A 141,270-nucleotide genomic window follows, 5' to 3' on the forward strand; every position below is an offset into this window, starting at 1 on the left:
TCTTTAGTTCTTTCGATTGTTTCGGGCGAGAGTAGAGCTAGTGTGAAAATTAATGAGCACGTCCATATTTGGGTGTCGGTTCTGGCCCGCTAACAGTAGCACAGTGTTCGACCCAACCGTCCGTGTCAGGGGACTCGCAGAGACGGAAAGAAAGTTGTTTTTCACACGCACGGCGGAAATAAATGGTGACAGCGACACATGGAAGGGCAAGGCCGCGGTCTGAGGCTGACGTCATGGCAATCAACCTTTTAAAAAGCGACGAGGACTTTTCAACGGGAGAAAGCCACAAGGAGCAGCCCACAGAGACGTTTCAGTAAGTAACAGTTTCTGGATGGGGGTAACACAAGTGGCACATGTTGCCCGCAGAGTGGAACGGTGGGGATTTCACATGCATAATGCGTGCATCTACACACGCATCGCATGTGGCGCCAGACACGAGCTGCTGCCCCAAAAACGTTTCACCTCCACATCAGCTCTGTCAGATTTGCAGCCACACGTCTTGAGTGGATCTCCCCAGAGTGAGCTAGGAGGCATGAAACTGAACACTGAACCTATCACAGTTGTCTGTTCTTTAACCCTCACTCACACTCATCTCATCTCCAACAGAAACACACACACACACACACACACACACCCACACACACACACAGACAAACACACTACCGCCATGCCCTGCTCTCCCTGGGCCTCCACCCGTCCCAATGCACCCAATATCACTTAGGAGCCGACCGCCAGATCCCACTTCTCACCGCAGAGCTGTGGATTAGCAGAGAAGGCCTTTCCCCAAATGGTCTGTGGCTTGCGCGATGACATGATTGTCATTCAGTTCTATTCCCTCTGTGCTCTTTAGATTCCCGCCCGCCCTGAATCTCCTGCTTCAATAGAGCACCCAGAGAAGGTAAATAACTGTTTGAAAAAACACGGGACTCCTGTACAGACTTGCTTCCTGGAAAGGCATTTTGGTTTTTATTGCCAGGATGAAAGACACATTGAAAATTGTTCTGTGCAGCTGTTTCCCAGCAGTCAAGGATGGCTTGCATGCATTTTTGTTTATGTGAAAAATATCTTTGGGCTTATATCTCTATACATGTATATTATTTACATAATTGAACCTCCTGGCAGTGGGTGCAGCTCAAATCTAACCCACATGAAGCTGGAATGAATCGCAGCAAACTCTTCCTCAGATATTAAATGACTCCCATGTAAAACTTGAGGCATTATGTGGGTCTCTCACTCTGTTTAATTCTTTCAAGGCCGTTGAGGATGATGCATAAGCTGCGTAACATGTCTCCTCTCTGATCTTTGGCACATTCATCTTTTCAGTGATGTCTTGATAAAGCTGCCGGGCAGGTCTACGAGTCTGTAAAGTCCCGCTGCAGGGGACAGAGATCGATGCACCTGTGTGAAGGTGGCGGGACACGAGGGACGGACGGCTGGGAGGAGTCCAGGAAGACGTGCGGGCCAGAAGGCTGTGTACGGTTTGAGAGATCAGAGTGATTTTGTTCCCTCCTCCGTCTCCTCTTGCAACCATCAGTCTTACTGATTGTTGCTTCAATTCGCAGATGAAAGTTGGGACGGCTCCAGGAGAAGGGTGGGGCCTCACCGTGGCTTTGTTGTCCGCCTTTGTATTCGCTACCTGAGGGTTCAACAATCGAGCAGCGAACATATTGCAGAGTGTGTGTGACATGTTTTCTTTCTTCAAAGCAGCTGCACTTCAGACACCACAATATGATCTATAAAATGAATTGTTTTGGGATAACCCCCCTGCTTTAATCTATGAACCACATCACTGACAAGACCAGTGGATGAAAGGGGAGTTGGTTCATGATTCAATAGAAGCTACATCCAATACAAAACATTTGAAAAACACTCTGTACATCTTCAATCTGGAGTTCATTATTAGTAAATATCTCATTGATATTCATTCCAGACAGCATGAGCTTCCATTTGTAGGAAACTACAGCCATGCCTCTGCACCGCTAAATGAGCATCTCCTGGTCTGTGGTTTCAAAGATCTGTCAGGATGGCTTTAAGGATTCTGACGGGTATCTTGCGGCTATTTTAAATCACCGACAAGTTCTTCCTCATACTGGAAATTACAAAATGAGAGTGGAACATTCTGCTTTCGCTCGAGAGGATTTGTAATTTGCTGTAATGGCTGACACATGTAGCCGCCATCAGCAGGCCTCTGGCTATGGAAATCTCTATCAGTGATTCACACAGAGATGCAGCAGCAGCAGCGCCTACCTGCCTGCTGCTGTCACGGCTGGATATATATATAATGTCTGGCTCTACACATGAATGTGAGCACACGGTGAAGTGTACAAACACAATTACGGTGCCTAAAATTGCAAACTTCTCTACACACACTTGTTATTTAGAGTGCATACGGTGTGTTCACACCATAGACTGTATAAGAAGATGGACAAATCGTCTCCACTTCCTCCCACTTTCCAGGAATTAGGCCAAAATATTCCGGATAGGAACGCTGCCATCTTGCACATTCGGAACCAGAGTCTAGCACAGTAGCGATTTGGGGGGTTGGAGCCGTGGTAGAGATGTCCCACTGAGTCACATGCTCAATCAATCGCTAGTGAGTCTCAGCTGTCAATCGGGAAGTTTCACCCCGTATTTATAGAACTCATTCAAATCAAAAGTGCGATAAGAACTAACCTAAAATGACTGAAACGAACTGTGAGAAATTTTACTTTTGCTTTGACTTTAGTGTTTGGTCCTTATTCCGCCCAGTAACATGGAGGAGGCAGGATCTATAACCTTGGTGGCGATTGAGACACTATGGCTGCTTCACTTTAGGGGAGCGGTCATGTCGTCCATCTTTATATACAGTTACACTGACATGTATGCACTACATGTACCCACATGGTGCACTCAGTCAAAAAGGTTGAATGTAAAACAGCTGACCGTTATTACCTTACATTCACCATGTTGCCTTTGTAGCAAAAAGGGGCGGGACCATTATGATTTCCACTTTGTATGAAACATGGGGCGCACACAGAAAAGTAATAGGCTAATCTTTTAGTCATGTGTCGCAATCACGATTTCCTACGTATGCAAGATTGCTGTGTTTGATTTGAGAGAACACTGCCCTGTCAGAATACTTCGAGTTCACTGTGTACTACACGCTACTACCTCCAAGAGTACTGACTGAATCCTCCAATCTGAGACACAGCAGGAGAGACATATGCACACAAACACATCAACAGGGAGACAGATTACCTAACCACAATCCCAGACGGAAAGACACAGTTCACAACTTGCATGTCGTATTTGTTTCCTCAACACCACTGCTGCCTGTTTGTTTCTTTAATCTCACTGTTTATATTTCTGGGTCCAAGCCTGTCAGTTTGACTGCAACTAGAGCAATTAGTATGAGGGGAAAGCAAATAAAATGTCTGATGAAAGCAAAGCTTGGATCCTGACCTCATTCTGACTGAATCTGCCGCTAGCCAGCAGACAGTCATTTCCAAAGCTGTGAATTCCTCAGTGCCAGGCTGGCCTCTCTTTGGACGGATTTACAATGGCTGTTTGTGCCTCAAAACATGTCATTATTCTATATTTGCCTGGGTCATGTCAGTTTCCGCCGAGACCTTTGTTTGAGCACTGTTTTTATCCCACAAGGTGGAAAGTGTAATTTTGTGATAGCCTACTGAACTGTGAAAAGTTATTTTCTTGAAGTAAAAGTTTGACATTTTGGGAGCAACTCTTTCAGTTTCAAGAGAAAAGTTTGCTGATGAGACTAATTACACTCTTATACACATTAAACATGAAGTTACCCCAACTAACTTGGCTTAGCACAAAACTTCAACAGGGGGAATGGTGGTAGTGGCTGGAATGGTTTAGTCCAATGACAACTCAATCTTTTCTTCAGCATCTCGAACACTCAAGCTGCTCTCAGACATGCACTGAAGTCATTTTATTGTGAGAACGCAAATATCCGAGGTTGGTTGCTCTGGACATTTTTTCCTGCCAGACTCAGAAAATGTCTGAGTGAGTCGTGTAAGAATGCAGCTGGAAATTTCACAGCAAGCCAATGGGCATGTTGATGATGTTTCTCACATGCGACAGATGCCAAACTCTCCATGAAAAAGACGCGCCAGACGTTGACGAAGACATTGAGCTTTGAGAGCTTTTGGTGCTGATGTTGAATGTGCCTTTAATAGGCAGATACCATATTGGTATTGATCTTCTCATCTAACAGCAAGAAAGGAAATAAGCAATAATCAATTATTGGCCTGGCAACTGGTCAACAACCAGTAATAGGCTACCCCAGTTCATTATGACTCTATACAGTCTAAACAAATGAGATGTACCCAAAATGCATAGGTCGATTCTGTTACCTTTAAATAAAGCCAGGCTAGCTGTTTCCCTCTGTTTCCAGTCTTTGTGCTGAGCTAAGCTAGCTGACTGATGGCGCCCAAACAAGAGAGTCAATAAAATCTCCAACAATCCTTTTTTTTCCAAGCAATCTCTGTTTTCTCTGAGAATATATAGAGCAAGAGATAACGATAAAGATAAAACATAAAATCCTCATTAGCCAACAGAGTCAGTTTGCCAATGTCATCTGTTTCTGAAACAAACGGTGCCCCAGGGCTGAATGTGTGTGTGTGTGTGTGTGTTCCCCTCTTTCCCACCTCCCTTTACCTCTCCTCCCTCTTCCTTCATCAATGCAGACAGACGCCCTCGGTGCGTTAGTCAGGTTGAACGACTGAACTCCATCTCGTTGCCAAGAAGAAACTCAATACCTGCTCCAGCTTTACAGAATCAGGGGAACATCCCCATGCTGCTCCTTCCTGTACAGCCCCCAAGGTGACACACTCAGCCTCAGATACTGTATTTATGGGATGGAGGCAGAGCTGTCAGTGGGGAGGGGGGCTATTGTTCTGAAGGTTTGTGTCAGGAGACTTGTCACTTTGTTGCCTATGAGTGGGTTCAGTGTTGGGTCTCAGGGCGACAGGATAGACAACCTCAGGCTTCTCTTATTCACAGGGCCGACTGAGGCATCTATCAGATGGGTTCAAAGGGCCAAAGAGGATTTTCCTCCGTGGAGTCAGTTTACATTTGTAAAACCCGTATGAGCCTCTAGCTCGTAACAAAGTGCTCTGGATTTATTATTTTTCAGGTCGCAAAGTTCAACAAAAAGAACGATTTCTGTTGCTCGTGTCGCAGAATAAGGCCAAAAGCGATTCTTGTAAATCTCTTTGGACACGGTCTCAAAGCGAGTGGGTTTAACACGTGTGCAAGGGGTTTCATTATATTGGAGTGATTTTGCTCATGGAAGTTAGCACATATGTCACTACCCTGTTGGTAAATTCATGTTTATGCTATAGCTTGAGAAGAGAAGGGTGGAGACTGGAGAAGAAGGGAGGGGGCGTAGGAGACGCAGAGGAGAAACCTTGAATGAGGGATTAGTGGCTCAGAGCGCTCAGATACAGCAGACTGTCAAAGTCTATGCAAACAAACGAGTCATGTTAAATGATACAACTTTCTCCACCGAGCAGGATTAGACTCATTCTCACCAGACTTTTCCAGACAGAGACTATGAAGATTCTTTTTTGAGAAATCCTCTGTGTGAATCCGCTGCTTAGAGGAGCTTTTCCATGTGATGGCTCACTTTTACGCAACAGGTTCTGCGATATAAATTTTTATACAACAGTATTCGATCAATGTAGGAAGAAGGAGAAGCATGCTGTCTCCGTTTTGGCCCCTGGGCATCGAGCAGGAGATCAACTCATGGGATGTAGTGGAGGCAGAGTCAGGTTCAACTTTGGGAAGGCGCTGTCCAAAGCCTCGGTGTTTTTCACCATGGTCCTGATCTTCACCTACTTCTTCTACTGCCTCACCGGATTGTGCGACTCGGCTCCGAGGACCCTGTACACCCAGCGGGGGGTCGACGGGGACTATGACGCTCTGGACGAACTACGACCAGCTCGGAACCGCACTGACTCCGCGGAGGCACCGGGGATGGACGCGCCAGCGGGACGCATCCCCGTGTCCAACACCTTCGAGACCAAAAGGTTCCCACAGGCGATTATAATCGGCGTGAAGAAAGGAGGGACCCGAGCTCTGCTGGAGTTTCTGCGCATCCACCCGGACGTGAGAGCGGTCGGTTCTGAGCCACACTTCTTCGACAGGTTTTATGATAAAGGGCTGGAGTGGTACAGGTAGGAAACACCTTCAAAATTTCCACTTTACGCATCTAATGGATATATACGATTTTTTTTAGTCATAAAGTGATTATAGAGTGCAAATATGAGTTGATCTGTCATTAACAGTAGGCTATAATATTTGCATTTCTCAGTTTCTCTTAGATTATTTGGACTTTAGACTCTATATTCACTTTACATCTGTAAGAAGTCAGATAGATCCGGGACGATCACTATTTAACTTTCGCTTTTGGTCTCAATAAGCATAGTCAACTGAAAATATGTTAGGTCATTATGATATTATCGTGTTATGATGTTAATCAGATTACAAATATTGAGTTAGTTTTTTTAAAACAAAGGCATACCACTAGTCATGTCCAGATGTTACAGATGTAATTCAATCTCTTCAGTGTGAGACGGGAAGAAGTGCAACAAACTCCTGTTACACGTTTTCATGGTAAAAAACTGCAACCTTAGAAAAACAGTTAACGATTTAACTATGCATATATTTGCACATATACAGTGTGTTTGTTTTTATGTAGTTTAAGCTTGCAATAGGAAACTGACAAGTTTCAACCTCAGTCGATGCAGGATGATGTATGGTGTCCGGCTGAGGGGTCAGTGTGAGCTTGACATCCGTTCACCTGCATGTGCAGAAGTGCTGATGCCTCCAGTCAATAGACAGGACAGCCACACACTGACCGGCTGATGTATTCAGATCAGCAACAGCCAATATTCTCCTTGTGTGTGTGGATCAAAACGCTGGTGAGGTCCCAGAGGAGCGGTTCATCACCTTTGACAGTCATCCATATAAACGCCATTTATACACTTCAACATGACGTCCACGTTCTCACCATGTTTCCAATGGTTCTGCAGAAGAGGATAGGATGAAACATCACAGTGATTAATATTACTCTATTACACAAGCAGCTCATTGAAGATGTTACGGCCTTGGCGGCGAGTCCCAGTTTTACAGTTCTAAAAACAGATGAAACGCTCATCTGCCACTTTCACAGTGACAGCAGCATCTGCTTTGGGGGGACCAGGCGGACCAGAGCTATCATTTGCGTGTAGTCAAGGCCCTAAAGAAGGATTTGTATGTGGATGAAGCTGATCATCCCCAGATGTTGTTGAAGAAGATCTCAGCAGAGCAGATCACACACTCATCAGCAGTGTCAGAGCTCAGTTTTGGACCTGTGAGTAAAGGTGCCATGAGGAGAGACTGAGCTTTGACAGCATGAACATCACTGATTAACAAGCTCTTTGGTAGCTGAAACACTGAAGTGTAATTGAATCTTCTCTTGTTTTCTGTCTTCCTTACCCTATTGGAGCTTAACTGAGAACACAAGGACACATGGAAACACTTTCACCATTGATAATTTTAGCATGCTGTTAAGCCTCTTCTCTTTTTTCCCCTCTCTGCACGCACAAACAAGCAAAAACACACACGCACCACATGCAGGTTAGCACTTCCCTCCCTTATCTAGCGCCTTGTTTTTTTTCACTCCTCTCATCCGCCGTCTTTCTACACTTCCCACATTATTCTGTCCCATTTCATTTCTCACAAATTTCTCTCATTCCTTATTTTCCACCCCTGCTGTCTAGTTTCCCTTCCCCTTATTATTCCTTTAGCGGCGAGGAGGTCTTTATGTGGAAATACCTGTGGCAGACCTGGTGTTTCCAGGGCATGTTTTATGTGTGTTTCTGTGTGTTTTAATTAGCCTGACTGCTGCCTTAAAGCTGTTAGAGCTGTGACACAGCAGCAATACTGACTGTGATTGTTAGGGCAATCCTAACACGGGCTGAGAGTAATGATTCTTTTCATTATTGATCAATATCACCTAACCATTCGTTCTGTTTGGTTTAAGCACATAATCGAGAGACATCCAGTTCCCTCTCCTGTATGACGGAGAAAGTGAGGGTGGATGTTTGTCTGTAGAGCTCAGCCCTGTGGTGACCAATCCCGGGTTGTACTGTGCCTCTCGTCCAACATCTGCTGGGATTGACTCCAGCCACTGGGGAGAACCTCAAATGATAGACAGTATAGCTAACGGAAGGATAGAAGCTTTAAGATGAGCTAACGTCCTTCATCAGTTATCAAAGTAATTATCTTACCAGTTCATTTTATCCATTTATTGTTTAGTTCTAATCATTTATTCAAAAACAAAACTGTCGGAAACTGGTGTCAAATTTTTCAGTAGTTACATTCAAGATGAAGCTCATCTAGGAACAAATGTCTCTATGTCTCTATTAGCTATATTTTTAGGGTAAATTAGGGTCTAAATACAGTACATTCAATATTTCAACCCAATGATCAGCTTTTGTAAGTGGCTGTGGCGTCTGTGACTGCAGGGGACGTTAACTTTCACAATCTGTTATGTGTGTGGTTCAACAAACTGCAGTTTAATAGCAGTAGATTTTAATAGAAGTAAATTCAACTGAAAGCCGAGGTGCAGGTTGAAGAGTTTAACTCAACAACAGAAGCAGCAGCAACGTGAGCCTGAAAGACGATTCTCCTGTTGTCACTGAATCTCAGGAACTGGGTAAACTGTTCCCTGTCATCTGCAGTGACCCCCAGAGAAGAGGAAGGAGAGCAGTGATGTGTGTGTGTGTGTGTGTGTGTGTGTGTGTGTGTGTGTGTGTGTGTGTGTGTGTGTGTGTGTGTGTGTGTGTGTGTGTGTGTGTGTGTGTGTGTGTGTGTGTGTGTGTGTGTGTGTGTGTGTGTGTTGATGACTTGACCGATGCATTTCAGCCATGCCTCTAAAAATATGTTCATCATTTTATATCAGAAAGAGTTGTTCCAGATTGGATGAGAGCAGATGTTGGATTGAACCATTGCATGTCACCAGGGGTGATCCACATGTTGGAGATACTTCACAGAAGTCGCAGCGTAGACGTGTTGTTACACCAGAGTCGTCTCCCCTGAGAGAAACTTCGACAAACATCATTCATGTATGTTTTCCATCGTGATCCATTCATTCCTCTCTTTCTTTACTCTTTTCCGCTCCACCCCGTCTGTCTCTCCACCCAATCCTCTCGTTTGCATGTGCAGATTACTGGAATTGAAAAACCACAAATAGCGCATTCAAAAAATTTAAGCAAAGATTTAATGATTTTCTGTGTTGTTTTATGGTTTTAAGGGGAATTCGTAGAAGTGATGGGTTTCAGATGGGACTTGAGAGCCACCACGGAAAACAGAAAAACCTCAGCTTTCCGTGGCACAATGGTTCTGATTGTCACGGCTTTGTCACCATGAGGTGGCCTGGAATGAGTAATCTGTAAATTCAGTCTTCTTTCCCCCTTGTATCTTGTATCTTGATGTCGTTAGAATAAACACATTTGTTTTTGTTGTCTCGTAGCGGAACAAGCTGTGGTTATTTCACTGTGAAGAAAAACGATCAGTTAATGAATCCAAGAACCAAAATAAGATGCTGGAAACCAAGTGACTGGTCTGATTTATGAATGGATCATTTATGCATTTCTATTTGAGGAAAACCTCCTTGGCTCATCAATATTTTGACAGCTTGTCAATTGGTTGACTTACTGTCTTGACACCAAAGGCCAAGCCCGATCGGATAGCTATAAAAAATATCGTACACATCCTTTATGGGCTGCAGCTCAAGGTCAAGCAGAAATAACGGCAGTGCTGCAATTGACAGTGGTCATTATAAAAACAGATTTATGTAAATATGACCAACAGTAGGTCACTAGGACCTTATTTTAGCTGGATCAGTTTTATCCTACAAAATTAAGCTATTGTTCATTTTTTTGTCCTAAAGTTTTATTTATTTATTTTTTTTTTCAATTGGTTTGGGCATTTTATCTAATTTGAAAACATCCTCATGATTTTTTTCGATATCAGCATTTTAAAACAAATGACCTTTGACCTCTGGCTATACCAAAACTATTATAACATACATTTACTGTCTGTTACAGTTAATAAACTATAAACTCCTTTTTGCAAGTAGATCTCTGCAGTCTGTATGTCATTGTTTTTGCCATATTGAAAATCTAAGACATATTTAAAGTCATTGATTAGGCATGGCAGAGAATTGATTGTATTTAATCTGCATGTGTATTGAACGGGAGATATTTGTTGATGGTTTTAATAATGCGTTGCTTTGGTGAATATGGATTCATCTTGATTAAATATGTAATATCAGATCTTTACTGTTAATTAAAGATGGAACAAAATCATTAGCTTTATGTCCTTAATGTGCTGTTTATATCATTTTTTAAAAATAAGCTATATCAATCAACTAAAATCATCCTACAACTACAGCAACAGTTTTTTTCTATGAGGCCTGAGTCAAGTATTTATCATCTCAGTCTGGATCTTCAGAAAGATGAAATGCCAAAACGTTTACTCTAACGCACACGGAGCAATGCCCTCCGCGGTGAGGGTGATTTCCCCGACACCTCATTCTGTGTCGAGCCCTGAGGCCGTTAATGATAGCTGCTGATTAGTGCAACAGACCAGGAAGTGGTGTCTGTAGTGTTGAGCTGTAGAGTTTGTTTCAAAGGTGGTGGTTTTGGCGAGAGTTGGGTCTGGGTGGTGGTGCAAGATCTGAAAAGGCCCCACACTCGTACCCCAGATGGTGAGAATTATAATAATTTGAGGTGCATTGTGGTCTATTTTGGGGCGCCTGTTAAATTGTGGGGAGGTTTGAGTCGTGTCGTATTGAGTTGTGCTGCAGTTGGCTATCGTGAGGAAAATGCTGTGTGAAGAAAATAATGGTGAATGATGAAATGTTTCAGATGCTTGGCATTTGTGCTCAGCTGCGTTGCCATTTTGCAGAAAAGAGAAACACAAAGTTGAAAACAGACGGGCGTATCCAATGATCCCTAAATTTAATTTAAAAAACAGTTGTTTTATCGCACAGTCAACAATTGCATGGTTTAAAAGAATGAGTCTGGTTTTCATAACCTTAAATGACGAAAAGAGCCACAACCGTAATGTTCTGTTTAGCATTACGCCGATAGGTGTGCAAGAAATGGGCACAAATTGTGCACCTAGCATCGATTATTCAAGAAGAAAAAATTCTACACGGTGGCGCAGTGGTTATCACCGTCGGTGGTTTGGATCTTGGTCTTTCTGTGATACGTTCCCATGTTCGTCCCATCGCCGGCTTCCTCCTACAAAAATGTGGAGCTTGGAGTTAGATTAATTGGAACCGGCAAATTGACCGTAGGTGTGGATACGAGTGTGAATAGTTTGTGTGGTTCTGTAAGTGGCCCTGTGACACACCCAGGGTGCACCCGCCTCTCGCCCAACGATTGGCTCCAGCCCTCCTGCGACCCTATAAGTTCTCAACGTGACGTAAGAGTCTACATGTGCGCTAGCAACACCCACACACACCCACACACAAAACAAACCCACACATATTCCCACTCATTGCAATTATATAATGCTGTTAACCACCCCAGATGTATATTTAAACACTGTAGTCTCTGCATAGGGAGGGTTGCACATTAACTAGAGTCCCGTTTAGAAATTAATAGAAAGGGAAACAGCTGATAACAATGTATTTATAATCTGTGGGTGGCAACAGTCTCTCTGACGTCATAGTGTAACTGCCATAAATTCCCCTCCAGGCTGACGCTGACTCACACTGCATCAAGTCTGGTTGTGTGTGTTTAAATATAAAGTTTGATACACATTGTGAAAATGTGTTTATAAGTTGTTTTTCAGTCGTAAACCCGTCCTCGGGCTTCATTTGGCATTATCATTGTGAATTTATGTTTCAGTTCCCCTTCGACAGACACTGCGAGGCCTTGTCACTTGCATCAGGTTTCTGTTTAGACAATGAACACATAGACAGCATGGCGGCACTCGCCCCTACTGCTCCCCAAACAATGACGACTCCTCTCCTGTGTTCAGGTTCTTGGATACTTTCACACTCACAGTATCAGTGGCATGTTAATGCAAGCTTATATTCAGCTTTGTGTAATCTACTCAGGTTAAAGTGGAAGCAACAGATTTACATTTTTGCCGATACATTTATTTGCTATCTCACCCTGGGACGTTGCAACAGGGTAGACAAAGCAAGGAATGGTCTGGGGCCCTCGAGCTGAGAGGGCGGCCCCAAGAATGGCGTTTGTTAGTCTACGGCAAAGACAGTTTAATGAGAACCTCCTTAAAATCTGTGATTGGCTACGACATGAGACTGCAATGACATCATGGTGGGAAAATCCTAAAAGAGACCCAATGCCCCTATTCTGCTTCATTATTTAAAAGTTTTGGTTGGAGCTATAACATCTAAATGTATACGTTACACATTTGATGACGATGGGATGGTGCTAGGGGTTGCACTCTTTAATATTGTACTTTTATTTATGTCCACGAACAGTAAATGCACTTTGTTTAAAATCTTTAAAAGAGTGGTTAGAAGATTCTAATAAAGTGGTTTTGTATCATGTGCTTATTGGGGCTTTGGGGGGTTGGGGGGTTTCCCTACTCTTACGTCCATTAAATCTGAAGCTACTGAAAGTTGCCATTCACCATAAAGACTTGAAACTGGTGCAACAGATAGCCTGACTGAAAGTTAACACAAGTAGTTCAGCCATAAATATAACTTTTGGTTTACCAGGTAACCAGTGGATAACTCTAGATATTGAATCTCTCTGCCAAGAAATCTGACACAAAGCTGCAATTTATCACCTTTACTCTTTGGTTTTGTACTGAAAACAGATGCGAGAGAATGAGTCAAGGTTTACAAGTTTCTCCTATTTAGTTTCCTTTGGGTCGAGCCAGGTAAGGTTTCCAGGTCTGTATGCTAAGCTAAACAAAGCAGCTACAAGCTAGTCAGATATGTACTGAGTGGTGTCAAGCTTCTCATCTAACTACAGTCAAGAAAACTTATGAGTTCCTTTCCCACAACGTCAAACTCATCCTCCACACCGTTTGTTTATGTGCTGTTTGTTGAGCTCACAGCATTTCATTTGTTGTGTTGCTGTTGTTTTTCTGGTCCGAGGGGAACAGCAGCATATGCTATATCCTGGCATAAATTGAGGTTCCCACATTAATCCTGATGGGGCGTCCGTGACCCGCAGGCTCCTCCTGTCACAGTCGGATCATAGCAGCGCTGCTGGGAAGTGTTTTCCCCCAGATTGTTGTTCACTTCCCGTTTTTACAGCCTTAATTTTTTCCTCCACCACTTTAATTGGGTCTCAGTTAAGAAAGCGTTTGGGCATGGAGATGCCTGTCAGATTGTTATCATGCCTCGAAAAATCAGCATTCAGCTCAGATGTTTCAGTAAATGACTGCGATCCAATGAATTTTAGATCTATTCTGTTTGAGAAAATGAATTGATAATTGGATTTTGAGGATCTTTTTTGATCTAAACATCAGCTTTAATATCTGTGCACAATGCCCTTTGTTAGGGCACTGAAAGGGATGTAGCTGCAGCACATCAGCGGGAGAACCCATAATCTCAGGGGGGGACAGGAAGTCTCTTGGCCACATCCTTGTTGCCGTCGTTAGTATTTAATCGTCTGACCCAGACTGCAGAGAACATATCTGTAGATTAATCAGTGCTGCAACACTTCAGGGAGGAAAAGCTCGACATCCTTTTAACAGCAGGGAGTTCCAGATTAATGTGGTTTGTCAGCAAGGCTTTCCAGGGCTGCACTTAGTAGAAAACATCTTTGTGTCCAGATTTACTCTCTGCATTGTGATTTGATGAAAAGGGCCTAGGGCCATGAACATCTTTGGAGGTGAACTCTGTTTATTCTGACAAAAAGAGAAAGTCAAGCCCAAATTCAACAACACGTTAGCATAAGTTAGCGAGTAAATTTACAAATGTAATAACACAGAGGCTAAAATACTGCTGTATAACTTACATTGTTACACGTTCATGTGCAAACAACAGTAGTTTCAAATGCATATTTCCTGATGCTGAGTGAACGAGGTGTGTTTGTATAAAGCATGAGAATAAATTTACATGTATGAGAACATTGACAAGAGATGAATCATCCCTGAAATGTTTACAGTTTCTCCTGACACCATGTACACAGGTAGATTTATGATAGAAAATGGCTTTTATTGATTCTCTGATAATGAGACAGATTGTGATGAGGGAGATAGGGACCCGAGGAGAGTGGTGGGGGGGGGCAGAGGCCACAATTCATTAACTATTCATGAGAATTGAACAGACAACTTCTGGTCAATTACTGAAGTGACACTTATGTGAAGGAGTGAAGGACAAATCCAAGACTTTGGACGAGAGAGGAGGGGGGCAGGGAGGAAGATGAGTGCCCAGTTTCTCATTAACTGACACTGACACCTCTGTGCTTGTATGTGTTAATGTGTCGCCTGTGTGCACAAATACACACACACACGCACACACAAACACACACACACCAACATATGTTGAAGAATCCATCATATAGAGACAGACATATTGATCAGACACAGATAAACAGAGGACAGACAGACAGGGAGAGGCCATTTGCACCAACTGTAATTGGATAATAATGATTCTTATTATGAGTATCATTTAATGGGGAGTGGGGTCAAAATGGCTTAACTTTGAGGAAAGAGTTGAAACTCAAAGCTTCATTGAGATTCATTGATAATTATTCATCTCCTCGTCCTAGTCTAAAGAAAGTGAACAGGTTATGTTCGTTTCCCAAAATGTCAGATGTCCACAAGAATTTAAAATGAAGTTCAGCGATGTTGAACTATAAAGCAACAATATGACACGTGAAGGGAAAACCACAAGGATTTCTAATAATTGACTGATTTATTGTCTTAATAAATATTCTAGTGTCTATCTCTCAAGTCATGTCTTTAAACTTGAAATGAAAAATCAAAATGATGTCCACCAATTGTTCTGCATACAGCTGGGTTTATATTTGTTTCTTAGCTAATTATAGTTTCCTGAGTTGAAAAACATTTCTGTTGCCAGCTGTTATTTTTGTAGCGACTTGCAAACAATGAGCCCGTTGGATTTTATGAATACTGCCTCTTATTAATCACTGATATGAGCTAACCAATAACTGACAAAAATGAAATACATTTCTTCTCCGCGTCCATCAGTCATCTACACTCCTGAAAGGCCTCTTGTCAGTGACTTCAAATCTGAAACAAATAAAGCACAGAGGCCCCATGTTTGTTTTCTATTAAGCCACATGAAAGATCTCTGTTTCCAGTAACACACAGTATAAGATGTGTTGAGTGAATTAACTACAGGCAATTCATTTGCTCTTTGTAACATTGCTCATCTTGCGTGTGTCATGCAAAAATACTGGACCCACCACGAGCCCGCCTCATGCAGTCCATCTGTGTCCAGCATAGACAAATGAGACACATGCCGTGTCTCCAGGATATGATACCCACGATGCCTGTTGGCTGGATAGTCCTGAACGAAGACCGTGTGTGTAACATGGAGGACAGCTCCTCTGAACTGTGAGGAGATGCTGTTGAAGCCATGAGAAAAAAGATTCTCACAGCCTTAGTGCACGCAGATGTTTGTAAAGTAGAGAAGAAACCTAAGCTGCCCGAAGCAGCGTTCAGGTCGACATGTTGTTGACTTTTCTAGCATGTCACACAAAACTGAAGGAATACAAATGTATCAGAAGAAGATGAAAAAGAGGAGCAATGCACATAGAAGAAGCTCAGGAAGATGTCAAGTTAGAAAGACGAGATTGGAGAGCTTTTGTCGATAAGGGCCAATCTTCTGCTGCAAAAGCCATTTTCCACAGTTATTTTTGAAAACAGCTCAAGAAACTGAGAAACATACGATAATTCAGTGGATTAGTGATTAACAGTCTCCTGGATTATTGTGTAAAACGTATCTCTGTTTTATAGAAAAACAAAAACTTCCATAACTGATTTACATTGGCATATCTTGCCGAGCATCTCTCCTTATTGCAGGCATGTGTTAAACACACTAGCTGAGCTCGGCAGCTTGTCATCCTGGTCGCACTTCCTGCTGATTTTGTTTGGGTCCTTGCAGGAGGAGCCCGTAGGGGAGGTTTGTGTGGGTGTGTGTGTGTGTGAGTGAGTGTGTGTTTGGGACTGATCTTGCAAGATGAATGGGGGGTTGGAAATCTGTAGGAAATTGCTGTTAAGTGGTTCTTGAGGCTTTGTGGTTTTGACTCATCGGGCCTGTAGTGAGTGGATGGTGCTGTTGTGCAGGCCTCATACACTGAGGCTCTGAGGGCCGGTCTGGGGCCCTCGTGCATAAACACAGAACAGCGCTCCAAGCTTTAATCACGGCAGACTTTGGGGTGCTTTAATGTATAGTGTATATGATGTGTTTACATTGTCGCTTGATTTTTATTTTCACCAAAGTCAATGTGTGATTAAATGAGTTTGGATTTGATGTCGCTGCTCCTGTATTTAAAAAGTTGTTTATAAAAAAAGCTGAAATCTAGTGTATTCCCTTTGGTGCATTTTAGACCAACTGTGTAATTATGTGATGAAGAAAATGTGTCTTTGTAAAACTGAACTGATCAATATTTATATATTAAGAATTAATCACTTGGTGATGCACACAGAGAGAACTAACAGTTTTCACTTTTGTTTTTAAGAGATGAATCAGATTTGGTGGCGTCTGACCAGCTATTTCTTTCCGTTTAGGAACCTGATGCCTCGGACACTGGACGGACAGATCACCTTGGAGAAAACCCCCAGCTACTTTGTCACAAAGGAGGCTCCTGGCCGTGTCTGCACCATGAACTGCCAAACCAAGCTCATTGTGGTGGTCAGGGATCCTGTGACCCGGGCGGTGTCTGACTACACCCAGACACTGTCCAAGAACCCAGGCCTCCCATCCTTCCAGAGCCTGGCCTTGAAGAACTCCTCCACAGGTCTGATTGACACCACGTGGAGCGCCGTGCGCATCGGCCTCTACGCCAAGCATCTGGAGAACTGGCTGCAGCACTTCCCCCTGTCTCATTTTCTGTTTGTCAGTGGTGAGCGGTTGGTTAGCGACCCGGCCGGGGAGATGGGCAGGGTGCAAGACTTCCTGGGTCTGAAAAGGGTTGTTTCAGACAAACACTTCTACTTCAACCAGACCAAAGGTTTCCCCTGCTTGAAGAAGCCTGAGGGGAGCAGCAGACCTCGCTGCCTTGGGAAGTCAAAGGGCAGACCCCATCCCCAGATTCCCTCCGAGGTCCTACAGAGACTGAGAGACTTCTACCGGCCCTTCAACCAGCACTTCTACCAGATAAGCGGACAAGACTTTGGGTGGGACTAACACAGGAGGACGCATTATAGACAGCCTCTTACTTTTTGGAGGGACTGTTCAGGGCTAACGTTCTCAGGTACGATGTAGAGGAAAACAACGTCCACAAACTGGGACTCTTCTTGGCTCATTCTGCCTCAGTGGAATCAACATGACATGCAGCGCTCATAAAAAAATGTCTCTGTTTTGTCGTAGAGTCGAAGATGACGTGCGCACAGTGCTGCCAATATGCAAGTTACACACACACAGTTAATGGCTTAGTTATTTAACCATTTCTCTTGGTTGTATTTAAATGTACAAAAGTTAAAAAGATAAAAATAGCTACCAAAGGAAAAGCAAAAAACATTGCCTTGGAAATCCTTTTTTACTTGCTTTATGTTTTGTTTATTAAATAAGATGATATTTATAGTTTCTGTTGATTTGAAATGCAACAGTCACAGTTTTTTAAATGACAGAAATGTATTTATTACCAGACAAGGCAAGAGAGAATATGTGTTCATTGACAGGACATTGGAAAGAGAAATGTCACGCTTCACAATAAACCACTATTTCTTTTTACTGCATTTATATTTTCATTATATGAACTGTTGGCCTGAGGGATGCTACATATCTTAATAGTGATGATTTTCCTCTGTATTTTGCAGATATACCAGTGATACCTCATCTGTAAATAAAAAATGACAACAATAATCAGAGAACAAAACATACACAGATTCCATGATATTGGTTTTTGTAGTTTTTTCCACTTCATCAACTGCCTTGGACATGAGTCTGTTTATCACTTACAATAAATTGTTCTATTTCTATCTGTTATTATTTTGAAGCTTTTTTGATATGTAAAGTATGCAAACCACATTGGGGTATAAAACTTTCATCCTGACTCAGATTCTCTGTGTTGTGAAGTAAAGTTTTATTTCATGTGACAGTCACACTGTAAGATGTCATCCTTTTTTTGTTTCCTAATGCTACAAATTTAAAACCTGTAGAATAAACCCAAATATCAAATCCAGCTGAACAGAGATCCACAACCAATAGTAAGGGTGAAGGAAATAGATTGAACGCCTATTTGTGACCTTACTACCACCAGTGTGCTAAAGCCTAGCACATCTAATAACTACTCTACGTTGAATTACTCTTCTATGTTAGTGGAAGGGACATTGACCAAAATGAAATGTCAAAGTATCCGTCAAGATTCCGTCAACTGGTTTTTCTGGTGAGTTTGGTGTTAATTTGATATCCGATGCTATAAATTCAGCGCTACCTTGCCTCCATCACTACTGTGCTGACTCTGGGTCCAAAACCACAAGATGGCAGCGTTCATATCCTGGATATTTCCACATCATTTCTGGGTAGAGGAAGGAAGTGGAGACTCGTCCTCCATCAGCAGGTCACTGGTCCGACTCTAAGACAGTTTGAACATATACTGAGAGTCTCTCTCCTATTCGTTCTCAATCTGTTTCCTGTCTCTCCTTCACTGTATCTATTAAAATAAATGCCAAAATGCCAAAAATGTAGATTTATAAGAGGTAGAAAAGAAGAACTTTATTCTCCTTTTCCTCTACATAGATCATCAAATTGTGATGATGTTAACTTTTTCATGGCGACATGCAACTTTAGCTTCCGCCTGTTAGACTGACATCATGTATGTAAAGAAGTGTTTGGTTTGAAAACATGACGGTGAATAAAGCGGACCCTCGGGAAGAGGACCTGCTCCTAATGTAGACATAAAGGCTCAAAAGTTCAAGAATACACAATGATTCTTAGTCTTCGGTGAATACATACTAATGAAAAAACATATTTAGGATTGTTATATTTCATTTCTGCCGATAGACACGCTGGCTCTTTAAAACGTCTGGAGGGCTGGTTATTGTAAACAGCAGTTTAGATCACACTATATTACAATATCTTTTTTGTCTTTAACCTTATAGCTCTCTCACATGAAGATCTAACTTTATTCTCCTCCACCGTCACCGGAGAGAAATCCCACTCTTTCCTCCATCTCGTCAGTTTCTCTCTCACTGCGTCTCCTCTCGCCACCTCCACACAGTGAGGCCACATGTACCGTCTGAGGTCTGCGTGCGCCCTGGCCTTTAATTATGAGACATGTCAGCTCACCCAGAAAAGCCCCCTCTTTCCTCTCCGGGCTCAGAATTAGCAGCAGAGCTCTTCTCTTTCATGGTGTATTGTGCCGTATGGAAGAAGAAGAGAAAAAAAAAGCATCTGTTTGGGTGGAACGACCAAAAAAGGAAGCCACTTAAGAACTGAAATATGCTCCGACTGACTGAAATGCAGATGTTCTCATAACAATGCGTGGAAAAAGGAGAAACCTGTGCTTGCAACCGATGATTAAAACCAAAAAATGTCAATCAAATCGATTAAGACTGAGCTTTGTTTATGGAAAGCTGAGTGGTTCGTGAGTGTAAAAATAGCATGCTGCTGTCCTTATTTGTGCTAGTTTGCATGCACACACACACACACACACACACACACACACACACACACACACACACACACACACACACACACACACACACACACACACACACACACACACACACACATAGACACACACATACGCACACACACACACACCCAGGGCTCTGGCTCTCTCCATACACCTCGCCTCCTTTAATTCCACTCAGTATTTAAGTCATATCCCCTCTATTTTTTATAGGTCTGGCAGTAGTTTTTAGTGGGCCTCACTAAAATCTAAATGTGCTCGGCTCACTTCATCTGTGCCAACTTTTATTACTCTGTATTACCAGTCACACTGATTTTTTTCTTCTGCGCTGTGCCAGCCCAACACCTGGCAAAGATGTTAGTGACAGTATTTGCAGGACCACATTCATTAAATCAGCAGGAGATTCAACATAATCCACCGTTGTCACTTAACACTGGTAATGATGTGAGAAATCCAACTTAGGGGAATGAAAGAACGGGCAAGAAAAACGGAGGAATGATTGATAATACATGCCCTAAGAGTGGAACGTGAAGATCTACTGCACGTTCACTGAACTATAACTTGATCTGAGCAAACAAGTCTGAAAATATTGGCTCTGGTCTGTGTTTGCACATATGAGCTCATGAGCAGCCAGCCTCCACTTGTGGTTGCCACAGGAATCCGTGGACACCACCAGCATTTAGTCGTGTTTTATGACTCTGTCGACAATATTTTAGGTGTACAGTAATTCACAAAATACATGATTCTAAAGTACAGGGGTGTTGACGTTCCAGGACTTTAAAATACAACTAAAAAAACAGAACCTGAATGTCTTTAAACTTGTCTTAATACGTTTATTGTGAAATTCAACTCTGCAGAATAAAACACATGAAAAAACTTTAATATATTTAATAACTAAAATATGAGAGCATAGATCACATACCTCCCCAACAATTCATTCAAGTAACATTAAATTGCTCCTAGATACCAGTCCCCTGATAATTTAGTTTTTCATCAAGCTCTCTGCATTGTTTCTTGAGAAATTCGCAAAAAATTCTCACAATGTTAAAGAGAGAGAAATAAAAATTCCTTGGTCTTCCCGTGTAAAAGAATCCACTCCAAAAGTTAATGGGTGCATATAAAAAGACAAAGGCATCTTGGTTAGAATTGCTCCAAAACAACTCAAAGACAATAAACTAAAGGTTCGTAGCTCCTCCGTTCTCATGGGAGCAGCGATTTGTTTTGCTCGGAAGCTCCCAAGGACTAACGCCCACAATTCAGTGCATGCCATCGACTCGTACCATTGTGGATTTGTTAGCATGAACAGAAAATCGTCCGGTATGGACTGAGTTACTACAGGCCGCTGTGACTGTCTGAGATATGGCGTGATGGATGGAAGGATGTATATTTTGTGTGGTGATTCTTATTTGGGGAATAATGGGCACATGTCAGGCTAATTAGAAACACTCTGAGGGAAGGATGAACCACTTTGCGCTGAAGGAAAAGGGGGGATGATTTTTTTGCGCAGCAGATAGAAAAGTAAGGATTAGAGTGTAAAAGTGGTTTCCCATGGAGCAGCCACAAATGAAGACGGTTCATACCGAGGCCTCCACACATTTTCCACCCGTACCGCAGTCTCCTTCGATTCAAGGAAGAAATGCTCAGGGATTTTTTCCCCCTCTCCTCTGTGGTTTGGGCCTCGGAGCATCTTGTTAAACTGTGACTGCTGAGTCCTGAGCTTTAATTGATGAGAGAGTAATTTCGGGGTTGGGAGATTTTCGAATGATCATGGTAGCTCAACATAAATTGAGGAACTTTTTATGGGAAGTATGGGATTAAGATTGTTTGACAATAGGATTTTACAACATCGTTTTTCTGGACACGTTTCAGCACATACCACTGTTGCCATTGTATTCGACAATGCACCGGCTGTGTTCTGCTCATTGGGCCTTGATTGGAAAACTTGAGTTTATAGAGATGCTCACGTTGGTGAAGTCTGAGACACTGCTGCCAAATGGATGGAAGGAATAATGCTGCAAAAATACAACTCTCCTGGACACACTCGTGGAAGAAATATGCTCAAATCAAACGCTGTCCTTAGTTATTACACTTATATTATGCTCCATGGTACCCTGACCACTTTGTTTTCCACCTGCGTCTTAAAGCATAATGTTAACACGCAACGTGCAGTTAATCACTCTGAAAGAAAGGAGCTTGCACGTGGCCGTCATGCATGGTTTCTTTTCATTTTCCAAAGATCCCATTCATTATCCCACAAGAATAGATCACGGCTTCATGGCTTACCCAACTAAACTTCTTGATTTTCTGTGAGGCTTTAGCTTTACAAATACCCCAAACACGCACGTATTCATTCAGTGGAAGAAACTGGATCATTGAACGCATTGTAATTGTTCGAACCAGTCAAAACATGCCGATGAATTGGGACACATGAACAGAAGAAGAGACGTATCCAGTGCAGACGCGTGCAGTCGTTGCTTTGACTTTCCAAAAAGTGAAATGAGATCAGTTTCGTGGCCATGTGGTGCACGTCTTTCCTGATGTGATATGTCATATGCATCCACTCTGACTCAGTCCCTCCGATGGTGGCATGTGCACCGCCTCGTGACATACAGTGCTGCACACAAAGTGAGGCACCCCATTCCAAAAGGTCATTTTCTGAAGACACGCACACACGCACGCACACACGCACACAAACTCACACAGAAGACCTCAGAAATTACATTTGGGCTCGTTCGGAACAGGCTTTGGTCCCCTTAGGATCTACTGGTCCTGACAAGACAAGTGTTTATACTGTCCTGGTCCTGAAGAGGTAACCAAAGCGAGTACAAACACACGCACACACACACACACACACACACACACACACACATTATTAAACATGGAGAGTGCTTCAATGCATTCCAAAAAAGTAAATGCAAAAGTTTGTGCATTTTATATTTACTATATGTTTGTCTACTTTAGATAAAGTCTGACTTAAGCCCAACACAACCAACTTCCCCTGAGACTCCATTTGAACAGTGTTCACATGTTCGAGCCTGTATTCATGTTCAAGCTGTTCCTTGGGAACCTGCAGGAGATTTGACCCATTCACCTCTGACATGATAGATTCCTCTGCAATAAACTCACTGACGGACTGACGGCTACAAACAGATGTTTTAACACGTCTGTGGTAATATGTCACATGTGGCGTGTCACAGTTGGTGTGAAACAAGCCTCACCTTCAAGTGTAGCATGTGTGTATCCCGACCTGTCGTTTTAAAGTCTATCTCTGCAACTCTCTGCCCTCACATGCAGCAGATGTAATGTTGGAATCTTCTTGCATCCAGATGCTTTGGAGGCCTACAGCAGACACATATCAAAGTAATGCTAATAAAATGCATGTGCAGGTATAGCAGTGCACCACATGCACCGAATTCTAGGACTGTACTGTACATCCACTTCATTTTAGACAGTGCAGAGCTCATTTTGGTTGTTTCCTTGTTTGGATTAGCTGTCTTATTCTGCCAAGGAGGTTGTGTTCACCCCTTTGCATTTGTTTGTTTGTTTGTTTCTAAGCAAGATTGCAGGAACACGAAACTTAGTTTACATAAGTTAACATTTTCAACATTTTCACAGTTTGTCTAAGGATAATTCATGAATGTTGATCTGGCTCATTTACCGAACTGATACCAATGACTGTGTAAGAGTTGGTGAAGCTTCATCGTATTTAAAAGGGCTGTTGGGCCTTGGAGGATGTATGCACCCTTCTGAGTAGCGTTACTTTATTACATTTCTACTCATGTTTCTATTTTTACTTTACCCTTATTACTCCTGTAACATGGCAAATCCCCCCCATAGTGGGACTAATAATGGATAACCTCAAAGTGTATCATGTTGGCGCTCGCAGGTATTTCATAAACCCAAGTATTGGACAAACTAAAGTTTTCACCTTAAAATATTACCAATGATGAGACTAAAATTCCTCCTGAGGGCCACACTAAAAACCAGGGGAGTCAAAATGTTGTCACCTCAAATCCAAAGATTTTGTGCCAATCCATCCAATAGTTGTGGAGATATTTCAGTGTGGATCAAGGAGGTGGACGGACGGAGAAGCATCGTTTGATCCTTGCTGCTGGTGAAGGAAAATCCATTATATCTACACCTATTTCTGAAATATTAGGGTGTGGTGGAACTTTCTACTTTGTCTACAAGAGGATTCCCTCCAGTCTCCAGTGTTTGGCTCAGTTACCACCTGGCTTGATTTCATGTCATGAATGACATCATTGTGTGCGTGTGTGTGTGTGTGTGTGTGTGTGACTGTGGTCTTTACCTAATCCCCACTGCTTTGAGAGCGTCAAATACACCTTCTAAGGCTCCTGCTCGATGACAACATACCGTTTCACGTGGTGAACGCTAAACCAGAGCTGAGCTCCGGCTTTGAAGGCATTGTTAAAATCTGTAAGGGTGTAATACCTTCAGTCACACGGGGACAATGAATAGTATGATTCATATCTCATAAAAGACAACACCTGTGAGCACAGGCCATGCCCTACACTGCTCCAACTCTGCTCTAATATGCTTGGGAGGAAAGAAAGGTCACAACTACCTTTCTCAGATCCTAAATGTAATTGAATCTGTCATAGCTGTTCTAATGATGGACGTGTAGGACCTGGAGTCCCCTGAGGGTTGGGGTTGGGGTAAGGTGTGAGCCTGGGAGATAACGTGCCCTGCAGGTGTGGGGAGATGATGTACACTGACTCAGGTTTCAGCAGACCGGCCTGGGACAGGTTGACGGGGAATCTGATTGATCTTAAAAAACAAGGAAGCCGGTGGGAGAATTGTAATTGAACCTGGAACAGATGTTAAACAGTCCTGGAAGAACGCGGTTATGGTGAAGGCACAAAGGCCGAAAGCCCAAAATATACCGGACGAACTGGACCATTAACACAACTCATAACATTTTCTTTTTACTGACGGACTGACACGTTTCACTGCGATCCAGTTATAAATATATCCCTGTTTGAAAGTGACTCCATCGGACTTGGGGAGGAAAACACATCTCAGCTAATCCGACAAGCAGCACAAAGTGTTCCAAAAGAAACAGGAACCGCAGGTGGACGCTGCCAAACCATCAGTCCCACGAGCTTCCTCACTGATACAACTATTTGCTCAACTTGAACTCTGCTGGGATAAACTGTTTAACCTCTAATACACCACATTAATTCAGATTGTGCTGTTTAAAGTGACAGCGGGAAATAAACTGCAGTGTTAGAGGGATTTTATCAGAGATATACAAGCCAGAAAAATACAGTAAAGCCGTCAGTGAAAGCCACAAATTAGTACTATTATCATTCTAATCTTAATTTTAACTTACATCTAAAATTATGGATATGACTGTCATTTTTTTTGTCAGCTCCATCTTCAAGTATATAAATATATTGCTTGTGTGGAATTTTACCGAGTACTAAGTACTTTCTCACGTACTGTATTTACTGTAATTCAGTGGTAGTTGTAGGTAAGCGTCCTTATTTAAGTTGATTTCAAATCTTTACTCGACATTTCACAGGGAAAAACACACTTTTTGCACTTGTCCTTCAACACCAACTTTTTCCATTGTCTGTAACTTAATATTTCGATTCCATGACACATCAGAGGGAAATATTATACTTTTTACTCCATTACATTTATCTTAAAGCTGCAGTTACTTGTCACTTTGCATATATATAGATTAATACAGAACTTCTCATTCAATACTATAGATTCAGACTTCCAGCTGTTTATGAAGTGGTTATACTAGCCTCATATTTACCAGCTAAAGCAATAAAGAATGCAGGTATATATATATGGGTTTTTTCTGCAGACAAACGTATGTCTACCCTTTATTTTCAAGAACAGTTTTTATCAAAATATGATTGCATCTTTGATTTGAGTACAAATTCTAAGAGAGGAGATCGAAGACAAAGATGGTGTTTGATGAATGATTTTCTGTTTGGTGTATGTAAAAGATACAGAACAACACAGTGAAACAGATCATCATCATCATCATCAAGTGCTCAGATGTTGCTGAGATTATCCGTTCAAACTCTGAACATGGCAGCATGAGATTTATCCACAGACTGTGTGGGTCGATCAGAGAGGTGGTCTCTTGTGTGGCACTGCACTGCCCCCTGCTGGTACACACGGACACTGAACAGATGTGTGAAAATTAGTTTGATTATGAAAGTATCCTCTTGACAGCTGTCACTACTTCTCTGGTCTGTCAACTCTGAAGCTCATGGTGACCACGTCCTCGATCCCGGCCTGAAGCACGTCATGCTCCTGCACGGCGGACACTCCCTTGGGGGTCCCGGTGAGGATGAGGTCCCCCTCCTCCAGGGTGATGAAGTCGCTGATGTAGCTGATGAGGAAGGGGATGGAGAAGATCATCTGGGACGTGCAGCCGTTCTGCCGCAGCTGCTCGTTCACCTTCAGCCACAGCGTGACGTTGCCCGGGTCGGGGATGCGCTCCTTGGGGATGAACTCGCTGACGGGGCAGGAGGTGTTGAAGGCTTTGGCCCGGGTCCAGGGAAGACCCTTGGACTTGCACACGTCCTGGACGTCCCGGGCTGTCATGTCCAAGCACAGCGCGTAGCCGGCGACGTGCTCCATGGCGGCGGCCTGCGGGATGGCCGTGCCCCCCTTCCCGATCACCACCCCCAGCTCCACCTCATGGTGCAGGTCGCTGGAGTACCGGGGCACCAGGATCGGGGAGCCCTCGGTGACGTATGCGGACGGCGGCTTCAGGAACAGGATGGGCTCCGTGGGGATCGCGTTCTTCAGCTCCTTGGCGTGGTCCGCGTAGTTCCTGCCCACGCAGATGATCTTCCTCCCCCACTCCCAGAAGCGGGAGATGTTCCTGGCTGTCATTGCGGAGGATCGTGAAGGTGACAGCCGCTCAGTGGACTTTGACCCACCAGGAACCAGATGACTCACCTACGGAAAGCCAGGAGGGACATACAAGCAGGTAAAACAAATGTCAAACCACAACTGAAACATCAAATTTTCCAGTTGTTTATCACGGCTAAGATATAAACTTAATTCATCTCATTTAATCTAACGCATCCTTGTGGATCCTTCGTTAAAACCACGCATACAAAGAACGTATCAAAAGTTATTATTGACGATCGACTCCTCCGCGCTTGATTGGTTGAGCCTGGGACGTCAGCATTGAAAAAGAGGGCGTATGCGGAAGTGAGCCAGAACCAAACTTTTCTGGTTTACACGAATGTGATAAGGCTGCTAGCGCTGTTGTGATGTTATTCAAGTCCTTGTCCCGGGGTGCGTGCGCGCTGATCGGAGCTGCCACCGCTTTCAAACTAGGTACGTGGTCCGCACGCTTTACCCCCTGTAGCACACTGACAGCTAGCATGCTAGTTAGCCCTGTGTACGTGGATGTTGTGTATTTTCGGGGGTTTCGCTAACGTGTTTACCTTTTTGTCGTGAGTTGAGTGACGATGCCAGCTGGCCTGTCATGGTAAACACTTCCGCTTACATAATCGGGTCTGCTGCTGTCACGTCAGATCAGTGTTTTCCTGCTAGCCAACGCGTTTTAAAGCTTATTTCTACAGTTAGCATCGAAGCTACACGTTGTTAAGATAGATAGATGGATACTTTATTAATCCTGTGGGAAATTTAGGTCATCCAGTAGCTTATACACTTATACACTTATACACCTCACATAAATCACATTTACATAGGGAGAACATATTACAGATACAGGATTGGGTCTGACCCTATGGTACAGAATGCAATGATTGTGTAACCGTCCAGTAGGAAAGTGATCTTGTGCTGCTGGAGTGGATAGTACAAGAAAATATTTTATAGACTGACAACCCATGAATAGCACTGCTATAGCACATGGTTGAAGAGTCCAACCCAAAGCAGCCGGTGGTGTCCTCGTGTCAGTCTGACGTGTGTCTCTGCCTCTCGTTGACCCCTGTGGTTGACCCCCGGTGCAGCTCCTGTGGAAGTCCAGGCCCAGGCAGCCGCTCTCCTTCACAGCGCAGTGAGGAAACCATCGCTAGTCCAACAAGCAAACATGAAGGTGGAACTTCTCCCAGCTCTCAGCGACAACTACATGTACCTGCTGATTGATGTGGACTCCAAAGAGGCGGCGATTGTTGACCCCGTGGAGCCAATTAAGGTCAGTGCACATATTATATTGACTCCAGTACAATCTGCACAGTCCCTGTACCTGAGTATTCTTTCCTTTTTACTATGCATCAATACCTGTCCCACTTTATTTCTTTAACAGCAGAAATAACTAGTCAGTTTACACATTAATATGAGATACAAACATGGGATTAACTTTTGTAAACTTATATGATGCATCAGGAGAGGGCAATGTGGACAGAGCCCTCAATACTAATGCATTTGGTCTTGAGATTGATTAACCAACTAAACACTTCACCACTTTTTCAGTTAAATGTGTTTGTTCTTTTCGACAGGTTGTGGAGGCTGTTAGAAAACATGGCGTAAGACTCACAACAATTCTAACCACCCATCACCACTGGTAGGCTCCATGTTGAGTCCCATTTTATTTCAACATTTTTAATATGTTAGCAAACTTTTAAACATTGCTTCATACTTCCCCTTCTGCTGAATCAAAACATTACAGTACGTTGATAATTTTCTCTTCTCAGGGACCATGCCAGTGGAAATGAGAAGATGGTGAGGCTCATGCCAGGACTCAAGGTCTATGGAGGAGACGACAGAGTAGATGCTCTTACAAAGAAAGTCTCTAATTCCCATAGTTTCAAAGTAAGACCACCTTAAGTCACCTTGGGTATCCCATAATCCAGATACAAGCCCCAGATGAGTGATGTTGTGCTCTCTGGTGTCGTTCTTTCCCAGCTTGGATCACTCACCGTCAAATGCCTGTTTACACCGTGTCACACCACTGGTCACATCTGCTACTATGTGACGAAGGAAGACAGCACTGAGCCACCAGCTGTTTTCACAGGTACATATAAGCACAATTTCCCTTTAGATCAGATGAACAGCTGAAGTAAATACTGGGTCATGAGAGACACTCAAAAAACCCTTTTAATCTGTTGAGCTTGACAAGTCTGTCTTTATGTAGCCTCTGTCAGCCCTCTGTCATGTGCCACCTTCGATGCCCTGAGGTCACTGTTCTGTTTGTTTTCTTGCAGGTGACACACTTTTCATGGCTGGTTGTGGTAAATTCTTCGAGGGTACAGCCGAGCAGATGTACAAAGCCTTGATAGAAATTCTGGGACGACTGCCGCCTGAAACAGTAAGTAAATGTACTCCGTCAGTGTTGGAGCTGCTATTACACATCTAAATGGAACACTGAAGACATTCTAAGACCTAGTGATTTAAAAATGTTATCAACTGACAAAGTATCGTTAAGCTGTACGACAGATTGATTAAGCATGGTGAATTTTTTTTTCTTGTGTCTGTTTTTTAGCGTGTTTACTGCGGTCATGAGTACACCGTCAGCAATCTGAAATTTGCACGTCATGTGGAACCAGACAATGAAGTCATTCAGGAGAAGCTCGCATGGGCAAAGGTATTTGTTTCACGCGTCACATCTAAGCAATCATTGCCTCAATCAGATGATCAATCACTCTTAACTGTTAAAGTCAATATATTTCTGTGTGTTTGTGTTTCCACAGGAGAAATGCAGCAACGGAGAAGCTACTGTTCCGTCCACTCTGGCCGAAGAATTCACCTATAACCCCTTTATGAGAGTAAAGTGTGTACAGCTCAATCAAACACTAGTTATTTAAGCAGAATGCAACTTCTTAAGAGTTAATTACAACAAGAATGCTGCCTGATTGACTCTTGTTTTTTGATTTTCGATTTAGAGAGAAGGTCGTCCAAGACCACGTAAAGCAGACGAACCCGATTGAGACCATGAGAAGCCTACGGAAAGAAAAGGACAACTTTCGGGTGCCCAAGGAGTGAAGCCCCGAACAGTCACGCTGATTGTTCCTGAACAGTTGCTTATGACACTACAAGTCGTTAACAATGTACTAAAGTAAATATCTGCAGCTCATCTTCAGAGCCACTTCAAATAGACTTTCTGCATTCACTCTCATTTCAAGCACAGTTTTTAATCTCTGTTGATCACGAATGTGGTTACACATTTCCCAATCTTTGTTTTAATTGAATTTCATTTGATTGGCTGGTATCGGTTACATTTTTGAAGAATGTATGGCCATAAATGGAATGCTTTAAATGAGAAATGCATTTGTTTGTCTTTTAAATGAGAGTTTTAGAAAGTGTGTTTAATATATTATGTACAAGGTGAACCACTGTTTAATTCAGTGTTTCAATGAGAAAGAAAGCAGGGAAACACTTAAAGTAACAAATCTTGGAATATGTGTAGAATATATGTGAATCTACAACGTAATTTGATATGTTAAGATTCACCACTGTTTTATTCTGACCTGGAATGTTTCCTCCTTCCATGTCTTTCATATTGGCTTGAAAGTTGAATTTTTATGATGTATAATTGAGTGCTTTTCAATTCTTCCTTAATTTAATACTTTTCTGTGAGCGTGGCATTCTCTCTGTTGGTGGTTCAGCATTAGTTGGCCTGAGTTCTGTTTTGCATGTAGAGTGCAATCTTACAAAGATTATTGCTTCAGGATCTTTGGAAAAAGCAATAATACACATTTCTTGCCATGCAGTAGAAATAAAAGGATTCAAAATTTGAACGAATCATGCTGCATAATAAGATTTTTGTATCATGGACGAATGTGTCGGGAGCGTTTGGATGCAGCTGGTTGAGGTGCAGCTAATTTGATTTAGGCCCTGCACAACCACACACTTAGTTGTATCACTTCATTGAGCCTCTGCTTAGGTTCAAAGTCGGCCAATGTCTGTTGTGTTCACCTCAGGTCACCAAACTTCACAAACCTAAAGGAATGATCAACAGCATGGCCTAACTTGCACTGTCCTGTCTGGCTTTAGCACTGTTTAAACACTGTGGGAAAGTTACATCTGTGTAAATGCATCACAATTTCTAAAATGATTTGCAGTGTAGCTAATAAAGGTATCAAATATAGAGTACAGCAGAAACCAGCAATACACAAATGAAGCACCTCAAAGTTATATTTAAGTGGATTACTGTTGGTTACATTAAAACCTTTGATGTCGTTTAAGTATTCTGTCACATTTCTTTTATAATAGTCTTTATTTTCAGCCATAAAGACTAACCTCATTAAATCAGTGGAGTATAGTTTTTGTCCTGCAAACAAACACGTATATAAAACTTTTCAAAACAGTTACAAGTTAAAAAAATAAACAAATTAAAGGCAAACAATAATGCTGATGAAATAACAAACATCAACCCCAAATAATCCAATGTTGTATTTCTTTTAATATTAAATGTTACATATTAACGTTTTCTTAGGAAGAGACATAAATAAATGAGCTCATTCTGTTCGGGGAACTAAAACTCCTTCCTGGTTGAATGTTTCCGGCTCGATTAATATGTCTTTTGACATGTTGATGTGTGTGATGTCGCAATAACTTCCTGCTGTGAGCTCACACATGTAGGATCATGATTTCCACAGCATCACAAGTGGAGAGAGAATAATCTGAACCTGATAAACTGAGGTAAATGAGTTTCTCTTCTTGTGCACTGACTTTTCATCATCATTGATATGAAAAAAATGTCTTGATATAGGTTTTGGCCCAGTATTTCCCAGTTTCATCCTGGGCTTAACAAATTTATATTCCTGGGTGACTGGTTAACCCTCTTATAAAAGCCAGTGTCAAACTTTTACCTTAAAAATGCTGCTCTATTTTCATTAACATATTTATTGCTTCATTAATATGTTATTTCTGTGATATCTACATTTGATCTCCTTATGTTTATTTCCTGTCTGTAAACCTTGTCACTGATTTCTCATTTAACAGTTCTACTCGTTTCATTATTTACGTAGTAATATTTTCTCAGTCCCTCATTTTCTAACTTGTGAGGTTGAAAGCTAGAGAATTGATTTACTATCTAATATAATTCAAGATCATTTCTGTCAAAGTGGCAGGTACGTGATATGTTATAAACTCCACCATAAGGGTAGAGAAGGATTCAGTGTACATGACCGTGAATGAGAGCTGCTTCATCCCAGGAGTTTACATCCTCATTTTGAGGTTACACACTGACATAACATATCATTCTGAATCTTTATTGTGTTGGACAGATTCTCACGAACAAATGGTTACAATTAAATAAAGTTTCTCGAAAATATATATATATATTTATGTATAATCATTAGGTTAAATACACAAGGAATGATTCTGCTGTGTATTAATTCAGCTCCCATTTCCAAAGTGTAACAGGTGCCACACAAAATAATTATTTACTATTCGTACATTTCAGAGCACAATCAGTCATCAGTACTACATCATCATACACATAATTCAGTTTGGCACAGCATTGTTTCTATTATCTTTGCCGTGATCTTCCACAGTGCCAGGTGCTCAGGTTTTGGACACAGAGAAAAGTGGTTTAAAAGATTGCTGGCACACATCAAATCTGCTTATATTCCACTTTGTCCATGTAAAACAAAGTTTCTTTCGCTGTTGAGACATAAAATGTCATTTGTGGACGAACGGCTCTGTTTTCACTCATCACCACTTCATAGTGAGTCCATTGGTCATCTTCTCCACTGTGTGGTACTGGGTGTGCAGCAGCTCTTTGGCCCTCTCCTCCCCCACACTGTGGAGCCAGGACTGATACAGCTCAGCGACGCGAGTATCGTCTTCTGGCAACTGGGGGCGCTCTGCCTTGTAGAGCTCCTCAACCTTCTGGAGGAGCTCCTTTTGGTTCTGATCAGGTGAGGCCTTCACCTGTCCACCACCATTTAGACAACCTGAATATCAACAAGAGGTAAAGAGAATCACAATAAATCTCCCTGCTGTCAGTGATGAATAACCACAGTGCCATGGTGGTACGTCTCTGATGTGAAAAACTAATGCTGTGTAGGTTTTTGGAAATGTTCTCCTTACCTGATGGACAGGCCATAACTTCCACAAAGTGATAAGGCGACTTGCCCCTCTTGAGTTTCTGCACCAGATTCTGGATGTTGCGGAAGCCGTACGTAGAAGCAAATGAGAGCAGGACCACTCCATCCTTCTCAAGAGTCACTTCCTGGAAGTCTTTATTCCTGCAGCAGAGGATTTATACCCCAATTAGATTATAATTCACCATAAAAAGCTATTGTGAGGCCAGTTCAAATGTTTGAATGTATACAACAAGCACTGATCTCACTTGAGGGTCTTGTAGGTGAGTTCCTTCACTTCCTCTCCCAACAGCTGCTTTGCAGCATAGGTGAAGACATGATGCAGGTAACCGCCTGCACCACTCCCTGCATGGCTCAGAAACTCATCTCCACAAACACTACTGAACCTGGGTAAAGAAGAAAATATAGTGTGTGAGAATTTGTTTACACATTCTTCTGGAAATTTATCATATGGCTTATTTTGAAAGAAACAACAGGCTGAGAAAAAGCAAAGATGGTATAGATCTTACATCGTATCCAGGGCTGCAGGTTCCACATCATTAAGGGACACATTCTTCTCCTCCAGCATTTTCTGAACCTCTCCTGTATGAGACAATGGAAAGAATAAAAAACAAGATACTCCACATCCACACACACAAACAGCGTTGTGACAGTAGTTTCTGTACCAGAGGTGATGACACAGTCTACTTCTCTGGTCTCAGCTTTGTTCAGGTAGAAATCTGACCTCGAGGCTTCAAGTTTCTTGTCAAAGCAGGGCATTACTGCCACGTGATAGATCTGCTGTGGACTCAGACCCTAACAACACACAATAGACAACTCAGTATTCAGTTTTTATTAATAATTGTTCATTTACATACATTCCCAGCAGTTAAGCAGGATTAACTCTCACCTTTTGCTTAGATAATAAAAACTACATCTGCAATACCTCCACTTTTTTACCTGTTGCTCAGCAAAATATCCTTTAACCAGTGAACCCATCATCTGCTGGGGGGAGCGAGTGGTGCTAATGTATGGAAGAATGAACTCCCCATGGGTCTTCTCTGCATAACATATCCAACCTGCATAGAACAGGCACACAAACACATTGGAACGCTGTCTTGCTGATGGTCTGAGTATGAATACCAAAAACATGTAAGTATTATAACACTAAAGCCACTGATGCAACTTTTTGACCTCATTGTATTATAAATTATTTCGACATTATACATTTAGGGTTTTTAGTGAAATACCTGGACAGGCCGATGTCAGCATGGGCAGGGCTTTGCTGTCCTGCTCTTTCCTCTGTAACCGCTCCACAAACTCTCTCTGACTCTCCAGCAGGCTGAAGGTCCGACTGAAGCTGGTGTCAAACACATGATGAACCCCTGCAACACAAATAATGAAATGATAAGAATAATACATATTCAGGGGACACTATACCTGCCTCAGTCAATTCATATTATTTCCATTTCCTGTTTTACTTTGAGTTGTAAGAATTAAAAAAAGTAATATTTGAACTCACCAATGCTTTTGAAGAAAGAAGTAAGTCTTGCGCCTGCCTCGCTGCTGCTGAGGTTATAGTGTGCTGCAAGGGAGGCTCTGGACTGTGGTGACACCGAAACCACCACAACCTTCTGATCAGTCACGTCGGCCTGACACACAAAATGTTCAGCCGTCATTTTTCCAAAGACAGCCACATCATTCACAAGACTTCAAACTAGGGCTGGGCAACGATTAAAAGTTTTAATCGCGATTAATCGCATGATTTCCCTGATTAATCACGATTAATCGCATTTGTATTCGCAAAATCCAATAATGAATTAAAAAGTAGTGTATAGCGCAATTTTATTTTCAATGTTCTGCCATATGAACGAACGTGCCATAACATTTGTTGTGCAAACACTTTTAACATCAGCATTTAATACAGTAGCAGTTAAACAAAATATTCAGTGTTAATCTCAACTTAACAATGTTATCAAAGCAGTCAGCAACAGACTTTCACAAAATAAAAGCCTGACTTTCACAATAAAACAATAAATAATCAAACCTGAGTTAATGCGAGATAAAATAATTGTCTGAGTTAAATAAGTGATGAGTTAACTCGAAATTAACTAGTTAACTTGCCCAGCCCTACTTCAAACGCATGTATCCAACTGTACCTTGTTGTTTTGCAGCACTTTCAAAAGCTCCTCGTGGCTCTGCTGCGCGATGAGGACGCTCTCAGCTGAGGTGATGCAGCCACTGCAGGCCAAACAGTCGTTCAGTGTGATCTTTGCTCTCTCCAGCTTCTTCTTCCCACCATCCTACAGACATTAAAGCAAATGACTTCAAGATAACTGTCGGTGCTCTACTACTATCATATTAGTTCACACACAGGTTTTGTTTCCGCCTGAAAAACCCACCTGGTTGACTTGGACGTAACTTCCATCATCCTCTATTTGAATTTTGGCCACAGATTTACCTTGTTTCTTCTCTACTTTCACAGGTTTGACACATTCCTGCGAAACAGAGAAATAACGAGTTAACATCAAACTATAAAACAACTGGTGCTTAATGTTATTAAAGAGTTTAATGATCAAGATAATCTCAGCAACATCCCAAGGCACCTGGGAGAACTGAGTACGAACTAAGAGAATACAAATAAGTGAATACAAAATACAATACTCAACAAACAAACATAGACCATGACAGATAGAGATATGGGTTACTTCCCAGGTCCAGCAGCATTTTATTTTCTTCGTTAAAGAGGACAGAGAGTGGTGACACATTTTTATCAGAAACGACTGAAAAAGGCAAATGAACAGTGTCACTGCCACATCGATCAGGTGGTAAACTTAATGCTATTTACTGATAAAATACCTGCTTTATAGTTACCAAAGACATTCAGCTTTACAATTAGAACTCATTGAGTCAAGCTGCAGTGTTGCATTGTCTGTAAATATAAAGAAAAACTAAACCACGTTTTTACCAACCATGTTATTTCATGGTGCTTACATCAGAGCTAGCATTAGCAGCAAGCTAGCTGCATACATGTGATGTTTTAAACCTCCTCTCCTTTTACGCCTCGATAGTGGTCAGCCTCACTTTACCAGTAACAATTAAACGAAGTAGTTAAAACCATAACAATATAAACTTCACTCTGTGGTGGTGGTGGTGGGGGGGGGGGGTTAAGTTACAGGCTCGTATTCTCTTACACAACAGACCGACAACAACAGCTAACAGCTAATAAACATGTCCGCTACTTCTGTGTGTTTGTCCGCCGCTCGCTGCGTTTCAATGCGACCTGAGTTAATAGTTATAACTATGCGGGAATAAGTGTAATGTTATAAAACGTTACAACGTGTTATAACAAGTTCCACAACCTGAGAGGGGGTGATAAAATCATCCAGATCGGTCAACTGCAGCACACCGCTAAAGTGCGACGCCATATTTGATGCCGTAAAGTGTTTGTTGTTTACCTTTGTGTCGTGAATAGCCCACACAGCTATGCTATGTTCACCTCCACATGTTGGTATCTCAGATGCTCTGCATAGTAATAATAATAAAAGCAGTGATACTACTACTACTACTAAAAAATTCATATAAGAGAACAGATTTGAAGTAACATAAGACTATGTTAAAATGACATTTAAAAGAAAAGGAAATAGAAAAAAAATACAACTAATTTTCTGCAAATTTTGGTAAAAATAATGTATCATATATATAATAATAATAATCCTTACAATTTCAATAGGGCCTCATTGTCTGTCAGTGCCTGTCAGTGCTCTGGCCCTAAAAAATTAAATTAAATAAAAAAAATTAAATTAAATTGAATTAAATTTATATATATATAATAACAAAAAAAACAATTAATTTGCCTGAGAGAAAAATATTATAATAACCAGGATTGCTCAACCCTTGAAAGTACCAACTATAAAATACAATTTCTAAAATGTTTTAATTCAACTTACAATGATTGCATTCAACCATGAGGGTACAACTACTGCACAAATTGAACATTCATCTGTAAAGATATATATTTAGATGTATATATTTTATTTTCTATTTTAAATTTTTGATAGTCTATTTCATTGTTATTCTATTTTATTATTTTTTATTCTATTTTATACTATTTCTATTTTATTTTTTGGGGTTGAAATTACTGAGCATTGCTTAAAGAGAGTGTGTGACCCAAGCATTTCATTGACAGTGACTACTTCATGTTATCTCTGTTCATTTGACAATAAAAAATCTTGAATCTTGAATCTTGAACCCCAGACCAACAAGAATCAGTAATGTAAGTAAGGTGCAATAATATCAATGTGGAGAAACGTATGTTTGTACATGTATGGAAATAGCATTACCACCAGGAAGCTGTAGCATTTAAAAGCTATTTAGGTGATTAAAGTAAAACTAAAGTTTAAAATCAGGTTGTTTTCTTCTCTCCTCCTCTCTGCCTGTGGGGAGACGCACGCAGGCGCTCTCCTTGTTGTTATGACTACGGGGTCGTAAATCCGCCATGTTTTCCCTCCGCGGAGCAGCGTTGCGACAGAGACGCAGAACTCGAACGACATGAATGTAGAAAATAATCTTACGGCAGAAACAGAGCAAACGAAGGACGGCACCGAGACAATCACCATCCAGACCACGCTGGGAGACGAAGGTCAGTCCGCCCACACCCACACTCCCCGGCCGCAGCGTTCGGGCCTTTGCTCCCTTCTTCCTCCGTGAAACGTTGCTAGCAGCTAGCTACAGTTAGCAACGTTAGCAGCTCGGCTTCCCCGCCGCAGCTAAAGTGTTTGTGTTTACGTGAGCTAGCTGGTAGCTTGCAGCACCGATGCTTCTCGAAAGTTCCCTTCGCGTAAAGAGCTTTGGTCTGTGTGTCTCCTCAGATGAGGACGTGCACCGGTGCGGACGCTGTCAGTCCGAGTTCTCCACGTTGGAAGCTTTCATCCAGCACAAGCTGCACCAGGGCTGCCGGCGGGAGGAGAGCAGCGGAGGAGGCGACAGCAACAACCAGGAGGTACGAGTGGTGGTGTGTTGCTTTGTTGATCTGTGCATCGAGCACTGTGAACTGCAGAACTGGGACAAATGTGGATCCCTTGCGTTTTGCTAGGTTACCGCCGCCGTCGGGACCCCTTCCCCTGAGGTGAAAACAGCTGAAGGTGCATCCTCGGATGAGCCAGAGAAGACCACTCAAGGTGGGTCAACACGAGGACCGCAGCTAACAATCTACTGTTCAGCTTATTACGACCACCCAGTTAAAACTAACGAAGTCTAATACACCAGCCCTGCAGAAAAATCGTTCCTGCATGAAGCTTTGCATAATCTTGAATTGACATTTTTCGAGATTTGGGCTGTGGGCCAAAGAGAGCATAATATTTGATGTCATCACCCTGTGCCGGAGGAAATCATGGTGATGTTTCTTAAAGTTACAAATCAAATGGTTAAAAGATGTGCAGCGAATTAGCAAATTATTTGTTAGATTCACCACTATTGAGTCTGTCTGTTAAGTGCATAACATGTCATAGAATTTTCTTAACTGACGAGGTGGCTTGATTTTATCCAAAGTTACAACCATGTGAGGCAAAGAAAGGCCTCATCTCCACCAATTTAAAATGATTAATTAAATTATAATTAATTAAGATCCCAGTCAGCTCCAGTCCATTCTGTTTCAACCTGTGAATTAGATCTTGGATTATTTGGTCAATGTGTTTGTTTTTTTAAACTCAGATGAAACCGGCGGTCTGCTGGGTCGAGGCCGCAGGAAAAGAACAGCTTCCCTTAAAGTCACTGACCAGTCGGATGGGACCGAAGAATCCATATCGGACAATGCTGACAGTGACAAGCTTGTTTACAAAGTCAGCCAAGATGGACGTTACATTTGCCAACTGTGTGAAAAGACCTTTAAAACTGTGAGTCAAACTTTTACTTGTCTTTATTAAAAGATGTTTATAATATCATGAGATCAGTGATGCCTGGCGGTCTATTTATCTTACTTAATGTTGCCTGTGTTGACTCTATTCCCCCCCCTCCATAGACAAACATCTTGAGAACTCACATGAAAACACACAGTGACCACAAGAACTTCTCATGTGACCTGTGTGGGACCTCCTTTCGTACCAAGGGCTCCCTGATTCGCCACAACCGTCGTCACACTGGTACAGAGCGGAAACTTAGCCACCGTTTTGTATTGACCTGCTGTCCTCTTTAATCTGACGTAATGATAGCGCCGCTTTCTTCCTGTTCTCTTACAGATGAGAGGCCATATCGCTGCACCCTCTGTGGTCAGTCCTTCAGAGAGTCTGGGGCCCTCACCAGACACCTGAAGGCCCTCACACCCTGCACAGAGAAGATCCGCTTCGTTCAGTACAAGGAGATCCTGGTCACCAAAGATGGAGCACAGAAAGGTCAGTTTCATACAGGAGGAGTTGGGACTTGAAAATGGTAAAAAGGGGGTTTAAAGTTGTTTCTTGTTTCAGGAACTGCATGGGTTTCATATTCATAGTCCATTGTGTAGTACTGTATTTGAACAAAGATCAAGAATACCTTAGGAAGTGACCCTCCATTTAGTCACAGACTGGCCTGTGTGCATTGAGCAGGTGTCGAAGCTGATCATGCTGCAGGGGCTGGCCAGCAGGAGGTGGTGGTTGTGGAGCAGCAGCCAGAGGAGCAGGAGATGGTGGAGGCTCAGACTGCTGTCGTCAGCGTAGTAGATGCTGGTACCCAAGAGGTTCTGCATGAGGTCCACTTCACCATGGAGGTGGATGGAACGACGCAGGAGCAACAGGTGAGAGGAGAAAGCGGGTTCATAATAAAATCCTGTGAGGGCTTTAACCAATCAGGCTTTTGTTATATATTTTCAGATTTACCTGTACCCCATCCAACCTGTTCTCTTTATATGTTGTTGACCCGTCCAGGTGGTGGTGGAGCAGTCTCAGGCCGAAGCGCTGGCTGCAGCTGCAGCAGCAGGCGACAACCTCATCTGTCAGGCCATCATCAACTCCGGTATTGCACTAGAGACGGAGGAAACAGTAGTTGAGGAGATCTCACAGGAAACTGAGGAGATGGAAAAAATGGTCTCTGACTGTCCTGATGTGGAAGAGGGGGTCACAGAGATCCAGGTTAAAGAGGAGTTTGTAGAGATGGAGACAGAGGTAGGCAACTGTTCCTAATCATAATCCACTTTTGCAGACTATTTTCATAACATTGTTTTTTTTAACGGACCTTCTCTTTTGTTTATTTTTCAGGAAACCGAAGATGGAGACAGTCTTGTGCCAAAATTGTACTCGTGTCCACATTGTAATCGCACCTTCAAGGGAATAAACTACTTCCGCTTCCATGTCAAGGGCCATTTGGGTAAGTCCGCAACTGGAGACGAAGACTCACTGAATGCTTTCTGTAACCATCAAACAATCACTGTTGCAAGCTGTTGATGGGACACTGCCCTAAAGATCAATATGGTCTCCTTTTGCAGGTTATAAGCCCTTCAAGTGCACACTCTGCCAAAAAGAGTTTCTGACTGGTTACCTCCTGAAGAAACACATGGAAGTTCACGTCAGTGAGAGGAGATATAAGTGTGGCGAGTGTGGCAAGCTGTACAAAACTGTAGGACACGTACGCGAGCACATGAGGGCCCACTCGGACGAAAGACCCTACAACTGTGGCAGATGCAGCAAAGGATACAAAACCAAGGTGAGTTCAGTATTAGTGACAACTACTATTTGTAGATATTATTGTTTGTATTGGACGGCATTTTTTAGCTTTTTACTAACCCTTCCTTGTCTTGCTCAGAATGCCTTGCAGGTGCATCAGCGGACTCATGGTGAGGACAAACCCTATGTGTGTCAATTCTGCTTGAGAGGCTTCAGGGAGAAAGGTTCTCTGGTGCGACACATTCGCCATCACACCGGAGAGAAGCCCTTCAAATGCCAAAAGTGTGGACGGGGTTTCGCTGAGCACGGGACCCTCAATCGTCACATGCGTGCTAAAGGTCAGTGTGATTGATGGAAATCAAAATAAATCTTTTTTAAATTTGTACTACTTAAAGCAGGTGATATTACCAGGCCCTAAAGCGAGCTGGTTTTGATTCCCACCAGGAGGCTGCCACAACGACGATTCCTGTGAATCGCAGGTCGAAGTAACTGAGGAGCAGACGTCAGTGGACAGCCTTGCTACAGCAGCCATGATCTCAGAGGACCCTCATGCTGTCCTGGTGGAGTTCTCCTCTGTGGTGGCAGACACACAGGAGTACATCATCAAGGTGAGAGCCACAGGGATTCGAGCGAAGGGAAAGAGTGGTTGCCTCTAATTGAGCGGAGAAAAACAACAACACAGTCTGTGTGCTCAAGCTCTGAAGCGTGTTGTATATCTGTCCACACCCCACCCCTGGTGTCGGTAGGTATTATCAATTATTAATTAATAGCAAAATACGTGCTGGTACATGACTGATTGGAGTGCAACACACTTTGTACAGAATGATCACATCTGTGGGGTTTTGAGTGGTTTGCTGTTTGGGAAGTGCAGGGAGTTTGAACACAACATTTCAGGATCGTCAGTGAGGAGAAAACCGGATTTCTGGTAGTTTACGATGCAACTGATTTTTCATCTGTTTACATATATAGACTGAATTACAAATACTGGCTTCAGTGAATTTTAAGTTACACAATACTGGGAGGCGAGAATTGTCAATATCTGATCATGCTCAAGCGAATAATATGCTTAGAGAATGCTTACAAGGCTGGAGAGGGCCACAAAAGAGTTAACAACTTATATAACCCTTGGATTACCGGAATAATAAACAGCTGGTTGAGGCAGTAGCTGACTTTGTAGGAGTATGCCGTTTTCTTTTACTAATTTAATCTGCTCGTCTTGTTCTCCAGACTCAAACGGATGAGGAAGTGCAGGAAGAAGAAGTTACACTCATTCAAGACGGCCAAAATGAGGTCAGTACACATGTCAAGGTGTTAATCTCAGTGTTCATATAATAACTTTCTCATTATAAGGGCCCGAGCACTGACATCAAAGGTCAGTATGGTGAGGCCCTATTGAAATTGTAAGGATTATTATTATTATTATTCAGGCAAATGAATTGGCTTTTTTAGGGCTTTAACATGCTCAAATTCTTACCAAAATTTGCAGAAAGTTAGAAAGTGGTTAAAATGTACGTATTCTGGAGGAATTTTCATTATTATTATTGTAAATTAAAAATTATTCTTACCAAAATTTGCAGAAAAATTAGAATTAGTTGTAAATACATTAGATATAATTGTTAACTAATGCATCATATCAAACCTCTCCCTGCCAGATGGGAAACCACATAATGAAAGTGGTGCAGCGGATTGTCAACCAGTCCCGCAGCGCCGGCGGCACGGGCAGCCATCAGATCATCGTGCGTAACGTGGCGGGGGACGAGGAGGGCCCGACCATCTCCGACTGCGGAGACACCATCACCATCGCTACGCCCGAGAGCCTGACGGAGCAGGTAGCCATGACGCTGGCCTCCGCCATCAGCGACGGCACACTGCTGGCCGCGACGGAGACCGTGGAGACGACAGAAGGAACAGTTACTATGGTTACCACCGAGGAAGCAGGGGAGGAGGGAATACAAGTGGAGCAGCAGCAGGAGGAATATGTCATCACCACCCCAGAGGACGTGGAGATTCAAACTGTCATCGTATGATGGAAGAGGACCCAGACTATGGACTCTCGCGATGTGGCTCGACTGTACCCGGGTAGCAGATTACTGTACTGTACTTAGTATGAGCTTCATGTGCGATAGTAAAACACATGAGAACAGAGGCCAAAGTAGATGTGATGTTTATACTTGCAGGAATAGAAAAACCGTGTCCAATGTGGACTAGTTCTATCATGTGTTTGATTTTTGATTGGTTTACTGAAATGAAGCACTGCATACAATCTACTAGTTAATTGAACTCATTGGTGCAGACAGCTTAAAAGAATACCTAGATTAATTGTGTGAAGTTTTCATCCTGAATGCCTGAACAGTTTTATATTTTATTATATTTGCTATTTCATTAGTACAGTTTCCTTTTCCTATACTGCCTTAAATGGCCTGATTTCTTTGCAGTTCTCTCATGTGCTCTCTGTTGTCCTGGTCGGCTTCAGTTTTTTCTAAACTCCACATCTCGTGGAGCCCTCAGAAAGCCGATCGATCTTCAACTGTGTGCGTGTTCCTGCCCGTCTGAGGACGTTCAGGGACATCAGAAACCCCCCATGTTACAGTGTTGCACTTCTAAGATGGTCCATCATGATAATGCCTCTATAAGCATGACAGATACGCCCGGTAAACGTGAAAATGTGTTCAGTTTACTCAAGCAGAGTTTGCATCAAATAAATGCTATTTTTATTATACACTTGACTTCATGTTATCTTTGATGAAACCTCGTTTGTCTGACGTTTCAGAATGTTATTGTCGATTGTGAATCCAAACCTTATTTTGTCATCTACACAAACCAAATGCATGTGTCGATCTAGCAAAACAGTTTTTTGGGACCCATGTTGATTCAAGAATAAGAATCTTTGACCCCTTAAACCAGAGGTCTTCACCAGGGGGTCCTTTGCCTGAAAACCGTTGAAGACCCCTGCCTTAAACCAACCAAATTGCTTACATCAAAGTTTTCAATGAGAGTAATCCACTGAAATGATCTCCCTGGTCCACATAGATTTGTCTGTAGCATGTTAGGTTTTTATCAATCCATTCTTTTCCTACGTTGCAGAGCTGAAATGATCAACCAATGTTAGTGATGCGTTTTCTCTGTTGCTGAGTTAAATTGCTGTCATTTTTATTTTTAGAAGTGTGTGAGTGGCTACAGTGTGAATGTCATCTACCACCTCATCATGGGAACACCACCTGCTTTGAAAACACAGCGCCCACTGCTGCAGTTATCTCAGTGTCTCACATATTCCAAGTCTTAATGACGATCGCATTAGTATTTTGAATTCCTATGCTAAATTCCCACAGCTGATTGGCTCTGCTTGGTGCGTGTAACCTTGAGCATATCTGCAGGTTACATCTCTGTAACCGCTGTCTCCGCCGCTGAGGTTAACACAATTTGCTATAATCAGAGAAGTGTCCCTGGCTGGTACAGCACACAGTTTCTGGGTCACTCCTCAGCCCACAGAGAGGGCCCCCATCCACATGAGCGACAGAGGGAGACAGAGAGAACGAGAGGGCGGGAGAGAGAGAGAGAGAAAGGGAAAGGTATTTATAGAAAAATGGGGCTTTGCAGTACCTTTTCTTGCAAAGAACCATTTCAGGACCAAGTGAGAGTGTCCCAGTTTTCTGATCACCGCTCAGCCATAGGGCTTGGACTGAGGCTGAGGCTGGGCTGCCTCATCCAGGATGGAGAGCCTGATTTTCAGATGCTCTCCCCTCTCCTCTGGCCTCCCTGACTACAGAGCGCTGGTTCTTTGATTGAGAACAGGGGATGGTATTGGCCCATATTACCTACAGATGTGACCTTTTGAGGTACCCTTGATTTGCCTAGCCGGGTATAGGCTTTTGGAGGTCAGGTGAGGAGCAGCAGGAGAGTGTCCGAGGGCACTCTTTGGCTGCATCGACCCCCTGGACGGGGGTTAAAGGAGGCTGGCTGGAACGTGCCCTGCCGCAAGCCGGGCAAGGATGAGGCGCTTCCTGAGCAGGAAGGGCCGCTTCTCCCTTCGCCAGAGCAAGTCCGGGACCCGGAGTGCCTCCAAAGATTTCTGTAAGTCTTCTTTTTCTCAGATTCATAATTTTTACAAAGCTGTCCTGAACTGCTGGAGGGTCGTTGAGATTGTGTAATTAGGGCTCAGGTTGGAGAGAACAGGACGGAAGTCTTGACAATCCTCTGAGTGCAGCTTGTGTTCTGTCAGGGAGGAAAGACTGCTGCTCCACGGCAGTGATTTCCCAAAGTATTTTAGATCAATAATCAGCTACAGTTTGATGCTTCCTCTCATTAGTCTGAACCAAAGTTCTGCGCCTCTTTGAGCCTTTGGGTTTGATTTGATGTATTCACTCAGCCACAGCCCTCCCTGACTATTTTGCCCTGTGGTCCAGGAAGATCTGATCTGTCTTTTCCTGCATTGAAGCTGATCTGAAGACTTTTATTCTCTCACTTCTGGTGCACTTTTTTTTGTTACTTTTATCTCTGAATCTAATTTTGTTGGTCTCACTCTTCCTGCCTCCATCTTTCTCTGCCTCCGTTCAGTTACTAGAAGAAAAAGACTGGTTTAGTTCTGGTGGTTTGATGAACAACTTTATTCAATTACTTCTTTCTTACATGAGCTCTCTTTCATCCCACAATGTCGAGGTCCCTCTTTTAGTTTTGCACTCTGGGGGCGATTAAGATAATTATCCTTTGGAGTGGAAGTGCAGCCTCGACTCGAGACTTGAGATTAGTTTTGTTATTTATTTGAGTAATTGTATTTCAGGTCATTGCAACCTAAGATTTTATTACTCTCAAATATATATAAACGTGCAAGATGTGAAGAGCTAAATCGCAGCGAAACGAGATTGGAAAACAACATGAATTTAAACGAAACTAAGGGCAAGTACAGGTGCTCAAAATTGTATTTAGATTTATCAGTTTAGGATGTCGATTATTGAGCAAGATTGCAATGTTTGTTGAGAGATTTTCAGCAGACACCATCACATAGACTGATCCCTGTAATGTCCTACATAATTCTACTGTGTATATATATAAATTTGATGATCCAGATGGTTGTAGATGACATTAAATGGGCCTGTTGGGATTCATCCTGCTGCAGTAGAATGAGGCCAGTGACCAGGGGAAGGGCAGCGGTTCAACATGTGGGCTCGTTACCATCAGTCAAAAATAACCTTCAGTAATTTTGTATTTCTCTTTAACTGTCGTTGAATTTATGGAAAACAAATCTATCAATCTGAAAGAAAGATTTTTTATTTTTTCAGAGTCTTCTGTGTCTATTTATTCGTGGCCTCATTAAACAGACCAGTGCACTTGCTGTGTGACAAGTCGGCAGCTCCATCACGGAGGTGCCCTATTTAAACCATCGGACATTCTGACCTCCATTTTAGTCACAACCTGTTCCTCTCCATGAGCTGCCTGCTCCAGATAAGCAGTTAATACTTGTATCCTCCAGCATTAAAAAGGCCTGGTTTGCTGATTTCTTGTTCTGATGAAAGAAAACTACCTTCTGTATACTGAGCTGAACTGTTTTACTAATACCTTCCAAAAACATGTCGATTACAGTGTCCGTCCCTTTGAACCTCTCTGAGTTTGATCTTTCCATCCATCCTCCAGACCTCGGTCTCCCTGCCACCAATCAGAACTGGCCAGAGGCGTTTGGCTTCCGGCTGGGCGGCACTGGGCCCAGCTACATCCTCTCCGTGGTGGAGGGCAGCAGTGCCTACCTGGCTGGCCTGCAGCCGGGCGACCAGGTGGTGGACATCGAGGGCCAGGATGTGACCAACCTCAGCACGCCGGCGCTAGTCGCCCTGGCTCAGACCCTCAAGACTGTCCCACCCAGCATCGGAGTAGTGTCACGGCTCGAACAGGTCAGCTAACACACAATAATCTGCATTTTGTGTTTTTATTTGGTGACAAAAAGTCACTCAGCCATGCAGAGGCGGTGGACTAGTGGCAGAAACTTGGACTATGGGCAGAAAAGGTCTCTGGTTCGTCTCTGGTTCGACTCCACGGAGAAACAACAAAAAGACGAACCTGGATTGATCTGTCCAAAAATCCAAGAGGATTCTCCCTACCCTGTCTAGTGCCCCTGAGCAAGGCACCATACTCCCCCAACTTCTGCTGCCCACTGCTCTGTGTGTCCTGCACCAGATGGGTTAAAAGCAGAGGTTAAATTTCCCTCCTTGCATGAGTGTGCTTGTGCATGTCTGTGCATGTGTTTGGGACAAATAAATGTATCTTAATCTTTTTCCCTTCTTTAGATCGACATCACCCCTGGCCCCGATGGCCGTTTTGGATTCACCATCGTTGGAGACAGCCCTCTGATGGTGGAGGACTGCATGCCCAGCGGCCCGGCCGGGCGCAGTGGCCTGAAGGCCGCGGACTACGTCATGGAGGTCAACGGCATCCCTGTGAAGCATCACGAAACGGCGGCGGCCATGATCAAAGCAGCTCAGGGTCGACCTCTGCGTCTGGGCGTGCTCAGTATGGCCCGGCGACCCAAGCGGTTGAGCAGCAGCATGAGGGTACTGTCACAGAGTGGGGACAGCGTCAGGGACAGTCGCGCCCACAAGGCCATGGAGTTCAACAAGAAGGTGGCTGTGAAACCCATGGTTACATAATCAGAGGGAATACATGCTGTTGCAATAGTGTGTATTAATGAATGTGTTCATCCATTAGGTGGAGGAGGTGCTGGGGGAGGAGCCAGATCTGAAGGAGCAGCTGTTTGACGTGCTGAAGCTGTACGCTGCCGAGAGGGATGTGGAGAGTCTGGCCGAGGCGCTGCCTGACATCCTGCTCACTGAGGAGCATCAGCAGCTGATCGACAGCGTCAGGTAGCTGATCGCTGGCACTCGCAGACTTAGAGGTCACACGCTTGCATGCACAGCTTTTCATGAGGAATAGTCTGAAGCTCCACACATGGGCTGGTTTAAGAGGCTTTGTCAGGTACAAGGGAAAATCTTATAGCCGAAACCCCTCTACACTCTGCAGTCCTCCAAAACCGGGGGCCATCCACTGTGTGACAAAGTTCTGCAACAGCTTTACATCTGGATTCCACTTCAACGCATTCATGTTTTAGTGAGCACTGCTGTTTCCTGTCTTATCTCTGAATGGGTACATTTTATCGGCTCGTGAGCTCAGAGTTGAAGCTAAGGGTTCATGAGGGTGCACGAAAAGTCCTTTCATGCTTTGTTGGGGAGTAACTGTGATGCTTATTAGTACGGAAATCTTTCCAAACAAACCAAAACTCTTTGTATTTCTCAATATTGCTTGGATTGTATTTTGTTACTTGAGTGGTCCTTGGGCCTTTTGTAAATTACTTCTGGATTTCTGCAGCACTTGACTATAAGACATTAACATAACTAAGATTGCAATCAGGGGAGCACAGACCTCTACCAAAGCCCAGTCCCCTTATGAAACCACATTTACATTCACCAGATCCTGATTTGTTTCTACAAATTGCACACACTCCTAAATATCAGTTCCTGAAGCATGTCTAATTTGTTTAGTTTTTTCTCCAAAATATGTGTCTCGATAAATTATAAAAGTCTTTTAAAATACAGAAAAAAGGTCCTAGTTCTTTTCATCTGACTTGAAAACCAATCAGATAAGGTCTTGGCTTTGTTTTTAAATCATTTTCTCTCCTAGTCTTTAGATTTTGAGAAAGCTTGTAAAAGTGCACAAGGGAGAGTTATAGTCAGATGTGTGGTACATTATATTCAGATTCACTGTACAGCACATTATTACGTAACTAAAGGAGCAGAGAGGGATTTCAAACTCCTTAATTGCCTTTTGAAATCAGTATTTTAGAAACGCCCCCTCAGCAGTTTACTGTGAGATATGGGGAGTGTCGCCCTCGGGAGCTGAAATGTCACTTTGTCCTGTTTCTCTTAGGAACAGGACACAAGGCTACGGTGAGAAAATCACTGCTGAATATCACGTTTCTCCCGACTCAGCATTGATCTGGAAATCAGAACCTAAAATACAATACCTCTGCACACATTTGCATATTCTTTTTTCTTTTTGCCCCCCCCCCCCCCCCTTCTATCACTTGCTCTCACTTTGACTTTCTCTCTGTTGGTCCCTTCCTCTCCCAGCTCTCCCTGTCAGCTGTGATGCAGCCTTTGATATATGCACCGTTTTCTTTTTTTCCCGTGGATCTCATCACTGGATGCTCTTTATTCCCTCCTCTGCATACAGCTCTTAGCCAGTTTGCTGCCGGTGCTTTAGAGAGCACAACAACATGCAGATCCTCACACATGCATGTCTCTCACACGCACACGCACATGGTCCCTGCTCTGAACTTTGATGCTGGGAGGAATAATGCTCTGCTGCCTCAAGTGAGTATTGAAAATCAATTTGACATAACATTGTGCATTCGCAGATTTTGCAGTGAGCAGTGAACGAGCTTGGTGTCTGAGCGTCTTGTGTCGCCGCCCATGATTGGTCCTGAAATGAGCAGAGGTGCAGTCGTGTTACTGTCAATTAGTGCTCAGCTTGTCCAGTGACAGATTTTTGTTGAGTAATCTGTTCTTCCCACTAGCTGTTGTCCAGCCGCCTCTTCATCACAGCTCTGATTTCCTTTCTTCGAAAGCTGCCTGTGGAAATGCTTAGTAATATTTGTCTTGCACAGCAGTGACATTAATTATGCATCGGCTGTTTCCACAGAGGCCTGATTGGAGCTGTTTTCCTCACATTCAGACAGCGAGGAACTGTCCCAGTAAGAGTCGAGCTTTTGATATAAATCTACTGTAACTTCAGACAGCTGTAGTTACCCATAATTCCATCCTGCTATGTAAAGTTCAGGTGTGCTTTAACATTGAAAGGCATTAATATGCAAAGTGTTTCTTTGTGTCTCTTGCTTTAGTTTTGTGCACTTTTTGCCAGTATGGAAAAAGGTATATAAAGTATATCGAGGTATTATCTATATTTTACGTTTTGAATAGCTGGTAATGTTTTCAGCAGAATCTTATCATCACATTTCTGTGGCAGCAGCCTTGGGGAGGTTTGCTTCCAGGTTGTTCACGAGCAATGGTTTGTGCAAATGGCCGCCACCCTAGTTATGTCAGTACTTTGAATACAATGGTTTGTGACCAAATAACCAATAACTTCCTGTTTAGTGTCTACATATCAAATGGTGGCGTGCTAACGTGATAAACTAGTCTTGTTGACTTTAACGCAAAGTTGAAGCCGGTCTGAATATGTCAATAGCTGTAATTTACTTTTATTTTCTCAATTCAAATTCACTCTTAATTCCTAATCACGGTTTTTGCATCCAGACATTAACAAACCACTGATGATATTGTATTGTAGATGAACTGGGGGCCAGTGATGTCGTCTTGAAGGCTTGGAGAACCAATGTGTCTGGAGCTGGATCCCCCAACCTGTCAGTCTCTCTTCTTCTGCCTCAATCATTGTCACATCAGTCACACACACACACACACACACACACACACACACACACACACAAACACACACTCTCCACCAGCCGCCCTCACCTAAGACCAGTTCTTAGCGGGTTGTGTTAGAGGATGTGGGCCTAACAGAAGTTATATCTTCTGTACGCCCTGTAGAACTTGACCAGCCGGGGCCAGGCTCCCCTCCGTCTGCCTCGGTCCCCTCGCCGATTCGCCTCGCCCTCCCACAGGATGTGTTCTATTTATATGCAGCCTATTTCTTTTAATAAATTCTCTCTTAGGTTTCTGACGCACTTGCCAGTGTTGTTTCTTTAAATGGCTCCAAAAACCCAGGGGTTACAGCTTCATTGAGTGCTTGAACACTTGGAAATCAGGCAGAGGATAATGGATCCATAGTGTCATTAGAGACAATCCCGGAACAACTATTATCTCTTTAGTTTGTGTTGTTCTGTCGTGTTGTTGTAGCTGAATTTAATAACAGCCTTTGTGTATCTGTATATAGACTTCAAAGCTGTGAATTAATTAGACCGATGCATTCTCTTCCCAGGGTTCGGGATGCAGTGCATTTGTTTTCTTTATTTTTCCTCAATGTTTGATGTGTTTCTGCGATTAGTGAGGATTAGTGAAGCTGTTCTGGGCTCGAGGTATTTACACAGATTAGGACGAATGCTGAGCTACAGGGTCAGAAACTTAAATCAAGATTAAAATGTTCATATCAGTCGATATTGATTATAATCAGGATAACTATCACATTATAACTTCCTTTAAGTTTAAAGAGTGACCTTTGCTCCTTAGAGAAGGTTAAACTCGTCTTTATGGGGAGAGAATGACAATCACAACATTTTACAATTCTGAGGTAGATCAATTTGACAAAGTTAATTATTATTATTGTTTTATTCAGCCCTACATGTAGAAGTAAAAGTTGTGTCGACCATATGTCATTCATGCAGACATGACTGTAAAAGTTTTCGTACATTCAGTTACTCATATAAGTGGTTCTAACACACACACACACACACACACACACACACACACACACACACACACACACACACACACACACACACACACACTCACACACACACACACACACACACACACACACACACACACACACACACACACACACACACACACACACACACACACACACACACACACTCACACACTCACACAGTCATTGTTCTGACCTGCCTATGAAATTCCACCGGGGCTCTCCTCTCTTCTCAGATTCTCTCCTCCTCTCTCCCTCCTCACCTACTCCTCTGTTCCTCTCATTCCTTCCTCCTTCCTCCACTGAGGGGAGAGATGATTTGTCAGTCACGTCTTCCCTCTGACAATTGATGGATGATTCAGGTGATGAGGATTCACCCGTAGCTGTGCCTGAGAAGACCACCCTGTGGTGACCTGGCTTCACTGGTCCCCGAAAGAGAGGGAACAACATGGGGACGAGAGGAGAGAAACATGAAGTTGGAGAACAGCTGAGGATGCTGCCTGAGGATGTTTTGGAGGTGTGGAGGGATTTTTTACACTTTGCTCCCTCCCTCTCTCTCATTCCCTCTCTTCCCTCGTCTGGCTGTTTTCCGAGTCTGCAGTGAGCGGTTTTGAGATCCCGGACGCCTTCTTGTTCCTCCATCTTTCTCCTCTTCTCCCTTTGTCCTGGAGAGTTTGCTTGTACAGACTAGATGGGGACTCACCGAGATACAGGGGAGGCATTTGCATTGCTTAACTGAGCGCAGGCACTTCCTCAAAGCCCCCAAAGAGCCATGGGAAGGGACAGGACCCTTTCCAGACACTTTCGGTATGGCGCTTCCACTTTGCTTTTGTGTTGTTTGTGCTGACTCGTATCTGAAGATGCTGGAGTATTGTCGTGCAACGGTTCTGTGTGTTTGTTGTCACAGCTTGTATTGACAATTATTCTGCCAGCATGTGAAATATATGAAAATCTGTGCTGTCTCTATAGAGAGAAAAACTCTAGATTCCAGCAAAACTCTAGCTCTACTTCTGCTGATCACTCTTTCTTGTTGGGGTTCTTGTTTCTAAGACGGTTTAATTCCATGTCTGCAAATTCATGCTTGGCCCTGCTGTCCGATTGTCTGATCAGAAGTGGGTCTGATGGTTCTTGCGATGAGTTTCCCAGCTGATTGCGGATGTCGTTCATCTGTCTGCGCGCCCTGTCCTCGATCCACCCCCCCCCTCCGACCTAATTATAGGCTCCTCTCGCCCTCCTTATAATTGAGGGCATCCCGAGGCCTACATCCAACTTCAGTGGAGGCGGCTGTGAAGTTCTGCTCACTTGTGTTTGGTCGGGTTACAAGATTTGACGAGTGAAATGCTCTTTTGCTTAGATCGCACCATGACAGCGCAGCCAGGCCAAACTGTGAGAGCTGTCGGTGACGATCGGAGCCGAAGTCAATGGTTGATCAAATGAAATGGAGCCATGACGCTGCTGTGAAACCATGAATGGCCCTGTTCTCTTTCGTTCTCCCTATCCGCCGTTTGTCCGAGTCACTGTGGTGATGTATGAATGTTGTTTGGGAAAGTTCTGTGGCCTACATAGCGTACGGAGCGCAGACTACCCAACTTCATTCCCAGTAGTTTCGTGACCCTGGCCTAGAAAAAGCTCTACTTCTCCACTTCTTCTCTCGCTTATATCCTCATTTTGGCTTTTTATGGCGTTCTTCAAATCATTCCATTGATTCCTCCTCCTTGTCATTCTGCCTTTCACCAACTTCCATCTCTTTTTCCCCCACTGTATGTTATTGCCATTTTAAGAGTCTTTCACTACTTCTCTGCTTTCAAGAGAAAGCTGACCCTGGAGATAAAACCACAGAGCAGCTTGGTGTCACAGATGAGCACGTTGTAGCCCTCGGGTGAAGTTTTGCCTTTTTGGTGCATGAACACATCGTGCACTTCATCACTGTCACCTACATACTCTACTTCCCTTGGCGTTTGTTTTTTCAGGATGTAAGCACATAAATCTGAACCAATAGAGAAGATAATCACCTCAATAATGAGATCACTGATTGATCGGGGTTGTACTGACACATTTTCCACACATTTTCCACCAACACTTCACTCTTCTCATAACTTAATCCATAGTTATAAGAGACAATGAATCAAGATGAGAGATCAGTTCTTGGTTTTCACCTGGGCACAAAACACTAACACTAATTTTTTGTTATTATGTAGCTGTTAAATACGCATTTGTGTGTGTTAACAATACACACTGTGCAAGTGTTTATAGGACTTCAAGGACATATATGTCTGTGTATGATCATTGTTATTACGTTGATGCTGTGCTTCTTGACACCCCCAACACACTCTAATGATGTATTGGGGTGATGCAATAATGTAACACACTTGAAGAAAATCACATTTCTTCCAATAATGGTCTTTTGGTTGCAGATCTAGGATCAGAATCACAGTGACCGGGACTTGAAAATTAGTCAAAATTAACAGAAAGACAAAATGAAATGGAAGATGATTATAGACCTAATGGTAAATAATTAACTTTACTTCCTTGCTTTGTTGTCTTTGAAGAGGTAGAGAGGACATTTGTCTTCTACTTAATTACCATATTTCAAAAGCAATTATTTATTGCATCTCATAAGGTACATTTACACGATGCTTACATTACTGCCATTGTATGGCTTATTTATTAAGAAGTTATCTTTGTAAGATTATAGTGGTTTGTGTTGCAACCAGTGCCTCCACAGCTGGGTGAACTCACAAAAAACAGGTATTAATCATTTAACTCACACACACGCACACACACACAACATATGCACACACACAAAGTGATTTGGCAGTTTGCTCAGTATTCCCATCACATGATTGAGACGTGTGTTTACTGACCCCCCCCGTGATGTAACATTGGAAAGCTGTGGTGGGGGTTGGAAAGCTTCCTGCACTCCGACAGGGTGGTAGACCAGGAGAGACTGTGGCAGGGGCAGCCTGGACTGCAACTACTACTACTACTAATAATAATAACAATAATAGGCACATGATTAAAATCTCATTAGTCAGGGATGGATCAAATGGGACATATGGTAGACTGAGCTAAACAGATGTGTTTTGAGTTGTTCTTTGAGAGTTTCTGAGTCGTAGGAACTGTTCCCTTAATACTGTTTGGCACAATTAGACTTGCAGTAAACTTCCATAAAAAGGATGCATGTGTGTGGTTCCATATATATATTCAATATATTTATATATAAATAACACCAGAGAACGCACTTAGTTCTTATTGGTTACGAGTGGTTTAACTTGGATTTACAGCATGAGAGTCCATGACCTGATTTAAAAAACCTGGACTGGATCAAAGCAGCCTGGTTTTAGTTGTAATTACAGGCATGCTTTTTGGTGTGTGTGTGTGTGTGTGTGTGTGTGTTTGTGTGTGTGTGTGTGTGTGGGCGCATCAGCAGTTTCATAACTCTTGATTCAAATCTAAAACCAAAACAGTTATTCCTTGTTTCCAAACAACGTTCCCAAATGTACCTGCAAAGTGACTGTGGCTGCATTTAATACCGAAGCTGCCTCGCTGAGCCTCATTCTGTGGCATTTGCGTAAGGAGCTGTGCTGCGTGTGTGGATGCACGCTGGAACTTGAGCACGCTAAAAAAAACACAAAGCACTCTTTTTTTTCCAATGCACAGCGGAGGAACCCTGGAGATTCACATTGAAGACGGAACGATAGAGAGAGGCTTATGTTGATGATAGACGCAGCATCATCTTGTGGGTGGGATGGGAGGCAGATATGCAAAAGACAAAAGTTCCAAATGAGGTGTGTGTGTGTATGTGCATGTGAGGTGGAGGTTTGCTCAGTTATCTGTGTGCAATCATCTGCAGATGAAGGAAACAGAATCAGGGAGGCTTCAGGCGTCCTATATTTAAAGGAAACATGAAGTAAAACACTTCTAAAACACAGTTATCGGCAATGTCTCTTTCCTTTCTGGGTCATTTCTGTTGTTCTGTTTTGTTATTTTCTTGTTCTCGCAGATAATTGGCCAAAAATAAATGGCATGCAGCGCAGCTACAAGGGAGCTTGATGGGAGCAGGCATTGCGAGCGGTCTGAAACATCAGTGGTGAATGACAGGTTTGACTGTTAGTTATGGGAAACAAAGAGCTTCTTCACAATTCTGTGCTGATGCTGAAAAGCAACAAAAGACAAACATCTGTCAAAGAAGAGGCAACGGTACCAATTTTGCCACCAAGCCTCAGGCTGCTTGAGACACGAGCTTTCTCTCCAATAAGTTTGCACTTATAGTCACTGCTGCTTGTCCTCTTTCCAGTCTTCATTTTAATGACTGGACGCTTTCTTATAATCATCACACAAAGCAGACTAGGGGAAAGTGAGCGTGCCAGGCTTACAAATCCTCCCCTGAAACGCAAACCACATCAAACTCAGCAGTATCTGAGGGGGGGAGAGAGGGAAAAGGCATCGGGAGCTGATGATGGGAGGAGAGAATCACACTCATAGAGGGAGTGGAGTGTTTTCTCCCAGAGGTGGCTCCGGTACTGCTCTTCCTCCTCTTTGCATATTAGCTGTGGGCTGTCACTGATGCTGAACACTCTTACCTGCAGCCACTAATACGGGACCACACACACCAAAGCTCATCCTTTATCTCTTTCATCCTCTCTCTCACACACACACACACACACAGATACACACAGATACACACACACACACACACACACAGAGATACACACACACACACACAGAGATACACACACACACACCATCTATAGTGTTGGACCAGTTTCTTCTACATGCCACGGCCCTCTCATGAGACGATGTGGACTGAACTATTTTTTAACCAATTAGGTGGATCCCCAGCTAGAAACAATATGTATCCAGAACAAGAATCCATGTTCTTTGGACAATCAGAGTCTTGGATTTTGTGGCTGAGATGTTGCTTTTCATGTGATTGTGTTTTGTCGCTGTGCAGAAAACAAAAAATGTGTCTTTTTACTGCCTGAGCTGAACGGGATGCTGCTCCACATCTGCTCTCCTTACTCAATCTGACTCTGGTTCCACCATGTTTGCCAGGATCTTCATTCCCAAGAAGCACCGGGAGCGTTTTGACGAGGTGGTTTCCCAGAGCCTGATGAGCCGGCTTAAGGGGCGGAGCTTCAGTGACCCCAGCCGCAACCGCCTTCGCCGCAGCCGAAGCGAGGATCACCCCGAGCGCCTCCTGGTTTCCACGCGTGCCAGCTCAGTGCCACGCACCCACGCAGAGGAAGGCGGGATCCAACCACCCAGGGGCATGAGGAAGACCACCTCCCTAATAGCCGGCCACTCCGGTGGCAGCACCACCAACTGCAGGTGTGTATGTTGCAGCCCCAGTACTGTGGCATCATGAATATTTAATTACTCATCCTTTCTGTGTGTTTCTATCAGCAGATGTCTCATCTTTTATTTCAGCAACACTGGTTTTATGGACAATATCCTAAATTATCATTTTCATCAATAGCAATATAGCAAAAGTCCAATATACTGTATTGATTTGATGCTTATCCAATGTGCACGGTGAGGAGGATTTACACATAATTGATCTGCCTCAGATTTGCAAAGAGTCATTCTTTGGCCAAGAAGAAGAGTTTAAACCCCCAACCTGCATCAGTCTCAAAACATAATGTGACAATTATCCTGATAATTATCGATATTGATTGATGATGAAAATCTTTATGATGAAGTCTTCGCCCCTGTCTCTCAGCCCTAACTGGTCGTGTCAGTTTCAGTTTTCATAGACGACCGTTATCCAGAAATAACTCTTCCTCTCCCCTTGCCTGATCAAATCTGTAACCACTCCACACGAGAACTGCTGTGACACGTCTTTTTGTGTCAGGAATTTATGCCAGCGGAAATGTGGAGGAGTGAGCTGAAAAGCAGACCCACCGGTGGTGAAGCCTAAATCTATATAAAGCATAAACCTATTTGGACGAGTCAAGCCTGACCTCCTCCTTACTCTCCTCATCTGCCGACGTGTCTTTAGGTTTCCTCTCTGCTAAGCTCCTGCTCACATTCATCTGGATTTTTAAATTATTCCAAACACGTAAACAACACGATTACAAACATCTTATTACCATCCGTTTAAACTTTAGGAATAAACATCCCCAGGAATCTACTCATCTGCTCATCTCTGCAGTGGCCCAAGTCTTTGAAGAGGCTCTACAGCTCCCCGGGGACGTATTGTCCAGATTGAAGTAGACTCTTTCGTGCAGGATGTGAATTTAAAGTAGTCTGCTGAATATGGCAGTATGTTGGAGGTCCGCTCTGTCAGTCCACAGTAATAAATAGACCACCTTTACTAAAATACACTTTGGTTTCACTATGAGAAGTCTAACAGGGTTTTTAGAGTAACTTGGTATTCCATGACCTTTGTCATATGTGACTGTGTAATTGTAAATATCAGCTTTTCTATAACTTTTGGTGAATCCTGTTGATAAAAGCTCAGTCTTTCTCTGTCTCTTCAGGACGGTGAGAGTCTGCAAAGGCAACATGAGTTTTGGCTTCACTCTCAGAGGTCATGCTCCAGTGTGGATTGATTCCGTCATCCCTGGTACGTTCACTTGTCTGTGCATTTGTGTCTGTGCAAATGTAAGTGTGCCAGCTGCAGTTCCAGATGAGTACTTTCACATATTATAGTCAAGTAACTCTTTGTAAGGGGACTTTGTAATATCTTTGCAAAGCTTGACTTTTTCCTCATCTTTGCTTTTTCCTTGGTCAAATCACCAAATTGCTGAAACTCTCATTTTCGGTTCTGCAGGAAGCCCAGCAGACAAAGCAGGACTGAAACCAGGAGACCGTATCCTGTTTCTCAACGGGCTGGACATGAGGTTGAGCTCCCACTCACATTTACTTGACTTTTTTGCAGAAAACAATGCATTTATCTAAGCAAATCAAAACCTGATGTCTTCTGCATAATACAGAAGATTTTGAAGAAAAGGCTTCCATCCAGTGTATGTGTGCATGTGTCTGTAGGACCTCCTCCCATGAGAAGGTGGTGACCATGCTGCAGGGCAGTGGTGCCATGCCCACTCTGGTAGTGGAGGACGGTTCGTCCACTTACAGCCTGGCAGAGCAGGACCTCGCAGGAGGCGGTGGACCCCCAGAACGTGCCCGCTCCCCTGTGTTCAGCTCCCTGCAGTGGGTGGCGGAGATTCTGCCTCCCAGTATCAGGGTTCAGGGTCGCACCTTCGGTCAGCAGCTGGAGCACCTGCTGACCATCCAGGAGAGGTACACCATCTGCAAGGCTTTGGAGAACTTCTTCCAGCACAGGTGAGAAATTACATTACATTACATGTTATTTAGCTGACGCTTTTGTCCAAAGCGACTTACATTTTTAGTACACTCAACATTTATGAGGGGCCATTTAGGGGTTCAGTATCTTGCCAAGGACACTTCGGCATGCAGATGGGGAAGTGTGGGGATTGAACCGGCAACCTTCTTGTTGGAGAACGCCCACTCTACCCCCTAGGCCACACCGCCCAGCATGGGGTGGGAAGAAGACTGGGGCAGTAAAAGGAAGGAAAACCAGGAGGAAATAGACTCAGAGGGTGAATTTGAAGTCAGAGGTACAACTGAACTGTTGATATTTTGCAGTGCAGGTTGAATTGTACTTAAATTAAACCACGATTGTCTGTGGGGACACTGAAAATTAACATTTCATGAGTGTAATTGTCAGTATATAAAGATTTCAAAGTCAGGTGGGTATGTGCTACATGGGAGACGTGGATCAGGAATTGGTTCTTTTTAGTACAAAACATCTCTGTCACCTTGCCTGTGTTTCCTTGGCAACAGGAATGTTGACACTCTGATCGTGGATGTGTTCCCGGTGTTGGACACGCCAGCCAAACAGGTGATCTGGCAGTTTGTTTACCAGCTGCTGACGTACGAGGAGCAGGAACACTGCCAGAGCAAGATCTCACGCTTTCTTGGATTCAAAGCATCAGGTGTGTGAGCTCGTATCCACGTTGTTAGATGTGGCTTTGCTTTTTACATTTTTGTGAAGTTTTATGTGTGTAAACTACAGGAAGTTTGTGTGTGAGAAGATCACTCTCGCTGGGATGTTTAATACATTTAAACATCCAGGAAATCGTTCCTCCCAACCGCAATAAGACTGTACAACTCATCTACCTGTGTCAGAGCAATAATATTGTCTTTTGCACACTCTGTCTACATATTCTTACACTCATTGTATATTATATTACCTATTGTATAGTCAAATACTTATATTCATACCTCTACTATATATAATATATTATATCATACTCTCTGTATATTCTTTGTATACATAAGTCTATATACACATATTTATACATGTGTACATGTTATAATTATTATTATTATATTACTATTACTATTATTATTATATATACTGTTGCTGCCATTATTCATATATACTGCTATTATATTGGTATAATTACTATACTATATATACTGTACTATTTTTATATACTGTCTAACAATAACATTACCATCATATCATCAGCACTATTACCATCATCTTGCCACTGCACCTTATCTACCTATTTATCTTGTGTTTCTGTTTTTTATTTTTTCTACCTCAATATTTTTTATTTTATTCTATTGTATTGTATTTTATTGTATTCAAATATACCGGCTGCTATGACAACTTAATTTCCCTTCGGGGATGAATAAAGTACTCTATCTATCTATTTCTCCGCTCAATAAACTCAGGTGCTGCAACTTTTTTGCCTCTTCCTCTGCACTGCCAATGTGTGTGTGTGTGTGTGTGTGTGTGTGTGTGTGTGTGTGTTTTCCAGTTCCACCACCACCACCACCACCTCCCCTTCCTCCCGAGCCTGAGTCTGCCCACGAGCCCCATCGCCGCAGCAGCTCCATGAGAGTAACGGGGACCACGTACAGGAGCAGTGTGAGGGGACGTAGTTCAGACGACCTGGTCATTGGCACACACTTGGGCCTGGGTACAGATCTTCACTGTCTTCCTCATTGCTTTGATCAGAAGCATCATCACTATTTAAATCACGATCACTCACATTGTCTTCAACATTATCATAAATACAGTTATTTAATCATCTTCTACATCACCAGTGTGGCAGATATTATTTCATACTGTAGATTTCCCACAGTACATTGTGATACAATCAGCTGCCTGCAGTCACTGGCCCAAATCTGAATTAAGTTCATGTAAACTGAGCTGATTCTTATCCCAGATCAGCTGAATCCTGCACCCTAAAACCCCACAAAGCCTTGGAAGTCATTCTAATGAGTGTATTACCACAGGCCTCCGTGCAGAGCCAGGGATGGAGATGGGGATGAGGTTGGCTCCAGGAGAGAGACAGTCAGGTGATGGTACCTCCCTCCCTGAGACTCCCAACAACCTCACCAATGTAAGAAACAGCAAGATACAGTAAATATCAAGATAGGATTCATAGTCATCAGGACAAGAGGTCTGACCCCGGTCTCTCTGTACATTTCCAACTCACCAGCTGTCGGCAGTGTACGCTGAGCTGGAGAACATGTATTCATCCAAGAGGTCCAAGTCTCTAAAGAGCCGCCCTCTTCCGACCCAGGAGAGTTTGCTGGATCTGGAACCTCCTTCGCGCTCGGCTTCCCCCACAATGCTCGCTAACACAGGTGCCCAAAGTTCACAATCCTACAGCAGCTGGAGTTAGAAAATAACTATATTGTATAAAATTACTATTGCGTGCATGAGTGAGTGTGTGCATGTGTTTAGTGGATCGATGTTAGAGAAAGAGGATGACAAAAATGTTGACTCCCAAGGTAGCCAACCTAGTTCTCACTCAACTGCACATCCTTGGATTTAGACAGGCATCTTCGGGATCTCTCTACATATGTAAATATACAGCAGAGGAGTCTTTTTCAGTGTTTTTCATCCTGGCTGTTAATAAATTCAATTTATGCATGTGTGAAGAAAAAGAGGGCAGGGTCAGAGATGGCATCAGACACAGGGAGAGGACTTTTTTAGGGGGTTCTTTTAGCAAATTGGCATATTTTTCTGGATTTGGAATGCGCATCGCTTCTCCTCCCACATGTCAGACTCTCAGCCCCAGGGATGCAGAGTGTTCTCAGATTTCCCTTAATTGTACCAAGTGGGCTTGTTTTACTCGCATAAGGAGGATATGAAGATGGTGGAAGTGGAACTAGAAAACACACAAGACCCATTTAAATCGAAAATATATTTTTTTTGAATTGGGACATGTTCTGATTACTTTTTGTGCAGTATCTGAAAGTGTCAATGATAGAAAGCCTCTGATAGAGAGTATGTATTATTGTTAATATTGTAACATGATGCTTCAGATGTTTATCTTTGATTAATATAACTGTGTTTGTATCCTCCTTCTCTCAGGTAGCCGTAAAGGTCCCTCGACCCCTTCATCCTGGCATGAGGAGCCTCTCCCCAGCCCCCCTCAGGCTCACTTCTACTCATCTGGGCTACCCAGCCAGACCAGCGGGGAGTCCAATCCCTACATCAGCTTGGACAGTCCCCCACCTTCACCCCCGGAGCCTGCTGACTACCCAGCTAGTCCACCACCAGCTCGCAGCAGCAAGCGGCGCTACACCTTCTCAAAACCACCGCGTTCAGAAGACACAGATCGCTTCCTGGATGCACTGAGTGAGCAGCTGGGACAGAGGGTGGCCATCATCGACGACTTCCTGACTCCTGAGAACGACTACGAGGAGGTGGGGTCATGTTAACGCTGCACTGTAAAGTCTCATTCTGAAGCTGTTTTAAAAATGTATTGGCTAGTAATTTAAAAACCTTTAATGCTTATTCATTTATTAAGTTTAATAAGTGTTACAATCTGAATCATCACAAATTATTCAAATTGACAATATTTTTTCTACATAACCCATTATGCCATAGATCCTATTGATAGCGACCTAATTCTCCCATGGTACCCTGACTCCCTAGCCTGGGTGCCAGACGAACTTAGCCCCGCCCACAACATTTTCGGTCGGGAAGTTCGGTCTGGAGTCGCTCCGTTGGGGAGAAATTATCTCCGAACACAAGCTGTTCGGACCAATACAATTGTCAGGGCGGGCTTTATACGATGATGGACAGATGATCAACAGTTACGTAATCAACTACGTCATCAAAGAGCGCTTGGGTTGACTTTGTTTTCCTCAAACATGCCTGCCACTGAGATGAGATGTGTAGATGCTGCCATTGAGTCTTAGGAGACATCGACAGCGCATTCATTTTGAAAGAGGAACAGAGAAACGCGATCAAGGCATTTGTAGGTCGAAAAGATGTTTTGGCCGTCCTTCCTACGGGATTCATACATCACATACTACGTTGCACTGATTGATTGTAGGTCTATCCAATTGAGCCAAGAGGCATTTTTTTTCCTGGTGCGGTTGAAACATGCCCCATAATCAATGGAGTGGTCTCAGACTCATATTCTGACTAGAATTATGAGTATGACAATGTCATGCCTTTATTTAAAATAGGACATATCCCATGACTCCTACACATACACAAAATGGGTATAGAACATATTCTCTGTACCCACTGGCCTGTAAAGTTTGTTTGTTTCAGTAAATTTTGTCTTGAAACACTTTGACCCCAAAGAATCATTAAAAACACAAAGATCTGGCATTGACCTTCGTCGTGGGTCATCAAATCATACCTGGACAGCTGTAAGAACAGATGTGAATGCACCTAAGAGGCATTGAAGACACTCATCTTTCATCACTCAGAAAACATCACCCCACCCCCTATGATAGTAAACCTAAGCAATTACAACCTATAAATTGTTTTTTGCCGGTAAATAGAGCCGGGAGATCCTGTAGACCCCTACTAGTTTTATTTGGCAACAATGCGACATGATCAATTCATTTACCAATATGATAATAAGTTCGATTTTGATATTAATGGTCTAATTGGTGTTAATACCAGGATGTTGTGCAGATGGGTTTCCCGGATGATGAGGATGAGGATATCGAAGAGGAGCTGGGGGTTGACGAAGAAGAAAGTGGAGGATTTGTGGCCCCAGAGCTGAGCAGCCCGAGTGACGTTCAAAGCAGCAGTGGAGAAGAGAACGCCTCCTCTCTCACCTACTCCTCATCCTCTGACCACATCCCTCCTCCCCCCATGACCCCTCCTCCGCCTCCACCTGTTCAGTTCAATGACCCACCTCCACCCCCTCCACCACCTGCACAGCCTCAGCACCAACAACAACCGCAGCAGCAGCTCAACTTCACCCCCGAACACTCCCCAAGAGCATATGTGCCCATTCGCCGTAAATCTGGGCCACCACCACCACCTCCACCCCGCAGTTATCCACCAGCGAAGCGGCTCTCTCTCCACAAAGCACTACCCACAAGAGAGGACATACAGGTGCATGCTACCATACTAGAGCTAAAAGCCTTCCAAGAAAAACACAGCTACCAGGAAAGACAAGTCTATGAGAAGCAACAAGCATACAAGGAGAGGCAGGCCTATGAGGAGCAGAAAGCCTATGAGGAACAACAACTGTTTAAAGAGCAGCAGGCCTACCAGGAACAACAGGCCTATCAGGAGACATTCTTCAAAGAGAGACAAGCTTATGAGGAGCAGAAAGCATACAAGGAGCAAAAAGCGATTGAAGAGCAACAAATGCAGCAGGAGCAACAAGCCTACCAAGAAAGACAAGCATACGAACAGCGTCAAGCCTACCAGGAACAAAAAGTATACGAACAGCGCCAAGCCTACAAGGAGCAAAAGGCATTTGAAGAGCTTCAAGCTTACCAGGAGCTTCAAGCTTACGAAGTGCAAAAAGCTTTCGAGGAGCGTCAGGCGTACGAGGAGCAACAAGCTTATCAAGAGCAACAGATGCAACAGATTTACCAGAGTCACCACTCGATGCCTACCCAGCCAACACAGCAAAAAGCCCAGTCACCGCTTCCTCACCAACAACTTCACCAATCCTTACCCCCACTCCCTTCTCCGGACTCCGCCCATCACCACGCCAACCATCCTCTCTATGTGATGCACCAAGCACAGCTGCAGCAGGCTCACCCGGGTCATCACCAGCGGCGTCTGTCTCGTTCAGCCCCTCCTCCGCACCCACCGCCACCTAAACCGTCACCTCAACCGACGGCTCACCCCGGCCAACAAGCTCAATATGCTGAGGGAATCTACCAAAGTCACCAGGGCCTGAGACCCCATCCCCACCATTCTTCAGCTGAGATGCTCCACCAGACGCACCAAGCCCCCGCCCATCACTCCTCTGCTGAGGTGCTCAACCAGTTCCAACAATCTCAGGCCCACCACCCATCTACTGAGATACTCCAGCAGATGCATCAAGCCCATGCCCACTACTCCTCCTCAGAAATGCTCCACCAAATACACAAAACCAAGGGACATCATTCTTCAACAGAGTTACTGAACCAAGCTCATCAGATGCAGCAGATGCAGTCTCACCACTCCTCAACAGAACTTCTCCATCAAGCTCAACAGATGCATCGGGGTCAACCACACCATTCCTCCACTGAGCTGCTCCATCAAATGCAAAAGGCCCAGGCCCACCACTCCTCCACAGAGCTGCTCCATCAAGCCCATCAGATGCACCAACCCATGCCCCATCACTCCTCCGCAGAGGTTCTGCATCAAGCCCAGCAGGAGCCTGGCTCCCTTCCTGTTCAGCTAAAACAAGACGGTCACTCACACCAGAGCCGCAGAAGTCTTAAAGGTCTTCATCAAACCCAAGCGTCACCTCAGGGGAGACACCAAGAGCAGCAGATCCACCAAACTCATCACCCCCAACCCACCAAACCCTCTCCTCAGAGACCCCACTCTATCCAGCAGACCCACCACCACTCTAGCACACCTCAGATTCACCACATCCACCACATAACCCCACAGCCCCCCCCGAAGGACTACCAACACCAGATCCATGTCATCCACCCCCCGCAGCAGACCCACAGGCCCCAGCCTCTTCTTTCTACCTTTCAGCCCCTCCAGCCACATCAATCCACCCTGTCAAAATTCCAGCCCCTCCCCCAACACCACAAGCTGCAGCACCAAGTCCAGTCCTCCACCCAGGCCACTCGCCCACAGTCTCAGCCCTCGCATCACCTGCTGCAATCCCCAAACCAGCTGCAATCCCAATCATCCCACCATAAACAATCCCATGGCCAGAGTCAGCCCCAGTCCCTCCCGCACTCTCTGTCTGATCCCACGGAGCACCTGGGGCCCCCTCCTCCTCCGCCCCTGCCCCCACCTTGCACTCCTCCACCACTGCCAAGGCCCAATCTGTCCAGAATGGATTCCAACCACATGAGTGTGAAGCGGTTACGCTGGGAGCAAGTGGAGAATTCAGAGGGGACTATCTGGGGACAGGTGAGTTGTGTGGGGTTTGGACACAAGGAGCCAAGTAAATGGTAAAGTTTCGTCATGAAATCGTCATTTACATTGCACCATTTTTACATATCTTTGGTAGTTGGGAGAAAATTCTGATTATGATAAACTGCATGACATGGTGAAGTATCTGGATCTGGAGCTGCACTTTGGGACACAGAAGAGCTCCAGTGAGTACAAGTGGCTGTATTCATATCATATGAATTACTGTTTGATCTGACAGAATGACACTTGAATCTTTATGCTACATTGTCTATCTTTTAAATACTAACTAACCAACCTTAATATAATCATAATTTCCTAGTTCTATTTCTGTAATTTTCCTTATAGTTCAGCTGTAGTTTGTGGAATCTAAAATGTCCACTAACGTGTATCTACCATGTACCTGTGTAATATTCTGCATTTTACCAACACTGACCGCACTTTAGTGCCGGCTCCAGATCCATCCCTCCTGCCAGAAACCTTCAAGAAGAAAGATGTGATAGAAATTCTGTCCCATAAGAAGGCTTACAATGCCTGTAAGTATAAAATGGTATATAATGTGTGGCCATGGTTTAGTTAAGGATTTTCTTACCTGCCTCAGCTGCAATGTGTGTAGCAGTAATCATCAAATACTGATAGAAGAATAACATAAGATGTTGAACATTATACCAGCATTTCTCCTGTATTTAAACCTTTGTTTCTTAACCTCTAGCCATCCTGATAGCCCACCTGAAGCTGTCTCCTGCAGAGCTGCGTCAGATGCTGATGAACATGGCCACTGATAGGCTGGAGGCGTCGCACATCAAACAGCTGCTGCTGTACGCCCCCGACGCAGAGGAGGTCAAAAAGTATGAAGAGTACAGACAGGACCCCGGCAAACTCAGTGAGCCAGACCAGTTTGTGTTGCAGGTACAGTCCTGACAGGGGAGTGGAGTGAGTCATTGTGTGGGAGACGTCAGCCGGTGTCATTGTGCCTGTTGTTTATCATCAGTGGCTTGTTTGCTTATTGTGTGTGTGTGTGTGTGTGTGTGTGTGTGTGTGTGTGTGTGTGTGTGTGTGTGTGTGTGTGTGTGTGTGTGTGTGTGTGTGTGTGTGTGTGTGTGTGTGTGTGTGTGTGTGTGTGTGTGTGTGTGTGTGTGTGTGTGTGTGTAATTTCCATCAGATGTTGTCAGTACCAGAGTACAAGACTCGCCTGCAGAGCCTCCTCTTCAAGTGTTCCCTGCAGGAGAAGACCGAGGAGTTGAGGGGAGCGTTCGACTGTATCAACAAGGCCTCCATGGAGCTGAAGACCAGCAGGAAGCTAGCCAAGATACTGGAGGTAAAGTACTGTTTAGAAAAGTTCATGAAATTCAAAGAAAAAAATACCTGTATTTAATCAACTTTGTTTGGTGTCGTGCTGATGGGGTATAAAGGCTGCGTTTACAAGTCTGTGTGATAGTGATAAGGCATATGGTGTTTTTTGTTATCAGATATGAAGAACAGTAAAACATTCACTAACCTACAGCACACTTCCTTTTACCCCTGACAACACACAAAGAAAAATATTCAGGCCTTTGAAAAAGGTTCGGAAAAATGTTGCAAAGCACAAAAAATCCCGTTAAGCTCAAACATGAATGAGTTGTTTGGCAGAGTAACGGTTCCGCTCGCCTCCTTCTGTCCTTCTTCAGTTTGTGCTGGCGATGGGAAACTACTTGAATAACAGCCAACCGAAAACCAACAAGACCACAGGCTTCAAGATCAACTTCCTTACAGAGGTACGTCGTGCAAAAGTAATGGCTCTTTTCTTTTTCATCATTTCACGCTGAAAGTTAATGAATTCTGTGTTTCCTCTACAGTTGAGCACAACTAAAACAGTGGATGGGAAGTCGACATTCCTGCACATTCTGGTCAAGTCGTTGTGTCAACACTTTCCTGACGTGTTGGATTTTTCTAAAGATCTAACAATGGTTCCACCTGCAGCCAAAGGTTTGATTTTCCTTGAATCTCGGAGCAAACTGACCATTTATTCATGATGTTATTATCATTCTTCTAATACTAGTCACTGATTTAAAGTGTGTTTTCATTCTCCTGTTTTACACACTCACACATCTTCAGTAAACCAGAGGACGATCGCGTCAGATCTGAATGACCTTCATGCAACCATCCAGGACATTCGCTCGGCCTGTCAGAAGATGCCTGCGACTGCTGACGACCGTTTTGCTGTTGTCATGAGTGTATCCTTCACAAAATTGACTACTTCAACATATAAAGTATAAAAAAAAGAGCAGAAGAGGTGATTTGAAACATTTGTGGCCCTTGACTTCATTGCGTAGAACTTTTTGGAAAACAGTCACCCAGCGATTCAGTCTCTGGAGTCCCTGCAGCAGAGAGCAATGGAAGAATTCAGCAAAACTGCGTCCTACTTTGGAGAAGACGGCAAAGCCACCAACACCGAAGGCTTCTTTGGCATCTTTGCGGAGTTCATGATCAAGTTTGAGGTGAGGGAGGAAGATTCAGCTGTCCATTTTAATATTTCAATAAGATTCCTGTTGTCGCCTCTACAGTATAATTGGCTCCATCTCTGACTATAACAAACTAAAAAAAGATATTCTCTTTGATGCAATCCTGCTGGTTCTTTACCACAGAGAGCGCTGAGTGAGCATCAGGCTGCAGAAATCCAGAAGAGTCCTCGGAGTCCACGGTTGGCCTCGCCGCTGGCCTGGTAACACACACATACATGTCCACAGAGACGTTCAAACACACACACTGTATACACATTCTGTACACTGCACAAATACACACACATACATAACACTCAATGCACATTTTTGAGCAATAAAATACATTGTATCATATATGTATGTACTTTTGGTTACATTCAGTGAGGCAGAATGTCTTTGCATCAAATATGGACAATTTTGCATTAAACCAGTGGTGTGGTGTATGTGTCCTTTTCAAAATAAGTTTCATTGTAGTCTAAAGCGTTAAGACTTCGAGATAGAACACAACGTTGTTTGGTTATCAAAATATCTGTACTGTTAAGAAGATACAGTTCCGATAGCTCATCCTAAGTTTTCTTTCTCTAAGCCAGAGTTATCAACGGTGTCAAACTTTATGATAGATCCTTGAATAAGATGATGATTTATGAAAATTAAATTGTATCCTGAAATAGATGTTTACTTAAAATATACCCACGTACAGCCCTTGGCTTGGAAGAAACCACAAATGCAGTTTCCCTATTAGTGAACTGTGTTTTGTACGAAGCCCACCACCCTGAATGTAACATAGGTTCTTTACTGATTAACCATAGATTATTTTCTCGAGTAAATAATCAATTACATCCCAATGATAGATTGTTTAATGTGCTGTATCATGTTTATACCTCCACTTATAAGGATTTTCTTACTGCATCAGGTGTAGCTTTAATAACTTTCTATTCCCAAATGGTTTTTGCTCTGGTATGATACAGCGAATGCTACAAACGTGTACATATGAGACAGTGGGATGTTGGCACTTACTACTTGAGACAATTTCAACTGTCGTAAGGATCCTTTTTATTTATTTTTATTCAGTAGGACAAGAAGAAGGGGGATCATGTGGCGCCCACAGTGGGCAGTGTGCAATATGTTTTTTGCTGTTCTACTCCTTTGACTGTAACAGTTATACCTTGTACTTGCACTGTACAGAATGAGAGTGAATGTAATGAGAACGTACGCTACGGTATATGACGCACTTTTGTGTATCAACCAAAATGTCTATGTCATTGTGTTAAGCTGTACAGACTGAGCAGAGCGATAAGTTTAGTGTAAGAGATGCAGCATTTTGGATAGTTCTCAACTAGTGATGCAGTGTCACATCTCAGAATATACACCAGTGCTTGGTAAAAGTCTATAGGGGATGTTTCAATTGTTAAGGTTAATCTGTGCAGCTAGTGAAAGCTTTCTTTTCTTATCTAAGTTGTCTTTACAGAACGTCTAAGGCTTATAAAGTGTTATAAAAGTCTATAAAGTCTGTATTTTTTTTTATTCTGTCATAACAATGCTGACAAATATAAAGTCATATTATATCCATCTCTGTGTCTGTGTGAGATAAATGCTCTTTGATATGTTATACCAAATGTTTTACAGAGAAATTATACTGTACGCGGACGCTGGCCTTGCACTTACCCAGCTCGACATTAATTCAGAGCTCACTAAGCTCTGCCTTCGATAGCAGGGGGCGTGCTGTGTGGTTCTCTGTGAAGAGTAATAAATCCCTTACTTTTTAACTAAACCTTGTGGTTCGAGAGGGGAAAGTGGAGTTTGATCCTTCAGCAAGTGGAGGAAGCTTCAACAAACAAGCGTGAGATTCCTGGGTTCCTCCTCAGATAATTTGTGACGTGCTCTGTTGTTTGGGGGGGGAAAGAACTAACTGGGCTCAGGACAATCCAGCTGGAATGATAACAGTGTGTGGACACCTGCTGAAAGGTGAGTTTAATCTTTAATCTAACTATCGATTGATATGTCATTTTACAAACGTTACTCAGAGAAGTTAATTTTTAATGCAGCTGTCTTGTGTGTTTTTTACTTCCTGTGATTGTCCCTCATGTTCACACCGGTCATTTAAAGATCCCCTTTGTAGCAGGCTTACAAGTAATGGGGGACAAAATCTGCTTGCTTATTTTAAATCGATATCTTATCAAAAAGGGGATATAAGAGATATCACTCCATGTGTTAATCTACCAGAAAGCCTTTCTTGATTTTATCTGGACTGTCTATCTATTTTAGTTCTATCGTTTGATTTGATTTGTTGTCTTGCTTATTGTGTAACTGTGTTTTGAAAACTTCCACTTCAAGAAAGTTTAATATATTATACTATTAAAAATCAACAGTCCTAGCAAAGCATAAAACAAATTACAAAGTTTATCAGAAGTTATGTTCACAACTTAAAATATTAAAAAGTAAAAGTTTAATGTTAGCATATGAAAGAAATACATTTACCTCAAACAACAACATGTACGTGTTAGTATCAAGAGTCCAAGGTGTGATTGTGCGTTTTAATGGGGCAGTAATTACCTACAACAGTTTATCATGTTTCTGATCAAAGATAATAAACATTACACTATATAATCTGTTGACGTCTTGGTCTCCAGATGACTTTTGACTTTGAGGGGGGGCACCGAGCGACCAGCATGACCAGCATGACCAGCATGAGCCCATCGCCCTCTCCATCGCCCTCTCCTGGGCCCGGAACATCTCTGACTACTGTGGATATAGTGGTGCTGGTGATCTACTTCTTGCTGGTGCTGGCAGTGGGATTCTGGGTAAGTGCAGTGGTAAATATGTGGTTCACTGCTCCAACACTGATACTAAGCATCAGCTGTTTCCTGTCAGACTAACCAAAAACAGAAATGAATGTTTTACTTTTATTTAGCTCTGGTTTCAGAATTTGTTCTTGTGCATCTTTGCTTGAAAGCAAATGTCCCTGGAGTCCCTCGATAAGAACAGAACTGTCCTGTATGTTTTCATCTTTAGCACAAGTTAGGTTTCACTTTTCCATCTCATCTACTTCTCATGGTCATGGCTGAGATCCTGCACTTTCTCACTAAAGTCACGGGCTGGACTTCAGTGAGTAGTGGGCTTTGTGACCGAAGCAGCGACCCATAGACCACTGCGTTCATTTCACTGGTTTTCCTCCAATAACCTCTTCTGCTGTCTGGTTTTTAAGCAGCACCTCAAATGTTGTGGATCACAGGTGACAGAGATTATTTTATAGAGACCAAACTGAGAACATCCTTCCATTTAGTTTGGGATCCTGTTGCTTCCCAGGCTGTGTGAATGATATTCCTTCTGCACGTGTACAGTATCTCTAAGAGGTGTTTTTTTATTTTTTATTTTTCTACCAGTCCATGTGGAAGACGAAGCGCAGCACGGTGGACGGATACTTCCTGGCTGGGAAGAGCATGACCTGGTGGCCGGTGAGTCAAACACTAGAGAAACGTCCACAGAGCACAACAGAAACTCAAAAGAATTGAAGTGAAGCATGTTTTTATCACTGGATCCTCCATCTCTAATGTTTCAGACTTACGTAGACAGAGGCCAAATGTTGTGTAGTAGTAATTGCAGCACAGGGTTGATCTTCACTCTGACTCCTGTGTGTTCTCAGGTGGGGGCCTCCCTGTTTGCCAGCAACATTGGCAGTGGACATTTCATTGGCCTGGCCGGGTCCGGGGCCGCAGCAGGGATTGGAGCAATTGCTTATGAATGGAATGTAAGAGGCTGCACATTATCTCCTGAGATACAGCATGCTCATGTGAAACCAAGTTTATCACATCAATTTTGTTAGGTGGGTTAAAATGTGATATATCCGTTGATCCCCAGGGTATGCTGATGGTGCTGCTGCTGGGGTGGCTCTTCCTGCCCATTTATATCGCTTCTGGGGTGAGGTGTCTACACAGAAAGTTAAATATCCCACATGTCATACGTGCACATGCGTGATTTTGTCCGATTATATCGTCTTGTTTTTCTTTTCTAGGTCACAACAATGCCAGAATACCTGCAGAGGCGCTTTGGTGGTCGAAGAACGCAGTTATTTATAGCTGTCCTGTCCTTGTTTATTTACATTTTCACAAAGATATCGGTACGGGACAAATTCACAATAATGCTATTTTGCTTTCTGTGCTGTTGTGTGCATGTTTTTCAAGCGTCTCTGTGGCGTGTAAAGAACTTATCCTGTGTGTTGTGTTGTGTGTGTGTGTGTGTGTGTGTGTGTTTCTCTCCAGGTGGACATGTATGCGGGTGCATTGTTTATACAGCTTGCTTTACAGTGGAATATCTACGTAGCTATAGTGCTGCTGCTGTCAATCACGGGTCTCTACACTGTAGCAGGTGACGATTCTACTTCCTTTGCCATTTTAAAACACATAAGAGTACTTGTTATATCGCTTTCTGCATGTGTTGTGTGTTGTGTCCCAGGTGGTCTGGCTGCAGTCATCTACACAGACGCTGCTCAAACTGCTATCATGCTGGCAGGAGCTCTCACCCTCATGGGCTTCAGTAAGTCACGCTCAACACCAGCAGCTTACCGGCAGCACTTTACCTCCCTTTATAAATGTTGTCCCCTTTTTGAGGTTTTGCCGAGGTCGGGGGCTGGAATGCTCTGATGGAGGGGTACGCCCACGCCATCCCGTCCATCCGCGTGCCGAACTCGACCTGCGGTATCCCCCGAGAGGACGCGTTCCACATCTTCAGAGACCCGGTGTACTCTGACCTGCCTTGGCCTGGGGTCATCATCGGCATGTCCGTCCCCTCCATGTGGTACTGGTGTTCGGATCAGGTAATAATCACACAGAAAATTTGAAAATACTATACATGAGGTAAAGATTGTCCGATTATTATACAAAAGAGTAAAATCAGATGTCACGAATCAGGATATTTCAAGAAACCTTTTCAGGGATTTCACACTAGATGATATGCTGGGAATAACTTAGTTGCCCAAATTGTGGTCTTACATCTAGAAGCTGAAAATGTTTCATTTAATGTATGTTTTTTTAACAAATTCTCAGAAGTTAAGTAGTGAAAATGTATTTTTCTCAACAGCCCGACATTTTTAACATCAGACAGTTTAAATATTCCATTTACACAATATCAGTGTTCAACTTGGCAAACCAGCTAAACCTGACACAACAGAGTTAATCAGTATCTCATTTCTGCACATTAGACCAATAAGCTGTGTCCACTGTGATCTAAACTCTATTTCCCACTGATAAGTTACTTGTAACCAGCAGTCTCTGGTCTCTGACTGAGGGTGGTTGTGTTTCTCTGCAGGTGATTGTGCAACGCTCCCTCGCTGCCAAGAACCTGACACATGCAAAAGGAGGCTCGCTACTTGCTGCTTATCTCAAGATTGTGCCTTTCTTTGCCATTATGCTGCCTGGCATGATCAGCAGGATCCTCTACACAGGTATGATATGCATGTATTTATCAATGAGTGTGTGTTTATACTTAAATGACTTAATTAACCCCGTAAAAGGACTGGATTTAGAAGTTGATCTTCAGTTGATAACTCATGGTTGCATAATGCTGATAGTTTAAAGTCCCCTCAGGTGAAAATCGAGTTTTAAATCATCTCAACATCCCTCTGACTGGTGCCTGGTGATGATAAAATACATATTTGGGGTTAAATTAATCACCTTTATGAAGTATTTCCACCTTAACCCTGCAGTAAACAAATTCCTGTCTGGAAAAAAAAAATGATTTAGTCAGCCAGGGTTTGTGATGTCACAAAAACCATTAAACCAATCCTGTCAACTTGTGGGTGGGGCAGAGGAGCTGGAAAAGGCTCCACAGCAGGGGTGGAGCCAAATTAACATATTCATAGATCCCAGTCACTCAATGAGGAGGGAAGGTGTCAGTTTAAGGCCTTGAGGGGAAGTTTTTCATATCAAAGTTTTTCAATATGTAATGTGGAGGAAAAAAGGAAGAGTTTGCCAGGGATGTGATGAAGCAGGTCCAGTGGGAATTTAAGAGATGAGAGTGATGCTGGTAAATCAGGGTCAAACATTGTGGATATGTGAGTTTCAGTTGTTGTGTTTCAGTTGTTGTGTGTGCGTTATTGTGCAGATGATGTGGCCTGTGCAGATCCTAAGCTATGCAAACAGATCTGCGGCAATGAAGTGGGTTGTACAGATACCGCCTACGCCAGACTGGTCATGGAACTGCTGCCGACAGGTGAGACATCTGTCCCGTCCCCCCCGTCCCTTCCCCCCCACTTCCAGCCTTCTGCTCTTTTATTTACCCTGATCCGTGTGTTTTTTGTGCCCAGGATTGAGGGGTCTGATGATGGCGGTGATGGTCGCCGCCCTCATGTCCTCTCTGACCTCCGTCTTCAACAGCGCCAGCACCATTTTCACCATGGACCTGTGGAAGAGTTTCAGATCCCGTGCCACCGAGTGGGAGCTCATGATTGTGGGCAGGTATGTGAGCACATCTGAAAAAGCAGACGTAACCGGAAATATAGTTCTTGTTGCACCACTATGTCCTGTATTGAAGCACTGGTTTGTGTGAGCAACAAAATAATGGATCATGATGAAAAAAATCAGGCATGTTGGTGCAGAGCAAAGAGTAAAAGGAATCCAGACTCTGCAGTGACCCAGCTTTCTTTTTCCACTGGGCCTTATATTAAAGTTTAAAGGCTTATATACTTATACTTAGGAATATTTCCTGTCCACTTTTACCATCTACATTTAAAAAGTAACCATGTGTGGCATTACTGTGCACTTTGGGTCATGCTCACCCTGACCCCCTCCTCATATTTCTAAGTAATGACTTAAACAGATTTTTCCTCCACACAGACACACACACACACACACACACACTCATTACTCCATGTAACTGCTGTGCTGTGGTCATATTACATCGCGCCCTTACAGAACTGAACTGCTCCATTTGTCATTCAAAACACGGATCTTGTGTTCAATGTGCACGCTGCAGGGTGTTTGTTCTCCTGCTGGCGGTTGTGTCCGTGCTGTGGATCCCTGTTGTCCAGGCCAGTCAGGGGGGGCAGCTCTTTATCTACATCCAGTCCATCAGCACCTACCTCCAGCCCCCAGTGTCCATCATCTTCCTCTTGGGCTGCTTCTGGAAGAGGACTAATGAGAAGGTGAGGATGTGTGTCATTGCAGGGGTCTGCAAAAAACATATTGCACAATTCAATTCTAATATTTATATTTCTGGGGGGAAAAAGAGAAAAGTAAATCACTCCAAACAAAGGACCCTATATTGCACTGCAGTCCCAAACTAGGGGTTGTGACCCCTCGGGGGATGGGAATCAAATACGATTTCAAAGTAATGAGAAATAGCCTATTTTAGCCATCATTGTTACAAAAGGGGAAAGATAGTTAAATACAAGTGGTGAATTCTTGCAAACTATCTCAAATCCTTTGTTCCCTTGAACAAATTCTGGGGGGGGGGGGGGTCACAAGTCTCTGGAACCTTTATTTTGGGAGTCAGATGCTGAAACCCTGGAATATTCGTATTTTTAAATGTGATTTAAAATAATAGCTTCATGTCTTTGTGGCTGTAGATATACTTTTCTTTTTGATTTCTCAGGAGTGTGAACTCCCAAAAAATATAGATATGCTTTACCAATACAGTAAATGACTCATTAACACACTTCCTCTCCTGTTGTACTGTAGCTTGACAGCAACATGACTGCACAGAGTCCAGCTCACAATGTGAACCTCGTCTTATATTCCATTACAGATAGAACAAAGGTCACCTTCTATTTCCTTTGACTCTCCTCTCCCGCCCCCTCTCTCTCTCTCTCTCTCTCAGGGGGCCTTTTGGGGCCTGTCTATCGGCCTGTTGGTGGGCTGCATCCGCATGTTGCTGGACTTCATTTATCCGGCGCCCCTGTGCTACGAGCAGGACGACAGGCCCGCGGTGTTGAAATACGTCCACTACCTCTACTTCTCCATGATGCTGTCCCTCATCACGCTGGTTGTGGTGGTCGTGGTCAGCCTGGCCACGGAGGCGCCCAAACCGGAGCAGGTGAAGTCACAGAGTCGGATCTGTTGTGTTTTCTCTCAGTTTAATTTGCACTAATATTAGAGGGTAAAGCAAGACTTCTTCTCTGGTCACAAATTCAAATGTAGAAATGAAAGTTTGCTTGTGAAGTTTTTATTGCAGGCAAGCAAACATGTTTAAATCAATCTTACAATAACCGTTCATACGTATATACATACAGCAGATTTCCTGCCTAAGAATAATGTTTGCAGTCTAATTCTCTGACACTGGAGCATACAAACAATACAGGGATCTGCAGCAATGCAGCACCAGAAGGTGTCATGAACACCTCAGAAAACGTTTAAGACAAAGGGATATTTGTATACATACAGTTTAAAGATTTGAAACTCTGGCCTGATTTATTCACTATTTGGCTTCTTGATTAAAACGACTTCTGCTTATTTATTGCTAAAATGAACATCTAACATAACATATGTCTTACAGATCAGTCGTCTTACCTGGTACACAAGGTTCGACCCTGTGGAGCCCAAAGTGAATGAGTCCCCAGTGGAGCGGAGCGGTAAGACCAGTGAGATCACGGGTCAGACAGATGAGAAGGGAGTCGTGGGAAAAGAGCAGGAGGACATCAGCGATACTAAAACATGTCATCACAGGAAAGGTGGGTCTGTCCTGTTTGTCATGACTCTTTTCCATTCCACTATGTGTCCCTTATTCTGCTGAACACACCCAGTGAACAATGCAAAAACGTTTCCTCTGCCCAGACTCCTCATCCTCTGTGTCCAGCATCCAAAGCCAGTCCAGGCTGATGTCTGCCGTCTACTGGGTGTGCGGGATGGAAAGACAGAAGGAGGGGGAGAGTCCTCCTGCACCTGAACCGATCATCGGCTCTCTGGAAGAAAAGCCACGTCTGCGCCACATTATCAACGCCAACCTCATCATTTGCCTCTCTGTCACTGTTTTCATCATTGGCTTCTGGGCCTGATGGGAAGGTATTGACACTCCTCATGGACACGTGGTGTGTGGCTTGGGTCAAATGTTGTGTACAGATTTTAGTGTTTTGTTTTCACTGAGGAGGGAAGACTTTCTTATCCTTTAATTCGTTCATTGAAACAATAAAATGTGAAACATGGACCCTGTTTATTTGAAAGAATCCGGATCAGGGGGTTGATCCAGGAATTTTTACCCTTTTCTTTATAACTGCGAGATATGTTGTTTTTTTACGTTTTCACAAATTTCTGAGGGGAAAAATTCCCCTTGATAAAAACAAATCTGGCACATTTAGGGAACTGATATCTATCCGTGTGTGAAATTATGTGCAGCTTTATTGAATAAAAGGGACTTCACTGGTCTGTGCATTCTAGTCTGTAAATCAAACGATATGAAAAGTGCGACTCATTTGTCGTACATTTTTAACTACATTTATTAGTGACATTGTCTTTTTGAATTCTTGGCGACATACATGAAGAAATAATGTAAAGATCTTTTATGACTTCATAGCTGAGAATCGAAACATGGTGATTGATAGCTGGTAAAATGTATTAATTATTTAGTGTTGGCAAAAATGAAAAGACTGTAAAATGTTGAAGTCTTTTATTATTAAGAGTAATGATGCAACATATGCAGGAAAAAAAAAACATAAAAATGCTGAGAAGAAAAAAACATAATCAAAGATCTCACAAATACCACAACCGGGTACAGATTGTCAGCTGCAGTAGAAATTATACACAAAGAAGATTTGAATTATTTGGCTTCATTTGGTCGAAGCTTCCAGCTCGAGTGGGAGTGATCACTTACAAACTAGGTTATAAAAATCTAATTCTTTGAATAATCTTTTTTCCCTTTTCACAATAAAGGTTCATCTTTGAGCTATTTTTGAACTGTAAATTAAGTCAGCTGAAATAATAATAAAAAAAAAAAAAAAAAAATCATACATTTTACCCAACTGGATCACTGCCTAAATAAGAGTACTTCCTGTGGAGAGGACACTGCTGGAAGACTGCGTTTTTAATATTGCACTCTTGCCAAAAATATTTGGTCATTAACAACCTTAATACAAACCAAGCAACTCGTTTGGCCCCTCGTCATGTCTATGGTCATTTTATATGTGTGTGACCACTGTTCTCAGCTGAATGTCGCATTTAGCCATAAAAAATTCTTGTTTTTTAAGGATAAATAGATCAGCAGTGGGCGGCTAACACTCACAGAGCTGCGCTGCTGAATAAAGAGAGTAGGCTACTCGTCTTTGGGTCTATGTGCTCAAACCTGGTGCTAAAACCAACAGCAGGATTTTAAAAAGAAGCAGGGGACGAGCAAAAGCTTGGAATGCTTTCACCATCACTCTTTGAGTTCAGCTGCTACAGTAAATTGCTGAGGTTATATGTTTTAAGTCCCATTAGCCTTCTGTGTAACGAGGCCCTGCCGTCCAATCTCAAAATACTCTGCAGTGCATCGAGCAAGAAGAGTCCAACGCGAAGTCTAACGTGGAAAGTGATCAACAAGGGGTTTGAGGTTTAAGCCAACACTGTAAGAAGATGAGGTTTCAGTTTTGAGTCAGTATAATGTAAGGAAAGAACAGCCATTTTTTGTTTTCTCTGCGAGTTGGAGCGTGCAGAGCTTGAGCCGACTGATGGTGGGGGGGGGGTGGTTACCTGTCTGATATGGTATGATTCTATACATTCAAACCAGAAGAAGGCGTTTGACGACAGTGGTCCCTCTGGTTTTGTTGTATTCACAGGGCGGTGCTCTCTGACTGGATGCTAGGGTCGGTGTTTGGGGCGTGGCTGGAGGCGGGCTCTTGACCTGCAGAGCTGTCCCCCTGTTGGTCCACAATCACCTCAGGGATGAGGGCTCGTCCAATCCCCTTTAGGACAAGGCCTCCGTCTGTACAGGACAGTTACGGGGGGGGGGGACCAGTCAGCAAACAGATCAGTTGAGACCAAACTTCACCATAAACACACACTGTTTCAATCATGCCACCTTTACACACTCAGTAAGACACCAAGGATTGCTCCCATTGTTTAGACAGTCAATTTTTCACCTTTGGTCCTAGTCCAGTAACGTGTTTAGAGGTGAGACAGGTGTGAGAGAGTGTATCCTTGGTGTGTTCAGCTTTAAAGTTTCTTTGATCATCTGTACAACAGCACACGCGTGGTTTCTACGTCTGTTTAGTTTGTTTAGTTGCATGTTACAGAATACTCTTAGCAGGCAGAAGCCAGCCAACCTCAGCAGTGAGAGATGGTGTCGGAATCATAAGCATGTTAGTGTCGTTGGACAGCGGGGGTTAAAGTGCAAGACAAATCCATACTAGTATACATAAATATGTATACAGTATGAGTGCAGTTACACACTGAAGGGAGCGAACGCCTGCATTGTTCGTCTCCCCGAAAAACACACAGACACATGCAGTGGACACACAAGCAAGGCCAGTGCATCAGCCCGTCACACCCTTACCATTACCTGCCTCGCAAAGCTCATCTCAGGCTGCCAGCTCAGACATCTGCAATAGATCATCTGAATGTCATGCTTCAGATCACCACAGTTCACATGTAGTGTGTGAGGCTTGTGCAGAAAAGTGAAACCAAACACACAGACATGCTCCGAGAGGACGCAGATCAGAAACAACCACTCGATGCTGAATAGAACCGTTGTTATTTCTTACTTTGCAGAAGATTTCCATAAAAAACATAACGATGGGATTATAAAGTATGTCAAACTATTCAGTAGTCAATTAGTTGCAGCTACAACATTACAATGGCTCTTAAGCATTAATACAATAACGATGGAATGTAATTTGTGTACTAATAATACATAGCATCATAACACTTGCAGGATTCGGTGCGTATTATTTACATGATGAGTATTTTTATCTTTGATACTTAAAGTACTTTTTGCTGAGAAAACATTTAATTAAAGAATGATTTTAAAAGCAAGACTTGGTATTTTTGAAGGACCTGAGTTCTTCATTCATTCTTACATTGATAGTCTTAACTCTGGTGCACCACAAAGTGACCAGACCCAAGATCCTGTTTCCACTGGAAAAACTTGATCATACAATAAATGTTTTATGCTCAAACACTCACTCACACACACACACGCACGCACGCACGCACGCACGCACGCACGCACACACACGCACACACGCACGCACACACACACGCACACACACACACACACACACGCATACACAGACTCACATTGAGAGAGAACGGCTTCTTCGACAATATTGTTGCTACAGTTGAAATGAGCTGAGAACTTGCTTGTGATCCCTGACACTAATAATGACTATAACACTAAACTGGATTAATGAGAAACAAGGGACCAACTGTTTACCTGTTATGACTTTGGAGGCGGAGCTGAAGAGGTCATTTCCATCGTCACTGGCTGCAGGTTGTGGGGGCGGCGGCATGTGGGGCCGTGGTCGTGGCTTGGGAGCTGGCCTCGACGGGCGGGGGAGAGAGTGGTGGGAAAACAGCTGATTGGAGACGGGTCCGTCGTGGGGTGGAGTGCCGGGCGGGGTGGGGGTGCTGGGCGGAGAGGGCTCGGACTCCAAGTGGGCCTGGTGGGGTTGCGGAGGCTGGGGGGGCGGGTGGCTTGGGGCGTGGATCGGGCTGTCCTTGCCGGAGTGGCGCCGGGGTGTGATGGGGGGGTAATGAGTGGAGCCGGGCGGCTGGAAGGCGAAGGGGCTGGCCTGTTTAGGGGGGGCTGGGGCCTGCTTCTTGGTTCCTTTAGAGAAAGATTATTATTATTACATGATAATAAAAATATTAATGGTATATAAATAATGCTCATTCTCTCACCTCTGCGGCTTAAGTGTGGACTCTGCCCCCTAGACCCACCCTGAGAGTAGGGGGTTCCTACTGCAAGATGGACTGAGCCATTCCTCTGGGGAGGGGGGGTGGACATGAGTTCACGCGCCGGGCTGCAGGAAATACAATAAATCCAAATATTAATCCATCAACATGACATCTACCCTGTACATTCAACAAGCAAGTGATACATCAGGGCGAGAACTCATGCATAATATGCAGACAAACTTTACTAACTTCCATTCAAAAGGCTTCAAATTACATTAGGAATCATACATGAGAAATGACTACAACAACATAAAGTGTAGGGAAGAGGGTGTAAGATCAGAAAATCAGAAAATAAAGTTGGAAAGACTGAACAAAAGGTTTGATAACGCGTTACATGCAAATTTAGACAACACCAAAAAATGCAGGCAGGAAGAACTGCAAGTCAATTTAAAACAAAAGATGAGTTTGGAGCGGAGGATGAGAGACGTCTGTAGACAGAGTAGGAAGGGAGTTTCATTATTCTGCTTCTGCTAAAATGAAGCCAAATTTAAAGCCGAGGCCATTGCAGATGTTGTTAAGATATGATTATTTATATTTTATGGCTTCCAGTATGGGAGCTGTAAACTCAAATCAAACACATGACAAACAAAGAGGGGGGGATGGGGGGTGGGGGGTAGAGGTCCGGATTGGCTGATTGGCTGCGAGCAGGCGGTGGAGTATTGTCGGTACCTCAGCTCGCTCCTTACCTGCTCTCCTCTGCGCTGAGCTGGGTTACAACCTGCGGCTGCACTGCAGCTACCTGGACCCCCCCACCCAGACCACCACCAGCACCAGCACCAGCACCGCCAGCTCCACTCAAGCCAGACTGCTCCGCCTCCCCGGCCGCGGGCGGAGCCTCGGTCTGGGGCTCAGGCTGGGCGGGACCCCCGGCTTCCAGAGGGGGCAGTGGGGGTTGGAAGGTGGGTGAGGTTGGCTGCTGCTGCGGCTGCTTTCTATTTACAGCGCTGGATCTACGTGGCGTGGGCTCCGGTTTGTTAACAGTGCTAGGGAGGGGGGGAGAGGGGAGAGAGTTCAGGAGGGCAGACCACACGCCATCAGACAGCAAGAGACCGAGGGACAGAGAACCAGCGAGAGAGAGAGAGAGGGAGAGGTGGTGCCAGAGACAGAGATGGACGCAACTTCCTGAGATCGATCAAACCCGAAAGAAGAACCCCCCCACACCCCCCCAAAAAAAGACAAAAAAGCGCGTGACAGTGACCTTTGTTTAGAGGAACTGCTTTGAGCTGCGATGTCACTGCAGGCACAGAGGAGACAGATGCTGCACCGTACAAACAGAATGCAACAGAGGAAGCCCACACAAAACATAAAACCAGCAACCTACAGTGAGACCGGGGCTTTAATTGGAAATAAGAGAGACAACACAGGTGTACACAAGAGTAACACAAGCGGATTTTTAACTCCAGACAAAGTTGTGTCCAACAATAGGGAAAAAACGTTTCGTGAGAACTGCGTCTTCATCATGTTCTGTACAGACCTTGAGGGAAACAATCGATTAGCTTGAAATCAGCTGAACAATAACACAAGTTATGTTGTGTAAGAATCACAGTGAACATCATTCCCTTCTTTCCTCCGATCAGTGAATGGATTAACGGGAGCTACGTTGGACTATGGCACGGCTTTGAAGTCTGGCATGGGCAGATCTTCAGTGGGGGTCTCAGTGACTGTGATGGACTCGTCGGCCACTACATAGAGGGCCGACACGGCCGGACCCCGGGACTCCTGCCTGCTCACGGTCTTGGGGCGTGACGGGAGGGACAGGGGCAGGCTGAGGCTGAGGTGGGGGCGAGACAGGTACCTGTCTTTACGGGGAGTGTGAGTGTCCCCGTCCTGCCCCACTTGGCTGCCGGGGCGTTTCCTTTCCAGGCTGGGTTCGGGGTCTGGGGTGGCCGGGTGGGTGGGAGAGGCGAACATGCCCGACACGTTGAAGTCCACCTCTGAGAGAGGAAGAAACAAAAACAGATGATGAAGATTACATTGATCAAATGACCTTCTAATACTTCTGCACGGCTAAGGATCTTCTAATCTTTAGCCGTGCTAGCTATGAAATCTGGTCCAGATATTTAGGTCTTTTCAGAATAACTTCGATAACTCTGACGCTACCTACAGCGCCATCAACAGGTCAAAATTTGAAGATTGATTTTAGACGTTATAAAGAGAAGATCTTGATGCTGGATCGTGATCTTGCTGGCTGCTGACCATAGACTATGATTGCAGCAGGACTGTTTGACATATAGTATTGACGTTAGTCTTCTAAATATTTACCCTCATCAATGCTGCTAAAAACTTTAATCCAGAAGATTTTTTCCTTCACTTGACATCTTTTACACTTCTGTCTGTCCTGGGATAGGGATCCCTCACATGTGTCTCTCTGAGGTTTCTACTTATTTGTACCTGTTAAAAGGGTTTTTAGTATTTTTTCCTGACTCCTGCTGAGGGTTAAAGACAGAGGATGTCACACCATGTTAAAGCCCTATGAGACGAATTGTGATTTGTGAATATGGGCTATACAAAAAAAATATGATTGATTGATTGATTGAAGACAAATACAAAATAAAACCGCCCCAAAATATATAAAATCTGACTTTATCCTTTTAATTAGTTGATAATATTTAACTGAAGTGATATTTTAAATGCAGGACTTTTCTATGTAATGTTTTTTTCTACGGTGTTGTATTGTTACTTCAAACTGACATCTTCAGGAGTATGATCACGTTTTTAAATTGTTCATGGTTTCCATAAGAAAAAAAGCAACAGGAATTTTTTTAAGCTCACAATAGCTGAGGAACATTTTCTGCTGAATCTGCCCTTGATAAAAAAACAAATGCATTGTCTTTGATTGTGCTGTGTTCAACAGGAATACATCACCACTGGACACGGCAGATAGTTGTTACTAGTTACACAATGATAGAACAGATGTTTTACCTTCAGGGAAGAACCAATCAGCATGCTGGATAATGGGCTCAATGATGGCGACGACATGGAGAGATGTAGCCGCTGCCATCTCTGCCAGCGTCCTGAATGCACATTCATACACAGACAAGGAAGGTAGAGCAAGGTCAGTTAGCTTCATCAACCTTAGCTTCACTTTGTTCTCAGCAAAGTGATGTGAACAGTGTGTGACTTTGTTTTACCCCTCTGCCTTCGCCCAGAGCAGGTTGGGTCCCAGGACGATGGCAATGTTGTTGGTTGACATTTTATTAACGTCGCTGTCCTGAGCCAGTTTGGCAAGAAACTTCACCAGATACCTGCAACAGAGACCACTGCTGTAAAACCTCCAGGAAACGGACAACTTCAGATCTACTGTATCACTTGTCTGTTCCTGATCTCTAGCATCAGAACCGTAAAGTGCTCTAATGAGATGAGGCATTCGAGTCTGAATCACTGTAGAGAAAAGATGGACGACATCACAGCCCCCCAAAAGTGAAGCCAAAGCGCCCTCAATCGCCACCTGCTGGCTTGTTGCAGTATAGGTCATAAACCTCACCAGTCAATATTAATGGACCAAACTAAAAAGTCCAAGTACACGTTAACTAAGTTTTTCTCAAAGATGGTTTCGGTCATTTTAGGTACCTCTAACCACACTGGTGTTTGTTCAAGTGTTTATTTCCCCAAAAATGTGGTTTTAATTGGTTGAGCTTCAAAAAAGGGATGAAACATCATGATTGACAGCTAAGACTGACTGAGGATTGGACGAGTGCGAGTATCGAAGGGACCTCACTACTGCGCCATCCTCCAATCACGATCAAGATGGCAGGAAGTGGAGAAGCGTCGTCCATCTTTATGTACGATCTATGGTAAAATCTATCGTATCGATTTAAAAAGGGATCTAAGAAAATAGCAGCACCTAATAGGATATATATCATTTGTAACTAACTAATATTATGAATACGAGAACATTATTTTATCTAGGCTTTTGATTTGATTGATTGGAATTTAATTTGATTTATTTGTATAATTATTCTCTATTTACTTCCATTTATTCTTATATTTTATATATGTATTTTTTTTTATTATTATTTTATTTAATCTTATTTTAAGTCATTTGATTTCTGCCTCTTTTTCTTTACCCTGAGTGTTTGATTGTGGGTTGGGGGGTGTTCATAAACGTTTGTATGTTTATAAATGTTTGAATGTATGTTTCTTATATGTAAAACTCAATAAATAATATTGTTAAAAAAAAAAAATAAAAAAAAAGTGATCTAAGGAACAGAAACCAACTCTACTCATTCAGTTTTGTTACAATAGAGTGAATTGCATCATTTGAAGGTTCTTATACGTCATATGTAGAAAAGATAAGAAAATAATTGAATGTCTTCTCACCTGAGGTTGGCTTTGTGAGTCTTTGGCAAATTGTTACATGTTACCCACAGGGCCTGAAGCCTCTTGTCAGGATCCGACACACTAAAGCCACACACACACAAACATGATTTAAAATTCCTTCTTACATAACCAGCAGCCTATCTAAAGCAGCCTGTGAGCACACACTGCTTCAGGTATGTGCTTACTGCTTATTAGCACAGACTTGAGTTTGTTTTGCAGGACATTAAAAATGAGTTGTGCGTGTTGTGTTACCTGGAGGACTGTAACCACTCGTCATACAGGCCAAAAGTCATTAGAGGTTCAGGAAGTTCCCTGAGGTAGGACTTCAGAGCTCCTGTGTGTGAAGAGGAGAGCGGTGAGATATTGACCTGAACCAGATGGGGCCAATTGTTGCCGGGTTTGAGGTCGTACCTGCGACAGCGTGAGGATCAGAGTAAAATTCCTCCAGCTGCGAAGTGGAACAGTCCAACGCTGCTTTGAGCTTCTTCAGCTTCGAAGCTCCGGCAGCTATTCTGAAGAGTCCCTGCAGGGATGACAAGAGGACAAAATGACTGGATTATGCTTTTTCTTGAGACAGAACGCTCTTCCTATTGGCTGTTGTACTAAGCAGATGCACCTGCACGGCCTTTTGTGAAAGGCCAGCCATGAATTAAAGGTGTTCTATAGGAAAGGTCGCTGTTACAGCATTGGCAACAACTTCCAAAGGTACCTAAACAAAGGGAGAATTATCGAAAGAAGAGTCTAAAGAGAGTTGGACAATAAACGCAATAAAACACGCTTGGGCCTATGCGAAAACTCACCTACTGCAGCTTTAAATAACTAAGAAAGAGGAATCGTTTTTTTCTGCCAACAGAGAAGCAGCTCTTTCGGGATGAGTATCAGACAGACACACAGCACGAGCTTTGTTTCCGTTTATAAACTCGTCTTAGATTGTCCTCCTTGGGGAGTCTAGATGTTCGGTTGCATTTAGAGAGTTTAAGACTGAACATCGTAATGGATAACAGATGCCTGTCTACACACACACACACACAAATGGTGCTTATTCCTGACGCCCAAAGCCTTGTTGACCACAAGTTGGCCACAGATGTTTCCAGACTGTTTGCTCCATCATCTCTCGAGAGCAGTTCACATGACCCACGTTTCCTTCCATCTTTCAAGGGACAAGTCCATGTCCAACTTTTGGTCAATTAACCCTCAACTTTGTCCCAGTTTACCGAAGTTCATCTTTCCGTGATTCAACCCGTACCTCCTCCTTCATGCCAGTTTCCAGCAGCATCATGACGCAGGCCTCAAGTGGCAGAGCGATCTCCCGGTTGCTCCTCTTCAGGTGCTCCTCCAGGTGCGTACCGTACGCAGGCTTCTCCATCCACGAGTCTGGGTGAAACATAAACCGTTAGAGTCTTTACATTAATCGGATTGTTTGACAGTTTGATACATTATAGTTTCCCCCGTCTAAGTCTTTCTCATGCACATGCATACTTGTATATGTAAAAAGCCAAGTGGAAACCTGGTTCTGCTTATGAAAAAAAGCTTCTGCTTCTTTTAAATGAAGGAAGCGCTTATGTCACACATATAAATAGACAAATAATTAATATTATATCTTCAATTTAATTGAACAAAGATTCTTTCATTCTCGACAGGATCCCTCACAGTGTTTATGTCGCTATGTGATAATTGGAAATAAAAACTAAACCCTCAGATGTGTTTTACTAGGAAAATTATCCACACACTTTTAAATATTTCTCATGATTATAAATGAACATTTAAGTCACACTGAGCTCATCGCTCATTAACTACTTCCTCTGTTTTGACAGCAGAGACTGCAGCACGAGAGAAGAGTTTGTTCGTAAACAAAAATATTAAATCAGTAAGAAAATCTTAATTAGGGACATATTTACAATATATCCTTAGCCTCACTTTAATAACTGCAAATGATTTCTCGTGTTTCTTTTCTGTCCTACTAATGTGATCATACTGTTTACATTTGAACTTGCTGAATATCACTTTTGTCTGTTGTTATAACCACATTAACCCGCAGGTTTATAAACACTGACAATGTTGCTTGTAAATTAACGAATCCTCCTCAATCACATGAACTCACTCGTAGCTTAATAAGAAAACCCAGAGTTAACAGAGCCAGTTGACAACCTGTCTATTACGCAAGTTATCTGATATTTGGCTCAGTAAAGCCAGATAACTACAATATACAGTATCCTGGGTATGTTTAATTTGCGTCGTCGTACAGTCCTCAGGACAGTCAACATAGTTTGCATCTATTTAACTGAATTAAGCTATAATAATTATGTATTTAAATAAATGGAATGTTTTCATGTCTTGCTGCTCACCTTGCTGTATTTGGATTGTTGGTATAGCTTCTTCCAGAGCTGCCAGAGACCTCCTGTGGTAGTCGACCTGGGCCTTTAATAACTGGTTTATTCAAACAAACACAAACACAAGTCACATGGATAAAAATATAGTGAAGCAGGCATTTAGATTTTATCTCCTTATACAGATTTTCATATTTGCATCACACTCACCAGGACGTAGTAGCGTGCATACTCTCCCTCTTTGGAAGCAAAGTTGTACAGGTCAGCAGAGAGCTGGTCCTGTGGATGACAGGACGGCAACCTTAAACTTTCTGCCTTGGAATATTTTCATTAACCCAGGTAAACTCCAGATGACGATGCAATGAGCTGTAATTACATGTTCGCCTGATAATGTGCACAGTTTGTTATTGTTCCTCTCCTGCTACAAAGGCTTCCTTTGTTCAGCCTGTTCTATTATCCTAACCTGATGAAGAGGCCCTGGCTGGAATGTACAGTTAAAACATGCTTGCATTCAATACTACATATACTGCCAACCTGAAAAAAACAAATATGTGATGTACATTTTTACCTTGCATATTTCTACTTTATTTAGAGCCTCGTCCATCTCGTCTTTTAGAGAATCGGCTTTAGCTGCCATGGCCTGGTTGTTGGACTTTGCTGCCTGGTACCACCTGCAGGCCAAGACATTATTTAGACACTATTCACATGAGCTTATTTAATTTGACGGTTTTCTTTTCTCACTGTGCTAACATTTTTACATATACGTATCACATTTCCTAAAATGCAAAAAGAAATACAGTTGTTTACGCAAATAACTCCATCACTAAATACTAAATGTACATTAAAAGTTGAACCTTGTCTTGGCCGAGTCATAGTCCAGAACCAGCTTGGCTAGCTGTTTCCTTTGTTTCAGTATATTGGGAATCTCCACCTGTGACAGTGAGAACATTTCGTCAGGAGGAACCGTGCACGATGGTAACTTGTCGCACAGTCTCACTTAATATCTCAGCAATTTGTCTTATCATATAAAGTCTGGTTATAAAGTGAATTTTAAAGTAAAGTAAGGTAACGTTGTATCATGGCGTGGTTGAAATAGTCAGTGTCTTTACCTCTGCCACCTGGTTGAGCGGATCCAGGATGTCTCTCTCGAGCTGCACTTCATGCTGCATCAGTTCGGTGGCTAACCTGCTCTCTGCCTCCCCGCACACGTCCATCATCTTGCTGTTCACACAGACACACAGGTACGCACACAAAAATTAAACATGCAAAAGGCCAAACGTGTTGAACTTAGGAATGTGCAATATATCCAAGTACAGAAAGTAAACAAAACATTCCAAGAAAACACACATCTGACAAATAGCGAAATAAGGAGAAAAAATAAAAGCCTTTTAAAATAAATACAGTTCGTAAAATGTTATTTAAAGCAAATGAAGGAAAACAAGAACCACTGGAGTTAAAATAAGGTAGTACTTAATATTCGAGTGGAATGCTGTGAGCTGTTAAAAAGCTTCCCAAACAGGTTTGTCTTTGAATAAAATCCTGTGGTTGCATTTCCCATCTCACCCAATCAGACTCTCGTCTCCAAGCTGACCGCCTCCCTCCTGCATGGCCTGCGACAGCGTCGTCAGGGGAAGCTTTTTCTGCAAAAAGAACGTAAACGTTTTGTAGCAGAACAACTTAGTAGCAGTTCTTTTCATCCCATCTACTTGTTTTGCCATGTTGGATTTGGAGAAGTGAAAATGGAGATGAAATTAAAACTAGTTTGATGAATGATTTGAATTAATCAAATCCCTCGATAATCCATCACAAAATTCTTCACTTCCATTTCAACCGCTCATGTTTCAGTTCACATGCATTTTCATCACCTTCATGTTTTGTCACACCTCTCATAAACTAATAGTCCAAGCATAAACGAAGGATCCACATGTGGAGTTTAAGCAAATACACAATGTACCGTGTGTGTGTGTGTGTGTGTGTTGTTTCCAGTGAAGTTGGCAGGAGTCCACTGCTGAATATTTCTCTCATGAGTCCTGCACATATTTGTGTTACATAAGCGATGCTATGTGCTCATAGCACAAGATAGCAGGTCCACACTGATCTGATAATGGTGTGACAGTGATTCATTCTTAATTAATTTCTCTATGAGCGACATGCTGCATTAGCATCTCTCTGTGTGGCTCCTAAAGAAAATGGAAAAGTTTTATAAGGTCTTGACTTCGTAGCGTGTTGCCAACATGCTGAGATGAGTTTATGTGAGTGTCTCCAAAGAGGGAAGGGAAATCGAGCACTTCTTACATGTCTCTTCTCTGTGTCTGTGCCGAGTTGACCCTGCAGACAGGACACCAGTCTCTTGTGCGTGTTGTGCGACACCAAACGCACCAACTCCATCCGCCTCTCGATCTGCACATGAAGAAAAAGACAAATGCAATGTCATTAAAGTCAGAACAGAACAAACAGGCCCACTGTGAGAAGAGTGCAGTCGTCAGATTTACAGCAGGGTGAAGGTAACTTGTAGTGGATTTTCCTGCTGAACAGAAACACTCCAGATGAGGGCTACAGATCCAAACACAGATACTGCACCAGAGCACCTGCATCTCAAAACTTTATATCCAGTTTGTGTTTGAGAGATGACAGAGGACGTCACCGCCATCTGTTCAGCTCCGTCCTGCAGCATCCAGTGCTACACACACAGCAGATGAATAACACAGACTGATGGATTGGGATTTTCACTGAGAATAGATAAACCTTTTGCGTTTTAACACATGAAACCTCTGAGCTCAGACACTTTTGAGTAACAGAGATTTGTTATTGGCGGATCGATTTCACGAGCAGGTATTTTAAGGACCTGATAGAGCTGCTGTTTTAAACCCTTAACTCCAATAATCCTCGTACATTACAGTATATTTCCAGAGCTCATTTTCTCAGAGTATAACACAGTCTCAGGAAGATTCATATAAGCTCATTTCAGCAGATAAACTCCTGATAAACTCAGTTAACTCTCTTTCTGTGAAAATTGAACTCAATCTACGCCACTGCAGGAAGTCATTGGGTTAAACACGACAACAGTACGCACATGGGCTTGCTGTGGCGCCAAGTATTGAGCGAACGTCCAGCTGGGACTGAATGAATGAACAGAAACAGTGGATTTTACTGTAAATAATGTGGCTCGGTCACATCTGGTTTCTACCAAACACACTTAATAAGGTCAGTATCGAGCCCAATGCTGATCTCACTCATTGTAGAATTCTTACTTTCCTGCGTTCCTGAAATACTTTGTCCTTCCATTTGTATTTTATAATTCACTTCAATGATTTCACAGTTTGATTTGTTTCATTCCATTATATCACAAACATACTTTCAATGAACACACAAAGTGTATGGATAAAATAACCACACAAATATATCAACAATACATATCAAAGTATTTTATGATGATGATGCCAAATTTACAACAAAATAAAGTCAATGATTTGTGAGCTTGCCACAGTGGCCTGATATAATGACAGATATTTAACTACCAAAGCATGTGGTAATGTCTCTGAAGGTCTGATGCTTTACATCATCGTATTACTCATCCTTATACAAACCACCATCATTTGAGAGATTTTCATATTAAAACTTTCCATCTGGGATTCAGCTCTGATGTCAGATTGTCCTTGAATGCACCGCCAGTGGGAGTTTTCACATCAAATGCCTGCATCGCTGTTTTAACGCTCATATAGAGTTAACTGATAGAAAATAAGCCTCAAATTTCAAGACTTTTGTCAAATTAATGTACCTAGAATTACCGCCCTGTGGCTGTCTGCCTCCGCTAACCAGCGCAAGTTTATAGATCTATTTCCAGACTCATATGAGATTGACCTTTGAATTCTCATCAGTTCATCTTTGAGTCCAAACGACAACTGGTCAAAATAAGAAGAAATTCCCTAAAGGCAGACAGACGATAGATATCATGTTCAAGAGGCCAAAAACATGTTCTCAAACTTTAACCACCAAAATCTAATCTAATTAACGCTTGTGTCAAATTTCAAAGGAGAAATTCCTGAGATACCGTTTAGAAATGGTCACAATGACCTTGACTCATGTGCTCTTGAGATATCGTATTCAGTAGAATGGGACGGACAGGCAGAGGGACAACCCTGATACATATTGCCTCCGGGTACTGGCTGTCGCTGGCTCCGGCATAAAAACACATGGTGTCGTTCCTAAAACAAATCCATCATGAATAAATTGTTTCATATCCTACACTTGGAAAATTGTCTGCAGTATTTCCAAAACCAGAGAGAATATGAACAAGGCAACATGAATTGAGTTTGCTATTTTTGGAGCTGAAGTTAAAACTCTTGTTCTTGCAGTACTGGGGACATTTTGATTTAGCACCAAAGGTCTCTCATCTAAGTATCTACTTCCTCTTCCTGTTTCACTATAAACAACAGCGTCCAGTTGTGTCACTACATCTGACCGCCCCTCATTTAGTGTCTGATCGTCATCTTTCTCTTTTGCTTCCTCTTTTACTTTCATCCTCACTAATTTGCGGCTCTCTTCACGTCACATCAGGCTCCCGCTCCCTCACTTGCACACACACACACAGACGTTTCCTCCTCCTTCTCTCCTGAGGCCACGCCAGACCACAGCTGGACTTGGCCTCTTTGCCTGGATCCAATGGATTCGCTCACCATTCAGCTGATCCCCGGCTCTGATTAGTGCAGTGCAGTATAGTTCTATCTGGTGGCGGCTCGATTGGATCCAGACTTCCAATGCTCAGTGCCAGGAAGGAAAGAAAGGGGAGTGAGTGGCTGCAGTGTGGGCGGAGCGGGCGACTGGATACACTGGGTGATCGCATTGTCTGTGCCGACGGAAAGATTTCCTTCATTATACACAAGAAAGCACCTCGGGACCCTCACTGGATTTACAAAACATTAAGTCTGCTTCACACAATTTACTTTTGAAAAGTCTCATAAGTTTAAACTTCCTTCTCGTCGTAACTTCTGCTGCTCCGATAAAGTTGTTATGATGTGCCGGCATATATGTAATTAATAATTGTGTAAAACCTCCATGAGACTAGATCCGAAAGTCAAATAAGGGAATAAACTCTTGCACACACACAGAGAAACAACTCGACAAATTGAAATCATGAAGCTCCCGGATCAGAGCCACAGACACACACAACAAACACACAACACACACACACACTTCACATTGACAGGACAGAGACAATCCCTTCCTCCCACGTCTCTGTTATGTAGCTGTCCAAAGGTTTACAGTGCAGTAACTGCGATCACCTTTTTTATTTTTTTTCAGTCAGCAATGAAAGCAGTGAAGAGAGTGAGCTGACGACCTCTGACCTACCACAGCAGAAAATGTGGAACGTTCAGTGAGTCACAGAGGAACCGGGCGGGTGGATTCAGTTTTGTTTTCTGGCTTCGAGCTGCTTTTGTTGACTGGATAGTTTGGAAAACCGATAGGCTGGTGGACTGCAGCGGTGCCGCCAGGGATTTAGGGCCCCATGAAAAGAGTTACCACAGGCCAGGCTGCGAAAATACATGTATACTATAAACTGGATGAAGCCTCTCTGAGAATTGTCCATATTTCACAGTCTTAGTGGAACTTTAGTGGCAGACGTCTCTTTAATGTCTGATAATGAGGCAGAAAGCAGGATTCAAATAGAAAAGTGTGTCAGAGGGCAACGTCTTCCACTGACCAGCACCACAGCACTTTATTAGAGAGGAGGTGTCTGTTCTCATTAAAATACACCGACCATCAGCCTATTATGGTCAGAGGTCAAGGTTATTGATCCACAAATAATATTTACGAATATTAACCTCCACCGAGGAGGTAAGGTTTTCATGTTCACTTGTTTGTCTGTTAGCAAGATTACGCAGAAAATACAGAACTACTTATCTTTTGCCTTGTAGGAAGTGCGTGGTACAGGCCAAGAAAGAACCCATTCACTTTTGGAGCAGATTTAAATAAGGTGATGGATCCAGGATTTGTTTTACACCTATTTTAACGGTGTTTTTCAACACTAGTTTGTGGATTTCTAGAAAAAATGTACAGATTTCTTTATGAAAAAAAATCTTGGTTATATACAGGACTGATCGTGCGATTTGGTGAGGATGGATTGAATCCAAGGGGACTGTTGGCCCTTGGCGGATGTAGTGCCACTTTAATCTAACATAAAATTGGCAGAACACAACAACGTTTGAAAAAAGAATATCTAACTGGAAATGGTCGAACCCTGGGAGCATCGACAATTTTTGTGTAAAAATGCTGTTGTTGTGAAAATATGTCCCAACTAGACTGTAATCTTTATTAAATAGACAAGCCAGTGTATCAGTCCTCTGTTTGGCTTTAAGAGCTGTGTAACCAACAAATACCTGCTTTACATACAGTATCAGATATGGGTTTGGGTGAGTAACCACAACAGTAACTGTCTATCATGTCTCCTAAGTGGAAATACTGAGATACGGGGCCAGTTTCAGCCTGACTCTCTCCAACATGAGGCCAGGAAGGCAGCAATCCAATCGCGTCTGACAGCAGTTCTCCCACTGAGGGCAGGACGTGTCCAAACAAGATAAATGCCTCAGCCGGTGCAAAGGATTGTGGAAAAATGGAAAAAGAAAAGACGACTACGACACCACAGAAGTGTCCGATTTCAAGCTGGACGGTTCAGAGAAGGGGGGATGTGGGGAAGGGGGAAAGTCAAAACTTTTCTTTCTCTGCTCATGTTTGGACTGTCGATGAATAAGTAAACTAACATCTTATAGAAACTGACAGCAGCATGTTTCCTGATTGACTATATTACGTCTTTATCTGTGTGATTTCTCAAAAACTGCAGACTCTGATTGGCAACACGGAGCCAAAGTTGTTCTGCCAAAAGAAATCCAAGCACCAAGCTGACGGCCTGACAATCACATTCCTGACTGAGGAATGTCTACCGCAGCACAAAGCTCCTGTCGTTCAGGACAAGGACCAAAGATGAGAGCATTCTCAGGACGGGTGGGGTCAGTTATCGCTCTGCACTGTGATAGGTGGCTAAACTTTATTATTTCCACTATTAAAGCAAAAATCTGGCTACAGACTGTTCATACAGATCACAGCATGTTTTTGCATCTACATGTATTTGTCCATACCTGATAATAAATACTTGTATTTCTAACTTGTTGTGTGTCACTGGCTGCGTGTGAACCACATGGGGTCCAGGGTTCATTACTTCCCATCATAAAACTTTGACTCTCAGGACTGATTGAGGGCTACACTCTTTCACCTTTACTTTCTATTTACAAAAAAATCAGCTTCTCTGGTGGTTAATCACACTCTTTTCCAACAGTGATCTCAGTTCCACTAGCCAGCAAACTCCTCTCCACACACACACACACAATGTACATCCTCGCAAGACAACAGAACATAGCCAGGTTTTTGACTTGAGTGGAAAACCATGAGGCACTTCTCCTCCAGTGCCAAACCTCTGAGCTGGCGAGTCATTGCTGAATGAAAGACTCCCCACTGCTGTAGCTGTAATTCTAACAGTTGTACTCCAAGACTGCAGAGCGACCTGGCGTCAACAAGCCGCTCAGGCACGATGGCTTTAACAGGGTTCTCTGAGGAGAAGTCCTGTGATAACTTCCGCATTTCACTCTTTCTGTAAGCGACTTCTAAAATAGCCCTTCATACACTGGTTCTAAAATAAAGTGGGTTAGGCAAAACAGGACATAACGCCCTTCAACGGTAGCAGATAATAAACCACAGAGTCAAATTAACCTTTAAACATTGTGTGTCAGAGACTGCAGACACATCCCAGGCTGAGAGGGGAGCAACAATATGGTCACAGTTCACTTTGATAAGAGTTTTAAAAAACTACGGTGTGGCACTGAAAATTCTTACTCATAACTGTTTTAGGCACACCCTGTTCATGTGGAGCGTTTTCAGGGTATAGCTCTTTGTATTTTATTTATTGAACTGCATTCCTTTACATATGTAAACAAATCTGCTTTACAAATAACACGTGGCGCCCTTTCAAAAGAAAAGTTAACTAAATATAACAAAGAAAGGAATTCTACTGACCATATCATTCATTTGCTAATTATTTTATAGATGGACCATGTTTGTACAGTATGACACATCCAACTGTAGTTAAACACGGTTACTGTAATCTCCCATAAAACTAGATGATGTGTATTCTTGTGTTCAATAACAAAATATAATCCTACACGACTGAAACCAGCAAATAATTCACAGGCTTTTGAAATTTTTTGAAAATCGATGATCAAAAATCTAGCTCTAATAATAATATAAATAATGATAAATAAGAATGATATATTCACCTGTAGGAGGTCATCGCTCAGCACCTCTGTTTTCTCAGCCCTGTTGAGAGAAACACAAATATGAAGACAAAAATAAAAGACTGACAACGAACAGAGGAATAAAAATAGTTAACGCACTGCGGTTGTACCCCTCCGCCAACGAGTGCAGTTTCTGTGAACATAGTTCTACACACTTTTTTCTCATGTTCACTGCAACCTTTTGACAACTGAAACACAGTATCATGAGGTAATTGTGACCTTGACCTTTGACCTGTAGGCATCAAAATCGAATAATTTCATCTTTGAGTGAAAGTTTGCTCCAAATTCGTAGACATTCCCTCAACCAGATCTCAAGATATCAAGTTCAAGAAAGACAGACATACTTGTGAGGCCCCCGTGACCTTGACCTTTGACTTTGACGGACAGCGACAACCCGGAAACATAAAAACACACCTTCTACATACAGAGATAAGACGCGATACCAGAACCACCTCCACAATATTATGCAACCCAAGGATATGAGTTGAACGACACGCCTGTTAAATGCCAAGAATTCAATTCAGTCCACAAAACTGTGCCCCCTTTAAATAACTAAAGAATATATATAGACTTAATATAGAAACTTTAATTTGGCAGAAGATGTGCATTTATGTTTTCCTTGCTCACTTTTCTGTACTGGTGAAACAAAAGGCAGCAAAGTGAAGTATAGTGATCCATGGAGGAACCATGGAGGTTATAGTTTCACCTTTGTCTGTCACAAAAACAATTGAATGGATTATCACAAAACTTGCTGGACGGATGTGGTATGAATCAGGGAAGAACACGTTACATGTTTCCTTTATTTAAAATTCAACATTTTACGATGTTCACTCTCTTCCCAGGGAATAATTCATGGATCTTGATGAAACAAATCTGGCATATTTAGGGTTCTATGAGTGTGTGAAATTCAGGGGCAGCTTGATTGAATTTAAGTGTATTTAGAGATATGCGTTCTACTGAGTGCCATTCTAGTTTTGTTATTCCATTTAAACTAAACAAGGCCTAGCTTGTTGTAGAGAAACAGCTGAAGTGCAGAATAGTTCATCCAGCCCAACCTGTCTGGAGTTTGCACTGTGTGTGCCTGCAGCAAGATTACACAGGGCACCATATTCCTAAACACACAACATAATGTTCTCACATGAAATTAGCATTTCACTTTTTACTTCACTTTTTATATTTTTTATTTATTTTTATTCAGAAATGTTTATCTCAAAATAAATGTTACTTTGTATAAATATTGGTAAAAAGTGAGTAAATAATAAGTTAACAGTGAGTAAATATATACTGGTTTCCCATTTTTTATTCCTCTCCTATGCATGTTGTATTTATTGCGTTTTTATGTTACTATGTTCATTGTTTGCACCAATAACCAGAGCAAATTCCTTGTATGTGTGAACGTACTTGGCAATAAAATACTTCTGATTCTGATTCTGATTCTGAATACTTGTCTTAAATCATCTCATGCTTTCTGAATTACCGGACAACATTCGCACATACATACTCGACACCCAGGCACAAAACAGATTCCTCTACCGTGTCTAAACACACTTCCTGTTGTGTCGTGTGCACCTGGTTTGTTATGGCAACAGGGGCAAGGTGTGTGCGTTTGTGTGAAGGAGGTCGGGTGTTGTCAAGTGTCTTGTGGAGGTCTGAAAATCCCCAAACACACACCGCACATTGTAGCAGAGTCTTAGCAAAAAGGAGACTGTGCACAAAATGCCAATATCCCCTCCGTCTCATCTGGAATAAGATAAAGATTCACTTCTTCATGTGTGACCTCTTACTCCCATCACAGCTCATTCCAGATTTCGACTAGATAATCACTGCTTTTCGTTTCATGGCTTGAATCTCGCTGAGCTAGCGAGCTCCTCACTGACCCTCTTGATGTCGAGCATAATCCAGCAACCACACACCACCGTGCACACGTACAGCATCTCGGCACACAGATCCCCGAGGACCTCTTCCCTCGCTCGACCGTGCAGAGCAGACGCACACTATAGATTTAAATCTCGCAGGGATCAATTAGCCCTCTCCCACACAAGAGATATTACCTAATACAGCTGGAAGACTCAGAAATAAGATCCTTGCATGTTACACCCACCAGTTACACGCTTACCTCACCGCCTGAAATATCCTCACTGATCATTGAAAATCCCTTCGGCTGCACTCTGCTGTCCCGAGCCTGCAGCACGAGTAGAGATTTTAATTGTACAATCGAGGTGATTTTCCAGAAGCACCAATATCGCTGCAACACACCCAGCACTAAACTGGGCTTCAAAGCAGAGCGCCCACCCTCTCCTCAGGGAAAATGTGAGCACCTAAAGGACTCTGAGACTGTGAGAAGCAAGATTCTCCGGTCTGATAAAAGATTGAAATGTTTGGCCTCAATTCTAAGCCTCCTGCCTGACTACTCTCCCCATATTCCTAAATTCGGCCGGGGTGCCGGCTCTATAAAGAGTCCTGGTCGTTACAAACTTATTCCTTTAAGAATTACAGAGGCCGCTGTGCTCTCAGGAACCTTCAGTGCAGCTGAAACTTTCAGCCTTCCTCATGCACAGGGTGCCAGTGTCAACAATAGTAGGACGTAACCTTAACGTGAGTCATAATCGGACTGTGTCCTTTAACATGTAAATGGGGATTGGAATGTCTTATTCAGAATTAGGTCAATAGTTGGACTCATGCTGTTAACCTAATTGAAAAAGTTACATTTTGTTTTTTCAACAGTTCGATGCCGTTGGATACGATCTGCAGCCAGAACACCGCCACACACAATCATCCACATGATCATATAACACAATACAGGCTACACAGCCTCACCATCTTAAGATTCCTATCACTATTGAATTTGCATTGATTTTCCCGGAGCACAGCTTGGCTCTGGCCAGCAGCTACTGTTCTAAGAATAGACTTTCACAATGCTGGAGTCCAGACCCTGAACCAGAACAACACAGAAAGCTGGAGCAGAACAGTAACTGTGCAACGTACAATATTCTCTGTTAAGTTTATAGACTTGTGTTGGGAAAAGAATAAACCTAAAACCCTTAAATATTCGTATAATATAACAATATTTAAAATATGGGGTTTCGTTGCCTGTTTCCTTCGCAAATCAAATCTTGTGAAACTTTGTCAAAGTAAGTAAATCTGTACAACGACCGTTACCCTGCTGTCTCACCCACACGGGAACTACATGTAAATTAAAACTGCTTCCTCTTTTTGAAAAAGAAAACAAAACTGTGGGGCCGAGTGATGTCCCCAGCCCTCCGCCCCCGCCAAGCGTAGAAATGCTTATTCCACAAAAAACCTCAGAGTCTGGCTCTTCCGGTGCCAAACAGAGAAGCACATCAACACAAACTGTAGTGCGGGGGGGACAAAGTCACTGGTTTGTGAACTTGATAAAAAGTCATTGTAGTTTTTGAAGTAGGGAGCAGCTTATATGAGATGTTATCTAAGTTTAACTTGGCTTATTTGTGCCTCTGGAGGGTTTAAAACTTTCATAGAAACACACTTTTTAGGGGGGGGAAATTGTACTTGAACATTTCTACTTCAATCCATTTTTTACTGAACTTTATTCTCCTCAACCATTTACTTTCAAACTCCCACTTTCTGCTCTGTTACTCATGCAGAGCAACAAAAGGCATCAGAGGATTTCTGGCATGTTAAACTAATCCACAGTGGGTGTGAGCCTGGGAACACTTGTACTTCTCAGTCCTCCAGCTGTCAGTCTGCTCACAGGAGTTTTACTGCTCTTTCACGACATATGGGAGGAATGTATATGAGGAGTCCTGGGCCTGTGCCTGCAGGGTGTTGGTTGGAGAGTCATTTTAAAGAGACATAACTTCTGCAGACACGATAAAGGCTGTAATAACTGGACACATCATCTCAGTGGTCGCTGCTGATGGAAAGTGGGAGAGGAGAGGGAGGTGGTACAGATATAGATAGTATGTGTGTGTGTGTTTCTGTGTTAATGTTTTCTTTGTAATATGGTTCGCTGTTAATGGAGTGTTTGTCATTAAAGAAAAGTTTAAAAACAATGAGGAAGAGATAAAAGAAATAATGATTTAAAAACTCTCGCGATAATTATCGATATCGTCGGATATTAAATTGTTTTTTTCGTAAATAACTTCCCTTCCAAACATGAGAACCTGTTTGCTATGGTGCAAACATGGTGGCCCCATACCTTGCATCTTCAGTTGTTATAAAACTCCAAAGGTGTTTAGTTTGTCCAGTTAAAAAACATGGCGGCCTCCGTAGAGAGGACCCGCTCTCTGTAAATATTAAGTATTTAAATATAAAAGGGGCGGTTCTAGGGTAAAGAAAACAACAATTTGTACACTTTAGATGAAACACACTAGTGGAAACATCACTAGGATTATTTTATATTCAAATTTTTGACAATAGATCCCTTTCACCTCCATGTTACACACTGGACCTTTAATAGTCAAAGCAGAGAATCTGAGGTCACGTAAGAATTGCACAGGTTTATTTTCAGCTGCAAAATGTTACTTTTCTTTTGTGTTTCGCAAAAAACGTGGCCCAGCCCTTCCGACACCGCCCACACCAGGAGGGCGGGTGGTAATGGAGGGTAACATACACACACACACACAGACAAACACACACAGTTTTCACAAATTCACAACATCAGTGCTGCTTCAATATAAATAATAAAAACATAAGCAACTTGTGACTTTAACCTGCAGGACTCTCACCTTCCCACAGTCTGGTTGGCGAGTTGCTTCATGCGATTAAACTGTTTCTTCATGGCGATACTTTCCTCTGGTTTCCTCCAAAGTGCGTAAAAAGTGCGCTTTGCCTGTTGATCATCCACAGAGTCGCGCTACGTCTCAGCCATGGTGTGTGAGTTCTCCTCTGACCTGGAGCTAGAAGTCTCTGTGACGAGCTCCAGGTTCCATGTCCCCAGATTTCAGCCCTGTGCTCCGGTGTCTGGCCTGTGAGCAGCAGCCACTGTGGTGGAAAGAAGGAAGTGCCTTCACTTCCCCACTGTACCGAGCAGGCTGACATGTGATACCTCAGCTCCAGAGAGAGAGAGGGGGGGGGGCTTTGAGTCAGCTACTGGTCCGTCATGGTTACAGCAAAGTCTGATTAGTGTTTTACAGTGAGAACAAATCCTAACCAGTCACATTGTAGTGTTTCGTTTAAGATGTCAAATAAATGAAGGAAGTAATTATAGGGCAACGTACTTTTCTGTAAACTTGTTTGAATGCAAACTATTAAACAAACTAATAAAAGTTTTGATGCACATCAGAGCCAATAAACGAAACTTCACCATCAGCTGCTTTCCAGAAAACTGCTCTCAAACTGCTTTGAACTCTCACCGCTGCTCTGACGGGTTCAGGTAATGAAACTCAAACTGATTGGAGACCAGTTTGACCCTGAGCAGCCAAACTTTCGTTCCATATTATCTGCTGCCACCTTGTGGCTACTTCTCTGGCATGCCGTATAATATAAAATAATATAAAATAATATAATATAATATAATGCAATATAATAAAATATAACCCTAACCCTAATATATCTACCATTTACCTATCTATCTATCTATCTATCTATCTATCTATCTATCTATCTATCTATCTATCTATCTATCTATCTATCTATCTATCTATCTATCTATCTATCTATCTATCTATCTATCTATCTATCTATCTATCTATCTATCTATCTATCTATCTATCTATCTATCTATCTATCTATCTATCTATATATATATATATATATCTACCATCTACCTATCTATCTACCTATCTATCTATCTATCTATCTATCTATCTATCTATCTATCTATCTATCTATCTATCTATCTATCTATCTATCTATCTATCTATCTATCTATCTATCTATCTATCTATCTATCTATCTATCTATCTATCTATCTATCTATCTATCTATCTATCTATCTATCTATCTATCTATCTATCTATCTATCTCTCTCTCTCTCTCTCTCTCTCTCTCTCTCTCTCTCTCTCTCTCTCTCTCTCTATCTATCTATCTATCTATCTATCTATCTATCTATCTATCTATCTATCTATCTATCTATCTATCAGAATACACTACAATAGATTAAAATTACCATCTCTTAGATTCCTGTCACCAAAGTAGAAGTAAATTATTTTTTTTTTGTATTTTTCCCTTGTGCCTGGTTAACAGTTTTTCTTCAGTGGACTTTGTCGTAGTGTTTATGATTCAAGCTCATAATGTCTACAGATATTCCACCAAGCGTCTCAGACAAAGGTCGCTCTCCAGCCCTATGAAGTATCTCAATATTACATCATATATACATTTCAATGGTATTTCTGACTGAGTAGCTTTTTATGTGTTTGGACCTGTGAGCCCTGTTTGTCATGAGACTGGTGGTGACTGTGATCTCCAAAGATGGAGCGTTGTGTATGTGTGTGCGCGCGTGTGTGTGTGTGTATGTATGCGCACGTGTGTGTGTGTGTTTGTGTGTGTTTGTGTTCATTCCAGCGTGCACAGAGCAGGGGAACTTTTGAACCTTCCCTTGAGATACTTTAACTATGGTTGGATGATGTTAAAGAACAACCAGTGGCACGGTTTCACATCTGTGATTTGCAAGCAGCTGTGCAGTCAAGTGGAAACACACGACCTGGCCTAGATTTCACTAATGCCTCAGTATGCATTTGTGTAGAAACACTCAGCAACTCCAATGGGTAGGTGAAGAATGGAAATTAAGCCACATTTTGCAGCCTTGTCGAAGAAGTAATCAAAAGCTCTGATAGTTTGAAACATGCAATGTTGCTTTTCTTTATTGGGTGTGTCACTTTTGGAGATTGTGTTGTTGTTTGAGACCCACAAAGCCATAAAAGAACTCCCTGAGCAGTCCTCAGTGATATCTATACCACGCAGCATTATTCTATTATTGTGTTTTTCCATGGGTGGTGAATTATAACAACCTCCCCTGTTTTGCAGAAATTGCTATTACTCAACATTATTTGCATGTGCACAACACTACAGGGTATCACAATTTGAATTAATGGAAAGGGTCGGTATCAAGATGATTTGATTGAAATTATAGTTTCTGCTTTTGTTTTTGCCTCCAAATTTCAATATCACCCTCAACCTCTCTGTATTTTTCAGGTTATACTGCAAAATTTGCAATCAATTTTCCTTTTTTGCCCCACAAGGCAAATTAAACAATCCAATGAAAATCAAAAGACTGAAGATTGGTTTTGTGTAGTAAAGATCTAAATATTACATATATTACATCACATAAAAACACATGATAAATAACATTTATCAGCTCAGGGTGACGATGTGTGCTGGATTAGCAGAAACCTGGTTTAAGAGCAAACTCTGGTTCATCTCCTTCTCGGCGTGTTTTCGTTGTATAATCTATAATCACCTTGTAGGCGATCATTCATTAGTAAGTTAAATCTGCCGGATCATGAAAGTAATCAATTCAACTCAAGTTATCTTTCCCCTCAATTAGAAACCAGGTCCAGACTTTGCTCTTGGGTAAACATTCAGCGTTTCTGACTCGCATCCTTATCCAGAGCCAGGCTAATATTTTCTTAACAACTAAAACACCATAAGCTTTTATTATCTGAGGATTATCAGCCTGCCCAAGATATATGACTTTCATTCCCGACTTCTGCATCCAGCCATCGACAATCATTGCCCTACTTTATCTTCCTTTGACCCTTCCATTGAAAACTATGATAATTTTCCGATTAACGCAAGTGTGATTCATTGGGTTTCAAAAACTCATTTACTAGCTTGGCAGCAAATGCATGAAGTGTTTACCTGAGCCAGTGCAGTGTTGAGCCATGATGAAAAAAAAAGAGAGAGAGAGAGAGAGAGAAGAGAGAGAGAGAGAGAGAGAGAGAGAGAGAGAGAGAGAGAGAGAGAGAGAGAGAGAGAGAGAGAGAGAGAGAGAGAGAGGGAGAGAGAAAGCGTGTCTGTGAGGTCAAAGGAGGAACAGACTCAGACTGTCACAGGTGAGGTCAGCCGAGTCGGTTTTACACCTTCAGCTCTCAGCACCACAACCTCCCTGAAGACTCATGGCCGAGGAGAAGGTGGAGATGGCTGAAGTTGAGACGTCTCTCATAACTTCAGAGTCCAAACCGGCTCCGGTCAGAATGCCCAACAGATTTGAGAGGTTATTGCAGCCCTGCGTGGGCGAGCTGGTGGGGACTATGTTCTTCGTGTTCATCGGCTGTGTGTCTGTCATTGAGAATGAGGAGACCACAGGGAGGCTGCAGCCGGCTCTGGTCCACGGTTTGGCTGTGGCCGTCCTGGTGACTTGCTTTGTGGAAATCAGGTAAGGATTGTCAATATACTTTCAAAAACAGATATTTATAATTATTGTGCATTTGATTGCAACAAGAACAATTACCTTGTCTTAGTTATCATTGGACTCTAGGTGGTTAATAATCAATTACTTATATTTTCATATATAAATACCTGCAGGGACAGATAACACAAAAACATGTTAGAATTCAGCAAAACGACTAAACAGACACAGACACTTTTGGGAATAAAAATTGTTCCTACTGTTGAGGCTTTGATTGACATATTTGTATCTCATAAGTTACAAGCTTAAAATATTTTAAAAGATAAGTAGTCTAGATATTGGATGGATGGATTATTTAATATTTTGAAAAAGCACGCCTGAATAAATCAGTCCTTACAACCCACGTCCTTATTGATCCAATCTCTGTTGAACTATTTCATCCCATATGAATAATCTACCTCAAAACCATTGATTTGGCATCACTTTACAAGTTCATAGTCTGAAGGCGATGTTTTCTCTGAATCTGCTTCACCAGTGGTTCCCATTTCAACCCTACATTCACCCTGGCCATCTACCTGTGTGGAGGCATGGAGATGAACATGGTGGCCCCATACGTTGCATCTCAGCTGGTTGGAGGTGCGCTTGGAGCTGCTATGGCAAAGGTAAGGCTTTGTTTCCTTATAGACTCTCTTATATGTTCATGAAGTGAAATCTCTTCTCATCTGATTCCCGGCTGATTGACTCTAACAGGGAATGACCAACAAAGAGAAGTACAACAAGGCCCACGGGGCTGCATTCGATCTGCTGCAGTCAGACTGTCAGATAGGAAGAGCTGTGTTTGCAGAGGTCACCATGACCTGCCTGATCACCGTGGTGCTGCTGCTGGGGGCCGTGAACTCCAAGACCAGAAGCCCCATGGTGCCCTTCTTGGTCGGCTGCACTGTCATCTTCAACATCTTGGCTGGGTGAGGACATTTCTCATAATATTTGAAGTTTCATAACTTTTATATATCGTGTTTTTGTTGCAGCAGTGATATATAAATAGACACAAACTGAAGTAGCATGACACTCAGCACATCACATACCTCCAACAAGGCCCAACAGTCCCCTTTAAGGTTCAGTGTGTGGAATTTAGTTATGTCTAGTGGTGAAGTTGTGTATTGCATCTTAATACACCTTGCCTCACCCTCCCCCTAAAAACTCTAAAGGTGTTTAGTTTGTCTTCATGGGTAGAGAAAACATAAACTTGTACAAATTAGATGAACCAACTAGTGAAAATATCATTTTATCATTTTATATTCAATTTCCGCCCAAAGTTCCCTTTTACCTAAATATTACACACTGAACCTTTAAATTGAATCAAGCTGCACCAAATTTCTCACATATGATTCAAAAATCAGGCCCTTGGTTCAAATAATTCTTGGATCCTCCCCCTGACCAGGATCCACACCAACATTTAATGGGTTCTTTCTTGACCTTTACCACATCCCTTCATCAAGTTGTGTGGAAATCTTTTTGTTTGTTTTTTTGTAATTTTGCTTTCAAACAAAGAGGTAAATATACAATGAGGGATCATAATTCAAAATTCACATGAATACTACAGGTTCCAGACTCATACTGAGAAAACCTGAATATCTCATGTATTTATCTGTGTTATCAGTGGAGATATTTCTGGGACGTGTATGAACCCGGCCAGAGCCTTTGGTCCAGCCTTAGTGAACAACTACTGGACCTTTCACTGGGTCTACTGGGTGGGACCCATCGGAGGAGGTCTAATAGGAGCTGTTCTGGTCCGGTAGGTGTGACATACGTACATTACATAACTTGATAATTATAGCAAATTAAAATAAAACAAAAAAAACTATCTGGCTGTTGTCCTGTTTTTTTGCAGCCTCCTTCTTGGAGACCGGAACATCCGACTCTTTTTGAAATGAGATTGTGTGAACATCTACTTCAGTTACATCACGAGGTGCTCGACAGATACACCATAACTTCTTTTATATGTTCTTATACAATTGTTGTTACACAATAAACCTTTTATACCGTTGTGAAAATTGTGTTTTCTGACAACTTCACTGTGATGAGTATAAAACAAAGCGCGTGTGCTTGTGCAGAATCTAATAAAATACTGAGTTCAGAGGTTCATTTAATATGAAACTGGTTCAGCCGCACTATAGGTAAACTTAAACAGAGCTGTTGATGATTAGTAAGATGAGTAAACTTGTCTCTCCCTCAAAATGTGCAAGGAACAGAAAAAAGCCGAAGGCTGAGTTTGCACATGTCGTTGTAAATAAAGTCATGATTTCTTTTCAAGTTTCAACGTCCTAAATCCTGTTTGTATCATTGTCATGTCAGACTCACGAGAACATGAGAAGAATCCATCTTTGAACCAGGTGCACGATTATATGTGGAGACGGAAATTCTCTATTTAATTTCCTTTTGAATTTAGAAGAATATCTTGAGCCAAAATTCAATTACTTCCCATTTTCAGCCACAAATGCAGCTCACTGTTAAAAGGAGACCAAATGGCTTTTCAAAGCCAAGCGACATCTCTGCTCCAGCTTTGTGTTCCTGGTCCCCTGTCCCTCGCTCTCTAAAGCCGCAGCAGTGAATGCTCGTTCGGCACATGAGGGTATCATGCTGTTTCCATATTGTACCCCTCTGCCTCCCCGCAGCAGTGGCCCACATGGGAAAGCAGGCCAGGCGGTGGGATAAACCAATTACCCCCCAGTCTGGGTGGACTCCTGCCGATGCACCATGCAGCAGCTTCACTCTGCGCCCTCCTGGGCTCGTTCCCCATGAGAGCCTGCTGGAATTCCCAGAGATGATGATTGTGCGTTCTGAAAAGCCTGCAGAGAGGCTATATTTTGCTTAGAAATTTGACATGGTGGCCCCCATGGAACAATACTGAGGGAGGAGACTTCAAACTGAGCTTCTGAACGATGAAAAAAGTTTGTGGAAGATTTTGATTTGGGGCAACATTAACATTTTGCAGCATTTGATTATAAGTGAATACCCAGAAAATGGTTTTATATTAGAATTGATCTTCACCACTGAGGGCAACAAGTATAATGTTACTAAACTTGTTTCGGACAAAGGCATTCATTCCTCCAAACCACCATGCAGCTTATCAAGCTGTAGCTGAGAGCAACACAGGCGATATGCAAACAAAGAGATGAGCTGCTGAGAAATAAATTAATATTTAGCAGAAATAAACAAGAAGAGATAACAAGGGTTGAGTGAGAGCTCTCTCTCCTCTGGCTCCTCGGACTCATGAACCCTGATGGTTTCTAGATGACAGCAGCCGTGACAATGGTCATTATGTCTGCCGGAGGCCTTGCCACTGCAGGGCCATTGTGTGGGTCCCATTCACCACACCGCCATTTACACTTTCATTGGCAGCTATTTAGTCCTCATAAAAAGTTCAACACACCAATTTGTGAGCCTTGCTCAGCCAAGGAGAAGTGTGGAATAGGCTCGGAAAGGCCTTGCTTTAAAAGTCAATTAATTGTTCCCTGCTTGTGGGAGGGGCAGAGGGGGAGGATCCCCAGGCTTTGGGGCCTCACATCTGTCCATTCACCTTCTTGGGCCGTCTTGATGCAGGGGCCACACAGCTCAAAAGAAAAGTCTGATTCAGTCTGCTCACAGCTTTGGCCACTGAGGAGATTTTGTGTTTCTTTATATGGTAGGGCTATCCTATTATCATACGAATCTGATTACAGGGGAGAGGATGTGATGGAAAAGGGAAAAAAATATGTTTGTCGGACTCTTCCGCTCTAAATCCCATTCTCTGTAAAAGACCAGAGATTATGCATTTGATGGGAAACAGGGGCCGGAGTTCATCCAAGCCTTTACCAGGCCACCTATCTGAAAGAGCACCGAGTCTTAATGGGGCCTGTGTGCAAGAGTCAGAGGATCTCATGAAATTTAGATTTTTATGCTCGGCTCACTTCTTAACGCTCCACTGATTAAATGAACTGAGCAGACTCTGTTAAGATCAAAAATGCTGATGAATATGGTTGAAATTTAAACTTTGAAACTGTTTGTGCAACTATTACTAAATGTATTAATAGTTGAGGACAGATAATAAAATGAGACTTCTACTCATCCAAAACCGCGTGGATTTTTAAAAGTTCATCATTGTGGTGTTTGTTCAAAACAACTTCTGAGTAAAATATTTTTGATGCAATCAAGGAAGTGAACTTTCGCTGGGATCTTGAGGTAGGAAAAAACAACAAAAAGCATTTTTTAAACTTTTTAAGGAAGCTTGACAGTTTTAAAGCTTTCAAACTTGATGATAAAGGGGATTTATTGAATCCAAACAAATATAAACTTCTACCACAAGTGTCTGTGGCTCATCTCAATACCTAAACAATGTAATTTGGCCTCTGATCAAATGAAAATGTAAAAAAATGTATTGCACCATGAAATCTGAACCAATAGTCTTGAAATTAAGGAAAATACATTTTTTACAAGAATTGGACAGTATTGTAAATCATCCTTTGAATAAAAACGGCAGAGTAGAGTCATAAGATGATTTACTTTCAATGTACATCACATAAATACACAAAACACATAGGATAAAATGGCATTAAAGTATAGCTCCACAACCACACATCGTCAAGCCTTTATTCATGAAGACAACCTTGAAAAATGGCGGCCCTTCAGTCTTCCCTCCCACCACAGTTCAGAGGGCAACTCTCACACAGAGCCGGCAAAGTGAACAACAGTGAATGTGTGGAGACGCACAAAGACCGAGCAGCAACCCAGCCCCTTCCCAGTCTCCCAGGGCCGAGGACGGTGATGGGAGAGAGACAAAAGCAGGCCCTCTCTGAGCCCTGGTGCAGGAGGCCCCTGCTGTTTGCTCCTGTTCCACTCCTCCAAATGTGCGTTTCACCAGAAAATCATTCACTCTGTCTCTGCTGGTGATATTTGATGCCACCAGGATGGCACATTAAAACATCACAGGGATCCCACACTGCCAGTACAGGGGTGAAAATGCCTGTGGATTAAGACTGTCGGGCTCAGTGGTGCTACAACAACACACTTCCTCAGTCTAAAGGGAAGTCACAGGAATTCCGACGTGCCGCCCGGGCAGTCTGGTAGACGGACAGGAAGTCTTTGTATCGCGGTGCACACCCTAACCACGCTTCCCCAAAGTGTTCTGACCCTGTGAAGAGAAACTCTCCGTCCCCAGGCTTCACGTGGCACTGCAGGAGAGCGTGGATGTGTCCGTGCCACGTTGAGGCGGACCGAGGTGACCCCGGATCCACACGACGCTCAAACACACCACTCCGCTGCCAGTACACCCTCACCGCTGACACCTCCACCGACGATGTCTGACTTGCAGAGCTGTGGGAGATGCTCTTGATGTGGCCTCGGAGCACTGAAAAAGAAAATATATAAATCCCTTCATCTCCACATCTACATTCTTTCCTTTCTGTCTTTTCTAAAAAAAAAAGGACATGGTGCTTCTGTGAGACGAGACCATGAAAGATAAATTCTATTGATTCCTCTCTAGCACAGGTCTCTCCCATTCTGCAGCTGCCCCCACATCTGTATCTGTTGGACCCTTTACTGACTTTCCAGAACATACACCAGGCCACGAGAACGGATTTTAACCTTAATTCGGGTATGGTTAAATAATTAGGGATCAAATATTCAGATCCATAACCTAAATATAACACTGTACAAGTACTAGTATATGTCCTAGTAGAAGTATACCTTTGCATATATTTTGCCATGTTCTGAAAGTTGAATTAAAATGCAAGTATATACATTTTCATTCTATGTATAAAATTTGCTTTTTAGCAACTGAGATTTTATGACAGTTTGGATGTAATTCTTTTCTTCTTCTGATACTCTTTTCAAAATACACGTTTAATCCACGCCCCACTCTAACACCTGGTTCAGTTCAGCCAATCAGATTGTACCGGACTGATCCCGCCTTTTCCACCTTCGAATCATAGGCTTCGAATACGGAGGAGTCGAAGTCAAGATGGCGTCTCCCAGTGGAGAGGAGTGTTCCAGCAGCAGCTCAGTCTCCAAACAAACAGCTGAGCTCAGACTCTCCTGTGAACATCAGGTGAGTCCAGCACAGTCTCACTTTACCTTTTCTATGCATTTGTTTGGGACTGATGGTTCACTAGTGGAGGAAAAGCTGAACTGAACAGAAGTGAAACTTGAGCTGAGATCCTCTATTGTTTTGTATTTGACTTAGAATGATTTGTTTATTTGTTGTTTATCACTGAACGTGTTTTTTTTCTTGTTTGTTTGTTGATCTCCGGACTCGTCACTGTAGTTTTACATCATTCAGACTTTTCTCACTACATTTATATTGTAATTCCGTTTTTTTGCAGACAGGAATGTTTGTTAATTCAACATGAAAAGTTTCTTGGTGTTTGAAGTTGATTTAACATTAAATAAAAGTTTCATTTTGCTACGTGTTGAAAAAGAGCCACTGAATCACTGAGGGCTTTACATTGAATTAACATGCAATAAATATTGTCTGTGAAGGCCGACAGCCTTCTGTCACTCCTAGTGTTTTAAACTCAAAAGGGTTGAACATTGTTGGAGAAGGGGGACACGTGTATTTTACATAAAACACTCTTTCACTGTGATGCAATCGACAATAAGGATTTTTTATGAAATGAGGAAATAAATCAGGAAGTCTCTTTTGGACGGAAACTGCAAAGGCCTTACAAACTATGAAAAGATCCCATCAGCTCTCAGTAGCTTTTGGAGAAAGTAGCAAAGTTTCTATATTTTAACTGTGGAAACACAAACTGGATGACAATAATATTTAATTTCTCTCACTGACTTCATTTAGATGTCCAACTTGAAGGGGAGTTTTAAGTGCTTGTCTTTATATTTCTGTATTTTATTTTTGAATGGAATTAATTTGGGTTGTTTTGTTCACAAACACATACAACTAAGTTCAATACAACCACTGCAAGTGTATTCTATACAGGAGAGTTGTAAATTAAAGGTAACTCAATATCTAAGTAATAGTATATCCTAGAATTAGTCACATATCTCTGGTTTGTAGTACATATACCTACCAAAGTCACTGTTGCAGCTGGCCATCAGGAGTTCGGTATCATTGCAGGGTCGACAAGAAGCTGTGGACAGAAACATTTTTGCTGTAAGATGATGAAAAATTGCATCACATCGGGTTTTTTTCTTCTTTTTCTATCTCCCTCAATCATAATCAACTGCTCGCAGACCATGCGTGACCCAAAGCTCTGTACGACTGACAGTGATCGATAGATGTTGTCATTTCTCCTCCCTCCCACACAGACACATACCAGCTTCATTCTTCTGCCTCCTCGCATCACAGGGCGAAGAAACACGGGTTTGGGAGAAGGAATGCTGCTCCTGGGTTTGTGCTCTTTCAAGTGCTCTTCCCACCACGTTGCCTGCAGATCAAAACCTCCCAATAGTCTTGACCCTGTGTTTGACTCCCATTGTACCTATCTAATTGAATGACCCTGTGCCAATGCAGGCGGACGCAGGAGTCAAACACTCTGCCAGACTGGCAACACAGAGGAGATAAACCAGCAGCTGTCTGTGTAAGACGGAGCATGACATCACCACTTTGGGAGAGGCCCGCACACATGGATAAATGCTAATAAACACGCAGGCACAATGCTGAGGCATTTGTGGAATCTGCAAACTATTTGCAGTCTCAATTCAGCGCCCCAATGCCCTCCAGCCGCCCGGGGTCTGCTCCGTCCTCTCTGCTTTGTCCCTCGATGGAAACCAGACAGCCAGACAAAACACAAGACTGACCAGCAGCTGCATACTCCACATGGAAAAAACTGGGGTCTATAATTAAATAACCTCTTTTTTTTCTAAACTTATGGGGTTAGGATTGGTCAAAGTCCCTCACTCTCCACTTGTCAGCAGTTTGAACCACATTCAAGAGATCATTAGCTGATCATTTCTATCTGTATAATTCATTGGCTAATGTTGCACTATATATTTGGCTGTTTGCACTGTTATTATCATTTAGTTTACATTTGTATTAATTCGCTTGTTTTTATTGCACATTAATTACTTATTTTTTACTTTTACTGTTTATTTTTGGACTTTGATCTCTGCTGCTGCAACACAGCATATTTCCCTTGTGTGGGACTAATCAAGGATCATGTCTTGTCACATCTTAAGATTAGAACTTTTTTATTAAGGTTTTGTCAAGGTTTTTAAAAGATACTTTATCAATTTGTAACTAATGGCTCTATTAATAGTTAATTTATTCAAATCTAATGGGGTTTTTTCAGCCAATAAGAGGAAATGTGGGGTTTCTATGCTGTGGAAAAATATTTTAAGGTGATGTTTGTCCCGTATGTTTGGTTAAATTGTGGTTATACATGTTTACTGTTCTGTAATAAATGCCCAATAAGCTGTTGATAAGGAGATTTTGGTTCAGATCTGCAGCAGTGAAGAGGTTGGTGTGATCAGTAAAGCAAATGTTTTTTCCCCAACCTGGTAACCCAGATACTGGTCTGAATAATGACTTAGAACCACAGATGTAACTGAATAATTGCTTTGGCCTGAATGCAATTATTGCACCAGAGAGAAATGCTGCAGCTTGTTCTCAGTTCCTCTTCCACTAATTAATCTTCAGTAAACACTGTATTACTCAGCATTACGTCATTATCGTTACAAGAGTAAAAGTGTATAATTTATCAGTGATCTCCATCGGGTCACACTCGGGGGGGTGCACTCACCCTGGTGCCCGCTGGGACCCAGGCTGGGGGTCGCGCTCCTGTTCCCCAGCAGCTCATATCTGAAGCTCATGGTGCGTCTGCTCCAGTGTCCGTCACTCTGCGGGCTGGCCTGGAGGTACAACGCGGGCCTGCGAGGTCCCTCGGCCCGGAAACAGAAGACCTGCTGCGGCCTCTCTCCGTCCGCCACCAGCAGCTCCAGCTCTCCGGCGCGTTCCACGAACACACTGGCCCCGCGGAAGGAGGGAGACGGCTTGATGCACACGGTGGTGCGCAGGCTGGAGGACAGGTTCGGCTCCAGCACCACCCGGAGAGCCTGGCCCGGGTACAGCCACCTCACCGAGCCCTCGGTGCACCGCAGCCGCACCTGGAGCACGATCCTGGAGTCCACGCCAGCTGCAAAACCGCTGGATCAAGAGGGGGAAACATTGTGATGAAGCCAATTCCAGAAGCGTGAAAGTTAATATTTACGACTCTGTGAAATGTGGCGTGGAAGACATATAGTACCATTGAATCTATGAATCCTTAATTAATAATCTACTCATAAACATCAGTCATATTCCACTGTTAGAAAACGATTAACCAGGATGTGTAAAAATCCAAATGGATGTTTTTAATTGTTTCTATCCACAAATAATAGTTATTCTAATCCGCCATTATTTGTAAATATCCTAAAGTCATTGACGAAGGGGTTTAATCCATCAAGCCTCGTGTTAATATTGTTAATAAATGGACGTCAAATCAACCCATATTTTGCTCTTATTTATAACTTTGAACCAAACCGTAAAGTATTAACGAATGCTTTATAAAACATAAATAAAGTTATGAGTTACAACACAAAACATTTTTAAATATCACCCCGGCAAACGGCCAACGTGCCCTTGTTTCCCTCTCTCCCTCTTTTTCTTGAAATGCGTAAAGTTCCTCACCTCCCGGTCCAGTTGCACAGATCAGCTGCACAGGGTCGCAGCTGAAGAGCCAAGAAATGCACCAAAACTATCGCAAAAGAAAACATGTCACCGACGTAAAGATAAAAAACCCAAGGAGAAGGGGACGACAGAGCATGGCTGAAACAAAACGAGTCTGAGAGACACGGAGAGTAGGAGCGATCTGCTGCTGCTACTGGTGCAGCTCCACTGAAGGCTCTCTCTCCCTCTCCCTCACTCCCCCCTCTCCCCCCTCTCCCCCCTCTCTCTTTAATTAGAGTTGATCCAGTTGTTGGGGTCTGTTGGCCTTTGCAGCTCTTTGTCTTCCCTCTATAAAGACACAATAAGCTGGAAAGTCTTCAGCCATCTGTTTACATCATTTCATCCCTTGGCACAACAATTCATCCACTTTAAATGAGTCTATCTGTGGTTTATCGTTTTACTTTACAAAGTTGTTTAGTTAAGCTACTTAACCAATAATTTAATATCTCTGTAATTGTGGTTTTTACATGAAAAACCACCCAAATTAAAGCATTAAGCCCTCGTTTGACACAATCCGGCCTTTTGGCACAACAGTCCATCCACTTTAAAAAGTCTATATTTTTTATAATTTTGCTATTCTAACGTTCTTAATTAGCTACTTAACCAACAAATGTTAACCTCTTCAATTGTTTGTTTTACATGAAAAGTACAAAAATGAAATAGTTTTACATCCAGAGAGGGAAAAGTATGGACAAATTAAAAGTTGGATCTGAGTCTGATCAGAGCAACTTTTCTTATTGAGTTGATTTCAAAATCAGAATAAAGCAATATATGTATTTCTGTGCTTGGGCCTCATCTAGTGGCTGGATGGTGCATCGCCTCACATCTGGAGGGCAAAGAATAATCTCCAGCTCGAATAAACCCACAGTAGGGGGGAAGCTGTAACTCAACAGCAGCTAATAATGCGCATGAATACAAACTGGAATGCGTTGCCAGCTTTCACCACTGATTCAGCCATCGAGCATGAGTGGTTTCACTCCATTTTAACTCAGCGGGGCCGTTGTGCAGAACTGGTTTGGCTCCATCTAAAGGTGCTGGTGGTGGTTGGTGGCGACATCTTGTGGAGGTGGAACCCAGTGGGCCGTGACCGTGCGGGTTCGCTCTCTGTGGGCTGAGGGCTGCAGCTCCTCTCCGGGTGGCTGTGGAGCCTCCGTGGGCCCCGAGGCAGCATCGGATCAAAGGGTCGAGAGGCTTCTGATGGATTCGTCTTTGAGTAAATTACACTCACATGCAGGGATTCGGCCAGATGTTGCCTCCGCTGCAGGGGGAAACATTGTGCTGCTCAGCTCACTAAATGTTCAAATGTGGACAATTTGGATGTGATCAAGCACAAATTTGAAAAACTTAATTTAATAACAAACGGATGAGTGCGTGATTTAGCCTCAAAGTACATCTGGGGTCCACCTTCGTTTCCCAGTAAAACACCAAAGTTATCAGAGCATAAATACACACCTTCAAAACTGCCTCACATTTTGCCATGTGCCTCAACCGGTTGGGCGAGAGGAGAGAAACGGGGGAGAGGGGAGATATTGACGGAAAGGGGGTAGATAAGAGAGGGAGATTGGGGAGAGAGAGAGAGAGAGACCAGGAACTGTTGTGTAACCATCGTTTTTCATGATCAGTCTTGCCTGAAACAAGTTGCGTTTTTTTGGCACATTGCAGCCCGGATCCTAATATAATAAGCACATAAACTTTCATTGATAAGCAGAAAAAAAAATCTGCCTCTGACATAATTTAGAAACAATATATCTGGCCTGGCCTTTTACATGAACATTTTAATTTATACCCAATTTACTCAATGGGGTCACAGGGTGGGAGACGCTCTCTGCGTTTGGTCCATCCAGGAGCCAAATGACTCAGAGGTGTATTTGTGTAACATCATTACAACCATTCACAGTGTGTCGTTGAATATATTAAAATTGTGATATATATAAAAATAAAGTCGCCTTTACTCTGCGTCTGCTTTAAGGCCCGCTCCTGTCTTTCATGCATAATGTGAGCCCGCCCTGGAAACATGTTAATGACGATGATGATGGTGATAGAGGAAGAAGAAGAAGAAGAGCAATCTTTGTAGGCTTATTAGAACCACAACTGTATATTAAGATCAAAATGCCGATGGGATATGGTTCCGGGGTTTAAATGATTGCTTCTTATGAAAAAAGAACTTGACATCAGGCCTTCGTTGTCTGAACTGAACCGAAGAGGTCACAGAATGTCGTAATGTGTGGTTCATTATTTTCTCCTAAAACTTCAACAGGAAAACATATATATTATTTAATCAGTCCACAGGAGCACATTTAATAGTGTCTCCCTCTCACATCCAAAGTATTCTCCGTTGTTTGAATAATTTCGGAAATAATTCATACAAACCCCAAACTTGTTGAGCAGGAATTATCGGACAGGTTTTATTTGAGCGTGGCACCAACCCAGCACAACAGCAAAGCCTTTACAAAAATATATATCCCGCAGCCTTAATGAGGATTTTTAAATTAGAGATAATACTTTCTGAAACGCTTAGAAAAACGATGTAGATATTCTCCAGATGAATTTTCATTTTGCCTTTGATTAAACATCACTAACTCTATACGTGCCTTTGAGAATTTCGATTATTATTTTATACGAGTCTCATGCCTACAAACATTTATAATACTTTTGACAAGATGAATGAACAACATCTTATTCTGAAACTGAACTGAGACGCTACATGGCTTCTGACTTTACTTGGAAAAAAACCGTATAAATGCCAGTCACCGTATAACCTTTCATATTTGGAGAACACTGTTATAAACTATAGCTAAACAAGATTATTATGGTTGTACAGTAAAAAAGTGTGTTTATAGAACAATCTGAACAAGATGACATCATTGATATTTAACACCTTCAAATACATCTTAACGTTGAAACGTCACTTTCTCTATTTAACACATTTTCAGGCAGAGTTTTAAACATCTCTATTCACACTTTACGAAGTTACATAGAAAAATATGGTGATACAGGATAGGCTTGTTAGTGAGTTAGCATGTTAAACAATTATTTAGACATTTAATATTCCTGCACACACTCATCTTTTCTCTCTGAAGAAACCCTTGTCCGTGCTGCTCTCTCTGACGGTGACCGTCATCAGGTTCAGTGTGACGTCCGTCACGGTCACAGTGTCCAGGCTGGTGTATCTGGGGGTCCACATGGAGGCGGGGTCACGGGTGGACTCGGGCTGGGTGGGCATGTACTCCTTCCCCTGGTGCCTCAGCTTCAGAGGGACAGACATGCTGCTCAGGCAGTGAGTCCTGTGTCCCCTCTCGCTTGGATTGAACGCGCAGGTGTAGGACAGGCCTGCGTCTCTCTGCGCGCCGCTGGGTTTGGGCGTGATGGTGGTCTTCTCCTGGAACCTCTTGGTCAGCTGGAGGAGGCTGTGCTCCGACGTCTCTCCGTGGTGGTGGTGGTGGTGTTGCAGCCGTCTGGCCACTTTGGACACGCCGTGAGACACCGGCTCCTCCACAACCCTGCTCCGTTTGCTGTCCGGCTCTGCAGAGCTGCTTCCATCTTCTTTATCATAATGTAAATGTAGCTTCGGTTTGCGCCCTCTCTTTTTGGGGGGTCGGTCCGGCTCCTGGAGGGTCGAGGCAGCAGGTGGGCTCGGCCTGGGCCTCCTCTCGGGCTCTGGGGCTCGGACGTGGACACTCTCTCCTCTGTTGACCGCGCTCGGTGGGAAGATGGTGGGAACCACGGCGCGTAAACCCTCCCGGGCCCTCGGTGTTATGACAGGCTCCGGGGTGGGATAGGAAACCTGGATCCCTCTGGGAGCCTCTCTTCTAAACTCATACGTCTTTTCTTTGGCTCTGGCCTGTAGACAGAGTAAATAAGCTTTATTAAAAGGAGGTTTCCCAGAGATGAAAATCTGAAGTCTCCTGAGGAAATTTGAAGATTTAAGAGAAGCGGCTGTTTGGTCAAGGCCTCATCTTAAAGTTGATCTCTTATTTAAAGAACGCAAAGTCGTGACCATGTACAGATCCACAGCAGGTTATAGGAAGTTTGACAGTTTCTTATAAATGTTTAAACCTTGTTAAAAAAAAAACTGGGTAAATCAATGATTTTCTTTTGGCTCACACTTCTCATCCCACTTTACTTTCAGGTCTGAATCCAATACTCTCGAAATGAATAAGACAAGCGGCTGTCATGGAAATGACTCATGATCTGTTTAATTTGTGTCCCGCTTATAAGAGAGATATGAAGATGAAATGAGAGATTCACTCACCTTCAGGAGGAACGTCTCGGGTTTGGGTCCTCGCTTCTTCGGGCCGAACAGCTCCCGTTCGCGCTCTCTGCGTTAGGGAAAAAGCGTTTGACGAATCATCATCATCAAATTGCATTATCTGATTATTGGGGTTATAATTAAATCGAATGATCAAATTTAGCGTATAAAGGGCAAAACTCATGTCATTGGGACGAGGTCGACCCAGTTTTCAGGAGAATTTTATTTATATTCGCTTTGAAACTTTTGGAACAAATTAAAATGGGAAACAAATTAAAGCATGACATCCTGCTTTGTGACTCCAAAACGGCATCTCGTCTGGCACCTGTTTGAGCTCCAAGTGAATAATCTCACTCCACAAACACACGTCAGCGCTTCCTCTTGTGAAGAGAAAGTTTTTTTGAAGATTAAAATCCGGAGTCGGTCTTTGTTTGAACAGACTTTTTGTTGTTTAGCGCAGAGAGCACGGTGCCATTCGGTTCCTGGGGAGAGAGGCCTACCGCTGCGCTGTCAAACCCTCACCTCTCCTCGAAGGCAGCGAAGAGTCGTTCATCCAGGATGTTGTCCTCCGGCTCCCATGTGCTGTGCCTGTGTCACAACAGCAAACAGGAGAAGGGTTTGGCACCAGGCACTGAGAGGAACACATGTCATTGCGCGCACACGCCGTGTATTACTTTTATCAAATCGGTTTCCGCTGCGTACGCTGCAATTGCAGGCAGGCTACGTAGCGGACAGTGACGCATGGTGAACCCAGCCATTGCTAAAGCTAGTGCGGACCTTATCGCACCCCAAGGGGCTGAAACCTGGGCATGTTCCACCTCTGACCGGGGCACACAAGCCTCCAGAGCCACATCAGACCGGACTACGGTCCTCAGATCGGAGGAAACGAATGGAAAAACACCCAGAAGCGGAGGAACGACAGAGTCTGAGGTGCAGTTGTGCGAGCGGCCAGGATGGAGCGCTGTCCTTCCCAGCCTCGGCTATTATACTCACTTCTGAGACCAGCCCTTCCATTTCACCAGATATTCCCAACGACCCTGCAAAACAGATCCATAAGACAGTCAGGTTAGCAGCGTGGTGGCCTGTGGGCGCTGCACAAACACACGGTTGCATAATAGGTGTCGAGGCTCAGCCCGAGAGAGGAAGGAAAGCAGCGAGTACCCGTCGGATTCTCCGTTTAATGATGGACTCGGCTGCGAAGACGCTCTCACCCACAGCTGAGAGCTCCATGATTCACCATGCGCCTCGGTTATTTCGGTCTCTTTTATTATTGGTTTCGCTTCCCTCGTGTCCTCCTCTGGGTTGTTTAATTTCGCACATCCCATAATACGCGATGTGGAGGGGACGTCATCACGTCTTTTTCTGTTGCCAGGCACCGCGGTCGGTAGGACGGATCGTGCTGGAGCACATTGGCTCGGTTGTTGCTACGTGCTCCGGGTTTCTGAGTGAAGGGGAGGAGCCCCGCTGCTCCGGCTGCTGCACAGGAATCTGTGGCACAGGGGGACGAGCGGAGTCAGGGGCTGCCGGTGCGAATCCGCGGTGCCCGGGGGTCCCTGGGGGGGCTCCAAGGTTCCACACTGAATACAGGAAAGAATAATTTCTCCAGCACGGAAACGAACGACGAGAGAGAGGAATAACCAGTTAAATGAGAATGTTTCACCCTCAAACACATGCCCTCCACACAACACATCTGTGAATATTAGCATCTAAATGTAAAAGATGGATAATCAAGCAATAAAATCCAAACTAATATCTGAGCTAAATAAATATTTATGCATAAAAATGTACCAAATGGAGCCTTAAATGATGTGTCCTCGTTGAGGATGCGTGAGGTGGAAAAAGAAGAACCCTCACGCTGATTGGCCTGAAGGTTCACGATCAATCATCTAAAATAACATGTTACATATAAATCTGCGATATGACGGTTTAATTTACAGCTTCAGAGTCACGGTGCTGAGTCTGTGAGGAAATGAGCGCATGAGCTCTTAAACGATATTATGCGTAATTGGATTATTGCGCGTTGTGTCTGTTAGTGAAACATCACTCTGTCTTTTAATGTCCAGTGAATATTATTGTTTATAACACAAATCAGTCACAAAATTATTGGACCAAAAAATATTGAGTCACTTCTTTTCTTTTTATTATGATTCCAGAGGTTTTTCATCTTATTGGACCAAACGCTCATGTGCTAATAATATATGTGGAGCGACTCGCATGATTTAAGGAAAGGGACATTTACATGGGGAGGATTTCATTTTACATGCACATGTCGAGTGTCTATATTGTATTTGCTTTGCATAATCACATGTAAACTTAAGATAAACAGAAGGTGGAGCAGTTTTTATTCGGGTGGACTATGTGACATTTGGAGTTTTTCAAATTTAAGTCCTGGATGTGTTCTAAATTTTGGTAAAATAAAACTGCTGAAATGCGCGAGCCTAGGTGTAAAGTTTGTTGTGTCTACAGAGGTGTTTGGCTGAAATCAGATGTCCCCTCCTTTGTCTCTAAATAACACTGAAGAGCTTGTGCGTCTGCAGAAAATAAAGATGAGACATTTATTTGATTAAGGCATTAAAGGTTGGTGCTCTTTCCTTCTTGTAAAAATATGATCACATGCGCCTGTTGGTTTTAAGATCGTCGTGATTTATTAAGTAAAATTTAGATGTATTCAACGCACATAAATAACATTTGTAAACGTATGACATATTTATCATATATTGTTATTATTATTATTATTTTTATTATTATTATTATTAATAATAATAATAAATTGTATCTGCTGGTTGTTTATTTTACCCAAAAATAATCTCTTCGAATTAAAATGAACATCCATTTTTTTTATTTCCACTGTCTGTAAATTAACATCAACTATAACAATAATTTAATGATTTTAATAATAATAATTATGATAATATTTCCTATAATATACTAAACAACATGGTTGAAAACTGATCACACAAATTATTACAATAATCTATGAAAATAGATGTGAAGCCGTATCCTTCGTTTCTCGTCATTTTCTGTGGGCCTCAGGTGAAATTTTCCACATGCACCAGACATACATTTCAAATGAAAATAAATTATAATAATCATGAATTCAGGCCAAAATCTGTATTTTCACACAGAAACATCAGCGTCTCTAAAATAAATAAATAAATAAAGTAAAACGTGGGGGCCTCCTTCCACACCATGCACCGCAGCACCGAGCGGAAGGTCAAACATATTCCACCAATAAGATAATTAATTTAATACAAAATGCTCTAAACACAATAAAGACACAATACTGGAAACACATGATTTTATTTTTTAAATTCTGATCCTGGTTTTTTTGCTCTCTTTTCCCCCCCAGTTCGTCGTTTTATTATGAGAACAAACAGAGATGAATCCTGAAACAGCCTCAATTAAGTTTATTCTCTAAATTATAGTGCATTTTCTCATAACCCCCCTAATCCCCTAACACCCATCACAAACCCCTGTGAAGAAGTTAAGATGTGATAGCTGTCTGATGACCTGTGCTTATTTCCTCATAATTTATTTGTGATCATAAACAACGCTGCAGTGGTTTTTGGGCTGATAATGGGGTAACACACTCCATCACAGTGAAAGTCAATTAACATGAAATCTTAATCACTTAAATCATTTGTCATACGTGTATTTCTCATCATGTTTTCATGTATCCAGCTTTAATTTGTGCAACAGAAACCCATTCAATTCGGACCATACACGTTCTTGGACAGGTTTGGCTTTAATTAATTATAATTAAGCCTAATGATAATAATTAGATGCAGGGTCTAGTGTTGCAGATGCTACAGATGTGTCAAATGAAATCCTGAGCAGGGACACGGTGTATCCTCTATGAGACTCGCGGATGCTTCCTGTCCGTCTTTCCTGTCTCATCATCGCGTAAAATAATCGTGGATCATGCGTCGGGTTTATCCGCCTTGCGCAAACTCTCCCCGCTGCGCCGCGGACAAAAGGCGTACGCGCCGCGGACAAAAGATGCGTTGTGGCTGCTGTGGAAATATGAACCTCCATTTTGATAGCCATAGCTCGTAGACCGACATTTCCTGTCGGTGCTATCATGGCTCTGCTGCACGGGGTGTGTTGCAGAGAGAGAGAGAATGGTGCACATGCTGCTGCTGCGTTTCTCCATATTTGGCTGCGAGTCGATGCAAAGTGAGTGTGCGGGAGCCGCAATGGCGACAAGGCGAACATGAATAAACAGAGCTGGCTCTGTGGGAACATTACTGGCTCTCTGGTTTCTGGGCAACATGCGCGCACACAGCTCGCTGTTCACTGTCCTACTTACCGGGCGACATTTTCTGCTGAAGGTGGTTCAGGCACAAAAACCACAGGAGAGAAACTGTGCAGCTTTGTGGCTCTGACCTGCTGCTTTGTATGTAGCCTATTTATTCCAGCGCATGCTTCGAATTAGAAAGCAGCTTTACGCACCTCACCGCAACACAGACTCTCAAGAGTATTTTTGATTAACCCTGTCTCAATCTAACAATGTTCTCACCTCAAAGAAACGAAATGGGCTCTTTACGTTCTTTTATGAAATACAAATAAAACCTAATTGCAGGGTTTTTCTTTTTTATTCCCAGATATCAAATTAATTATCTTTTGCAGAACAGGCCTCCACCGGGTCACACTCGGGATTAAATCAGCTGAATGAACCCACGGCTCACATGGTCCTGTGTGTGGAGGTGAATCTGCTGCTGGTGGTAATGGTGTAGCCCACGATGATAAAGGGGGAATGTGAAACATCACACTAGGTCTATAAATATGTTCCCCTGCTCAACCGTGTTTCAGTTTCCTGCTGTTGCATGACTGACTCACCCGGTTGGTTCAGAGCCATGAAAGGCCTGTGGAGATCAGCCTGCACACACTCACACACCCGCCTGTTCGCGGGTTTGGAAATTCCGCTCTTATCAAGTGACATCAAATGAGTTTCACAACGTAGAAAATGTGCCATGTCATGTCTGCACGTTTTCTATGTGGTCCCGTCAGGATGAATCGACTGTTTGTCCTATTTTCCTCTTTGTGTTCTTTATTTCCTTCTCTTTTAGGATGTATAGCTCCTGCAGGCCAAGTAACAGATTCCTTATTGGTCAATTCAAAAAAGTCATTCTGATCTCTGCTTTAGCCCCAAATCAGGTAAATGCACTGGTTTTCCTATTAAGGAGCATTATGAGCATTTGCACTATAGGAATTCCTGGTTGAGAGGAAACAAATAGGTTTTATAGGTAAACATTTTGCTATAGGTCGAGAATGAGTCATCTCAACGTTTCACTATCAAGTTGAAGTCATTCTTTGAGACCGTTCTGACAAATCCCTGATCCATGAGATCAATACAGACTCGAGATGAGTGTTCGGTTCCTTTCTTTTATGTGATCACAATTCTGGTTGACTTCATTGTTTCATCCTTTGGCCAAAATGATTTTCTTTGGTCAATGTCGGTTAAAAATAGCTTCAAATTGATTATTGATCACTGGAGAGTTCAGACTGTGGATGTATCCATAAAAATGTGGGAAATGTGTAGGAAACCTCCGGGTGACTTCGAGATAATCAACTAATGCAAATTTAATAAAAAGCAATGAATTAATAACACAAAGCAGCAGCTACTCAGATCTCAGAAATCTTTCTTTCCCTATCTCTCTCTCTCTTTCTTTCCCCTTTAAAGGTTGCTTTTTTGTGTGTGAACATCTTTGATGAGCAGCTTCCACGATACAACTAAAGAAGACAGAAGATGCAGTGAACACACACACCCACACACACACACACACATTCCTTGGCCTTTTTGTCATTCGAAACATTCGAGACTCAATCTTTCGTCAGCCACAGGTTCCAATGCGCCAGCGACACAGCTTCAGATCACAGTTCTGGCTGCGGGCCTCGAATGACTCTCCTTAAAGACTGGAGCAACGTGTTCAATGTCACGAAAGGTCTGTAATTAAAGTTCATTCATGATATCTGAGCATATTTGCAGCTTTGCTTGTGTATCTGTAGAGTGTGTGTCTGGACGTATCTACTGGGAATAATGTTTGGAGAATTGATCTGCAGAGGTGAAGTAGTAATAAGTCATTGTGGGTGAGAGGCCACAAAGCCTACTGTAGACCCATTATATTTAAATGTCATATAATTGATGTCCCTCCCTGCTACACTGTACACAGTCAAATACCGATCCTGAACGAAGCCTTTCTTCCTCATACAATCAAACAATTACTTTATAACCTGACGTGTCCACCTCCTGTTATGTTATGTCGTGTGTTGACATTCCTGCTCAGGGCTGAGCTGCGGCAGAAAAATAATGCATGTGTAAAGTTTTGATGATACAAGTGACCGGTGCAGTTATGCAATACAGAGAGCCCTTTGTGCCGGATCGTTTGTGATTATGCAACACGATCCGTTTTCCTATTCATGGTTCACAACCACGTTAGTGTTTCTAGTGCTTATGTTCCATTCTTCGCCTCCATGTGCAGAGAGGAACTGCAAAACAATGACACATCAATCTTTAACTGGAACATTGGAAAAAACATTTATGAAATGTTAGCCGTTCAATATATCAACACACAAAGCGTCCAGTTTCACCCTCCTCCCAGTGTCAGTGCAGCACAAATATCAGAGGTCAAATCTCTTTCTTTATTGTGAAACATACCATCCAGTGAGCTGTGCCAAAAGCAATAAGTCAGTCAGCTCCTGCTAGAACATACTTTATAACAATCATTTTGACTTTGAACCAAGTGCAAGAATGAAATGGCAAAAGAAAGAGAACAAAAAGTATCAGACAGCAGACTCAAAAATAAAGGGCAACCGGTTCCATGGAATCACTCACAGCTTCAGATGCAGAGAACATCTAGTATTTTTTGTGAATGACAAATTAGACGTCAATAAATATGCACTCTTCATTTTATTTTTGCTATACTAGCATTATAGCATTCTCACTGGTCTTGCATTAGCTGTGCGTAGAAGGCAATTTAGACTCAAATGTAGGTTACATCCAACAGCTTTGACATTTGAATTCTCACGTCAAAACAGCAGCATAATCAAAACAGCTCTCCCTCACTGGGTTGCATGTAACAGTATCCAAAAGCTCTCCTCGCAACTCACATTTAGTCCGTGTAGCATGAACGCTATTGACCCTGGTAGCTTTTTTTCTAAAACATATAGCAGTCATACGTGTTCTTCAGATCGCACTGATGAGGTTCAGCAGCAAAATGAGATGAAGATTGTTTCTCTGTGTGATGAGGAGACTAGAGGATATAACTCCAGCCACACGTGAGGTCAACAATAAGGTAATAAATCACAGCCTTGTTATGGTAAGAATCAATACGTCGTCTTAACGGGAAAATACATTGATAAATGACATTATACTGATCTTTGAGAACGTATGCATGTCAGACTTTGTGCAGTACAATCACAGATTGGATTGTAAAGGCAGATCCATTGATGGCTTTGCTGCATCTCAACGGCGGAACAATAAAGTAACAGACAAAGACTAAAAGGCTGGGACATTCCTTCAAGGCTGCTGACATAACAGAGTATGTATCACTGTGTTTTCGCTTTAAATTTTTTTTTCTTATTATCTAATAATCTTTCTCATACAAACCACAAGAAAAGCCTGTTATAAAATATGCTAAACCAGACTGAGTGTTTATGTCTGGAGTAATAGAATAAAAAAAACTTAGAGAGACCAGATGACAAAAATCAACATATCAAATGTAATTAAGTGCTTTCAATTTGATCTCGATCACCATAGACTCAACAAGTTCCTCTCTACCTTCTATCATGACCAAAATATGAGATATTATTCATAGAAAATACGTATAAACCTTCATACATCTCAGGTTATAAGTTTGGTACAGGTATGAAACAACAGCAAAAAGCATCTCATCAAGCTCCATATGACAAACGGATTTTTTTGTTTTTTTGTGGAATACATCCACCTGAATGCATTCACTCAAATCCTCGAGGGCACTTTCTTGACTACAACATCACAGAGGTGTTACAGTATAAAACATTATAAGAAACGTATTGAATTTGACTGATAAATTATATAAATTTCCATATATACAAAATTCTGATGTTACATATGTTACATGTTTAAATATGCACATATAGACAGGATCAACCAATAGGTCACTGGGAGACCCAATTTCCAAAGAGTTTTCTCAGAAAGAAATATATTCCTTGAAGGTGACGGTGAGACTGTTTGTTGTGATATCAGTGATGATGATATTTCCCATGAAGGGAGAGGGTTTTTTAACGGGTGCTTCTTTACATGTCTCTGAGGCTTTCTGCGTTTCCTCAGTCGCAGGCAGAGTGTCTCTGACAGCAGGCTCAGGCTCTGGCACTGGCTCTGGTAGTATTTCTGGCTCCACCTGCCTCTTAGTCTTTGGGCAGCTGAGATCCATCGGCTCCTCTTGGCTTCCAGAGTCCATAGCCTCATATGTGCATGTACTGCCGAGTCGCCGGCCGCTACAGTGGAGGTCCATGGGTTTGTCCTGAGGTGGCGTGATGACTGTGCTTGGCAAACTGAGGCTCCTGGAGGTCAGGTAGGTTTTGGAAACACTCCTGTCCTCCACGGGATCCGAGAGCTTACGCTTGCGGTCGCTGGGGAAGGAAGGGATCCTGATCTGCTCGACAGCAGTAGGTGTCGGAATGCTGGTGTCAACAGACCAGGACATCGGTGGTGAACTAGCAGTCAGCTGTAGCGGTAGATCATCCGGCAAGTCCGCCTGACCCCGAGCCACTTCGGTGTTGTATTCCTCTGCTGTGCTTGGCGAAGGTTTGGAGAAATGTCTGTCCTTTGGGGAACACTTTATCGGATGCTCTGCGGCGGGTAGGGAGCTGCCGTTACAGATCTCTTTGGGGATACCGTTCTCCGTATGCTGCACCATTTTGGTTCTGTGAGCTGGATTGTTTTCCGACGGTTTGGTGTTGGGTGGTTTCTCTTCGCTCGACGATTCCCCATGTTTACCTTTTGCTCCATGAACCTTGTTACCGTCCATATATTTGCTCATGACAATAACAATACGTCCATTCTTGTTTTTGTTCTTGATTATCTTCATTTTGCTGCTATTAGAACTTGGCAGGGTTGCGTCTTTAGGGTTGGGTTTGAGGGCGTGTTCGCTCTCTGCCTCTTTGACAGTGGGTTTCCGCATCTCGACTGCCAACTCTTTGACTTTGCTCAAGCATCCTGTCTCTCTGTCACGAACCCATTTCTGCTGCAGAGCCAGCGGTAAGTTCCAGCCAGGATTTGCTTGTTTACAGGCCGGTTCCTGAACTTTGACCACCTCTTTGAGCCTCAAGGCCTGTGTGTCGTACATATTTGGGTCAGGCTCATAGTGGTGGTGCTTCTTGCTGTTTAGCTGGTAGATGAACTTCTTTTTGCCGTTGGTTAGCTGGTCAGCAGGGACCTCCTGGCTGCTGGGCTGGTACTGATGGTGCTTCTTGCTGTTCAGCTGGTACTGCTGAGGCTGTGGCCGCTGGACTGGGACAGGATCTGGCTTGAGGCCCCCTTCTGAATCCTGCATCGTTTCCTCAAAACCTGTAGGGATACAGGATCTTCGGGCGAACGAGGACACCTTGAAGAAGAGACAAGGCCCAAAGTTTGAACATTTCATCTTTCTGAATTAAAATTCTACAATAGTTTTAAAAGGGATTAAAAGAATGGGGTGTTATTATGTAATCAGTCAACATAGATAGAAGTGAGGCAAAAGAGTAGAGTTTCTTAAAGCGGTACAACACTGATTTAGTATTTGGCGGCACTGACATGAGACAGATTTAAAAAAAGAGTGGTTGGATCTCAGAGAAACAGGTGCTAAGACATCCTGGATTTCTGTCATTACAAAATCTAAATCATTTCACTAAACCTACATTTCCCTCAATGCAACAATTTGCATCAATTTGTCTGGTAAATACCCGTGTCTTTCAAACTCCAAACCCTCCATTTGAACACAGGCTGCCTGTTGAAAGTGTCATCTCCAAGCCCAAGCTGAGATAATCCTTTTGACATCACTATGGCGTCTGACTTAACTTAGCTCTTCCTACATTACATAACTGTATTATCAGGTGGAGTCGTACTCCTCATGGTGAGCTGACGTGCCAATTCTAACGTCTCAAAGCTGCTAAAAACTGTGCTACAGCTAAAATATGCTAACCTGCCTGCACGTGGTCAAATGAAAGTTTACAAGATGCAAGAGAAACTATCCAGTAAGGAGTCTGCATACAACCTCCTTCCCCACCTTCTTGCCCCCCCCCCCTCTCCTCCTGTGGAGACTGACCCCTCTGGCCGTCAGGGGGGCACCGCAGCGGAACGCTCAAGACGCTTTGGCTGTGACCTTAGGTCAGAGAAGTGCCAGCGGACATGTCACGCTTTTTCCCTGATTGCTGGCCACGTGTGACTCTGGCAGAGGGGTATGCCTCTTAAGGAGTGACACTGCATAGCAATCAGCTCCAAGTCTCAGAATATATAATCACATTTGGCTCAGGATACAACTCTGTCAAGGCCTCGGCTAAGATAGTCAAAGCACGGCGGAGTGCTACTTTCAGCCATCTATTTTTGTCTTGGGGAACAATTATAAAGCAGGAAACATTCCACTGACACTGATTCACTCGGTACAAAAGGAACTTGTCAAGCTGCCCTTAATAGAACTGTGTTTTGCATACGAAGCTGTTTAGCATAAAGAAATAATGAACACGCAGAAAAAAAATGAGGGCACTCAACCAATGCTTAGAGTAACCTCAGGCAACAAAACCTGGTTTCATGATGACTGCACACAGAAACCCAGCTGTACAACCCCCTGTCCTCACTTTGCCCCATTCTCCATTTCTATCAAAGAAATCTATTAATATCCATGACCATAATGACAACAGCTCAGAAACACCTGACAGAATCCCCCCCTTCCCGTGCCATTTTGGAATCTCTTCGACTGAAACTTACAGCGAGGCTTCAAAAAGTGAGATGTTTCATCAATAGGAACAATCGTGTTAGTAATGGAGATGATAATTACCTGCAGTAAAAGATGTTTCGGTTTTGGCCCACGCTTACGGTATCCCATCAGCTGCTCCTGCCTCTCTCTGTGAAAACAAAAGATAATTACATTTCCTTGCACAATATTTAGCGTCTAAACACAACACCTCCTTTGTCAGACAGTGTTTCACTGTAAAAATCTAATTAAAGCACATGGGAAAATCACAGGTTTGACACTTGGAGGATTTGTTCGTTTTTTTCCTACCTACTCAAGGTCAGAAGTGGTATTTTGAATCGGAGGACTAATGAATGCCCACATGTGACCCGCTGCAAAGCATTATGGTTCTTATTTGCATAGCTCTCCATGGTAATCGGCCCATTCCATATTCTCATTATCCAGTCGAAATTTAATTACAGCCAGAGCAGGCAGAATCTCCCCTCGTTTTTCAAACATCCTCTCGCTGCAGCACAACCTTCCTCCTCTTACGTTCAAATCCTAATTAGGGTCACGAGGTACGGATGAAATGGGATAAATACAACATTGTGGAGGACCTCTGGGATGTGTGCTGCTGCTGCTGAAAGAATGCACAACACAACGACTTGTGCAACACAACGCCTACACTCAGAAGGTGTAGACTGATTAATATCAGACTAACAAACAGTTGTTAATGAGGGAGGAGCGAGGGAAAGCATGCTATTACGGTTGTACTGACTAAAAGAACTGGGCTGACCGTCTGTAAAAAATAATGCTCCCTGATATAAACCTTGACTCATCATCGGCTCATAAATAACCAGCGCTGGATGAAAGCTGGCTGCATGCAGACACCACCAGGCATGGGTAAACCCAGCCTATTGTCGGCCTCTCGCTACAGATGTTCAAACTGTCAGGGCTGCCAGGAAGCTGCCACAATATACAGTCTACATTTTAATGCTATAATGTGTGCGATTTCAAACAGCGTCCAACGGGGTGACCCCTATTCACAGAAGATTTGGCAATTACAGCCTCCCTTGTCGGATCCCCTCCCCCATCCTCTGGGAGCAGAGAGGAATCCACACACACACAGTGCAGAGGCAGCGCTCCATGACCATCAGCACAGAGCCAGACACACACACACTCTCACTCACACACACACACACACACACACACAGGGAGCCAGGCGGGCAGGCAGGCTGCAGGGGAATATGAGAGCAGTACACTGGAAACGCTGCAGAGCCGTGCGTGTCAATTAGCCTTTTCAGAAATGCGAATTCCTTTCCCCAGCCATCATGTCTTAAGGCCTGGTGGCCTACAGAGAGAGAGTATATCTCACAGGCCTCATGGGTCCAACCACCTAAAGTAGATGTTGTGCACATGCCACAGGGCTGGGACGGCATCATTCGTATTCATTAACATCCCAACCCCTGTGATTGACATTCATGTATTTGTAATTATTTTACAGCCCTCTATTAAGTCTAATGTTGACCCAGATTGAAAGCTGGTTGGCTGTTGTACACCCAAGGTGAATATTGTTTCCACAACATTACATAGCAAAATAAAGGAGGTCAATGTCAGTACTAGCATTGCTGAATGGGTTTCTCTTGGGTGGGAAACAGTGCAGAAGCTGCGCTGAGGCTGCAGATCTCACTCTGGTAGTGATGGGAATCCCATCAGGCAGCCGCTTGGCCTCCTCACGCAGAGCGCACAACAAATCATGGCCTCTCCAGTGGAGCTCAGCTGCTAAATTAGCACCTGTCCTGCTCAGGCCTCCAGGTTGCAAGGAAGAAAACAAATCGCTGCCATTAGATCCGCGTGAAGAGCACTGCTTTCCCATTTTCAATCCTAGGGGGGGACTACTTCTGCTTCCTATGTGAATTTAGGTCACTGAATGCTTGGTAAGCCTCTCATCCCGGATGCAGGAGCACATAACCAGATCATAAAGTGGTAACAATTTGCGTCTTATTGCAAATATTTACGCACATCCGATCTTTCCCATTAGCCTGATTTAGGAATTCTCACCGCCACATCCCCAGCCTTTTCCCCCAGGAGACGGTCCTATGGGGGAAGGGGGGCGGGGGGATCAGTGATAGAGTTACTGGGGCGCCCCTCCTCCCATGCCCATATATGGTCATGGCTGAAGTGGAGGCTGCGTAAGGCCTCGTCCGAAGTCCACATCCCTCTCACCTGTGTTGAAACTGGACCAGGAGCCGCGGGTCCAGGATGTTTTCCTCTGGCTCCCATGTGTTGTATCTGCAGAGAGGAGTGAGATAAACAACTGTCAGAGAGCTGTCACACACAAACACACACAAACACACACTCACACCCCCTCAGCATTACTGTGCAGTCAGATTGGACAGGTAGGGTCCAATTTAAGACCAGGAAATTTGGATGAGACATGTTCATGCTTCAAGGTCATTGCATTTGTAAGACCGGGAACAGCAGCTACTCCCGAACAACAAACCAGCCGTGAGCACATCCGACTGCACAGCAAAAATGCTACACAAAAAAAAGTGTCTCCAAAACGACCCTGCAGCTCCAACATACAGTCGGCCATTTTAGCACCACTGTCTCGTAAATTCGCTGGCAGAGCAGAAATAATTAAAACGGGATTACATGGCCGTGCCTACCCCCTTCCCTCGCATAAATTAGTGAAGGCATCCGCGGATACACTGAGACGCATACCGAGCGCGCTCTCCATGCTCACACACATGCACAAACACACACACACATGCACAAACACACACATGCACAAACACACACATGCACAAACAACCGCGCACTGTGCCAGCACGTCTCTGATGAGTGACATTTTTCCCTGCACTTGATTGTTTTGCATTTCATCGTAGCACCGGAAAAATGGTGTGAGATATTTCAGTAAAGGCTGGTTTGTGTGTATGTGTGTGTGTGTGTGTGTGTGTAGGAGAGAGAGAGAGAGAGAGACTTACTTGGGTGACCAGCCTCGCCACTTGACCAGGTACTCAATCTTGCCCTGTGAGGAGAAGAATTATTATTTTTAGTAAAGGCTTATGTCAAACGCAAAATTATTATTGCGCCTTTGCAACCACGCTGCCTCTCGGTTACCTTGCGGATGCGCTTCTTTTCGATGCCCTCCACCGCAAAGACGTGCTCTCCGGCGGCGGGGAGCTCCATGCTCGGCTCGATCCGGTCGCAGAGGCACGGGGACCGGGGGCGAAATGCTGGTTATACGTCGGCCGTCGATGTGCCTTCCGTTCGGTGCGTGCCGTGCGCGCCTGGTAGTTTTCCAGTTGTATCCAAATCCAACTGTATTCCCTCCACCTCTCCTCCTCCTCGCTCGCGCTCTCTCTCTCTCTCTCTCTCTCTCTCTCTCTCTCTCTCTCTCTCTCTCTCTCTCTCTCTCTCCCTCCTTCTCTGCACACTCCACAGTCCTGGCAACGAGCATAGAGATATTCACAGCGGTGCGGCTGCGAGCAGCTCTTTTCGTGCAATGGCTTTGAGCTCGGTGCATGACGTCAGAAGGGGAGGGGGAGGTGGAGACCTTGCACAGAGGTTGGGGTTTATCCCGTGAGCACTATGGGCTGCATGGAGGGATATCTGGGAATGAATCACTCACCACGTCACTGTCACAACATGAATAAAAAAATCACCTTTTGCAGTTCTGTTGTAAAAATAGCAAGGCTGGTGCATGGGACCCCCCCCCCTCCCTCTCTCTCTCTCTCCACCATCTCATGAGCCTTGTGAAAGCCTGTTTGAATTTTTATTCAAGTGCATATCGTGTGTAGATGTAAATAACAGTATATGCATTTGAAAAAAGATGCCAAAAGTGTCGTTAGTATAACACAACACAGGCAACAGAGATTTGCAGATTTTTTTATGCAGCACATCTTCACCTCAGGGATCTGAAATCCACACTTTTCAGAGCTCACCTTGTTATTTTTTAAAGCTTCATCCCCAACAGTTTTATTAGAAGACGAATAACAACAGAGGATTCATGTTGTTGTCTCTGTGCGTTGCATGTGACAGACTCAGTGGAGCGGAGTTCACTTGTTTGTGACTGTAACTGCTGATGACGCTCTGGTGATAAAGAAGTTCCCCCTTTTTTATTTCCGATCCTCTAAAGCAGCACATGTTGTAGATGAGTGGGCTGAGGCTCGCACTTCGATCTGTAAAAGGCGCCGGTGCGAATATAGGTCACACACTCTCTGATCGTCAAACCAGTGCCATGTCCTCTGGGCTCAACTGGCATTCATCCGACACACAGCAGAGGCTTGCTGTGCAGCCTTCAGCATACCTGTGGCAACTTTGTGATAGTAAAAGCTCGTTCACTGCCACAGCACGCAGCTTTGCTTGCTCCTAAAAATCACCATTACAGCCTGTTACTGGTTGTAGCACGTTTATCTGCACCGTGACAATTTAAATCCATCAACATAAACCCCACCAGCAGTGAGTTTGTACTTTGTGCTGTAAATGTCACCCGCTTTAAGGCACCTAATTTATAGGGACATAATTAGAAACATGGAGAAGAAGAAGCGCCCCCCCCCGTGCGTAAAATACCTGTTTCCGTGCGTAAATTATGTTTGGCACACACTGTGGCTATCAAAACGACGTCATTCGTTAAAATATGTCGCATTAATGGCACACGAAGAGTCAAAAGGGGCAAAAACCCGACGCTTTGCTTGCTCCAAAAATAATTCAGCATCATAAGGGTTAAAACGAAGCCTCCAAGCAGAGCGGCAGCGGCCAGCCTATTAAACACAGGCACGATATATCTCTGCCCTGCCATATAAGGTAATGGATAGAAAGCGACCAAATATCACACTTTGCACTCGTTCATTTCCGAGTTTGTGTTTTGAAATGGGTGCGGGAAGGGGTCGAGGCTTCGTCGGTTCCACATTTACTCGATTAAAGCTTCGTTTTTTCGAGCTATTCGTGTTTTTTCCCTGTGCCCTTCAGCCGCGGCCAGGGAGCGCATACGCCCTGCTTCCCTAGCAACAGCATGAAAGGAGAGAGAGAGACAGAGAGACAGAGAGAAGGAGAGAGAGAGAAAGAGAGAGAGAGAGAGAGAGAGAGGATTTAAGTTTGTGACAAACAAACGAGCTTTTGATAAAATGGCACCGAGGAGCCATCGTTTCCCCCCCCAGAACGTCATTTTGTCTTTGCGAAGAATCTGGAAGAATCGAAATGCACATTCATAAGCACACGAAGGGCTGACAGCAGTGTAGAGCAACACTTGAAAGGCTGTAAGGTCTCTGCTGTCAGCTCTGTTTACTCACCAGGTGCCCAAAATACAAATTATGAATCATTTACTGTTTGTGCTGACGGGAGGGACGCGCGCAGTGTGCGTCAGGACACAGATAATCATTCAGAGAATCCTCTGAGTCAGCTCGTCGCTGCGCTGCGATCACAGCACGATATAACACTGAAACCGGAATATATTTGGTAAAATTTCTGAAACCTATAGACTCTTATCTCAAGGGGATTCGACCTCATGTACTCTGAAGTGAAACAGCGTCACCAGCGCGTCGGAAGACCAGGTTCTATTAATTCTCTCCGCTCAGGTTGCAAAGCAAATGCGAAGGTATGAGGAATAAGAAACCATTCGTTTAGAGTTTTTCCTTAAAAAAACGTTTCCCTCTTAATATTATTTGGTTTTCTGATGAGCTGTGAGTTTGTTCCTTTGCACTTTTTTTTACTTTCACATTAAAGTTGCCGACGTCAGTTTTTGCAGAGGTTTCAATGACCGACGGATGAGAGAATCAGAATTTAGTCGCTTGAAAAAGTAACATATTACAAAATGAACCAGTTATGATGAGAAAATCTAAGAAATTCTGGCATGAAGCTCTTCATCCTTCAGTCTTTTAGGTATTGAAATGGAATCATTTAGCTGCACGCAAACACCTGAATTTCACCTCATGTTTCTACTCTTCTTCGCACGGAGAAAACGTCTGACTTTATTATTTCCCCTTCTCACAACCTTTCCAGGAAATAACAATTCTATAGGCTTAAATTAGCCGTGTTCCGTGAGGCTTTTTGCATAAACACCACCACTGTTTATTTTGTCCTTTAGATTTTCTGTGGCCCGTCAAGGTCAAATGAGCTGTTATCAAAAACATGAGGATACACTCAGGGTCAGCTTTATCTCCTGTTGGAGGGGACTACTCTCAAACAAACCGTGGGGTCATTTTATTTCAACAGCAAGGATATTATTGTTTGTGGCAGAGGTTTGATAAATGCCTGAGAAAATATATTTTTGAGGCAGGTAGAATTTACATTTTGGATGGCAGCCTTTTCTGTGAGGTTTAGACACTTTAGTTTACAGATTCGAATGCTGTTTCTGAAGGAGAAAACTCAGTGAAGGAGTGGAAAGCGAAAGATTGTAAGAATGCCCGTGGAGTATATTTATGTGGGTGTACATGTGTGTCTGGAGCAGAGCCGGGGTCAGGTTCAGTCATGATCTCTGGTCTCAGCAGGAAACTCAGAGAGCTCATAGCCTTGTGAGCGTTTTTTCCATTGCAACACAAATTTCTTTCCTCTTTCTCCTCTTTTCTGTCTTTCACATACATACACACACACACACACACAAACACAAACACACCGTACACACACACACACACACACTGTCTGTACACAGCTGGCTCTCTCAAGGAGCAATCCACAAAATGGTGGCTCAGGGGGAAGCCAGGAGGCCTCCCCTTCTTGGCACCCGCCACCCACAGTGCCAGGAGTGCCAACTGAGGGAATGGAGAGATGTGTGTGTGTGTGTGTGTGTGTGTGCTGGGAATGTGTGATTGATGCAGGAAAAGGGGAAAAAAGGTGTGGTGGAAAGAGGACAAGTGGGAGGACGAGAGGAACAAAAAGGTGACGGGAGAGAGAGAGGGAGGGAGAGAGGAGCAGGAGACCTTTGCCAAGCGTCCGATTCATTCCTCCACAGTGGCGAGGAAGAAAAGAGTTGATTGGTTTAAGGGACAGAATGCAAGGACAGGGTGGAGAGGAGGAGAAGGAGGGGAGTATTACAAAAATGTTAAGAGGGCCCTACAGCCATTCTGGCAGCGCTCAGCGGGCGGTCATTAAGCTCCACTATCAAACTGGCTGATGTAGCAAGGACCTGCAGATGAAACATGCACACAAACGCCAGGAAAGACTGTGGAGGTCCACACTGTTGCTGAACACAGAGAATGGAAACTCTCTCAGTTACGGATATAGGGGACCTTTAATTAGCCGCGGTATATATGATGTATATGATATACAAGTCTATTTGAGTATGTTGTAACAATAGCCGTCACTTTCCGGGGCCTGTTTCTTCTTCAGGTGCTAACACAGAAATCCTCCTGTCCCTTTGTCTGCTCCTGACATATGCTTAATTATGATGATTGTCACAAATGAAAGCTATTAAGGACCCATTCATCTTGATGCTGCAGATTTTTAATGGAGTATGAAGATGTAGTGGGGAGGTGTGTGTGTGTGTGTGTGTGTGTGTGTGTGTGTGTGTGTGTGTGTGTGTGTGTGTGTGTGTGGGGTGGCGCTGGGGAAGCGGAAATTCCTCCTCCAGTGTCATTGTCACGGCCATTGTTGCACCAAGGCGACAGGTCTACAGAGAGGGGTGCTCCTCTCCGTGCACTCCCCCCCCCCCCCCCCCCAATACCTCCCTCCCCCCCCTGCATGCTCCCCACACCACCCTGCTTGGCTGCCGTCGTGTGGGGTTCACCGCCGCCGCCATACGCTTCCCACATTGACCCCCCCCCTCCCCTACACCACCTACCCATGGAGCCTGAGCGTGAGCTGGTGGTGGTGGTGGGGTGCAAGGGGGAAGCCTGGGAGAGAGGGGGAAGAGTGGGAGGAAGAGGAGGAGGAGGAGGAGGAGGGGTAGCCCACGCAGAGCAGGCTTCCAGGGGGGTGGTATAGGGCTGAGGGCCTTGGGGGGGGGGGGGGGGAGGAGGAGGCGGTGCAGCGGAATTCTGCAGCCGAAAAGACACGACTTGTCGATACTGCATTGGCATTATTTATTCACTGCGATCAAGGATCCAGACTCCACAGCTTTGTACAGGAAACCACAATCGTCGGCTCGTGCACACCAGGCACAATGGCAACGCCTCGGAGAACAATGGCTGAATAATCCACGGAATAATTGTGCACATTTCTCTCTTATCTGAGGCAGAAGCTGCTCCCTGTGCTCGGGCTGGTTCTTGTCGTCGGCCCGGGGACCTCACAGCAGATACAGCTCCTGTAACTGCGCCTGTGACCCAGTGTTCAGATTTAGCTCCCTTCCGTCTAATGCCATGCTAATGATGAGTGACACGGGCCCTTATCCTGAGAGCCCTCTCCTTGCGTTCCTCCTCGGCCCTCCCTCCTTCCCTCCTCCCCCCCCTCCATCTCCCGGGAACAGCTTATTTGCCTGTTTTTAATTGCGATTTAATTTACATGTGAGCCTGGAAGCCAGTCGTCTTTTTTTTCTTCTTCTTCATCAACCCCTTCTTCTCTCCCCCCCCCCCTCTTAACCACTGAGGACTTGTCAGCTAACTGTAGCTTTTACAAGAGGAAGAAGGAGATAAAGATTGCGATCGTCCACAAATGAGCACGACAGACCGTGGCAGGAAAACCAGGTGCAGGTTCCTCTTTATGAGGTCAACAGCGGTTCAGACACAATCAAGTGTCCGGGGGCAGACAGAAGCCCAACGCAGGAGGAGAGAGAGCAGGGGGATGATGCAAGTTGAAGATGTAGATGAAGCCGCCATCACTCCATCAAAATGTAATAAGAGGACGAGTGGACAGCGAGCGTGCAGATAGACAAGTTTAATGTGCCCGTCTATCTATATGGAAATTCATCCACGCAGGCGTTCACCCAGGCTGCTTCTTCCTCTCCTCCTTTTTTTTTTATAATTCACTTTGGGGTTTTGATTGGCTGTGTGGGGAGCAAAGAGAAGGCGCTTCAGAGGAGGAGCTGGGAGATAAAGCAAGCTTTCTTCACTTGAGCAAAGGGCACAACAGGGATTTAAGATTTGTATTAAATTCACAGAGATAATCAAGCCGCCGAGGAGCGTCTGCCATTCTCTGCAAAACTGGAGACAATCGCTCAGAAACTGCCGTCCGCAGCAGTTTCAACAATATCAACAAAGACTCTGCAGCTCAATGTTATCTATTGTTTTCTAGCTCATGGTTCTTTCTTTTCCTGGGCTGCACATTCAAAAATGAAATGTGCCGTCTCCTACAGCTCGTGGCTGTTTATTCACCTCCTGTGCATCTGTATTTGCATAAAAATATCCCACATTATAGGAAACTTTTTATCACAATAAGCCATGATACCCAGCACGGCTGTATAATCACCTCTCACTCCCACACACATGGCCTACGGCAAGCCTGGGCAGACGGAGTGTGCGCCGGTGTCAATCATCACCTGCCACTCTCAAACACATGCGGCAGACATCATACACTCAACACAGGAACTCGGAGTGTGTGGCAGGTACTGACGCTCACCACATCAGAGCCCAACAGGCCTCTTCCTGAACACAGCAGCACAGGCAGCCCCTTTGTCTGCTGCGAGTTCTCTATTGTCCCTCGCTGCTGTTGTCACTGCACCGTGTTGGTCAGTCACACATTAGATAGTCGGCATTCACTAATTAGATAGATTTAACGGGTTGTTTTCTGAGTGTTAAGAAGGGGAACACGTGTCTGAGGTGCAAATAAACCATCACTCACGAAACGAAACTCAACTCTGTACATTTGCATATCAGTATTCTGTACCAGGTGAAAGCTTGATGTGATTCTGGCAACGCTTTGTCTCCTGGAACCTCAACTGAACTATTTAAAGGCCCTGAAATCAAATTTCCTCCATTGGCCTCGATATGAGCCACAGGGGTCCGACAGTTTTCTGCCAGAGTCGGGGTGGTGTTGGTTTAGTTCTGACTTATTCTCAGATTTCTGTCTGAGCGGCTGCGTCTCTGCTCTTCTCTGTTTGGCTCGGTTGTGAAAAGATTTGGCAACATTTAAATTAGAATAGATAATTGCTGGGTTGTTTGCTTATTGTTGTTTTCTACCCAATCCAAACCACCCATGTGGCGCTTTTGAGTGTTTTTATGGCTTTAGTGGATTATTTAGTCATTACACTTTAATGTTGTAGAGACATAGCAATTTTCAGGGGCTTTAATTTCCATTGCAGACGGCAAAACATGTCAGGGCACTTGCAACTAGAAGGGCACTTGGACGGCTCATCCCTCCACCAAAGCTAATGCTCAATTTCATGTTGAAGAAAGTGAGAAAAAAAAATCCTGGCTCCTTGTTGATCCGGTTCCACTTCTAAATTAAATCCTTGGGTCATGCCCCACCCCTACACAGAATGTCCTAGGAGTCGGTGTAGCACTTTTTTCCGGCGAACTAACAAACATGAAAACAGATGAAAATGAATGAAAGCATCTCCTTGGTGGTGGAGATTGTACTTGTGAACGAGACAAACAAAAAGAGAAGTGGTGATGTTTTGGAAGGATTAAAAGAAACATCTGTGCTTCTTGTTTGGCTTAAAATAAAAAAAGGTATTTGGATGTTTATGTGAAGTATAACTGTCGAAACCTAGAGTCTTCATTTTGTGCAAAGCCCTACGAGGCTACGGTGGCCTGACTTGGACACATCGAGTGGATATCGTCCCCGGTTTGAGGTGTTTCAGTGCAGACAGCGTTTCTTTGCTGAGCTCCTGTGGAGGGATAGAAAGACAAAGAGGGGATATCATAGTGAAAACAGTAATTTAAGAAGACAGGCTTTTGATTAAGTCAGACTTACATCATTTTACAAACATCAGATCAGACTTGGCAGAACTTCACAATGCATTTTTGTATGGAACAAGTTCTGCAGACACAGACGTACCAGACAACCAATAACTCCTGTGTGGGGGCATGTGAATACTGTTTTAAGACTGACTGGAAAAACTTAGCTTTATTTCTATGTGCAGCAGCTTCTAACTACACAATGAAACAACAGCTGTTGAAACAACTGTAACCCATAAAATTACACTTTAAAACAAAACTCAGCCCACTAACATGACCAAAACTTCACCTGACCTCTGGAAAAAAAAGGAGAGTAAATGCACCTTGAGATATGATTTGTTTCAGTTAAACTACTTTTCCAAAGCTACCAAGGAACTTTCATGGATGAATTTAGACCCGTTCCAAAGTCAGATATTTGACCCGTGCTTACTGGGTGGTAATATGAATACATGCAGACTTAGCAGCGCAGGCTCCATGTGAAGAGGGATCCCTCATAACAATACACAAGATCAGAGAAAAGCCTGAATCAGCAAAGCTTAAGATAATTCACCAGCTTCGTCTTTGTCAGGCGTGAGAGGCACAGAGAAGATTGCCTTGCTTACAGCGGGCGTCCCATGTGTTTCAATTCGATATGGTTCCTCCATGATATATCTCTCTCGTCTTCATGTGATGGTTATTTAAAGGGAGAGCCATGGATTTTCTCCCCCATGCAACATAATGGCAAATCAATAACTCAGGCCAAACGGGGAGAGCGGACATTGCATAGAGCGGCCTAAAGGATGGGAGGCTAAATTGAAACGGAGTCCTGGCAAAAAACAAACAGAATGACTTTAAAACTGCATTATGGAAATAAATGTTTAATCATTCTTTCCATTTATGGAGTTGAATTCAAAATATCTCGTCGGTCATTGTGTCAACTGGCGACTGTAATCAGGGAATAAATCCACGGCATCATTTAAAAAATATGGGTTTTTCTTTTTCTTAATAGGCTTTGTGATAAATGTGGCGTTGTATTACAACTGCGAATGTGTGCGTTGTGTGTTGTCTGTCACACATATGGAGCGTGTGGATGAGTGTGCTGATGTGCCTGGAAGGTCCCTGTGGTGTGTGTGCACACACACTTACATGTATTTAAGTGTGTTTTTCCCATGGCAAGATCTGTCAGCCAGCAGACGTCTGACATCATGCTCTGAGCACGGAGGAGGTTTTCCACTGCTGTGTGTGTGTGTGTGTGTGTGTGTGTGTGTGTGTGTGTGTGTGTGTGTGTGTGTGTGTGTGTGTGTGTGTGTGTGTGTGTGTGTGTGTGTGTGTGTGTGTGTGTGTGTGTGTGTGTGTGTGTGTGTGTGTGTGTGTGTGTGTGTGTGTGTGTGTGTGTGTGTGTGTGTGTGTGTGTGTGTGTGTGTGTGTGTGTGTGTGTGTGTGTGTGGTAGGGAGTGGAGGAAGATGGTTGTTATCATGACTTATGGATTGGACAGCAGTTTCCTACTGGGCAGAGAAGACAGGAATGGTTACACAGAGGAATGTGTCTTGTGTGGAGGAGTTTGCAGGAAGGAATGAGAGGATGACAAGAAGAGAAAAATGAAGAAAAACAAGGACAGGAATTCACAGCAAACAGAAAACATAGGTAGAAACACATGTCAGAAGACAAGACGCCTGGAGGTCCGATGTGTTTACACTTTCCATTCTGTCAGTCAGTGCCTCCTCACCGGCTTTATCTCTGACACAGCTGGCGAGCCCTCAATGACTCACCACACTCTGAAGTGCCGCAAACCTGGCTCTGCTGCAGGAGGGGGGGGGGGGCCGAGGATCCACAGTAAATCCTGCTTAATCATTCC

General features: G+C 43.3%; 12 protein-coding genes across 16 annotated transcripts; 6 read left to right on the top strand and 6 right to left on the bottom strand.

Moving 5' to 3' along the window:
- The first annotated feature begins 5,751 nt into the window (after positions 1–5,751).
- Positions 5,752–17,368, top strand: LOC133023598 (heparan sulfate glucosamine 3-O-sulfotransferase 6-like). The gene is made up of 2 exons (XM_061090667.1): positions 5,752–6,182; positions 16,750–17,368. The coding sequence occupies exons 1-2, from the start codon at positions 5,752–5,754 to the stop codon at positions 17,366–17,368; spliced, it is 1,050 nt and encodes a 349-aa protein (XP_060946650.1).
- Positions 17,369–25,640: 8,272 nt separating this feature from the next.
- fahd1 (fumarylacetoacetate hydrolase domain containing 1) lies at positions 25,641–26,767 on the bottom strand. The gene has a single exon (XM_061090671.1). It carries the CDS (start codon positions 26,700–26,702, stop codon positions 26,040–26,042), a length of 663 nt encoding a protein of 220 aa, XP_060946654.1. The 5' UTR covers positions 26,703–26,767; the 3' UTR covers positions 25,641–26,039.
- Positions 26,768–27,028: 261 nt separating this feature from the next.
- Positions 27,029–30,962, top strand: hagh (hydroxyacylglutathione hydrolase). The gene is made up of 9 exons (XM_061090668.1): positions 27,029–27,155; positions 27,794–27,978; positions 28,283–28,347; positions 28,478–28,595; positions 28,689–28,797; positions 28,988–29,091; positions 29,266–29,367; positions 29,474–29,553; positions 29,666–30,962. The coding sequence occupies exons 1-9, from the start codon at positions 27,089–27,091 to the stop codon at positions 29,763–29,765; spliced, it is 930 nt and encodes a 309-aa protein (XP_060946651.1). The 5' UTR covers positions 27,029–27,088; the 3' UTR covers positions 29,766–30,962.
- A 1,032-nt stretch (positions 30,963–31,994) lies between these two features.
- narfl (nuclear prelamin A recognition factor-like) lies at positions 31,995–36,240 on the bottom strand. The gene is made up of 11 exons (XM_061090662.1): positions 36,175–36,240; positions 35,215–35,310; positions 34,972–35,115; positions 34,335–34,464; positions 34,063–34,197; positions 33,773–33,891; positions 33,499–33,628; positions 33,343–33,415; positions 33,082–33,219; positions 32,820–32,977; positions 31,995–32,683 (listed from the first exon to the last, which is right to left on the bottom strand). The coding sequence occupies exons 1-11, from the start codon at positions 36,238–36,240 to the stop codon at positions 32,442–32,444; spliced, it is 1,431 nt and encodes a 476-aa protein (XP_060946645.1). The 3' UTR covers positions 31,995–32,441.
- A 1,099-nt stretch (positions 36,241–37,339) lies between these two features.
- On the top strand, positions 37,340–43,172 carry e4f1 (E4F transcription factor 1). The gene is made up of 14 exons (XM_061090661.1): positions 37,340–37,454; positions 37,684–37,814; positions 37,908–37,992; positions 38,525–38,706; positions 38,832–38,952; positions 39,049–39,201; positions 39,394–39,581; positions 39,712–39,948; positions 40,042–40,150; positions 40,269–40,486; positions 40,586–40,784; positions 40,891–41,054; positions 41,674–41,736; positions 42,099–43,172. The coding sequence occupies exons 1-14, from the start codon at positions 37,364–37,366 to the stop codon at positions 42,471–42,473; spliced, it is 2,316 nt and encodes a 771-aa protein (XP_060946644.1). The 5' UTR covers positions 37,340–37,363; the 3' UTR covers positions 42,474–43,172.
- Positions 43,173–44,435: 1,263 nt separating this feature from the next.
- grid2ipa (glutamate receptor, ionotropic, delta 2 (Grid2) interacting protein, a) lies at positions 44,436–67,917 on the top strand. Its single transcript, XM_061090775.1, has 24 exons — positions 44,436–44,517; positions 46,075–46,328; positions 46,722–47,054; positions 47,140–47,294; positions 55,927–56,202; positions 57,354–57,439; positions 57,647–57,716; positions 57,862–58,158; positions 58,681–58,832; positions 59,667–59,828; positions 60,148–60,254; positions 60,354–60,501; positions 61,235–61,569; positions 62,789–64,054; positions 64,289–65,212; positions 65,313–65,400; positions 65,659–65,748; positions 65,925–66,121; positions 66,375–66,530; positions 66,880–66,966; positions 67,048–67,177; positions 67,307–67,425; positions 67,525–67,689; positions 67,837–67,917. Exons 1-24 carry the CDS (start codon positions 44,436–44,438, stop codon positions 67,915–67,917), a joined length of 5,760 nt encoding a protein of 1,919 aa, XP_060946758.1.
- Positions 67,918–70,397: 2,480 nt separating this feature from the next.
- Positions 70,398–76,678, top strand: slc5a11 (solute carrier family 5 member 11). The gene is made up of 15 exons (XM_061090666.1): positions 70,398–70,493; positions 71,076–71,147; positions 71,336–71,440; positions 71,551–71,610; positions 71,705–71,809; positions 71,952–72,057; positions 72,145–72,225; positions 72,300–72,505; positions 72,997–73,132; positions 73,792–73,899; positions 73,994–74,144; positions 74,662–74,830; positions 75,505–75,720; positions 76,180–76,354; positions 76,458–76,678. The coding sequence occupies exons 2-15, from the start codon at positions 71,079–71,081 to the stop codon at positions 76,676–76,678; spliced, it is 1,908 nt and encodes a 635-aa protein (XP_060946649.1). The 5' UTR covers positions 70,398–70,493; positions 71,076–71,078.
- Positions 76,679–77,271: 593 nt separating this feature from the next.
- arhgap17b (Rho GTPase activating protein 17b) lies at positions 77,272–100,525 on the bottom strand. Of its 5 annotated transcripts, none has more exons than XM_061090657.1 (21): positions 100,245–100,525; positions 95,521–95,560; positions 89,492–89,596; positions 88,760–88,836; positions 88,306–88,417; positions 88,051–88,127; positions 87,765–87,867; positions 87,407–87,475; positions 87,215–87,296; positions 86,116–86,243; positions 85,281–85,392; positions 85,122–85,203; positions 84,870–84,950; positions 83,681–83,794; positions 83,472–83,563; positions 82,345–82,483; positions 81,236–81,532; positions 80,493–80,614; positions 80,026–80,418; positions 79,153–79,192; positions 78,509–78,576 (listed from the first exon to the last, which is right to left on the bottom strand). In XM_061090657.1, exons 1-20 carry the CDS (start codon positions 100,295–100,297, stop codon positions 79,185–79,187), a joined length of 2,286 nt encoding a protein of 761 aa, XP_060946640.1. In that variant the 5' UTR covers positions 100,298–100,525; the 3' UTR covers positions 78,509–78,576; positions 79,153–79,184. The 5 variants fall into 5 exon arrangements, with proteins under 5 accessions (XP_060946639.1, XP_060946643.1, XP_060946640.1 ...); XM_061090659.1 differs by having other exon boundaries at positions 78,535–78,576; positions 79,147–79,192; XM_061090658.1 differs by having other exon boundaries at positions 78,547–78,576; positions 79,157–79,192.
- Positions 100,526–103,574: 3,049 nt separating this feature from the next.
- Positions 103,575–105,766, top strand: aqp8b (aquaporin 8b). The gene is made up of 5 exons (XM_061090433.1): positions 103,575–103,834; positions 104,343–104,469; positions 104,558–104,772; positions 105,468–105,602; positions 105,699–105,766. Exons 1-5 carry the CDS (start codon positions 103,575–103,577, stop codon positions 105,739–105,741), a joined length of 780 nt encoding a protein of 259 aa, XP_060946416.1. The 3' UTR covers positions 105,742–105,766.
- Positions 105,767–108,858: 3,092 nt separating this feature from the next.
- On the bottom strand, positions 108,859–113,551 carry LOC133023789 (meteorin-like protein). Its single transcript, XM_061090860.1, has 4 exons — positions 113,466–113,551; positions 112,540–112,943; positions 110,869–110,928; positions 108,859–109,193 (listed from the first exon to the last, which is right to left on the bottom strand). The coding sequence occupies exons 1-4, from the start codon at positions 113,549–113,551 to the stop codon at positions 108,859–108,861; spliced, it is 885 nt and encodes a 294-aa protein (XP_060946843.1).
- Positions 113,552–115,881: 2,330 nt separating this feature from the next.
- Positions 115,882–119,176, bottom strand: cbx8a (chromobox homolog 8a (Pc class homolog, Drosophila)). Its single transcript, XM_061089402.1, has 5 exons — positions 118,915–119,176; positions 118,747–118,790; positions 118,276–118,341; positions 117,757–117,823; positions 115,882–117,345 (listed from the first exon to the last, which is right to left on the bottom strand). Exons 1-5 carry the CDS (start codon positions 118,981–118,983, stop codon positions 116,566–116,568), a joined length of 1,026 nt encoding a protein of 341 aa, XP_060945385.1. The 5' UTR covers positions 118,984–119,176; the 3' UTR covers positions 115,882–116,565.
- Positions 119,177–124,374: 5,198 nt separating this feature from the next.
- Positions 124,375–132,028, bottom strand: cbx4 (chromobox homolog 4 (Pc class homolog, Drosophila)). The gene is made up of 5 exons (XM_061089401.1): positions 131,787–132,028; positions 131,651–131,694; positions 130,890–130,955; positions 128,769–128,835; positions 124,375–127,340 (listed from the first exon to the last, which is right to left on the bottom strand). The coding sequence occupies exons 1-5, from the start codon at positions 131,853–131,855 to the stop codon at positions 125,925–125,927; spliced, it is 1,662 nt and encodes a 553-aa protein (XP_060945384.1). The 5' UTR covers positions 131,856–132,028; the 3' UTR covers positions 124,375–125,924.
- Positions 132,029–141,270: the final 9,242 nt, after the last annotated feature.

This window comes from Limanda limanda, chromosome 17 (assembly GCF_963576545.1).
Source record: "Limanda limanda chromosome 17, fLimLim1.1, whole genome shotgun sequence".
Classification (NCBI taxonomy): Eukaryota; Metazoa; Chordata; class Actinopteri; order Pleuronectiformes; family Pleuronectidae; genus Limanda; species Limanda limanda.

Bases quoted from the DNA above. Each gene is read 5' to 3' on its own strand.
- LOC133023598 (XM_061090667.1), top strand. From the start codon at position 5,752: ATGGGATGTAGTGGAGGCAGAGTCAGGTTCAACTTTGGGAAGGCGCTG. The intron at 6,183-16,749 runs GTAGGAAACACC...CTTTCCGTTTAG, and splicing joins AAAGGGCTGGAGTGGTACAG to GAACCTGATGCCTCGGACAC.
- fahd1 (XM_061090671.1), bottom strand. From the start codon at position 26,702: ATGACAGCCAGGAACATCTCCCGCTTCTGGGAGTGGGGGAGGAAGATC.
- hagh (XM_061090668.1), top strand. From the start codon at position 27,089: ATGTTATTCAAGTCCTTGTCCCGGGGTGCGTGCGCGCTGATCGGAGCT. The intron at 28,596-28,688 runs GTAAGACCACCT...GTTCTTTCCCAG, and splicing joins CTAATTCCCATAGTTTCAAA to CTTGGATCACTCACCGTCAA. The intron at 29,368-29,473 runs GTATTTGTTTCA...GTGTTTCCACAG, and splicing joins AGAAGCTCGCATGGGCAAAG to GAGAAATGCAGCAACGGAGA.
- narfl (XM_061090662.1), bottom strand. From the start codon at position 36,240: ATGGCGTCGCACTTTAGCGGTGTGCTGCAGTTGACCGATCTGGATGAT. The intron at 35,116-35,214 runs GTGGGTTTTTCA...TAATGTCTGTAG, and splicing joins GTTACGTCCAAGTCAACCAG to GATGGTGGGAAGAAGAAGCT. The intron at 33,892-34,062 runs GTATTTCACTAA...TGTTCTATGCAG, and splicing joins GCTGACATCGGCCTGTCCAG to GTTGGATATGTTATGCAGAG.
- e4f1 (XM_061090661.1), top strand. From the start codon at position 37,364: ATGAATGTAGAAAATAATCTTACGGCAGAAACAGAGCAAACGAAGGAC. The intron at 37,993-38,524 runs GTGGGTCAACAC...TTTTAAACTCAG, and splicing joins GCCAGAGAAGACCACTCAAG to ATGAAACCGGCGGTCTGCTG. The intron at 40,151-40,268 runs GTAAGTCCGCAA...CTCCTTTTGCAG, and splicing joins CCATGTCAAGGGCCATTTGG to GTTATAAGCCCTTCAAGTGC.
- grid2ipa (XM_061090775.1), top strand. From the start codon at position 44,436: ATGAGGCGCTTCCTGAGCAGGAAGGGCCGCTTCTCCCTTCGCCAGAGC. The intron at 59,829-60,147 runs GTACAGATCTTC...GTATTACCACAG, and splicing joins TGGCACACACTTGGGCCTGG to GCCTCCGTGCAGAGCCAGGG. The intron at 67,178-67,306 runs GTTTGATTTTCC...ACACATCTTCAG, and splicing joins GGTTCCACCTGCAGCCAAAG to TAAACCAGAGGACGATCGCG.
- slc5a11 (XM_061090666.1), top strand. From the start codon at position 71,079: ATGTGGAAGACGAAGCGCAGCACGGTGGACGGATACTTCCTGGCTGGG. The intron at 71,148-71,335 runs GTGAGTCAAACA...GTGTGTTCTCAG, and splicing joins AGAGCATGACCTGGTGGCCG to GTGGGGGCCTCCCTGTTTGC. The intron at 75,721-76,179 runs GTGAAGTCACAG...TATGTCTTACAG, and splicing joins AGGCGCCCAAACCGGAGCAG to ATCAGTCGTCTTACCTGGTA.
- arhgap17b (XM_061090656.1), bottom strand. From the start codon at position 100,297: ATGAAGAAACAGTTTAATCGCATGAAGCAACTCGCCAACCAGACTGTG. The intron at 87,297-87,406 runs GTGAGTGTGATG...TGAATAAACCAG, and splicing joins ATGCACGCTACTACGTCCTG to TTATTAAAGGCCCAGGTCGA. The intron at 84,951-85,121 runs GTAACACAACAC...GTGTGGCTTTAG, and splicing joins GAGTGGTTACAGTCCTCCAG to TGTGTCGGATCCTGACAAGA.
- aqp8b (XM_061090433.1), top strand. From the start codon at position 103,575: ATGGCCGAGGAGAAGGTGGAGATGGCTGAAGTTGAGACGTCTCTCATA. The intron at 104,470-104,557 runs GTAAGGCTTTGT...TGACTCTAACAG, and splicing joins TTGGAGCTGCTATGGCAAAG to GGAATGACCAACAAAGAGAA. The intron at 105,603-105,698 runs GTAGGTGTGACA...GTTTTTTTGCAG, and splicing joins ATAGGAGCTGTTCTGGTCCG to CCTCCTTCTTGGAGACCGGA.
- LOC133023789 (XM_061090860.1), bottom strand. From the start codon at position 113,551: ATGTTTTCTTTTGCGATAGTTTTGGTGCATTTCTTGGCTCTTCAGCTG. The intron at 110,929-112,539 runs GTGAGTGCACCC...TTCTGTCCACAG, and splicing joins GGGTCCCAGCGGGCACCAGG to CTTCTTGTCGACCCTGCAAT. The intron at 109,194-110,868 runs GTAGGTATATGT...TTTCTTTTTCAG, and splicing joins CAGCTGCAACAGTGACTTTG to TGCTCCGAGGCCACATCAAG.
- cbx8a (XM_061089402.1), bottom strand. From the start codon at position 118,983: ATGGAGCTCTCAGCTGTGGGTGAGAGCGTCTTCGCAGCCGAGTCCATC. The intron at 118,791-118,914 runs GTACTCGCTGCT...TCTGTTTTGCAG, and splicing joins TTAAACGGAGAATCCGACGG to GGTCGTTGGGAATATCTGGT. The intron at 117,824-118,275 runs GTGAGGGTTTGA...TCCCTAACGCAG, and splicing joins TTCGCTGCCTTCGAGGAGAG to AGAGCGCGAACGGGAGCTGT.
- cbx4 (XM_061089401.1), bottom strand. From the start codon at position 131,855: ATGGAGCTCCCCGCCGCCGGAGAGCACGTCTTTGCGGTGGAGGGCATC. The intron at 131,695-131,786 runs GTAACCGAGAGG...TTCTCCTCACAG, and splicing joins AAAAGAAGCGCATCCGCAAG to GGCAAGATTGAGTACCTGGT. The intron at 130,956-131,650 runs GTAAGTCTCTCT...TCCTCTCTGCAG, and splicing joins TGGCGAGGCTGGTCACCCAA to ATACAACACATGGGAGCCAG.